Raw genomic sequence first — 132,654 nt, forward strand, 5'->3', positions numbered from 1 at the left:
CTGGCTAGAAAGAATAGATATTTTAGGGAGCTTTTGAAAGGATCTGTTTCTCTTGGTGTTTCCAGATAGTTGGCTTCTTCTCTTACTGCTTTATTATGCCCTGGGTCTCAAGTGCCTAACTCCACCTTTTAGATATTATAAATATAGTAGTGCTCAAGGAGTTTTGTTGTGTTTAATGGGAGGAATAAGGAAAAATACATTTAATCCATCTTCCCTGAAGCAGAAGTCTAGGTGTATTTATTTTCATGTAGGCCACTTTGTTTACCTCCTTTATAATAATAGGAAGAAGACTCTAAAGAAGGGGAAAATGATTAATAAGAGGTGACTGCTTTTTCTGTACCAGACAGCCTAAGATATAGTTTTGAACTCATTTTACAGGTGAGGAGCACATGTGCAGGTCTCAAGTTTATACAAGTGGCAGAGCTGGAAATCAAGCCCAGGTTGATAGCACCCAAAGCCATGATTCTTAATTCTCCTCTTTTTTCTTATTTACTCATCTCTTTCCAGTTGCTCATTTCTGGTTAAACTTGTGCCTTTTGGGGGCTGTCCGATGGCAGCCATTTCATAGAGAAGTCCCCTAAAGTAAGAGTGAGAGGAATACACACTGGAGTCACACTGCCCAATTCAAAACCATACTAATAATTAGCCAAATGCCCTTAAGCAAGTTACTCAACCTCCTCCATCACATATTCCTCACTTGTAATATGGGAATAATAGTGGACCTGCCTCATAGAGCTGTTATAAGAATTAAATAAATTAATATTTGTAAACTGCTTTGAATAATGCCTGACACAAAGGTATTAATTTAGTCCTTGTTATTATTCTTTATACACTGTTACACAAATGGTCCCTCTTCTGGAAATATTTTTCCCCATTGCCAACCCAATTCAAAATATTGCTTTACATTTATCTTGTGGCTTAGAGTGCCCTTGCCCACTGCCTCTTGTCACCAGGAATATGAATATCCAATTTGGGAAATAAGAATGTGTAGTGTGCTGAGCAGGAAGCCTGGAATCTCACAGGTGCTTAGTAAAAGATTGCGATTTTGCTCTATTAGGGAAAAAGATTTCCTTTAATTCCCAATCTATATTTGTTATTCTTATTTTATAAGTTAGGAATGTGAGAGAGAAAAAGGCTGATTAACTTGCCTAAAGGCACAGGTAGGTTTTTAAATCTTGCTCTAGTGTATGTGCACTGCCTTACACTGCCTCCCTGTGAAATGGCCTATATAGGGCAGATCTAAAAGTAGACAGTGTCACCCAGGTGGGGATTGTCAAGCTATGAGTGACTGGGAAGAATAAGGAAGCTATCCCAATATTTCAAGTGAGAGATGCTGGTGGATTCAGATATATTTTGAAGGTAGAACAAGATGTGCCATTGGTTTGGATGTATGGTGTAAGGCAAAGAGTTAATATTGAATTATGTTTTTGGCCTGAGCAACTGAGGATATGGATGTGATTTGTTAAGAGGTGAAATGGGGAAGACCAGATTTGTGGAACATGAATCAAGTTTTATTTGGAATCAATTATAGTTATATACCTCAAATGAAATTGTCACTGTATACATGAATCAAGTTTAAGGAAGAAGTACAGGTTAGACTAAGGAAATCCATCCATCAATCAATCAATCCATCAGCCTGTTGATGGTATTAAAACATGAGAATGGATGACTGAACTTAGTTGCGTCAAGAGAGTGAAGAAGAGATCTAAGAGCTGAGCCTGGGGTCTTCTGATACAGATTAAAATTAAGTAAGGGATAACAGTGTGTGAAAGAGCTGCTTTAATTGATTCTATTCTCTGAGGGAAATCAGAAACAAGGTAGAGAATGAGGACAGAGGATCAGGGGTGAAAGGTTGTCCTAGAGGTTGGGAGGCTGAGTTGAATAGGGATGTTGAATAGAATTGCCAGGCAACATGGAAAGCCTGCTTGAGGTTTGATGTCAGGAACTACATGCAACTTGGGGAGGGGTTATGGAATCTCAGGCAGGAGCAGCTTTGTGGGTGCAGACATAGAGCAGGCAGAGATGGGTTTAAGGGAGTTGAGGTTTGTTTGGGTAAGTGTAAGAGAGAAAGATGGCAAGAACTTTGAGGCTCCCCTGAGTCAGAGTCTCCTTTCTGCTGCCCCAGACCTTGGTCCTGTTCTCAAGGCTGGTTGAGTTCTCACTGGTGCCTGCCTTCTGTCTCTGTGCTCCTTGTTAATCTCCCTGCCCAGCTCACCACATTCACCCCTCTGGGCCTCAGCCTCCCTCCTCCTCTTTCCCTCCTGCCTCCTGGTTTCATTTCTCATCCTGCCCACAAGCCAGCTCACCCAGAAAAACTGGAACCAGACTTCAAAAGGTATAGTAATAGTGACTTTCTCTATTCAACAAAGACTTCCACCTGCATGCCAGTGCCCAAGCTGATTTTCTTAGAATGTAGCCTCATTGAAATCAGACAGAGTTCTGTTCAGCAATTGGTCCACCCATCCACAAAGCCCTACTATTTGTTAGATCCCTTGTGAAATGTGAAGTGGCCTTCCGCTGTCTTCTGCCATAAGGAGCTTGTTGTCTGGCAGAAGAGGCTGATTCAAGTGAAAAGAATGTAGTGGGCAGTGGGGTGTAGTCTCCCTTCAGACTGAAGGAATTATCCCGTGCCCCCCACCCCACAGCTTCTGGGAGTGCTGCTGGCAGATGCCCCCACCATCAGCCCTCTTGGGAACCGTTTTGGCTGAAGATAGCCACCTAGCCAAAGGTCAAGCTGGTCAGTGCCAGGTTATAAAGGCCCAGCTTCCTCAACCCAAATTGAGACATCGTAGAAGGGTCATCCCAGCTTCAGAATTCCCAAGGGGTGAGCTGAGGCTTTCACTGAGATTCCATCATGGCTCAGCTTCTCCTCCTCCTCAGTGCTTGCCTCTTTCCCTCTCTTCCACAGATGTTGGCCCCAAGAATATCCCTTAATAAACTCCCTGCACTCTAATCTCCATCTCAGAGTCAGCTTCCTAGGAACTCAGTTTACAATAGTAGGTTACAGGGGTGATTCAAGAAAGCAGATGTTAAGAAGGGATATTAACCATTTTTAGAAATATGCTTTTTTGACATTAACTAAAACCACACCAGTACTCTGAAATAATACCTTTACTGTGGCCTCATTTTCGGCTAAATCATAATTGTGTGCCATCTTGTGGGTCTCAAGCCCAGACCCTTCCTCAAATGTAAGTTGTGCCCACACTTTCTCCCCTACTGCCCCAATCTCCAGACCAACATACTGTTTCTTGAGTGTGTATGAGGACACTTGGGATTGTGCTTACTTCTGTCACGCTGGGATCTCATAGTCTGGGCTGAAAGACAGTGATCAGAATTCGGGGCTGCCAGAACAACTGGGAATTGTGGGGCATAATTCGGCAAAAAGGCACTAGAATTCATTGCAAAAACTACCCTCAGCTGCGGGGTTATCTCTGAGAACTGAAGGAACACCATAGATTAAGTGATTATATTCATATGAGAGTCCAGAATAGGGAAATTTATAGAGTGCCCAGTATATGAATGGGTGCTTAGTGTTGGGATGGGGGTGTGGAGATGGGAGGGAGATAGAGGTTACAGGTAAAAGAGGGTTAACTTCTGAGGTGATAAAATGTTCTGAAGCTTATGATAGTGATAGTTGTGCATATCTGTGAATATGTGAAACAGACATTAGATTGTACACTTTAAACAGGTGAGTTATACATGGATTTTATTTTGATAAAGCAGTTTAAAGTAACTGAAGGAAGAATGGAGATGAAACTAGGGGCATCTGGAAGCAGGGGCTCTGATGTTGCCAGGACTCTTCCATCTGTTGAGTTTGCTCTTGCTGCTGCAGGATGACAGAGTCGGGGGCCCCAGCAGCTAGCACTACCACCAGGGAATAGCCAGCTTATGATCTGAGTGGTCCTTAAATGCAGGACTTAGTGAAACTCCCAGTCCTATGAATTTTCTCCCTACCTACCTTGATGGTAGATAAGATGAGGCTGACAGATGATAAGGAAAGACTGATAAGGGTCTTAGTTTGGGCTCCAAGAAGCAGAGCCCAAGATAGGATGTGGGTGCAGGTAGTTCATTTAGGAGGTGGTCCTAGGCATCAGGAATGAGGAAGTGAGGCGGTGATACAGGGAAAGGCAGAAGCCAGCCTAGGATGATACTGAGTAGCTTCTGCTGTGAGCACCTGGGCCAGATCCTGATGGGGACCCTCTGAGCCAGGGCCAGGACTTGGCAGAGGCACTCAGGATGCAAGTGCTCAAGGGAGAACTTGTTCTCAGGGGCTGGTCCTTCTTTCATACAACCTGACTGTAAGGGCTGCCTTAAATGTTGCCTTATCCTAGTCCTTGCCTTGCTTTGAAAGACTAAGTAGGACTCACTGAACAATTGCCCACCAGAACTCCCGCAACAGGAAGCTGGGGTATCTTGTCACCGACCATGTCCCCACAGCCCCCCCACACACAGATTGAGTGTCACTAAATCTTGTCACTTCCGGCCATCAGTCTGGGAATTGAAGAGGAAGCTGCTGGCCTTCCACGAAGCACCCACTACAGATGAGGTAAACTATGAGGGCATATGGGCCTGGGTATCAGTAGACAGCATTTATTGAGAAATGGTATTTAGGGAGGGCTTTAGCATTTCCTTCCTCCCCCCACCTTCCAGTCCCTTCCGCTTCTTTGACATTTTAAGCATCGTGGAAAACTTGGAGTATGTGGCTGGGCCTCCTGGCATCTGAGAGATGCCGGGACAAGTGGCCAGTCCTGACCTGGGAAACCCTCCAGGTGAATCCTGACAAAGATCTGGAGTTCACTCCTCCTGAAAGCATCCCACTCAAGAAGACCATTGCATAGGACTCTGGGAGATACCCTGTCAGAAACCTAGGCCTGGGGGAGTGGTAGGCAGCCATACATAGAAGGTCTCACCCATCCATGATGGGAGCTCCTGAAAACCTCACAAAAGTTCTCTATGGCAAAGAGGTATCCTTGGGCATGCATGCCACAGGGCATTGGTGCCAGGCTATCACCAGAGCAATTCCAATAGACTTTCTCTGCCCCCTCTTTTCCTCCCTCTCCCAATGCAGCCCTGGAGGACGGAGAGGCAGCAGAGAGGGTGGGGAGGAGAAGCAGGAGGAAGACAAGTTCTCCCCTCCCCCTCCCAGCACCGCTCTCTCAGCCCAAGCAAGGCCCAGGCTGGAGGAGGGGCCATGCTGAGTGGGCAAAGGTCAACACTGTGGTAAGTGATTGAACTATTTTTAATACCTAAAAGAAACAGAGTTTTAACAACAAGTATGACACAGGAAGGTAAGGGGTCTGATGAGCACTCATACCCATGGGGAAGAATGAGTCAACAGGTCTGCACGGGCAGTGAGGAGAAAGAAAATGTCATTTTCTGCTACAGCCCTCATGGGTTCATTCATCTAGCTTTGCCCAAACTTGCCAATATGGCACTCATTTAAAATTCTATATATATGTCTAAAATCTGCTCAGAACCTGGAAGAGAGGAGAAGTGTGGTGAACTGGCACCCTCAGATCCTCATCAGCCAGTGAGGGCTGTCCCTGCACCATTTCTTAAGCAAAGGGAATTGTTGGTTGCTAAGCAGCTACCTCAATTGTGCCTGCTGCAGCCACTCCCCATCAGAAGGGCCCCAGACAGTGAGATATAATCAAGCAGTCAAGACAGGAATATCTAAGAACTAGAATATTTACAGTAAGTTCTGAATTGGCATTCAGCCAGGACCTGGTGGTACTGTGGTCCCAGATGTCTATAATCAGCATAGTTATTAAATAGCTTGAACATCATTCCTGGGAAAAGCTACACCCTGCATGCTTGTTGATAGCTCAGTGATGCGTGGCACAAGGATTCTCCTTCCACCCTGAGACAATGGAAGGGACAGTCTAGCTTAGAGTTTGCAAATTCAATGTGTACACAGATCATGTGGGCTTCTGTTAAGATGCAGAGTTAGCTTCACCAGATCCAGAGTGGGGCCAGGATTATGCATTTCTAACTTGTTCCTAGTGATGTCAATGCTTCAGTGTATGGATTACTAAATTTCAGTAGCAAAGAGCCAGTCTAAGTTCAGTCTAAGCCCCACATTATAATCACATGAAGGAATCTGCAAAAAAACTGAGATTCAGATTTCATCAGTCTGGTGTGAGGCCCTGACACTGATATTTTTTAAACTCCCCCATAATTTTATAAACTGCTAAGACTGAGAAATGCTGATTTTGAACATGTAAGAAGTTTGACTGTTATTTATTTCATAGCTGCTCTTTACTTATGAAGATAAACATGGTTGAAGAGTTAATGCCTGCATGGCCAAAGGATGAAATCAATCTAATTCTCTCCAGATATGATTGAAAACGCCCAGGAAGTGCCATCCTATCTGCAGCTGTTATCTTACACTATTGCTTGAGATGGCCACTAACCGAAGTACCCTCCGGCTCTCACTGCCATCCAGGGGCAGACAGTGCTGCACCAGACTTGGGGACAGCCCCTACTGAATGGATTGTGGTTGCTCTGAGCTGTCTGTGCAGAAGGAGGGGAGGCAGGGTGTGTGCAAGTATGTGTGTAGGAGACATCTATACAGCTGTAATGGAAATTCTGCATGACTACATCAGCCGGAGTGCCCCTGGCGCCAATGGAGCCTTCCTCTCTGAGTCTCACAGCTGGAAAGTAGTTTCTTTATTTGATGCAAGGCAATGCCAGCAATGCTTTGAGACCACTCTGTGAAGTTCTCAAGTGCTTTTTGTATCCATTTCCTAGGGCTGCAGTGACAAGTCTATCATCAACTGGAAGCCAAAGTCCAAAATCAGGATGCTGAGAGAGCCAAGGCAATCATATCAGATTAAAGGCCCACCCTACTCAAGTATTCATCTTAACTACTAACATCCACAATGGTCCTAAATCTAAATAAGGTCATGTTTGAGGAAGAACATGAATTTGCGGGGGTTGGGGGGATATGATCTAATCCAGTACACTTTTCTTACTTATAAAGATTCCTAAGGACATCAGAGGTACATATTAGAAATACTTTGCCCAAATGCCTTCCAAAATGACCCATAAATAGAAGTCCTCTGTCTAACACTTGAGCCCAGCCCTTTCCCTTTCCAGCAACTTCGCAAGCTGCTGAATGCATTGGAAAGAATGCAGAACGTGGAGCCTGGTGGACCTGAGGTTGAATCTCCACTTAGCTGTGTGACTTTCCTTAAGTTGCTTCTACTCTCATGATCTATAAAATGGGTCAATAGAGGGGATAACCAAACATCTCTTGGACACTTTCTTTTGTGTGATACACCATCAAAGAACCTTCAGAGTCATTATTTGATTAGTAAAATATCATTCTCATGTGAGGATAAGTTAGTTAACTTATAGCCTAATACCATGTTGGTGAGGAACAAATATTAGTTCTTTTTACTTCACTCCTCACCCAAAGTGCTGGCAATTTGATACTCCTGCCTACTCTTTAAGCACAGCTACCTGGATTATCTGCCTGTGCATTTCCTTTTTAAAAATTAAATTAGGGGATCCCTGGGTGGCTTCATGGTTTAGCGCCTGCTTTTGGCCCAGGGTGCAATCTTGGAGTCCTGGGATCGAGTCCCACATCGGGCTCCCTGGATGGAGCCTGCTTCTCCCTCTGCCTGTGTCTCTGCCTCTCTCTCTCTCTCTCTCTCTCTCTTTCTCTCTGTGTGTGTGTGTCTCATAGGTAAATAAATAAATAAAATCTAAAAAAAAAAATAAATTAAATTAGGGGCACCTGGGTGGCTCAGTCAGTTAAACGTCTGCCTTCAGCTCAGGTCATGATCCCAGGGTCCTGGGATAGAGCTCTGCATCAGGCTCTTACTCAGTGGAGAGTCTGCTTCTCTCCCCCTGCTCCTCCCATTCCTCGTGCTCTCTCTCTCACTCACTCTCTGTCTCTCTCAAATAAAATCTTTTTAAAAATTAATTAGTGTAATTTAATTAATTTGTTTTTTAAGTAACCTCTATCCCCAACATAGGGCTCAAACTCACAACCCTGAGGTCAAGAGTCACATGCTCTACTGACTGAGCCAGCCAGGCACCCCTGTTTTTCATGGGCAGCATGGAACAGAAGACTTGGGGATCAGCTCTGCCAGTAACTCATTGTCTTTTCATCTGGCTCTACCTTGCTGCCTTCTCAAGAATGAGCAATATCTTATACAACATGCCAGTGTGGAAAGTGGACTTCCAGGGCCTGGGAGGTACAAGGCTCTCAGATGCTGTGGGGTGTCCCTGTCCTGAGTTCAACATCAAAGTGGCCCTGAGCTCACCTGCTCCACCTCACCATCTGCCCCTACGTGAGTCTGCCCGTTACCTACACTGAGTTGTGTTCAAAACACCTTATGGAGCCTCCAGGTAACTGGCTTCTAATGTTTAAAGAAAATGTGAAACCAGCAGAAAATCCCCTCTCTGGGATGGGATGTGTGTGTGTATTTTCTTGCTTTCTTGCAGGACTTCCTATTTCTGCAGAAATTCTTCCCCTACCCCATTTAGCTCTAGAAGTCACTAGGCATCCATGCAAATCTGTCAGCTACTGCATCACATTCTTGCTTTGTTCTCTTCTCTTTCTTCTCTAGAGACATCTTCATTGAGTTGCTGGTGTGTCCTCCTGGCACAGTGGACACTTCTGATGGGCAGAGCTGCCAAATCTGCTAGGTGTGGCTATCCAGGTGTCAAGCCATGGAGATGGGGGGTCCCACTCCCAGTTTACTGGACAAACCTTGGAACATTGCCTATCAACAACTGGAACATCCCATTTCTATAATCCATCACATTTTTAAGGAGCACAAATGTTTCTATCTTGTTAAGTCACAACATCCTCATGGAGATTTTATGCTGATGTTGCAGACATCAAGAAAGGGAGTTGGACTAGATAATATTGATAGATTTCTTCAGCTCTTATTTATTCATGCAAGAAGCATTTGGGGAACACTGTCACTGGATATTTGGGTTGCTCTGAGAATTTAGTACTAATATGTTCAATGCTGCAGTGACCAATCCTGCCCGTATCCTGATGTACTAGGCTACTTTCCATCCGTGGAATTGCTCAGCCACAAAGGATGCCCACACTCAACTTTACTAGATAAGCTGAACTCTTTTCCCGATGGATTAAGTTACCTTAGACTCCCACCAGCCCTATAGAAGAGTTCTCAGAGCTACAAAATCCTTGCCAACACTTGGCATTGTCAGACCTAAATTTCTGATCATCCGGTGAGTATAAAATAGCACTTCATTACATTTTTTATTTTAATTTCCCTGACTACAAATGAAATCAAATATCTTTTCTTATGTTTATTGGTCGTTTGGGTTTTCTGTTTTGTGAAGAGACTATTCAAGTTTTTCACTTGTTTTTAGATAATGTTATCTATTTCTTATAGATTTTAGAATGTCTTTATATATAATTTTGGATAAAAGTCTAAAGTTATGTGTGTTGAAAATGTCTTCTCTCGATTTTTGGATTTTTTTCTTTTTCTTTTTATGTGTCTTTCAGTGATAAGTTTTTCATTTTAATGTATTTGGCTTTACTAATGATTTTCCTAAAAGATTAATGATCTTTGTGTCTTTTTTTTTTTTAACTTTGTGTCTAATTTAAGACATCAGCTGTGCATTATCAACAATAGCCAAACTATGGAAAGAGCCCATATGTCCATCAACTGATGAATGGATAAAGAAGATGTGGCATATTATATAATGGAGTATTACTCAACCATCAGAAAGAATAAAATCTTGCCATTTACAATGATGTGGATGGAGCTAGAGTATATTATGCTGAGTGAAATAAGTCAGTCAAAGAAAGACAAATACCATATGATTTCACTTATATGTGGAATTTAAGAAACAAAACAGATGAACATATGGGGAGGGAAATAAAAAAGAGAGGGGAGACGCCTAGGTGGCTCAGTTGGTTAAATGTCTGCCTTTGGCACAGGTTGTGATCTTGGGGTCCTTGGATGGTCCTAGGCTCCTGCTCAGTGGGTAGCCTGTTTTTCCTTCTCCCCCTGCCTCTCCCTCTGCTTGTGCTCTCTCTTTCTGTCTCTCTCTCAAAAAATAAAGTATATTGAGAGAGAGAGAGAGAGAGAGAGAGAGAGAGAAACCACATGAGACTCTTAATGATAGAGAACAAACTGAGTGCTGATGGAGGAAGGTGGATGGGGGATAGGCTAGATGGGTCATGGGTATTAAGGAGGATACTTGTTATGATAAGCACTGGTGTTGTATACAAGTGATGAATCACTAAATTTTACCCGAGAAACCCATATTGCACTGTGTGTTAAGGACCTAGATTTTATGTTTTTATTTTTAAAGATTTTATCCATTTATTCATGAAGAGAGAGAGAGAGAGGCAGAGACATAGGCAGAGGGAGAAGCAGGCTCCATGCAGGGAGCCCGACGTGGGACTCGATCCCGGGTCTCCAAGATCAGGTCCTGGGCCCAAGGCGGCGCTTAACTGTTGAGCCGCCCGGGCTGCCCAACTACCTCGACTTTAAGTAAAAATTTGAAAACAAAGACATCAACTATGGACTGATTGTGTCCCCCCTCCACCAAATTCATGTTAAAGCTCTAAATCCCAATATGATTGCATTTGGAGATAGAGACTATAAGGAGGTAACAAAGGCTAAGTGAGGAAATGAGGATGGGGCTTATCCAATAGGATTAGAGTCCTTATAAGAAGAGACACCAGAGAGCTCTCTCTCTCATCTCCATGGAAGGCTCTGTGAAGACATAGTAAAAAGGCAGAAAGAGACCTCTCACCAGAAAAGGAATCAGCTGGCACCTTGATCTTGGACTTGCAACCTCCAGAATTGTGGGAAATTGATTTCCGTTGTTTAAGCTACCCAGTATGTGGTACTTCGTTCTGGTGGCCCAAGCAGAATAATACAATATCCTTCCTTACCAGAAGGTTACAAAAACATTTTCCTATATTAACTTTTTAAGGTTTTATAGCTTTTCTTTTCATGGTTACTTCTTTAACCCACCTGGAAATAATGTTTTTGAAAGATGTGTGGAGTATGCGGTTAAAGATTTTTCATATGGCTAATCAAGAGATTTAGCATTTGTTGAAAATTTTTTTCTTTTCTCGCTGAGCTATAATGCCAACTGTGTCATAAAACAAATTCCAACCACAAGTGTGTTTGTTTCCGGGCTCTATCTTTGGTCCTTTGATCTATGATCCTCCCTGTTCAATTATTTGGTCTTAATCAACCAAAGTTGTAAAATAATTACTGATAATCTGGTATGGTGAGACCCCACATCATTCTTTAGCAATATCTTGGCTCTTTATAGGCATTCATATTTCTAAATAAATATAAGGCTAGTTTTTCAATCACAGAAAAATATTGTGAGGGTTTTTAATAATTATATTAAATCCTTAAATCAGTTTGGGGAGAACTGACATCTTTTGCTATTAGTCTTTTAAAACGTGAACACAACATATTTCTATACCTATTTAGGAGTTCTTAAATGCCTTTTAATAAAGTTTTACAGTTTTTTCTATAAAAGTTCCTGTCCTTTTTTAAAAATTTTTTTATTTATGATAGTCACACAGAGAGAGAGGCAGAGACACAGGCAGAGGGAGAAGCAGGCTCCATGCAGGGAGCCTGACGCAGGACTCGATCCCGGGTCTCCAGGCTCAGGCCCCGGGCTGAAGGCAGCGCTAAACCACTGAGCCACCCAGGCTGCCTATGGAATTCTTTTTAAGTTATATTTTATGTCTGTTGCTGAGATACAGCAATGCAATGGAATTGGGTATTACCAACTTTTCATTCAGCAATCTTACAAAATCATCTTGCTAACTTTAATAGTCCATCTATGGACTGTCTTGGGTTTCCTACATTTGTAGATTCATTTGTGTTTTTTCCTTACATCCTCTGTAAACAATGATATCTTTATTTCTTCTTTTTAGTCCCTACACCATTTATTTCTTGTTCTTATTATGCAGATTAGTGTCTCTCATACTAGGTAGAAGTAGTGATAGAGTAAGCATATTTTTCTTATTCCCAATTTTTAAAAAATTTTTGTGTATTTTTTATTGGAATTCAATGTGCCAACATATAGTACAACACCCAGTGTTCATCCCATCAAGTGCCTTCCTCAGTGCCCGTCATGTAGTCAACCTATCCCCCCATCCACCTCCCCTTCTGCAACCTTTGTTTGTTTCCCAGAGTTAGGAGTCTCTCCTCTAATTTTGGTTAAAAAATTAACCCTCTCTAATTTTGTCTCCCTCTCTAATTTTTGTCTCCCTCTCTAATTTTTCCCACTCGGTTCCCCTCCTTCCCCTTATAATCCTTTCCCAGTTTCTTATATTTCATGTATGAGTGATTTAATAACCTTTTTAATAAATTTTTGTCTCAAAATATTTTAATGCAGTGCAATACACATGTGGGACAGGCCTATATCATAAATGCAGGAATTTCTTTACATTGAATCCCTCTTTATGACCAGCAGCCAGATAAAGAGACAGAATATGACTAGTCCCTGAGAGGCCCCTTTCCATCTTATTAAGTCACCCCACAGAGGTAACCAGTCTTCTGACACCTGATGAGATAGACTGGTTTTACCTGGTTTTTGGTTCCTATTTAAGTGAAATCATGTAGTATGTGCTCTTTGTTTCTGGCTTCTTTTGTGCAACACTGTGGAATTTATTCACACTATTTTGTATAATCATAGCTCATTCATTCTCATTGCTTCCGTGTATTCCCTTTTTTAAAAGAAGATTTTATTTATTTATTTATTCATGAGAGATAAAGAGAGAGAGAGAGACAGAAACATAGGCAGAGAGAGAGGTAGGTTCCTTGCAAGGAGCTTGATGTGGAACTCGATCCCAGGACCCCTGGATCATGACCGGAGTCGAAGGCAGATGCTCAACCACTGAGCCACCCAAACACCCTGCTGCAGTGTATTTCATTGTGTGGATATACCAGAATGTATCTATTCTACTATCGATTGGTACTTGGGTGGTTTCCAGTAGTATTCTATGAATAGCGCTATGAATATTCCAATACATGTTTTTTGTGAAGTATACATTTGTGTTGGGTACATATCTCAGAGTAGAGTTGGTAAACCATAGAATATGTACATGTTCCATTCCAGCAGAAGATGCCAAACTATTTCCAAAGAGTTTGCAATAGTTTACACTCTCACCAGCAGAGTGGAGAGTCTCACATAAAAATTTTATCTGTTTGCCTGCATCTTTGAGATTATTATGTGATTGTCTGATTTTTTCCCATTAATCTGTTAATACGGTGAATTACACTCATAGATTTTTTTTTCCAATAAAAAAGCAATCTTTCTTCCCTGGGATAAATCCAGCTCGGTCAAGATGTACAAATTGCTTTGTACATTGCTTGACTGAGTGTGCTGCTATTTATTTAGTTTTTATCTGTGTCTTCACTGGTGGGGGTTGGGTTCTATTTTCTTTTGGGAATAATCCTAGCCTCCCAAAGGGTTGCTAATGCTAAAATAAATCCTTGGAAGCCTCCATCACTAACAATCTTTGATTCCCAGATTCTTCCATATTGTTCAGAAAACTGCAGAATCAACTTCCCGCCTGTTAACATGGCAGGTGCTTAACCCATGCATTCCCCAGCCAGAAGAATGAAGTTCTGCTCCACCATTAATTCTTCCAGGAATCCTTGGTGATGTATGCTTGTTTGCTAACATCCCAAATTCATTGAGATCCCACACAATCACAAAGAATGAGTGGAAAGCAAGATTGTAACGGAAGAGGAAGAAAGCCTCTGCATTTATGATCTTGAGGCCCACCCTACTGTGCTGGCACAAACCAACAAATGCCTCGTTTGGTGTGAGGAGCTTCTCTCCTCTTGTCTTGCCCCTGTCCTCTCTGGGGCTGGTGCATGATGGAGAGGTCCTGGACCACAAGGCCCAAGCTTCCCCACCCTTCCTAATTACTAACCACAGTGTTCCCACACAGGAAATTAGTGAAAACAAGAATTTATGCCTCCTAAACCAAGGCAGTACAGGTATTTTTCAATGTTTCGTCTTTCAGAGAATTTCTTCTGCAGAAGCTTTCAGAACAGCACCCCTGAGAGTTTGACAGGAAATTGGATATTTTCAAGGTCTCGAAGAATCTCCTCACAAATGACTATTAATAATGAAGAGAAAAAAAGAACAGCTTTACTACTAGCAGACATCTTGGTCAAGTGAACAAGGTTAATATCACTAACATTGGGACTACCTGACATTACTTCTGTGGTGTTTCTGCCAAAAATGTTTAACCTGGACCTAATCATAAGGAAACTTTAGACAAATCCAAATTGAAGGACCTTCTGAAAAATAACTCGCCTGTGTTCTTTTAAAAATGTCAGTGTCTTAGAGACACCTGGGTGGCTCAGAGGTTAGGCATCTGTCTTTGGCTCAGGGCGTGATCTTGGAGTCCCGGGATCGAATTCTGTATCTGGCTCCCTGCAGGGAGCCTGCTTCTCGACTCTGCCTGTGTCTCTGCCTCTCTCTGCATCTCTCATGAATAAATAAATAAAATCTTAAAAAAAAAAAAAAAGGCAGTGTCTTGAAAAACAAAGAGAAGCAGAGGCATAGTTTCAAGTCAAATGCAAGTTGAAAGACTAGACAGTTAAATGCAAGCCATGGTCCTGGATTAAATCCTGAACCAGGAAAAAGATACTATAAAGGACATTACTGAGACAATTGGTGAAATCATAAAATAGACTTCTTAGAGAGCATTACCATGAAATGCTAATTTTTTTTATCTTGATAATGGTAACATGGTGATTTAAGAGAATGTCCTTCTTTTTAGGTAATTCACACTGAAGGGTTTAGGGATGAAAGAACATGATACCTATAACTTTTCTCCAATGATTCAGAAAAAAATATGTATTATCACGTATATAGAGAGAAAATGCTAAAGCGGGTGTGTGAAAATGTTAACACTTGGTGAATCTGGGAGAAAAATATACCAGAGTTCTTTGTAACTTCTCACAATTTTTCTTTTCTGATCTCAAAGTAACAACTTAAAAAAAAAAAAAAAAAAAGACTTCCATGTCTAGCAAAGAGGAAACCACAAAGGTAAAATGATAAGGGCTGCCTTGATGGTTAGCAACAGAACATGTAGTTATGAAGACACATTTAGCACTAGATCTCTAGAGAAGAAAGTGCTTCTCTTTTTAACAGCCTCTTGAGGCAAGGATCACCACTCCTCTTGTACAGATGAGAATGATGAGGTGTGGAGGTGAAATAAAACACCCAGGGTCACTCAGAAAGTAAACAGCTGGGCTGAGACTTCACCCAGGTCTGGGTGACTCCAAAGCTTCCAGGCACCACAAATTCCCTGGGGCTTCACCCTGATAAAGACTGGCCAGAAGAGAATTTGGTATTTCTGTCTTCTTTATTGTTAACTGTTGGATCTTAATTCATCCTGTGCTTTCTGAGACCTACCTCATGCCAGGCACTGCCTTGCATGTACTGGGTGGAGACTCGAAAAGAGCAAGATGTAAGTAGAGTCTGGTGGGAAAGACAGCCCAAAGAACATGCAGGTGAACATAAATAAGATCCATAGTGATAACATTGATTCTGGTGGCCCAGGTGAGAAAGACCTGAAGGGATGATAAATCGTAGGGAAGTGACAAAGAAAGTATGAGAGGACTAATGGAAGACAAGGACTATTTTAGTAAGATCTGTTTATGCCAACTCATCTTGGTGTTCAGCTCTCCATCTTTGATAAAAGTCACTCTCTAGGACAGGGTGGGCACCTTTCATCAAGGGGAACTTTATCTTCCTGCTTTTAGGCAGATGGGGAAGGGCAGAGAATTCTTCCTGTATGGGCTGATTCTCAATTGCCTTTACTTCAAAATGATCCTTATGATCAAGTGGTATAAAATAAAGACTTTTCTGGGTTTCCACATAGTTTTCATAATGATTTTCCCCTTTCATTATTCATCACTCATCAGAGAGTTATTGCTAACCTCTTTAAAGGGAAACTCCTATAATTTCACCGTTTTACTAATCGAATGACCAGAGCAATGCTGGGCATATGCTAGGTCCTCAGTAAGTGTAGATCTGAGAGAAAAAAAAAGAATGTTGGTAAAAGATAAATTCTATGAATAAAGGACCATTAAAAGGCTGAGAGATTTAATCAGTTCTTCTTGCATGCAATATAGCACACATTTCCTGAGCATGCAACTAAAAATACAAATGTTGTACTATTAAACTGCACATTTCTCCATGTTCAACTCTTCAAAGCAATATTGTGGTTTTACCTTTGATCATATGTGGGCAGTGTTCCTGACTACTCTTATACAGGAAATAAATATTTATAGTAAGAAAAATATATTTTATTTGCAGCTTATTTTTGTAACCTATGTGAAGAATTAAATTATATGTATATAAAAACATACAGTATATGCATATGTAAACATAACTACTATAATTGATATATAATTATATATAAACTATAAATATATGTTAAATTATATATAAACCATAAATATATACTAAATTGTATATGATTAAACTACATATGATTTAATTATATAGATGGGCAACATTTTTTCTGATAAACTGGCTTTATTATTAATAACACATGCTTTTATTAAACTCATACTTCTGTCTACCACTTTTTTGTTAAGCAAATGTTTTGTACCCTGAAAAATATTGGTGGGCTTACAGTTAAAAAATACAGAAAACCCTAAAAGATTTTATCTAGTTTTATCCACAACTCTTTATAATGTTATCATATGAGAATTTAAAAAATACAGTACAATGCAAAAAGAACCTTAGACTATGCTTCAGAAGACCTGAGTACGGGCTCTGGCTTTACTATTGACCCACTGTGTGTTTTCACATGAGTACTTCACCTCTCTGGGCTTAAATATTTCCATTTATAAAGATAGAGTTTACTTAGATGGCCTGAGGTCATTTTCTGCCTAATGCTCTATAACAAGGATCCGTGATAGCAATAATTTATACATTTATACTTAGAGTTGATTTAAACATAGTCTTTTCTTTCTCATTATTTTGGGAGAAAAGTAGAGTGTGTTGTTTATTGCTTGCCAGGTGGAGAATTGACTTCCTGTTGCAACATAGCTGCCTCAGAGGTACTTATCAGATCTTAAGCAATAGAGGGCTACTCAGACAGACCAGGTGCAGCTACTTCTGACAGCAAAGAAGGTGCAAAGACAACTAGCCACCCAAGTTTCTCAGAAGTTTGGGAAGATAACTCACACTGTGGTATTCTCATAGGGACTTTCCTCCCATCTGTCTTGGTTTTTTTGTTTGTTTGTTTGTTTTGTTTTGTTTTGTGTTAAGATTTTATTTATTTATTTTTATTTGAGAGAGAACGTGAGAAAGAGAATAAGGAGGGGGAGGGGCAGAGGAAGAAGCAGATTTCTGCAGGGCAGGAGCCCCATGCAGGACTCAATCCCTTGGGATCATGACCTTACCCGAAGGTAGCCACTTAACTGACTGAGCCACCCAGACCCCATGTCCTGTTTTTAAAGGAACTCTGACTCTACACTGGTGTATATCCAGGAACTGCATGTTCATGCAGCCTCTCTGTACAGTGGCTCAAGTCAGGTGTCTGTGATGTGGCTGCCTATCAGCTTGTTCTTATGAATCTATGAAAAAATCACTGGGCCAGAGATATTGGCCCAAGGTGTTATCTCCCCATTTCTAATTGACATGCCTGCTCCACAGTCTGTCATAAGGATTATGGTCATGAGCTGCCCTGTCAGACACCCCAGCCTCTCTTTCTGTCCCCACTGAGCACAGTGCACTAAGCCCATTTCAACTACAGACGACCCCTCACACAGCACTTTTTAAAGATTTTGGAGCTTCCTTCATCAATTTATTTTTCATTCTGAAGTGAAGGAAGACCTTCTGGACCCTTGGAGGGACACATGGAGTCGGATTTATATGGGATATCCCTGATAGATCTAATCCAGCATTTCATTTAGGAGGCTCCAATGAGTCCAGCTTTGGATTAGGCAAATCAGCAAAGTGTAAGGATTTGTTTGGCCACAAAGCTGATCTCTGATAAAAGTAGATATATCAGTGAATCCATCGAAATCCCATTTCATTCCACCCTCCTTGAGTTAGCAGCCATCCTCACACATTCCCCAGACTTTTTACAATTAAAAACAAATTCCTGTATGTCCTTCAGGATGCCACAATATTTTCTATATTCTGAGTTCTTATTTTACCCCCATGGTTAGGATGAATTCAGACTCTGGAGAAGTGGGGCCTGAGGGGAGGTTTTCACTAAGATGCACGGAGTGTGGGCATCCATTGAGGTCCTTCAAGTCCCCAGAATCTACAGGTATCATCATTTCTGTTGTCAGGACCCTGCTTTTTAAAAAGCACAGTACATGGGGTGCCTGGGTGCTTAGTTGGTTGAGCATCTGCCTTTGGCTTAGGTCATGATCCCAGGGTCCTGGGATCAGGCCCCATGTTGGGCTCTCTACTCAGTGGGGAGTCTGCTTTTCTCTCTCTCTCCCTCTGCTCATTCTTTCTGTCTCTCAATAAATAAATAAAGTCTTTTGAAAAATAAAAAGTAAAAAGCACAGTGATACTAGTATTTACCCAAAGGATACAAAAATACAGACTCCAAAGGGTACATGCATCCCGATGTTTATAGCAGTATTATCAACAACAGCCAAACTATGATGAGAGCCCAAATGTCCATTAATTGATGAATGGATAAAAAAGATATGATGTACACACACACACACACACACACACACACTGGAATATTATTCAGCCATCAAAAAAATGAAATCTTGTCTTTTATAACAATGTGAATGGAGCTAGAGTGTACCACGCTAAGTGAAATAAGTCAGCCAGAGAAAGAAATACCATATGATTTCACGCATCTATGGGGTTTAGGAAACAAAACAGATCAGCATATGGGAAGGGGGGTAAAAAGAGAAGAAGAGAGGGGGAGGCAAACCATAAGAGACAATAGAGAACAAACTGAGGGTTGTTATAGGGAGGTGGGTGGAGGATGGGCTAAGTGGGTGATGGGCATTAAGGAGGGCACTTTTGATGAGCACTGGGTGTTATATGTAAGTAATGAATCACTAAATTCTATCCCTGAAGCCAATAATACATTATATATTTTATTTAAATTTTAAAAAAATAAAAATTTGGTAGGAAAAAATAAAAATAAAAAACACAGTGCTCTATACCTCACAAAGAGACTCAGAGAAATGACAGGTGCAATTATTATTATTCAGAAACCCACAGAACTTGTTTTTGAGTGAAGTTCTCTATTACCTTTACCATGGTTTGCAACCAGATGGTGTTACTCCTTGAAGGGGCATTTGGAAATGTTTTTTTTTTTTTAATTTATTTATTATTTTTTTTGGTGTTCAATTTGCCAACATATAGAATAACACCCAGTGCTCATCCCATAAAGTGCCCCCCATCAGTGCCCGTCACCCAGTCACCCCCACCCCCCGCCCACCTCCCTTTCTACCACCCCTTGTTCGTTTCAGCATTTGGAAATACTGATGGCAGGCCTGTTATCAGAATAGCTGAGGGTTATGTGGTGCCTAACTGGGGTGTCTCTCAATTGGATGGGGGCCTCCCAATTGGGTGTGGGGTGGTAAAAGAATTCCCCTCCCAGTGGCAGGGGTGGTAAAAGAATTCCCCTGAGGCAGAACAAAGGGGATAGAAGTCTATTGAATATACTGCAAGGGAGTGGAGGACAGGACAGCAGAGGAGAGGCCATCTGCAACAAGGTGGGGGCTATTTTTGAAAGGGGAAAGATGAGAAGGTATGGCAACATATGAAGTTTTCCCTTTTTTGGTAACTGTGCCTAGCTGTAAGTTGCCCATTGATCAGTTAGGGACTATGGGTATTTTGAGGTGGGCTGCCTGATGGGTCTTTTCTACATCCCATTGCTTGAGCCTGTTTGCCTTAAAGTGGGCTCCACAGGTTGCAATTGCTATTTAGTGCCCCAAGGCACAATATGTTAAACATCCTGTGAAATCAGGACTCAGGGATGAATTAGGGCACTAGTGGGCATTTCTCAGAAACCCACAGGCAATCTCTATTTTGGACACCACCATGAGAATTGTAGAACCCCCCTTCTAGCGATGGTCATTCTCAAGATGCAAAATCTCGGGTGACAAAGTCTGATTGTTTTTCCTGGGCTCAGCCTTGGGTGAAGATTAGAGCCAAGGCACCACAATTAACAGTCTCTTCCCTGAAGGAAAAGGAGGGTTTTCATACTAAAAGAAGGAAAATGGACACTGGGTGGATGGGAACAGAAACGGCAAAGTCAGCAAAAACAGATGCCCATCATGGTTACTATCAGCTGGCCAATCTTGATCAGAGCACCTCTAGGTCAGAGTATGGATCACAATTCTTTCAGGTATAAGAAACAGAAACTCAGCAGAAGCCAGTTAAATGTATTAGCCTGAAACTGTGAGATCCACCACCTTAGTCTATTTCCACCCATTGCTCTGGGCACATAATGGTCCCTTTCCATCTCGAAGCTGGTGACACTTACTTCCGGGAGACCTTCTTGAATTATGCCTTTGCTAATTCCTTCTTTGTTTTCTCTGTGCTGTTTGTGGGATTTCTATAACTTGGATTATAGAAATAGCCGTGGTCCTCGAATTATTTTCTCTCCATTTTTCCATATGTTGTCTTTCTGCTGTCCTTCACAGGACACATCCTTAACTTCACCTTCTTTCTTTCTTTTTTCTTTTTTAAAGAGATACATTTTTTTAAAAGATTTTATTTATTTATTCATGAGAAACACAGAGAGAGAAAGAGAGGCAGAGACACAGGCAGAGGGAGAAGCAGGCTCCATGCAGGGAGCCCGATATGGGACTCGATCCCGGGACTCCAGGATCATGCCCTGGGCCAAAGGCATGGTGCTAAACCCCTGAGGCATCCAGGGATCCCCTTAACTTCACTTTCTAAACCTTCTGTTGATCTTTAAAATATGATAGCATGCTCCAAATGTCCAGAACCACTTTTTCTTTTGTACTATAAATATTCCCTTTGGAAGCATTCAATTCTTATTTCATGAATGTCATGTCTTCTTATTTTCTTTGAGGCATTTATATCTTTGAAGTTGTCTTATCTCTGCATAGCCTCTGTTTCCTCAAAATCTTTGTTTCCTGTGTGTTTGGTCTCTAGCTTTCATACTCTAGCCTTGCCTCTCATGTGTAGTGGTTCTTAGTAGTCTGTCTGCGGTAGGTTTGAGTACATAGAACATTTTGTCAGCTATGAACTTCACCAAGTATTGCCTGTTTGGACTGTTGGGTGGGGGAGCCACAATGCCCATGGTCTTGAGTGTTTCCTCACTGAGGCTTCAGAGCCTACAGAGGAGATTCTTTCCACCTCCACCTGTAAGGGATGCAGGCCAGAGGGCCTTAGTTAGCTAGGTGTGCATATGGTCACTTGATCTCTCCAGAGAATGCCAGTCTTTTGCAGGGGTGAAAGAAGGGCACCCACCTGCTTCATGGAATAGAGAAGAGGAGCGGGGGATGAGACTGCTTATCAAATCACTTTGTACCAATTCCCCCCATCATTTAAACTATTCCCTCATCCATTTAAAGACATCATTCTAGAGACACCTGGCCCAGTACATTCCAGAGCCTTTTGAAAAGTTTACAGAGTAGGGGCACCTAGGTGGCTCAGTTGGTTAAGCATCTGGGTTTGGCTCAGGTCATGATACCAGGGTCCTGGGATCGAGCCCCACGTCAGGCTCTCTGCTCAGTGGGGAGTCTGCTTCTCCCTCTGCCTCCCACTTCTGCTTGTACTCTATCCTTCTCTCTCTCAAATAAATAAATACAATCTCAAATAAATAAATAGAAAAAGTCTGCAGAGTGAACTGGGCTGATTCTTGGTTTAGCATTTGTGTCCTGGGGTCTGCCAGCCAGTTATCACTTATCCATCTACTTTCCTGGCTCTAAACCTTTGTTGTTGACTTCTTACTCTTTCCATTATTGTGATGTTATGTCTTAATGGAAATTAAAAAAAAAAAAACTGCTGAAGTTTCTGAGTGTTTTCAGGGCAAGCAAAGCAAGGCCTTTATGTTCTGTCTGCCATTTTCACCTGAAGTTTTCATGTTTCTTTTAGCTTTAGGGACTTTAAAAATACTACTCTTGTCTTCCACCATTCACCTTGTAAACAGCTGCTCAGCAGTTGGCTTTGCTCCAACACAAACTGTCAAGGACACCGTCCTTGGTCACTCCTTGCAGACACAGAAACACAGAAGACTGGACTCACCTGTTCTAAACATCCTCAGGATGGGTAGTGCCCATTCACATTATCACAATTAGCATCAAACATTCGCATAATTAGCTTTTTACCTGTCACCCACCACATCTAATCACAGGACAGAAGCCCTGCCCTATGTCCTCTCCCAGTGTGCCCTCAGGACCGGCACAGAGATTCTCACATGGTAAGCATTTGATAAATATTTATAGGATTAAAGAAAAAAATGAATGCATGAATGGAGTCAGTACTTCTGAACTAAAACAGCTTGAAAATTTTAAATGCCAGTTCTTTAAATTTTTCTCATCATTTCAAAAATCTAAGGAGACAGTCTTAGGGCACCCCATTATGCCAGTATAATTTAAATATTTAACATATTCATTCATTAATGGGAAATGCTTGGGGATACCTACTGTAGGGGTAAAGGGCAGGCCACTCCAAAAGGCATACGGATTATTTTGAATGCATGTTACTTATAAATATGCAAGTGCAAGAAGAAAAATGTGACCTCCCTTTGTCTTCAGAAAGCAGAAATAAATCTCCCATATGAAAGATACTTTCCCTGTACCAGGAGGTAGAGACATCCTTATCACCAGAGATAGAGCATTCATAGCTAAGAAGGCTATATAAACAAATCTTGTTACTTTTACTAATTTACTACCCCAGGCCAAATCCTGTTTAGAGTTCTTTGCTAATTGAAGCTCTCAAACATAAATTTTCTTTGTCTTGTCAATTCCTCACAGACCTATGTCTTTGTCTTAAATGTAGAAAAACATGCATGACATGGTCATTTGGTGGGGGCGGGGGGATCCCAATTTCATTACTGGGCCTGTGTGTGCACATAATTAAACCTTGAGTTTTTTTCTCCTGTTAATCTCTCTCGTGTCAATTTAATTTTTAGACCAGCTAGAAGAATCTTGAAAGGTAGAGAAAAAATTTTCATTCCCAACAAAGCCCACCTCCAAAGTCCCAGCAATACTCTATCACAGCATATCCTACTAAACCATATGATGTGGTTAGATAATCTGGGCCCCCTAAGTTGTAAAAAGTCAGCCAAAAACTCACTATATAAACCATGTATGCTCGTATCATAGACGTTGTTGGTGCGACCTCCACCTCAAACCACAAAATATTGAGGCATGTGGAAATGGAAAGTCTTATAGCTTAAAACTATGAAATGCCTATACACCCAAACCAGAAACATGGGTATGTTACCAAAAGAGAACTCTATGAACTCTGTGATGTTCATTAGTAGTCAAAGAAGTTGTGTTGAAATAGTTATGGGACTAAGCTGGAGTGATTTCTTTGGAAGGATTGGTGGTTATTTGATATAATGGTATATCTCAGGAGTTACATGGTTGTTGTTGTTTTAAAGATTTTATTTATTTATTCATGAGACACACAGAAAGAGAGGCAGAGACATAGGCAGAGGGAGAAGCAGGCTGTCTGCAGGGAGCCTGAGGTGGGCCTCAATTCCAGGACCCCGGGATCACACCCTGAGCTGAAGGCAGGTGCTCAATTGCTGAGCCACCCAGGCGTCCCAGGAGTTACATGTTTCTGTTAAGATATGTAACCCGGTACTTGGAGACTCAGCACTATCCCTTCCTTATCTTGCTGGTTTAAGCATTAACTATGGTGTTGTTTGTTTTGTGGTTTGTGTCGTATATTAAGGTTCCAGAGAAACCGAACTAATTAGATGTATGTGTACAGAGAGATTTATATTACGAAATCAGCTATCATGATTGTGGAGGCTTGGCAACTCCGGAACATGTAGGCTCAGCCATCAGGCTGGAGACCTAGGGAAGCTGCAATTCAAGTTCTTTGAGGGTTTGCTGGCAGAATTCCCTCTCCTTCTGAGGAGGTCAGTCCTTTTCTGTGAAAAACCTTCAACTGATTGGATGAGGCCCACTCACATTATGGACAGTAATCTACTAAAAAACCTACTGATTTAAATGTTAATTCCATCTAAAAAATACCCTCACAGAAGCATCTAAAATGTTTGACCAACTACCTAGGAGCTGTCACCTCGCTTAGTTAACACAAAATGAACTATTGTATGTGGTGATTATTCAACTGCTAATAGGGTTTTCTAAGTTTTGGAGCCTAGATGAAGAAGAAGGCAATGGATTTCAATTAAGATCCTCCTCAAAGCTTTGGGACATGTGCCAATGATAGAAGTGGCAAAATCTATCAAAAATACATTTTGAAATATGTTTGCTCAGAGGGTCTTCCTTCCAGAAATCATTGAATGTGTTTGAACAGCAGGAAGTGGACCCAAGAGGCCATCGATTCTGAAGGCTGTGTGTGACTTTGGCTGTGTATGGTTTCTGTTGCTTTCTAGAATGCTGGGCCCCCCATATGGCCAAAGGTGAGAAACCAAGGCTTCTCTTTAGCCATATCACAGTCGCCTGTCTTTAGAGCTAGGGTAGAGGAGCTTGAATAAAGGCCACCCAAAGATATCAAGTCCTAATCCCTGGGATTTGCAAATGCAACCTTCTTTGGAAAAAGGAACTTTGCATATGTGATTAAGTCAAGGATCTTAAAAAAAAAAAAAAAAAAAGTCAAGGATCTTGAGATAGGAAGAGTATTGCAAATTACCCAGGTGACCCACAATGCAATCACCAGAGTCTGTATAACATAGAAGCAGAGGGAGATCCAGGTAGCACACGGGGGAGGTGATGTGAAAGCAGAGGTAGAGATTAGAGTGATGTAACCACAAATTTAGGATTGCTGCGTGGCCAACCAATAGCTGCACAAGGGCAAGCAAGGACCCTCTCCTTTAGAGCCTGGAGAGCTCGGTTCTGCTGGATGTCAGTGGTCTGGACTCCCAACTGTGAGAGAATATATTTCTGCCATGTTAGTGGTAATTTATTCTACAGCAGCCTCAGAAAACTGCTATACGGGGTGAGGGCAGACAGGTGCCCAGTCCTACAGATGCCTAGGGACCACAGCAAGGAGTCTGGCCATACAGGGACCCTTCAACAATTTCCCCAATTCTTCAGCTGACCCACATATTCATCTTGCTTTGCACTCCATTCAATGATTTACGGAGAAGTTGCCATGGACAAGGCAATTTGCTAAGCATGGAGGAGCAGTGGATAAAAGGATCTCAAGGAACTCACAATAAGGACTCCTTGGGTATAATGCAGCCCAGAAGCACCTCTGCTGACTGAGCTTGCCTCTGCCCAAGTCAAGTTGCTTGGTAAAACTCGTCCTCTACCAAGCGGTCCAGCTTTGTGGAGTTCAGGATAGAGGGTGAACATAAAGTAGACCACTCCCCTGGACTCCCCTCGGCCTCCACCCAGTTACCTTGCACAAAGCACTCCTGTGCCAGGTGCTGTGCTCTCATTCTGGCCCAACCTGGAGCCCGGGTTTGGGGAAATTCCACTTTAGTTCCTCAGGACTGCTTGGCCTGGCTGGAAAAGTGCACATGGCTCTTTCCCCCACACTGCGGGTGAAACAGGTATCGTAGTTTTTGCCATTGTGATGTGAGTCAGCAGTACCTGTGGGTCCTGAGATTCACCATCTGTGAACCATTGATCTTTGCTTATCAGGTACAAAACCCGCACAAAGTATCCGAGGGTTTTCCCCAAGCTGCGTCAGAGCATGAATGATGTTGGCAAGGGGAGTTACCCAGGTATGAACCCAGGCACCGGCAGATATTTCTAAGAGATGAGATTTGTGAGGCAAAAAGATTGGATTCGCGGGTCACGATGCAAAATGTAGAGGAATACGTAGCCACTTTACTTTTATTTTTTTACATATTTATTTTTTTTTATTTTTTTACGTAGTCACTTTAAATTGTATCTAAACTGAAGTGTAACAGGGACATGGATATCACCCGTCCTGGGAACTCCTACTCTCTTCCCCCAGGTTTCCGAGAGGAACTTCCACATACCTCCAGGAGGAGGAACAGTAGTGGGAAGACCAGCTCTGGTGTTTTTGCTTTTGTTTGTTTGTTTGTTTAAAGGAATTCAGTTGGGGTGATAACATGGTCATAGCAGCACTGAAACTTGTGTTTATTGGGGGGGGGGGGGGTTAAATCCTAAAAGAATAAAGTCCTATCAGCCCCTGCCAGGATAACTCCTGCCCACTTGCCCACGGGGCTCCTTGAAGTTGTGCCCTGCCTCCCTGCTATCTTCTTGGGATGGTCTTCACTCTACAGGTGCTTGGGGCTGTGGACCCCTGCAGTAATTTGACCAACTGGGTCTGTTTTTGTCAGACCCACTTAGATCTTTACCTCTTCTATTGAGGCAAGATATGATCCTCCATGCAAGTGGGCCTACTAGGGTCTCAGCCAGCAGAAATAAACCATCTTCATCACTTCACAATTTTGTCCTTGAAATGTCTGTTGTCATCACTGTGTGAAAGAAAGCACAAAGGATCAAGTGATGTGGAGCAACCATTCTAGACAATATACAGATAAAATGAGGATATTTTTTCACCTAGCATTGTACTCTTCCAATGACTAAATGTTTGTGCAGCTACCTTAGTAGAATTAAGCAGTCTACTTTCTTTCTTTTTAAGCTTTTAAGTGCTTTCCAAGTTGTTTCTACTATAAATTACATCATATTGTAGCTTTCTTTCCCTCCTGCATTTTGGATTATTACTTTAAGTCAGGTTTACAAAAGGTGGCCCCAAGGCTCTCCCAGACACTTTATATTTATATTATATACAGACACTCCCAAGTTATTTTTACCTGAGCTCTTGTGCTCCTTTGCACAGATACTGTGTTGCAGAGTGGGAGCAGCAAACAAAGACTTTCCTGGTTGCCTTGGTGGTTTTCCTGTTACCTCCTGTTCTCAGCATATTCTCTTAATACATACTTGTGCAAATTTCCTCCCAAGTTACAATGTCCCACGGAATAGTGGTACAGCCCTATTTGCCCCCACTCCAGATTTGGGGTGAAAACACGAGGAGAACAAACCATGAGAGACTCCAATTCTAGGAAACAAAGGGTTGCAGAAGGAAAAGTGGATGGGGGATGGAGTAATTGGGTGACAGATATTAAGGAGGAGATGAGCACTGGTTGTTATAATATACGTGGGCAAATTGAATTTAAATAAAGTATTTAAAAAAAAAACATGAGGAGAGGGGTAAACTCAAGAGTGATGATTAGAGGACCACCTGTGATGTACTCTACTTTCATGTTGATACCTCCTTTCTTCCTCAGAAGCTTCCAGAAGGAAACTACAATCCTCATTCTACATACAAAGAAGCTAAGAGTGGGAGACCAATGGGCTGTAAGTCTGATTGCATTTTAGAATTAAACAGTGGTGATACTGACAATTTTCATCACTCTCCTACTTTATTTCTTCCAAATTCCCCTACTTCTCTCTTTTTTAAAAGGCTTTATTTATTTATTCATGAGAGACACAGAGAGAGAGGCAGAAACACAGGCAGAGGGAGAAGCAGTCTCCCCACAGGGAGCCGAATGTGGGACTGGATCCCTGGACCTCAGGATCAAGCCCTGAGCCGAAGGCAGACACTCAACTGCTGAGCCATCCAGGCTTCCCCCAAACTCTCTTCTCTTAAGAGAAGGGAGCTCTCTTCTGATATCCCAAAGGATGTGTCCATTCACAACAGGCTTCCCTGCCCCATAATCTAGCAAGACTGCTTCTATCAGTTGGTTTCTGTCACAACAATGCTGCATAACAAACCATGAAAAAACCCTCAGTTGCATTTAATGACAAGCATTTATTGCTTGCCCTGTTGATCTTGGATGGGCTCGCTTCTACATTGAACTCATGAAGTTGGCTGGCAGGTCTAGGTTGGCCTTGGTTAGGATGAGTGAAGTAACTTGACTCTCCTCCAGCTGGCTAGCTGGGGCATAGTTTCATGGTATTAGGGAGCTACAAGAATGAGCATGTGCCTCAGATCTCTACTTGCTCCATGAAACACTGGGACCATGAATGCAAGGAATCTATTGCAACCTTCCAGAAATGACTGAGTTAGAGGTGGGGAGTTTCAGGAACTTCTATAGCTCCCTCCCAACATCTGGGGACCTGTTCACTCCCTTGGGCTAGGGGAAATTCATTTAAGGTGAGCCTCCAAACACCTTCTTTTTGAAAGAGTTAACCTTTGGAACTTAGCATTCAGTTTTGACCCAACACACACTGGAACCCAGGGGCTCTGACATTTGCCAATTTTAAGATAATGAAATGAAAAGTTTGAACTTTGTAATCGCTTGGACCTGAATTTGAAGTCGAGTCTTCAGTTAACTATTTGGGTAACCACTGCCACATCACTTTACTTCTCTGAGCTTCAGTTTCTCAAACAAAAGTGATAATAACTCTCATTTATGATCTTCATGAGACCAAATGAGGATGGCGTATACAAACGAATTGGTACATAAAAGGCACTTGATAACTGGGAGCTATCAAATCAGGCTCTACTCTTTAATTGTGCCAGAAACCCAACTGAAACTGGCTGAAGCCTAAAAGGGTAGTGCTGGGGGTAGAGGGTGGGCACTAATGAATCACAAAACTGTCATTCCAGGAACACAAACAAAGAATTATATATTTTCTCCATTTCTTGGCTATAATTTTCCCTGCTTCGTTTCATCCTTCAAATAATTTTCTGCTACATGGGGGCTCAAGATGTGAGATTCTTTAAATCAATTATGACCGTGGATGGGAAAATGAAACATTCTCCTTGACCAGAACTGAATCAAGGAACTTCCTTCCTTTTAATAGTATGTGTGCATGTGTCAATGTGATTGGCAGTCCCACAGTAATGAATGGAATGGGAGCTAGATGGATTTCCCTTTATCTAAAGATTCATTTAAAAGAAAGGATGTTGATAGACATAAGCAACAAAATGGCCATTACTTTATTACTCTGCTTAGCATAGAATGAAAAGGGGGAACATTTAATGATGATGATATTTTCAATGTACAGCATGTAAGTAATGAAATGACTCACAGAAATGATCACTGCTACCCCTATAATTCAAATATATATGCATATACACACATAGTCACCACACTTGGGCATGCTACATGTCATGAAGAAATTATACAGGCAGAAATAATACAACTTCAAGATAATGATAAAATTATCATCTTATTTTAAATATGGTTTTCAGTTAGAAAAATTTAATAGACTATTTCTTAGGGAGGTTTTAGGTATGCATACAGTGTAGGTAGAAAATACAGAAAGTCTCTGTATATGCTCTGTATTAGTCTGTTTAGGTCACCATAGCAAAATACCACAAGTTGGGTGGCTTAAATATATTTTCTCATAGTTCTGGAAGCTAGAAATAGAAGATCAAGATGCTGACAAATTGGGTTCCTGGTGACAGCCTTTTCCTAGCTTGTAGATGACCATCTTCTTGCTGTGCCCTCACTTGGTCTTGACCTGATTTGACTTTAATTACATCTCTAAAGGCAAATACCATCACACTGGGGGTTAGGGCTTCAGCCTCTGAATTTGGGGTGGGGAACACAATTCAGTCCATTAACATACCTCCCCTTCCTGCAGTTTCTCCTGTTATTAACATCTTGTATTAGAGTGGTACATTTGTTACAACTGAGGAGTCAAAATCAATAGATTACTATTAACTGAAGCTCATAGTTTATATTAGGGTTCATTCTGCATTATACATTCTCTGGCTTTTGACAAATGCATAATGATGTGTATCCACCACTACAGTTTCAGACAAAATAGTTTCACCACTGTAAAAATGTCCTGGGCTCCACCTTTTCAACCGCCTCCCCCTGAATCTCTAGAAACCACTCATCTTTTTAACTGTCTCTATAGTTTTGCCTTTTTCAGAACGTCATATAGTTGGAATGTAGCCTCTTCAGATGGGCTTCTTTCACATAACAATACGCGCATGAAGTGTCTTTGTGTGTGTGTGTGTGTGTGTGCGCGCGCGCGCGTGTGTAGCTCGATAGCTCTTTTTTTAAATCACTGAATAATATTCCATTGTGTACATTACCACAGCTTGATTATCCATTCCTCAACTGAAGGACATCCTAGTTCCTTCCAATTTGGGCCAATTATGAATAAAGCTGTTGTAAATATTCATGCTCAGGTTTTTGTGTGGATGTGTTTTCAACTCATTTGGGTAAATACTCAGGAGCATGATTACTGGATTATATGGTAAGCCTATTCTAGCTTTATAAAAAATTGCCAATCTTCTTTCAAAAAAATTTTCCAACCTCTCTCCAAAAGTACTGGTATAATTTTGCATTCCCACCATCAGTAAATGAGAGTTCCTCTTGCCCTACATGCTCTCCAGCATTTGGGGTTGTCAGTGTTTTGGATTTTAGCCATTCAAATAATTACGTAGTGTTGTTTTAATTTACAATTCCCTAAACATAATGTGTTGGGAATATTTTCACATGCTCATTTGTCATCTGTATGTGTTCTTAGGTGAGATCAATTGTTTTTAACTTTTTAAATACTGTAGGATAGCAGGTCCACCCCTATCCTACCACTCACCACAAGTAGATAAGACACCTCCCTCGAGACAAGCTCTTGCTCACTGAGCTGCACCCACAGAGGGCAGGTTCTGAAAAGAAGGAATCAGCAACACTGAAATCTCCAGAACAAAGGCTCTGATTAAGGTATGTATTAATAAGCATCCTTGGGGGAGAAAGATAGAAGTAGGCAGGGACAGTTTTTTATGTCCTTGGGGAAAAAAAGCAAAGGGAAGGCAAATATTTCAGAAGTCCGGCAGAAGAGGTATACATTTTTCTTTAATCTTTGCATGTGTTGAGTCCACAAACCTGCAGATGTCTTAGTGGCTGCCCATGGCTCTGTGTGAGGGAAACAAGCCATGCCATTTTCTCTGCAGGATGCTGGGAAGGGTCAAAGCTCCCACAAGAGTGGGAAGGGTGATAAGAAAATACTTCTTATCACCAGGCATCTGAGAAGAGTCTGTCCTTGTGTTAGTTACAAAGGCTTCTGTCAGACAAACCACTCAACTACAAAATAGTCTAGAACTTGGAAGTCTGGTGGGTTGGAGTGTTTTTACTCGACCGACAAAATAGCAAAATATAGAAGAGAAAAAGGGTTCGGAATGCATGAGTTTTGAGTCCTGGCTCTGAGATTCAGATACAGCTCTAACTCCAGAAACAGAAAAGAGATATGAGTGCCTGCTTCCCAGGGATTCAAGAGAAATGAATGAAGGAATGCATCTAAAATGCTTGGTCCAGGCACCAGGGTGGCTCAGTTGGTTAAGCATCTGCCTTTGGCACAGGTCATGATCCCAGGGTTCTGGTATCAAGCCCCGCATTGGGCTTCCTGCTCAGCCTCTGCCTGCACCTCCCCCCGCTTGTGTTTTCTCTCTCTGTCAAATAAATAAATAAAATCTTTAAAATGCTTGGTCCACTGTAATAAATGATAGACTTCTTAACACTTCACGTGGATTTTACAGATGAGAAAACAGGGGCAAGTATGGTTAGAGGGTTAGCAGGAAGGATTTGAGGAAAGAATGAGTTATGGACCTCCCTTTATTCTAGGATATTAGTAGAGCAGAACAGAAGGAAGGCAAAGCAAAAATTATTTTTCTTTAAATAACTGTAAGACTAGTAGGAAGGAAGATGTAGGTGGAGAGACTATTCGTTTGAGAGATAACTAGCCACAAAAAAAAAAAAAAAAGACCTACCTTCATACTTCAGAAATTATGTTTTTAAATTCACTTTGGGTACATACTTCAATGAAATTAGTATCTTTAAAAATGGCTAACTTGCTTGGCGTTTCCAGTTATAGAAAGAAAGGTGGCCTGGTGGACAGATGTCTGAATGTTTGGCGGCCAAACACCTTGGAAAAACAATGTCCAAATTGAAGGCATCTTGAGTGTATATATCAATCTGAGAATTATCATGTTATAATTGTTGCATTTTCCCTCACACATATATAGCATATGTTTCCTTTTTAATTATGTCCTCTTTGATGGCCTTCAACAAAGTTTTATAATATTTTCTATGATTGAACTGCAGTTTTTATCATGTTTATTCTTAGAAATCTTAGTAATTTTTGTTGATTTGGATCATTTTTTTCTATTGTACTTTTAAAATAGTTATTTGGATTTGGATCATTTTTTTCTATTGTACTTTTAAAATAGTTATTTATGGTGCTTAGAAGAGCAGTGAAAAAAATTGACTGAACTCTTTAGAATAGTGTGGCTATATTTCTAAAACAACAGTGCAAGGAGAAGTAAGATACAAAACCAGAGACATGACACCATTTGTGTAAGTCAAAAGTGAGCACAAAACAATATTATATATTATATACTATTGATGGATACATTTAAGTATATAAAAGTAGGGTTGCTTGGGTGGCTCAGTCAGTTAACCATCTGCCTTGGACTCATGATCTCGGGGTCCTGGGATCGAGCCCTGGATCAGGCTCCCTGCTCAAAGAGGAGCCTGCTTCTCCCTCTCCTTTTGCCCCTTCCCCCTGCTCATGCTCTCTTGCTCTCTCTCTCAAAAAAAATAAAATAAAATAAAATAAAATGATCCAAATCATACCAACAACAACAAAAAATCTTTAAAAAAAAAAAATGTATGTAGGGCAGCCTGGGTGGCTCAGCAGTTTAGCGCCGCCTTCGGCCTAGGGTGTGATCCTGGAGGCCCAGGATCGAGTCCCACGTCAGGCTCCCTGCATGGAGCCTGCTTCTCCCCCTGCCTGTGTTTCTGCCTCTCTCTGTCTCTGTGTCTCTCATGAATAAATAAATAAAATCCTTAAAAAAAAATGTATGTAAAATACAGGGAAAGGATCATGCCAGACTGGTTTTAGTAGTTGCTCCTGGGGCATAGGGAGAAGTTGTGTAGTGAAAGAGAACTTTAGCTTCATCTGTATTGCATTAGGAAAGCAGGAAGGAAGGAAGGAGAGGGAAGGAAACTAAAAAAAAAAAAAACAAAAGCAAATCTGACAATATGTTAGCAATTGCTAATTCTGGGTGATGGAACTACGGGTATTTAGATTTTCTTCATAAATTTTGGCTTTTCTTATGCCACCCAGTCCCCCCTGTATTGGTCAGCTGGGGCAATTGTAAATTTTCAAAACATGTTAATAGACTATTGTCTAGAGAAACTTTAGGTTTCCAGGAAATTTGGAAATTTTGTCCTGTCTCTGCTGGAGTGGAAAGGTCTGGGGCTGTGGGAAACAAAGTACTTATTCTAAAATCTACAACCTTGTTGAGGCAAGGTAACAGAACTAAAACAAAACGTACTAACATAAGCAAATGGATTTTTTTCACCCACTTGACCAACAGTTACTGGGTAATCACTATAAACAAAGATCTGTGTCAAAGGCTGTAGGAAGCTCCCTAGAGGCCCTAGCTGCTGTTGAAATGGCTGATTAACTCCAGGGGTGGCCTCCTTGTGGAGTGGCTGTTCCACCACACCTTTGGTGTCCTTTCCAGAAATAGCCTAATTTTTGTGGTATGGACAGGCTTCCAGGTCTTCAAGTTCTGATTCATCTTTGTATGACGACTCCCTCAACTTACCTCTGTCTTGCGTTTGACAATAAGCTGCACAGAGAAGCCAGGCTGCCCCTTAACACTTGGCTTAGAAATACCCCAGCCAGATATCCAATCTTCCGCAAAACCCTAGAACGCAACTCAGCCAAGTTCTCAGCCACGTACAGCCAGAATCCAATTCTTCCACTTCCAATAAGGTGTTCCTCATTTCTGTCTGAGACCTCATCTTTAACATTCATATTTCCACCCCTTTTCTGTTCACAATGATACCTGTATTCTCTGAGGTGATGGAAACTCTCCAGCCTCCTCATTTCTTCTTGCACCCTTAGCATAATCACTTTTATCATCCATATTTCCGCCAACAGTCTCCTCGAGGCAACCTTGGCTTTCTCTAGCATGCGCCTCAGGATGCTTCCACTCCACTCACTAGCCACTTCCAAGCCACTTAGGTATTTTGTTATAGCGGCACCCACCTCTCAGTGTCATAATCTGTACCAGCTCAGGCTGCCATAACGAAATGCCCCAGACTGTGCGGCTTAAACAACAGAAATTAATTTTAACATGGTCCTGGAGGCTACAGGTCCAAAACCAGTGTGCCAACAGGACTGGTTTCTGGTGAGACCTCTCTTTCTGGCTTGGAACCATCCATCTTCTTGCTGTGTCCTTGCATGGTCTCTTTCCTGTGCATGCAGAGAGAGAGAGAGAGAGAGAGAGAGAGAGAGAGAGAGATTGCATGGTCGGTTTCCCCTTCTTCTTATAAGGACACCAGGACTGTGGATTAGGGCCCCATCCTTATGATATCATTTAACTATAATTACCTCCTTACTGGCTCATCTCCAAATACAGTGACATACGTGGTGTCTTGGTCAGTTTGGGCTGCTGTAACAGAATAGTACAGACTGGATGGTTTATAAACAACAGAAATAGAATTCTCACCATTCTAGAGGCTGGGAAGTCCAAAATCAGAGTGCTGGCAGGCTCTGGTGAGAACCTTCTTCTAGGTTACTGACAGCCAACTTCTCCTTGTATCCTCATGTGGCTGAGAGTGGAGAGAAGAAGCAAGCTCTCATGTGATTTTTATCAGGGTACACCCCTCATGACCTCATTTAACCAAATAACTTCCCAAAGAACCCACTGCTTAATGCCATCACAAAGTAGGGTAGGGCTTTAACATATGAATTTTGGGAGAACACAAATTTCAGTTCATAATAGGGCTTTAGGACTTCAACATGAATGGGGTGGGATGGCTAAACTTCAGTCTATATTTTTAAATAAAAAATATTTTTAAGGAATGAATCTCTTTTAGGTGCTTTTCTGACCTCATTCTCCTTCCTTGATGGATTATACACTGGAGCCCAATGTGACAAAGATAACAGACTACTACTATCCTGATATCATCTCAAGCCCCTGTGATGGGGAACTTATCCAAAGAGACAGCAAGTTGCTTCTTGCCGTCTTTTACTGTGTCTTATTTGTATTCGGTCTTCTGGGAAACAGCCTGGTCATCCTGGTCCTTGTTGCCTGCAAGAAGCTGCAGAGCATCACTGACATATACCTCTTGAACCTGGCCTTGTCTGACCTGCTTTTTGTCTTCTCCTTCCCCTTCCAGACCCACTATCAGCTAGACCAGTGGGTGTTTGGGACTGTAATGTGCAAGGTGGTCTCTGGTTTTTATTACATTGGCTTCTTCAGCAGCATGTTCTTTATCACCCTCATGAGTGTGGACAGGTACCTGGCAATCGTCCATGCTGTCTATGCCATGAAAGTGAGGACAGCCAGAATGGGGACAGCCCTGAGTCTGGCTGTGTGGCTGATTGCCATCATGGCTACCAGCCCATTACTAGTATTGTACCAGGTGGCCTCTGAAGATGGCTTTCTACAGTGCTATTCATCTTACAATCAACAAACTCTGAAGTGGAAGATCTTCATTCACTTTGAAATGAATATCTTAGGTCTGTTGATCCCATTCACCATCCTTATGTTCTGCTACATTAGCATCCTGCACCAGCTGAAGAGTTGCCAAAACCACAACAAAACCAAGGCCATCAAGTTGGTACTCATTGTGGTGATTGCATCTTTACTCTTCTGGGTCCCATTCAATGTAGTCCTCTTCCTCACTTCCCTGTTCAACATGAACATCTTGGATGGATGTGTCCTGAGCCAGCGGCTGATTTATGCCACCCATGTCACAGAAACCATTTCCTTCACTCACTGCTGTGTGAACCCTGTGATCTATGCTTTCATGGGTGAGAAGTTCAAGAAACACCTCTCAGAAATTTTTCGGAAGAGTTGCAATCACATCCTCTTCTACATAGGAGGACAAATCCCAAAGGAAGGCTTGGAGAGGTCCCACTCCTCCTGTCAACACCCCTCCCGTTTCTCCACCACAGACTACATTTTGTGAGTGGGTGCCTGGAAGCAGCTCTTCATTTAGGGGACAAATGATTTACATTGGAGTCTGAGGCTACGTGAAGGGATACTTTTAGAAATGTGGTTACAGACAGATGGCATATTTCATGATAGTTAATGAACTCCTATTGCAAATTAATTTTCTCAGGTTTTGAAAATTTTGTTACCATTCTCTGGAATATCTCACTATTATAATAGGAGCTTTGTAATTTTTTTCTTAGTTTTTGTAGTGTCTTTATCATATATCAACTTAAAATTTATCAAATGCTTTTTCATATATATTAAGGTGATCATATAGTTATTCTCTGTTATTCTGTTAATTCAGTGAACTACATTGTGTGATTTTCTTATTTTAAGTCAACCTGTATTTTCCCTGGAAAAGATGACCTCTTGGTCACAATCATTTTAATAAATAATTGGATTCTCAGGGTTTTCGTGTCTGTGTTCATGAGAAACATTGCCCTATAATTTTCCTTTTTAAATGTCCTGGTCAGGGATCCCTGGGTGGCGCAGCGGTTTGGCGCCTGCCTTTGGCCCAGGGCGCGATCCTGGAGACCCGGGATCAAATCCCACATCAGGCTCCTGGTGCATGGGGCCTGCTTCTCCCTCTGCCTGTGTCTCTGCCTCTCTCTCTCTTTCTCTCTCTGTGACTATCATAAATAAATAAATAAATAAATAAATAAATAAATAAATAAATAAATAATTATTAAAAAAAAAATAAATGTCCTGGTCAGATGTGCAACAGCATGAATGGACCTAGATGTATTATGCTAAGAAATGAGTCAGAGATAGAAAACCAAACACAATGCGATTCCACTCATATGTGAAATTTAAGAAACAGAACAAATGAAAAGAGAAAAAGGAGATACACAAAAAAACAGATTCTTAAATACAGAGACTGAACTGGTGGTTGCCCAGAGGGCAGGTGGAAGGGGCTGGGATGGGTGAAATAGATAAAGAGGATTAAGAGGTACAAACCTCCAGTGTTAAGATAAACCAGTCCCCAAGATGAAAAGTACAGCATAGGAAATACAGTCAGTAACGTTGTTTGGTGACAGGTGGTGGTGCCTACACTTACTGTATATGAGCACTGAGACATGTACAGAATTGTTGAATATTGTATACCTGAAACTAACATAACACTATATGTTAATGTATATTAAATTAATAATTTTAACAAATATCATAATATTATATATATATTTAAAGTTTTTTTTTATTTATTCATGACAGACACAGAGAGACAGGTAGAAACATAGGCAGAGGCAGAAGCAGGCTCCCTGCAGGGAGCCTGATAAGAGACTCGATTCAGGGACCCGGGGATCATGACCTGAACCACAGGCAGACGCTCAACCACTGAGCCACCCAGGTGCCTCAATGTATATTATTATATATTATATTGTATACAAATATACAAAATATATAATGTTATATATTATATAAATACCATATATAAATATAATAAATTAATATATTTTTATTTTTAAAAAGTCCTGGTCGGATGTGGCCTCCAAAAATGTGTTGCAAAGTATTCCTTTTGCTGCTAGTCTCTGAAATAGTTTGTGCACAATATTGGGTGTTATGTCTCCCCTTAAAGGTTTGGTGAAATCAATTAGTGAAGCCATCTGGGATTTCTCTTCAGGACGATTTAAAATTATGCTTTCAGTTTCTTTGGCACATAAAGATTATTCAGACAACTGCTTGTCTCAGTTTGGGAACGCTGTGATTTTTAAGGAAATTTCCCAGTTTAAGATGTCAAATTAGCATAAAGTTGTTCCTAATATCTTCTTATAGTATTTTTATGAGACTATGAAGTGATGCCCTATTTCATTCCTAAAATTGGTGATTTGTATTTTGTCTCTTTTTTGTTCCTGATCAGTCTTAGGAGGTTTATCAATTTTATTAATCTTTTCAAAGAACCAGCTTTTGGCTTTGTTGATTTTCTGTTTTTGTCTTTACACTGATTTCTGCTCTTTAGCTTTTTGTTTAAGATTTTTAAACTTAGGGGGCACCTGTGTGGCTCAGTGGTTGAGCATCAGCCTGTGGCTCCGGTCGTGATCCTGGGGTCCTGAGATCAAGTCCCACATTAGGCTCCTCTCAGGGAGCCTGCTTCTCCCTCTGTCTGTGTCTCTGCCTTTCTCTGTGTGTTTCTCATGAATAAATAAATACAATCTTAAATTTTTTAAAAAATTTATTTCAAAGAGAGAAAGAGTTAGTGTGAGTGGGGGAGTGCAGAGATAGGAAGAGAAAGAACTCAAGCAGATTCCCAGCTAAGTGGGAGCCCATCACCACATGGGGCTCTACCCAGGGCTCCATGAGGGGGTCCATCTTCTGACCCTGAGATCAGGACCTGAGCGGAAACCAAGGGTGGGAGGCTTAACCGACTGAGCCATCCAGGCGTCTCTGCTCTTATTTTTATTTCACCTGCTTTCCTTAGGTTTAATTTCTATTTTATTCTAGCTTCTTAAGAAGGAATCTTAAATCACTGATTATCAACATTTGTTTTTGAAAGATGTGCTTTAGAGCTACAAAATTTCCTCTCAGCCAGGCTTACATGGCATCCCACACATTTACATGTGATAGATTTTCATTGATTTGCAATTTAAATTATTTTCTGTTTTTCATTGTGAAGTCTTCTTTTTATCATGAGTTGTTCAGAAATGAATTTAAAATTTCCAAATATTTGGGGATTTCTTTATGCCTTAGTTTCTAGTTCAACTCCACAGCCCTCAGAGAATATATATGTGTGCATTTGGCTTTTTGAAATCTATCGAGAATTGTTTTATGACCCAGAACAGGGTTTATTATGGTAAATGTTCCCCGTACATGTGAAAAGAATGGGTGTATTGAGTGGTTGCTGGCTGGAGCTGGTTAATCAGATTGCTCAAGTCTCTATTCTTTCCTTCTTCTTCTTCTTCTTCTTTTTTTTTTTTTAATTTATGTATTCATTTATTCAGGAGACCCACAAAGAGAGAATCAGAGACACCGGCAGAGGGAGAAGCAGGCTCCCCACTGGGATCCTAATGTGGCACTTGATTCCAGGACCCTGGGATCACAACCTGAGCCGAAAGCAGATGCTCAATCACTGAGCCACTCAGGTGCCCCGCTGAAGTCTTTATTCTTGCTGATTTTTGCTGTTTGCTTATTCTATGAATCACTGCAAAAAGTGTATTAAAATCTGTGTTCAGGCGCCTCGGTGGCTCAGTGGATTAAGTGTCTGCCTTTGGCTTGGATATGATCCCTGGGTCCTGGGATCAGGTCCCACATTGGGCTCTCTGCTCAGTGGGGAGTCTGCTTCTCTCTCCCTCTGTCTCTGCGCCCCCTGCTTGTGCACTCTCTCTCTCTGTCAAATAAATAAATAAAATCTTTTTAAAAATAAAAAAATTAAAAATAAAATAAAATCTGTGATTGGGAGTTTGTCTATTTTCATTTTAATCTCTTTAAATTTTGCTGTATATATCTTGACACTCTGTTATTAGGTGCATACAAATATAAGATTTGTATACCTTTTTATTGAATTGACTCTTTGGGGGCATCTGTGTGACTCAGTGGTTGAGCATCAGCCTGTGGCTCAGGTCGTGATCCCAGTGTCCTGAGATCAAGTCCCACATCAGGCTCCTCTCAGGGAGCCTGCTTCTCCCTCTATCTGTGTCTCTGCCTCTCTCTGTGTTTCTCACATGAAACATATAAAACATACATATAAAATACATACATACATTTCTCACATGAAATATATAAAATCTTTTTTAAAAAAAAAGAATGAACTCTTTTATCATTATTAAAGTTTATTTATTTGTTTGTTTGTAATCTCTACACCCAATATGGAGCTCAAACTCCTGATCTCAAGATTCTCATATTTTTCTGATTGAGCCAGCCAGGTACCCCGACTCTTTTATCATTTTTTTTCTTTTATCATTATTAAATATTTCTTTTCCTCCAACAATACTCCTTGTCTGAAAGTTTGCAATGTTCAGCATTTATATAGCCACACCAGTTTTCTTTTGATTAGAGAGTGTGTGTTGTGTTTCTCTATACTCTTCTACTTCAAACCAAACTATGTTCTTATACTTCCTTTCTCTCCTGTAAATTTAGGTGGGATTTTTTTTTCTTTTTGCACAGACAAGGTTTTATTACTACGAAGATACATAATACATATAAAATCTAAAAATCACCTTTAGATGGAATATTCTCTTGGATCCCATTACATAGTACACAAAAGGTTGATTTCTGATTCCAGAACAATTATTTATTTTCTTTTCCAAGTTAACAACATAATTTCAATAATAGATGATACATTCTCCAAAAGTGACACACATTATATTGACCGTATTGTAAATAAATGCCTGGAGGGCAGCCTACTCATTTTAGGATAGCATCCAAACAGCTTCCTTGAAATGTTCAAAATATGCTTAGGATATTCACATACTACTCCTGCAAAAAATGTAACTTCTGAAAAACATGAGAAGGTTGCTTCTTACCCCTGCTTCAGACACAAATTTACTTTATTCTGAATATTCCCCCAGCTCCATTATTAGGTCAGGTCACTAATGACAAAAGACAAACTCCTCATTCTGAATGTCCAGACACTGAAATTCTGAAACATAACCTTATAGCAATTTCCTGATAATCTGTGTTTTTGTGGAACTTTCATTATACTGTCACCTCAGTGCTTAGTAGATCCTCTTTTCTTGGAGTAATTTCTTACATTGATGCCAGTAAGTGCGATATGTGCTTATATAATTGTTGTTGAATGAATAAAGGAATGGGCCCCTGAAACAAGACAGGGTTAAGAACTTAGGTGAGGTAGGTAGGTAGGACCATGTGTCCTCATTCCCAGACACTGAGGTTATCTGCTCTCTTCCTGGTCATTGTTAATCACCCTGGTAACCCCAGCTGGGTGTGCCAGGTAAAGGCACTGTCCTTCCCAATTCCTCACCTGTACTGTACCTGTCTAGTCTACAGGAGTCACTGGGTGGGAATAAGGAGATTCTAGGAGTGATTGTGCACGGAATAGAGACAGCATGGGACCCAGAGACAGGAATTTCTGATTCTAGTGCGGGCTCTGCCCAAACCTCACTGTGTCTCCCCTCAAGGCCTGCTTTCTCACTTCGAAAATGGGCAAGTTGAAGTAGGTGGTCACGAAGTTCCTTTTCTGGCCTAACATCATGTGAGTCTAGGATCACCATGTTCAGACTTGTACCTAAATCTCAGGCTAATGCAAGCTACACCAGAGGGGTGGGAGATGTTTTGGGGCACAGAGCACCTTGAGAAAAATACCCACACATAAGCGAAGTTTTGACAACAGTTTTGAATTATTCAGAGTCCCCATCCAGCCCAAGTTAAGTGCTCCTGATAGAGGTGTTCAGATTTACCAGGGATAGCTTTAGCATCTTAGCAAGGTCTACCTCTTTAAGAAACTGCACAGAGCACCTACAACCTGAAAGTCATATCCATGATCCATTTGCAGTCTTCTCTATGAATTCATAATAAAGCTCCACCATGATGGGCCTCCACCCAGCATTGGGATGGAGAATAATCCTTACACTGGACTGGAAGTGGTTGCTGAAAACCTAAGAAATCCAAAAGAGGTGCAGTCTAGACTTCGCCTGATACTATCCTGATTTGACTCATTAGTTCACGCATGTATTTAATACACAGGTCAGTTTTCACCAGGAAGAGCAAGTACCAAGGTCCAAAGGTGAAATGGACCATGTCAAGTTCCCAGAACTGCAGAAGCAGAAATGTTTAGTGGTAGGGAAAGGAGGCCAGGGAGCAGGTCGGAGAGAAAGGCTGGGGCCTGGCCTGCCATGTTAAAGAATTCAGGCTTTATCCAGAAGAGTTATAGGTAGGAGAATGAAATGGTCAAATTTGCATGTTGGAAGGATCCTTACTTGCATATGGGGACTTGCAGTCTGGTTAAGCCCCAATGACCCTGGTGGCACACAATTCAAAGACAGTCTTCCCTGGCACTTCCCTGTCCTGCTCCCCCGTGTCATCCAGGCTTTGGTCCTAATATGCTTCACCCTGGTTGGCCATTTGGTTTACTATGCCTTCTTACTTGTATGCCCTCCTCCCAAGGATTTTGGATAATCCATCATACGGCAACATTTTCTTATACCTTCTACCTGGTTATTATTCACGTTCACTGGTACCAATCAGTTTCTACTTTTTTCTGGCTTATTTATTGGCTTACTCACAGTTTCCTGTATACACCCTTTCTCATCTATACAGATGGAAAGAAATATAGATTCTCATTTATAGAGAGATGGGCTCTTCAGGGGGGAAAAAGCCTAGTAATGCTCTCCAATCCTCACTGCCCACCTGCTGGGGGCTCTTTTGCCAGCAAGTAGATAGTAGAGCAGTATTTGAATTCAGTTTCCATAACTTCTTCCCATTAGTATACTGTACTTCCAGCTGCTTGTCCCCTAATTGCTCTGAGCATCAGTTTCCTAGTCTGTAAAATGAGAATGACACCCCATCAGTCAGGTTCTGTCCCAGAGGCCAGGCACCATAACCTGTTGGGGACAGGGCTCGTGCTCCCTCTTGTGGCCACTTTGAGCTGCAATTCTGAATGGGTGAAGGAGCACCAGTGGAAAGGAAGGGCAAAGGCTCGGAAGTGGCATTGAAGGGACAGGAGGAGTCAGTTGGAAGACTTCTGGTTTCATATACCTAACCTGTCATGAGAGTTTCTGCTTTGAGATTCTTGGCAAAAGTGCAGGTGTTTGACAAGTGTTTGGATTTTATGTATTGAAGGCTTCACCTTTGGACTCTAACTAAGTCCTCTAAGCCCTCCCCATGTCCCTTGGAGATAATACTGCCCAGGAAAATCTCACCTAAATTTCAGACCTTGGTAATTAGAGGAGGGGACATATTTGCTTATTTTATAGACAGGATTTTCACCTGCCAAAATCAGTGCATTTCAGATTAATATTTGTTATTCAGTTGATAGAAACTGTGGCATCCCAAATTCATGGGCAGTCCATTCCTCGCTACTAACCTCTTCTCCTCTCAGAGGAGTGTGGCACTAGGTGGGAAGCTAGGGCAGCGGGGTTTCCCGAGGACCTCCCTCAGGGTCAGGGGCTTTCTGCCTTGGAGATCTGCACAGCCTGAACAGTCAGTTTCCAGCCTGAGTTCCCCAACCCGACCTGACTCTTCTCTCTAGTTCAAATGATAGAAGACACCCGCCTCCTCCAGATCACATAGATGGAGAGACTTGGCTTTGAATATGTCATCTTCCACAGTGACCCAGAGAAGAAGTGTGTCTGCTTGTTCTAGCCTGGGCACCTCCTGGAGGGGCCATCTGGATGAGGCTGGAGGGCCAGCCAAGCCAGCAGCTCAAATGGGCTTTTTCTTGGCCAAAAAGCAGGGAGAGGGCCCTAGGCTGGCTGAGTCTGTGGCTGCCATGAGCAGGTTCTCAGTTACTGCGAAACAGAGGAGCATAAACCTCATTCTGTTGGCTCCCTGGAGAAGGGTAGCTCCACCGGCCCCTCAGCGATCCACCCGAGATAGGGCCCACTCCCTGTTTAGGGATCTCTTCACTGGTCCTCAACCTCCTAAATGGCAGTGGAACACACAGTGGAGGTTAAACATGATCAGAGAGAAAACTGCATCTTCAGTTTGAGTAGATGGCAGACCCTGTGCAAGGAGCTTTAGTTATGTTAATTCCTCACAAAAATTCTTAGAAGGAGGTAGTCCTTTTTCCTGTCTTACAAATGAAGACAAAGATGCCCTGAGTGGTTATGTGACTGAGGTCATGTGGCTAGAAACATGGGATTCAGAGTCGGGTCTCTATCGCTGTGCAATTCTGTTTCCACCAGATGCTAACCCAGAAGGGTATACAAGATTCAGCAGAATTTGAAGTTGAGGCTGGTGGTGGAGCAAAGGGTTTCTTCTGCCACTTTGAATAGCTCATCCCCTTCTAAACAGGTGCTGCAGCTTACTTTAGACAACTTTACTTGTCTTCCCCTGGTGTATGTTTTCTCTTGCTTCTCTGCTCCACTCTGAGGGAGGTAAGAATTTGATCTTGGATGACAGGGAAGCCTGCACCATTTTGCCCCACCAGCACCTGGCTGTGCCAAGTGAAAATCTCAGGCTAATGCAAGCTACACCAGAGGGGTGGGAGATGTTTAGGTGACTATTGGTGACTATTTGGTGACTATTAGTCATGGTGACTATTTCTCCCCTCATCTGGCCCTGCAGGATTATCCAGGGTGGTGTGCTGGACACCATGATAGATGCCACGTTTTCCATGATGGCTTACAATAGTGCCAACGCAGTCTTTACAGGAACCGTGAGCATCACCTTCAAGAGGTCTGTTTTCTTGGGGTGCCTAGGTGGCTCAGTGAGGTAAGCAGCAGACTCTTGATTTCAGCTCAGATCATGACCTTAGGGTTGTGAGATCGAGCCCCCGCCTTGGGCTCACACTGGGCATGGAGCCTGTTTAAGAGTCTCTCCTTCTTTCTCTGCCCCTCCCTGTCCTGACCTCTCTCTCTCTCTCTCTCTCTCTCTCGGTTTATTTTCTTGCCTGTGTCCAAGTTAGGAGTGAGCCCTGTGGGGTTATACTATGTGTTACGACGGACAATAAGTACTCATGCAGCAATCCTGATGTCAAAGGAATTTCTACTTTTGTTTTTCTCTTGGTCCAATCTTAGATGTTCCTTTTTTATCCAAGGACAAGGTAACAAGTTTGAAGATGGGGGGATCCCTGGGTGGTGCAGCGGTTTGGCGCCTGCCTTTGGCGCAGGGCGCGATTCTGGAGACCCGGGATCGAATCCCACGTCGGGCTCCCGGTGCATGGAGCCTGCTTCTCCCTCTGCCTGTGTCTCTGCCTCTCTCTCTCTCTCTGTCTCTCTGTTACTATCATAAATAAATAAAAATTAAAAAAAAATAAAAAAAGAATGCTAACTTTCTTTAAAAAAAAAACAAGTTTGTAGATGGGTAATATGTTCAAACCTGAACATAATCTACATAGGATTTTTGGCCACCTCTGATTTGGGAAAACACCAATCAATGAGCCTGTAGTCAGTCTACAAACAATTTTGGGCCCCAACTGAAGTAATTCCTTACAGTTAATGTCTTACTTAACACTTCCATGCACATTATTTCATTTGATCTTTACTGTAATCCTGGAAGGTAGGTACTTTTAGCTCCAATTTGAGAAATGGGGAAACTGAGGTGAATGCACAGCAGCAGTTGACAAAGTCAGGATTGGATGCAGATATCACCATTGCTTCCCAAAGACAACTTTCTTTGCACGCTACTGCTCTGCCTCCATGGGCTCTCAAGGGCACACAGGGATGAGGAGGACACAGCCCCCAAGAAGGGAGAACCAGGTGTATTGGTCAGAGTTCTCCAGAGAAATATATGTGTGTGTGTGTGTGTGTGTATGCACACATTTAAAAAATTGTATTAATATATATCAATATAGCTAGTATATATAAGTACATTAATAGATTTATTTCAAGGAATTGGTTTATGCAATTGTGAGGATTGGCAAGTCCAAAATCCACAGGGCAGGCCATCAGGCTGGAAACTTTCGGGAAGAACTCAAGCTGCAGTCCTGAGGCAGAATTTCTTCTTCTTTAGGGAAGCCTCAGTTTTGTTCATAAGGCCTTCCAGCTGGTTAGGTTAGACCTGCTCAGATTATTAAAGACAATCTCCTTTGCTTACAGTGTACTGATTGTAGATGTTAATCCCATTTACAAAATACCTTCCCAGCAACTCATAGATTGGTGCTGATTGAATAACTAGGGATTATCACCTAGTCAAGTTGACCCATAAAACTCAGCATCTCACAAGGAATACTTGTTTACTGATAGGGCCTTTCTGCTGAAGATGAAGATGAATACAGCTTGCCATGTGTGGGTAGAGCTACTTGATAGTCGATGAACTGCAAATGCATCCTGCTCACCACTGTGGGCAATTCAAACTGGTCAGGAACTGGGAGAAAACACGTGCTTATGTTTGTGAAGTTTTAGCCAAAAGGTAGTATATGTTTCCTCACTGGGAAGACAGCAGGAAAATGCAAGGAACTTGATCATTGCAAAAGATAGGGAAATGGTTTGTCACAATGCTGTTAGAGAGGTTTGTGGCTTCTATGTGCTGATTAAACACACAATGCCATATGGCCTGGGTTTGTTTCACAGCTCAACCCTGATATTTTGGCTCTTGGAGTAAAATCCCAGGACCCCTACTCTGTGGGGACATACCCCCAACACCTCACACACACCGTAGAGTCTTCTACCACTTTCTCAGAGACGAGCCCATGAATAGCTCTACCTCCTTGCTCTCTCTCATAATCTGGTCATCCCCAGCTCAGTGGTGAGGCTGGAGGCAAAGGTCAAAGGTCACTGGCACAGAAGAAAGAAAGCCTGAAGCAGTGACAGGACCATCCTTTCTGCCGAAGCTTCTGGTAAAGCCATTAGAATTTTTTCCCTGCTGGTTGTGCCCAACCTTGAGGCTAGGCACAGAGGGTGACTCCCCCCACTGCTGAGGGCAGTGTGTGCCCTTGGAGACTCTTAACACTGCTCTTTTAGACTGTGTTTGGGGTGGAGGGGATGTTCAAATGGATAGGAGCGTCTATTGGTTACAGGATGGAGCCCATCATAACATACCCATTCACCTCTCTGGGAGGCCACTAGTTGTAAAGAGGCTCACCCAGGTGCAAGGCACTGTAAGGCTCATCTACTTTTGCCTTGGAGGGCGGGAACCAAAGTTGCTGGTTTCAGACTCTGCCTCCCATCCATCTCCGGTTTCCCATGCTTACTACAGCTTTTTCCTTCTTGGATGGTGGCAACGCCTCCAGATATCAAAGCTTCTGTGAATAAAGCTGTAAGGGGGGGTCATGTATCCAAACAGAGGTATATGTTTTTCTTCCTGGATTGAGAGTGACTAAAGTCACTGGGATGGGAAAGCATCATGAAACCTTAATGAAAGAAAGGCCAGAATGAGCTCAGGGGACCTAATGTATAAGTGGGGGCAGTTAGGTCATAGAAACAAAAATTACCTTCCATCGACCGCAGACAAATCAGGGGAGCTGTGTCTGATGCTAATGACCTTTTTTTGAACTAAAGTCACAAGCAGCATTTTCACCATATATTTTTCTTTTATTTTTTAGCTCACTGCTCCAAGTTCCGCCATTAAGTAAGTATTGTTCCAAAGCCCTCGCTCATCTGCTAATGAGTAATGCTTCTTTCATGCGATCTCATACATTTCCACATCTCCAGGATTGGAGACGATAGGGGGACTCTGGGTTCCAGGGCTGGGAGTATGGCAGAAGCAAATACAGAGGAAGAAAACCTGGCAGGCATCTACCACCCTTGAAAGCCAGCGCATATCTTCTGAGCCCAGGGCCAAGCCAATGCACTTGCCTGTGGTGGGGTAGCCAGCGACAACAGGCTTTCATTGTGGGTCCCACCTCTGCCCCAACCCCAGAGTGGCTAAGGGCTGCCTCTGAAATACACCAATCCACTGTTTCTCAAAAGTAGGAATCCTTGCCCTATGGGGGAAAATGTAGCTGTTCTCTAAAAAGAAGTTTTAGCTTAGCCATCAACACTGTACAAAGAAAATGAGCCTCATGCTTAGAACAAGATAAGCAGATTTATGTTTTTTTTTTTTTTTTAATGTTTATGTTTTGCTTCATCCCTTCTGGGGATAAAGAGCTGCTTTCTTGCTTGTTCCTTGTGACTTAATAGCACAGGAATGAAGTCTTTAAAAACAGCATCTTAAAATAAATAATAAAAATAAAATAAAATAAAATAAAAACAGCATCTTACTCCCTAAATTTATCAGTTTCTTCCCTGGCCTAGATTTCCTGGGTGAAGAATAGATACTGGAAAGTATTGGAAGCCTGTCACTATGAAAAGCTTGAACTTTATTCTTCAGATAATCAGGGACATGGAAGGTATGTGCCTGCTTTTTTCAATAGGAGTTGCAGGATCCCAGCAGCAGTACTTTTTCAACGGCTCCACCAGACTGGAATAATGGGAAGCTGGGAGACCATACAGGTTATTCCTAGAATCCAGAGGAGAGGTAAACCATAATCTTAAAACGTCTAGACCACTGTGGTCTAATAGATAGGTAGTGTGAGCCATCTGTGCAATTTCTAATATTCTAGTAGCCATATTTTTCAGAAAAGGAAAAAAATACATAAAATTAATCTTAATAATATATTTCACCAAATATATCCAAAATATCATTTCAACATGTAATAACCATTATTAATAAGCTATTTTACCACATTACTTAAAGTCTTAGAAATGCAGTGTGTGGGGGCGCTTGGGTGAGTCAGTTGCTTAAGCCTGGGACTCTTGATTCTCCACTGAGGTCATGATCTCCAGGGGTGAGTTTGAGCCCTTGGAGGGGGCTCCTCATTGAAAAAGCCAACGGGTAAAGATTGTGTGTCTCCTTGCGCACTTGTGCGCGCCCCCTCTTTCTCTCTTAAAAAAAAAAAGAAAAAAGAAATGCAGTGTATGGCCAATTTACAGCACATGGCAAAGTCGTTTAACAGAAAAATATTCCACATTGCTTTAATTTTTAATACAAATTAACTACAATTAAAAATTCTGGTCGTCAGGTACACGAGCCACATTTGTAGGTCAACAGGCACAGATGACTACTTATGCTGGATTCGGAGTGCAAACGCGTTCAAATCCTTGCACCAGACCTGGCAGCCCCGGCCTGGTCTCGGCGCGCACGCCCGCTCAAGCCCCGGGCCAGGGGAGCCGCGCGCCCTGCCGTGCCGGACACCTTCGCCGGGTGGCACTGCAGCGAGCACCCTCCGCAGCGCCAGACCCGCCCCCGCCCCGGCCCCGGAAGCGAAATCGCGGGGCTGCGCGCGGTTCCTCCGCTCTCTCCGCCCCCGACGCAGCCCGCCGGATCCGGGCTCCAGGAGCGTGCCGCCGGGCAGGATGGGCCGGAGCGCCGAGCTGGTCTAGAGCCGGAGCAGGCGCAGGGGTGCCCCGCGGAGGGCGCCCCCCGCAGAGCCCGCGCGCGCTCGCCGCCTTCTCCCGCGGGCTGGCCGGCGCCGGGCCCGCGCTCCCGCCAACGGCCCCCGCAGCCCGGCCTCCCGTCCAATGTTGCAGAAGTCACGCCCGGCGCTGCTGCAGCCTCAGGATGTCGGGGACAAGGTGGAGACGCTTATGGTAACGTGCGCGGAAGGGACGCAGGGGTTCCGAAACGCCGGCTCGTGGAGCGAGATTCGAGGTGGCCGAGGGCCAGCGGCCCTCCGCTCCCCGGGCGCCTGCGGAACCGGGCGGGGACGTGGCGGGAGAGGGATGGGGGGCGAGGGAGGCGTTGCACCCCCCCCGGACAGACGAGCCGAGGTCTGTCCCGGCAGTGAGCGGAGTTGCCGGGACCCGGGAGTGGCCGGGGTGTGCTCGTGCGACCCCGAGGGAGGTGCGAGCGCTCCCGGAAGTTGCCCTGAGTTGGATGCCTCATGGCGGGGGGGGGGGGCGGGGAGGGCGCTCGGGCGGGTATTTGGGCCGTCGCGAGCCCCAGTGGTGAGGCCAAGCCTAAAAAGCAGCGTGTGCCCCAGCGAGGTGAGTCGGGGCTGCGGGCGGCCTCTGCGTCTCCACCTCCCCGCGGCTGGGCCACTGGCGCGGCGGGGGGGCGCCGCCAGGCCACGCCCCCTGAGCCCGGATTGGCTGCTGCGGTCGTGCCGCCAGGCCGCCATTGGTGGAGGCGGGGGCGGGGCGGGGCGGGCCGCGAATCGCCGCCGCGTTCGTGCCACCGTCGGGTTCCCGCCCGCAGGTCACAGCTGCGGGTCACAGGCGGGGTGTGTGGGGGTTAATCCTTGAAGAAGGCAGCGGCCGCGGCTCTGCTTTACATCTTTGGAAACGTGCTTGCCGTTTCTCTTTCTGGGTCCTCCGGCTGTGGCCTGGAGACTTGAATAGGGTTCAGTTTTTTATTTTTTTATTTTTATCTTTTAATTTTTATTTATTTATGATAGTCACAGAGAGAGAGAGAGGCAGAGACACAGGCAGAGGGAGGAGCAGGCTCCATGCACCGGGAGCCCGACGTGGGATTCCATCCCGGGTCTCCAGGATCGCGCCCTGGGCCAAAGGCAGGCGCCAAACCGCTGCGCCACCCGGGGATCCCGGGTTCAGTTTTTTAAAAGGAAGTCAGTCGCTCGTGCAACCTGTTTGTTAACTTACTGCTTTTGCCTACTGTGTAGTATTGGGTTTCTTACCCTCCTTCCTCAAAAAAACAAATTGTTACTCATCGGTTTTTTGTTTTTTGTTTTTTTGTTACTCATCGTTTTCACCTTGAATAACTTTCGGCTATTTAGAAAAAAACATACCTTCAAAGGGTGTTCATGTGACAATATCGTAAGGCTATTCAAGATGAAGGGCACCGGGGTGGCTCAGTGGTTGAGCTCAGGTGATCCTGGGTCTGGGACTGAGTCCGCATCTGCCTCCCCACTGGGAGCCTGCCTCTCTCTGTGTCTCTCATGAATAAATAAATAAAGTCTTGTTTTTAAAAAAGACTATTCAAAATGAAAAAAGTGTAAATTCTGGATTTGTTTCTGAAAACAATGGTATTACCTGTTGTGTGTGGGGTTTTTGTTTTTTAACTAGTAGAGGTTTGTCTGTACAGCTGGTATATATTTAGTATCTGCTCTGTCCTAATGCCTGGAAAATTACAAAGTTAAAAAAGTTAGAGGCTCTATTCATTCAACAAATATTTATTAAACCAATAATCTGCCCAATCATTAGGCTGTAAGGGTAAAGACCTAAAATAGTTCTGCAACCAGGGTGGTTAGGTGTGTGTGGAGTATGTGTGTCAACGACCACAGCCTTAAAAGACAAATCCCATACAATACCTATGAGAGAATTGGGTAAGCAGGGCAGAGAACTGCACCAAAGCTGCAACTACTTGTCATGCCCACAACCCAAGCAAAGGGCTGAAGGGAGCCTGGGGAGATGACCCTCTCCTGGGATGGGCCACGCAGGGCCCCCACTAAGCTTTAGCCTATGGAATTGTGCTCAATGGAGAGCCATCCTGCAGGTGATGGGATTCATTTATTTTTTACTCTTGGGCACCTACTGTGCACCAGGCTCCCTGGTCAGGGCTTGGAAGTACCATCATGAACAGGACAGCCAGTGGCCTCTTCTGTCCTAGACCCTAAGGGTACTGAGGAGCACTGAAGGCCAATAGGGCGATCAGAGGCTTTTTCACTGCAGGTGAAAGCTAAGCAGAGACCCCCAGGGATTAATCAGAGTGGGAGGAGCTGGGATGGGGTTTTTCAGAGCTAAGAGAAAGGCAAATTAGAAGTGGCTGCACCCAGGCAGCCCCGGTGGCTCAGCAGTTAAGTGTCTGCCTTCGGCTCAGGGCATGATCCTGGAGTCCCGGGATCAAGTCCCACATTCGGGCTCCCTCCATGGAGCCTGCTTTTCCCTCTGTCTCTGCCTCTCCCTGTGTTCTCATGAATAAATAAAATCTTTAAAGAAACAAAAAGGGTAACAAGGGGCCACTTGATCCAGAAAGGACCTTGTAAGCCTACCAGTGGCCTCAAACTCTCCCTTAGGACACATTGGTCACTTCTGTAAGTTCCAGGTTCATCTGTAAAATGGGTTAAAATACCTCGCTTTTAAGTGTACACAGATGCCTCACCCAGTGCTGCTCCAAGAGGTCAGGGGAGGGTAGGTTAGTAGTAGTGGAGGCTGCTGGGACAGATGGGTGTGGGCAGGCACTGGCAACACTGACAGTATATCAGCAGGACTGGGTCATGTAGCAGGAGGTACAGTGAGGAGTCTCACGTGTCTCCCAGACTTACCACTGGAATATCTTGTGGAGTGGAGGCAGGGCTGTGGTGAACTATTGACTGGGTTTCCATTTTGGAGCCAGAGTTGGAGATGCCTGGGGGCCTCCCAGGGAGAGGGGTGCTGGGCTGAACTGGTTGTGGGCGTGGTGCCCTGTGGTGTGGGTGAGGTGGCCCTGAGGGGCTGTGGCTAGGGGAGATAAGAGAAACCTCTGAGACAGGGACTGTAGCAGCCTGAAAAGCAGCCCAAAACAGAGGTGGGCCAGCTGTTTGAAATGCACTGGAACGGCCAAGTAAGGGAAGGTCTGGGACGGGCAAGGGGGCAAGGGGTCCGGGGATGGGCAGGTTCCTGATGAGCCGGAGGGGCAGCTTTAGCTGGATGGCAAGTGGTGGGGACTGAGGGATGACTAGCCAAGAGAGAGCAGAGGAGATGTAACATCAGGCTGGAAAGATAGGGGCTTTGATGCTTGCTGCCAGAAGATGCCACTTGGAAGGATGAGGCCGAGAAGCTCAGACTCACAGGAATAGAGCTTAGCCAAAGGAGCAGGACAGGGAATGGTGAGGTAGACACATTTTGCTTGGTTGTAGGTGTTGTATTATCAATTCTGTCACCCTTGGATACTTGACAAGCCTTTTGAACAGAATTAGGAAGTTAGGACATCCAGTATTTATTTATTAAGTGATTTTTTTTTTTTTTTTTTTTTAGTCTTTTAAGTGGTTCAAGTTCTAATTTGAGACTTGCTCGTTTGGTAGAAATGTGGAGTGATCTCTGTTCCCTTTTGTGAAACAAAAAAACCACAGTTTACGCACATTTTAGTTCTGGGTGGGTGGCTGTAAGGTGTATAACCGGAAACTTCATAGTGTCTTAGGACAACAGCGTACTGTGTGTTAAAGAATAATAGTGCAAGTGCCATTTAATGAGAAGATCTTTTTGGATGGAGTTTGCCAAATGTCTTATTTCGAGAAGAGGGCTTTTCTTTCCTGGTTGGATTTTTTTCTTTAAAGATTTTATTTATTTATTTGAGGGGGGCGGAGCATGAGCCAGGGGGAGGGGCAGAGGGAGAAGCGGACTCCTCACTGAGCAAGGAATCCGACACCTAGGACCCTGGAATCCTGACTTGAGCCTAAGACAGACGCCTAACCAACTGAGCCACTCAGGCACCCCCTGGTTGGATTTTTAAATGCACCTTTTCACAATTGTTTGTGATGGAGCTGATTCTGCAGCAAGCCGCGATGCCTCTAGCATGGTGGGCTCATGGAAGGACATTTAGTCTTTGCCCTTCTGAGTGGCGCCTCTCCATTAGCCAGGGTATACTACTGTCCTGGTTTATTTTTTATTTATTTATTTTTTTATTTATGATAGTCACAGAGAGAGAGAGAGAGGCAGAGACACAGGCAGAGGGAGAAGCAGGCTCCATGCACCGGGAGCCTGATGTGGGATTCGATCCCGGGTCTCCAGGATCACGCCCTGGGCCAAAGGCAAGCGCCAAACCGCTGCGCCACCCAGGGATCCCTACTGTCCTGGTTTAAAGGAGAGCCAGCAAACCCAGGGGTCAGGGGTAGCTGCTGGTCTACAGTGCCATCTGTGATCTGCTTAGGTCCCGGGGAGGGGCATGGGCATGAGAGAAAGGGAAAGCTTCAAGTTAATGAAATTGACAGGGTTTTACAGGAAGTGGTCCAGGTTTTACACTGAACCTGAGCTTATGGTTTCACTTCCTTTTCTCACTCCTGTAAATATCTACAGGTTCTATTACCAAGAGAGCCCGGCAACCAATAGTTCAGACACTAGGTTCAGTTGATTTTACTTCTGTGAAGATAAGGTGATGGTCCATAACTTTTATTGTCGAGACAGAGAAGGAGCTGCAGTTGGTGGCCTAATTCACGGATGGACGTAGATGTGTTGTTCAGGAGGATACTCCTTGCTCATTCTCAAGATTAAGGGCAGAGAGATCCCTCTAGCAGGGAACTCTGTTCTCCACAGCATTCCAGCACTCTTCTTTCCTGGGTACACTTTTCCCTTCTCTGAAGTGGGAAGATAATACAGGTCGTTGCCAGGTAGTCTCTCGGGGTGGAGAAAGCAGCAGGGGCCATGAGGCCTGTGGCTGCAAAGTTGCTGATTCAGTGTTCTCTTGCCCTAAAGCTGCATCCGGTGATCAAGGCTTTCCTGTGTGGCTCCATCAGTGGGACCTGCTCCACACTCCTTTTCCAACCCCTGGATCTCCTCAAAACACGCCTGCAGACTCTCCAGCCCTCAGCCCATGGGTAATACCTGCTGTTCTCTCCATTTCTTTGAGGAACTGGTTTCAACAACTTCTCTCAGACACAAAGCATCTCAACTGTGTTAAGTCAACTCCCCTTCTGCGGGTTGCTTAAAGAGAAACCCAGGCCATGCCCAGCTTCTATTTGATATTTCTTATTAAGTAAATGGGCCCTCTGAAGACCCCTTCCTGGGATCTGCCTTGGGGACCTTGCATTTTACTGTGCTAGCTTGTAATGTCATAACTGTGCTGTCTGATATGAGTAGTATGGGTGGTCTTCTGGAAATAAGGCGAGTATTAGTGTTTCATTTATGCCCCGCATTGGGCTCAGCCCTGAGGGAAGTACATCAAATGCATGTGAAATGGGGGGTCATCCCATTGTTTGCAGTGTGAATGGGCAGATACACACGTCTGTGCCAAACCCTGCACATGTGGAAACTCAGTGATTCCCAGATGTGTTGTAGAGATTCTTGAGTGCTCTTAGGAAAGAAGTCTTTGGATGGGAAGTTCTTTTATGAGGACAAACTCTAAGGGATTTTTTTCTTTCTGGCCCCCATTTTGTCTGCTTTCAGATCCGGACGCATTGGGATGCTGGCTCTGCTCTTGAAGGTGGTTCGCACGGAGAGTATTCTGGGCCTTTGGAAAGGAATATCCCCTGTAAGCTGCCTTTTGGGTCTCCTCTTGCACCCTCTGCTTTAATAGCCCTTTCTGGGGTGGCTCAGCAGTTGAGCATCTGCCTTCTGCTCAGGGTGTGATCCCTGGGGCCCTGGGATCGAGTCCTGCACTGGGCTCCTCACTGGGAGCCTGCCTCTCCCTCCGCCTATGTCTCTGCCTCTCTCTGTGTGTCTCTCATGAATAAACAAATACAGTCTTTAAAAAAAAAAAAGTAGCCCTTTCTCATACACCTCACATATCCTCCCAAGGAAGGATAGGTGAGCGTCAGAAGCAGGGGGAGGACTTGTGTGCTCTCCTGGTCTCTGTTGCTACTCACTCTTGCCAGAGGGCTTCTCCCTGTCTGTGTTGCCCTAGACGCAGCTTTTTGGAGCAGTGGCAGGTCTAGAGCAGGTGCAGCTGGTACCCCAGCTGCCAGCATATCCTTGCCCTTGCCCTTCGGTGCAAACAGGCCGAACCTGCGTTTCTTTACCTGTGGGCTCTTCCTGGCCCCAGGAACCTACTTTGCTGGGAGTGCCAGGGCGTGAATGCTCACCCCAGCCCACAGCAGCCCCTTCCCAATGGAAGATGACCGCTGATGTTTAAAAACCTCACTCTCCCTCCTCAACAGGAGGGGTAACTCTGAGGTGCCCTACGCTGATTCCCAGAGTTTCTCCAAAGGGATTCCATTGCCCAGGGCAGTCAGTAATGGGTCGGCAACCTGACCTTCACTGGCTGCCATTTCTCTTGCCTCACTGCCCCATTCTCTTATGGATATTACCTCCACACCTTCAATCAAGTACTTGCGTGCAGATCTCCATCTTCTTTTGGTAAAACCCAGCTAAGACAGTATCTAAAAGCATGAGTCTCTGATTTCTTTCCTCCCTCTGACTTATTCTGCAGTCCATTGTGAGGTGTGTCCCTGGAATTGGCATCTACTTCGGCACTCTCTACTCCTTGAAGCAGTACTTCCTGCGAGGCCATCCCCCCACCGCCCTGGAGTCCGTCATCCTGGGAGTGGGCTCTCGCTCAGTTGCAGGGGTCTGCATGTCACCCATCACTGTGATCAAGACACGTTACGAGGTGAGTCTGACTGCTTCAGGCCTTCAGGGTGGATGAACAGAAGCACTGGGCTTTTGTCAAGGGGCCACTGAGGTCAACTCCAGATTTAGAATCTAAAAGAGACCAGACCCCATGTGCCCTGGTAATGCCATGTACCCTGAAGTCAGGTTGGTTCATTGTTCAAAACCAGGGCCGCTGTGAAAGCCACTGGTCTTATGCTTCTTTTGCAGAGTGGGAGGTATGGTTATGAGAGCATCTATACGGCCCTGAGGAGCATCTATCGCAGTGAGGGGCACCGGGGACTCTTCAGTGGCCTGACAGCAACACTCCTTCGTGACGCACCCTTTTCTGGAATCTACCTGATGTTCTACAACCAGACCAAAAATATCATGACCCATGGTATGGACAAAAGAAGGTCTGGTAGGGAAGAGATATCTCCAAGACCTCGTATCCTCACCACTTTCTCTGTGATATGAGACTCTTTATTCTTAGCATCTCCAGATTCTTCTTAGACTGTTAGGACCTAAGCCATGTCAGCCTTGTGTCAGGGTTGGGTGCTAGGCCACAGTAGTAGTGGTCATGACATACTTGGCCACTGACCTTTCGAGTTTATAGACTATTATAGCAGAGTACTGGTATTACACCCCACACTTCTTGAGTGGGGTGGGGTGGAATAAAACATGTTTTGCAGAAGTCCTGCAATAATACCTCGCAGATTTACCTGATCTTTAGAATGCTGGGTCCCACCCAGGGCCTCCTAAATCAGAAACTTTGGGGTAAGACCTGGGAGACTATTTTTCTCAAGAAACACTTGATCTGATTCTTATCAGACACGTTTGATAAAGTTAGCACCTCCCTTGCCGTGTTCCCAGTTGAAGTGATTCTGAGCCCTCTGTTTGGGTGGAAGGGTACCAAACCTCAGGCATTCTGACAGACCCATGCTGTCAGTAAGCTCATGTTGGTCATGACGGGGGTACGATCAGTGGGCAGCGAACGTCTAACTAAACAGAGCCTGGTCCTGATAGAAACATCCTGTGGAATGAACCTGCATTCAATAAGGTGTCCCTGGATAATCTGAGCAAGGAAATGCAGTCAAGGTTGTGGAGGTGGGAAAACTGGCATGCCACCATCACGACAGTGGTAATCAAGTAAGTTGGGGTGCTTTAGGAGTTCATTGCTCTGCCAAAGGCACCAGGAGGGATGACAGGTATGCAGGTCACAGCCTTATGTTGCCCTAGAAAGTTAGGGCAATAAGGGAGCTTGTATGTACATTTTTGACTTCCCTATATGTATAATTGTTTATTCCAATTCCATTTAAGAGTAAGTTGCAGGAGTGATGCCCCTTTACCCTTAAATACCTCCATGTGTGTTTCCTAAGAACAAAGAGATTCTCTGAGAACGATTTCCTCAAAATCAGGAAATTTATTTTTTTTAATTTTTTAAATTTTAATTTTTATTATTTTTTTAAATCAGTAAATTTAACACAGTTACAGTTCTTTTTTTTTTTTTTTAATTTTTATTTATTTATGATAGTCACACAGAGAGAGAGAGAGAGAGAGGCAGAGACACAGGCAGAGGAAGAAGCAGGATCCATGCACCGGGAGCCCGACGTGGGATTTGATCCCGGGTCTCCAGGATCGCGCCCTGGGTCAAAGGCAGGCGCCAAACTGCTGCGCCACCCAGGGATCCCCAGTTACAGTTCTTTAGTCTCTAGCACCTATATCAGGAAGCTCATGACGTTGCTTGGACCCATTGTGGGCGAGGTTGACTTTTTGTCACTTGGTCAAGATAGTGTCCCCACTGAAAACTCATTTTTTCTTTTGTAATTTGAAAGCGCCAGTGTGGGGGAACACTTTGAACCTGTATAAATCTGTATAAAACATCCTGTTGCTTTCACTTGAATGTTTGAACTTCAATCAGTGATTCTTGCCCAAATCAGTTATGGTGATGGTTGTAAAGACAAAATTTTAACTCCATCATTCCCATTCACACTTGGTTATAGCTTTAAATATCCACTCCTTAACCTTGTTTGAATCTAGACTCCTCTGACTTTGGGGAAGAATCTGTGGGCCACTTGGTATTGATATTTATGTGATGAATGTGAGATTCATTTGTAATTGAATGTCGCCTTTGTCCTGTTTCAGACCAGTTGGATGCAAACCTTATCCCTGTGGTAAATTTCAGCTGTGGGATCTTTGCTGGCATTCTGGCCTCCCTGGTAACTCAACCTGCGGATGTTATCAAAACTCATATGCAGCTCTCCCCAATGAAATTTCGGTGGATTGGCCAGGCAATGACACTCATTTTCAAAGTAAGGCTATGGAGTAAATATTGGTTCTTGTGGTTAAGGCGCTCCCTCTCCCTCTCTCTCTCTCTTTCTCTCTCTCTCTCTCTCTCTGTAGTTCATGTCTTTTAAATATTAAAATCAGCTGCAGAGCTTTAAAAAGTCCCCACTCCCAGGTCACAACCTGGGCTGCTTCTATCTGAAGGCCAGATCAGTAGCTTAAGTTCCCCAATGATTCCAAAGAATCACTGCTAAAAACATCTGGTTGGTTGTGGGTTGTTTTGGGTTTTTTGTTGTTGCAGGGTTTTTTTGGTGGTGGGTGGAGGGAACTGACTACATTAGGACAACCTGTGATACCTGTCAAACCTGGCAGATTGCTGGGCTCCACCCCAGACCTATGGAATCAGGCAATCTGGAAGGGCCTGGTCATCTGGTGATCAAGGACCAAGGAGGAACTAAAGTCAGAAAAAAATCACAAACACATTATTTGGTTTCTAGAAATTTGCTCTAACACAAATGCACAAACGGTATTATTAAAGATTTTTTAAAAATAAAGATAGAAAGTACAGGAGACATAAAGTACACTCAAGCACCATTTTTTAAAAGAGTTTATTTATTTATTCATGAGAGTCTCAGAGAGAGGGGCAGAGACTTAGGCAGAGGGAGAAACAGGCTCCCTGTGGAGAACCTGATGTGGGACTCAACCCCAGGATCATGACCTTAGGAAAGGCAGACACTCGACTACTGATTCACCCAGGTGCCCCCACTTAAGCACCATTTAAAAGCCCTTGGGTTGGTCCCTTGGAAGCACACAGTTATCACATACCAGCTATTGTTGTTCAAGCTAAGTTTGTCCCTACATTTTTATATTTTTCTGTATGTAGCAGAGGAAACAACATGAGCCACGCATGCTTTATCTGTCTCACCCTAGATATAAACAGATAGTTTGGAATCTGATCATAGTCTTCACTGCTTGGGTCGTCTGCTTTCTTATTCTCTATACCTAAAACCCTAAACTTGGAAAATAATATTCTTCAGTTATGTATGAAAATAGCAGGAATGATAACGGTTGGAATGAATAAATCAGTCCACATTATGAAGGAGGAATAAGAGGTGTTTTGTCTTTAATTCTTATATAGGACCACTAAGAGCATAAGATGCTCCCTCCAGGCACACAAATGGCCAAAAAGGCGCCCTTTTCTCTAGCTTGGTGCCAGAACCCAGGGTGTGGCATCCACACTGTGGCCTGGATCTTAGCTGCCTGTTGGGTCTTGGTGCTTACGTGAGCTATATAAGCTATCCAGCTGTATATGGCAATCCAGTATAAAGATTTTCAGCTGAGGGGGATCCCTGAGTGGCTCAGCGGTTTGGCGCCTGCCTTCGGCCCAGGGCATAATTCTGGAGTCCTGGGATTGGGTCCCACGTTGGGGTCCTTGCATGGAGCCTGCTTCTCTCTCTCTCTCTCTCTCTCTCTCTCTGTGTTCTCTCATGAATAAATAAATAAAATCTTTAAAAAAATAAAAAAAGATTTTCAGCTGAGAAATTGTCCTAGCTAAAGCAGGCCTAAAAAGATAGAGTTTAGTAAAACGTTATGCAAAAATGCTTTTATGCAAAAAAAATGTTTTTAGTTCATTGTCTCCTTAGATCCATTATTCCGTTTTGGTATCACCTATAAAAATCTAAAAACCTAGGCTCGAAAATGGGGTAACAGAGACCCTCACTCTCACGCTAGGTGTGTTCATTGTGTTGGTACTTGGCTTCTAGAGTATTGACGTTCGTTTTCCTCATAGGATTATGGGCTGCGTGGCTTCTTCCAAGGTGGCGTCCCCCGGGCCCTCCGCAGAGCTCTGATGGCAGCGATGGCATGGACCGTGTATGAGGAGATGATGGCCAAGATGGGACTGAAGTCCTGATCAAGAGGGACCAGGCAAAGATGGGCTCTGTTGCCCTGCCTGGCTCTTGCCAAGGGCTGCTTCATCTCACTGTCCTAGAGTAAGATGAAGTCCTATCTGGAAAGCCAGGCTGATGTATCCCCTTCATTCCCCAGTTTGAGTAGGGAAGAGATGGGCCTGACTCAAGCCTTCAGAATCTCCCCAAAGTGGAGTTACTGCCACATACAGCACACTGGGAAGTTAGAAGGGTTTGCACATCCTGCCAGGCTACTCGATAAGGCATTTCTGGAAAGAGCTCTTTCAGGTGGCTCTGCCTCAGCCACCCACCTACACCAGGCTGCCTGTTTGGATCTGTTCTTGCACAAGGCTTCACACAGCCAGAGAAGCTGCAGCTGAAGAGCTCCAGTGGCGGAAGCCGGGTTGGTGGAGAGAGAGGGTCCTTGTCACCAGGCTTTAGTGTGTCTGGGATGCTGATAGGATGAGAAAGAAGAGATGTCATTACTTAATTGGTTACTAATCACCTCAGAGGCTCTGAAGAAGTGGGGACAGTGGCTTCTTAGCCTGTAAGTGTCCAGATGACATTCTTTTTGGTTTTGGCCTCTGCACTGTTTCAATTACAAGTTGTTCTGGCATTTTTCTGCAGCTAAAGTTCGCATAAGTAAAGTGGAGCACTTTATCATTGAAAACTGGAAAACCTAGTGTCTGTACTGTGTTTTAAAATAACCCAATAGTCTAAGGGGGCTGGCTCTTAACCTGTATAGGTCCTAAAAATCTAAACATTTTTTTTAAACAGCTTTATTTCACACATTGTACAATTCACTCATTTCAAATAAGCCATTCAGTGATTGTTAGTATTCATCACTATGAATCCATTTTAGAACACATTCATCCCCCAGTAAGATCTCAGATTTATAATTAATCCTCATTCTGAGCCCCAGCCCCCAACCACCATTGATCTGTTTTCTTCCATAATTTGCCTTTACTGGACAATTCGTATAAATGTAGTCCTACAATTTGTAACCTCTTGCATCTGGCTTCTTTCATATGGCATCATGTTTTTGAGGTTTATCCGTGTAGCATGTTTAACACTGTCCTTTTATTTGTTTATGGCCAAATAATACAGTATGCCTGTATGAGATTTTATTTTTCCATTCATGAGTTGATGATTATTTGAATTATTTCCACTCGGGGCTCTTATGAAAAATGCCACAATGAACATTTATGTACAAGTGTTAGTGTGGACCTATGTTTTCATTTCTCTCATGTAAATACATGCCTAGGAGTGGAACTGCCGGATCATGTGGAAACTATGTTGAACCATTTGAGAAACTACCGGACTGTGTACCATTCTACATTCCCACCAGCAGTGCAGAAGGGTCCTGGTTTCCCCCACATCCTCCTCAACACTTGTTATTGTATGTTTTGTTTATTATAGCCACCCTCGGGGGTTTCTAGGTGTTTCTATCCACTTGCCAACTTAGGAAAGAGCCATTACATTATCATGACAGCAGGAAGGGGAATTTTGGTCTGGTTAAGAATATAGGCTGTTCTAGATGGAAAGCTTGGTTCTCTACTTATTTAGACACACTTGTAACTGTTCACAGAAAGTGGGATAGTAATGATGAAGGTTAAAGGAGCAGATGTTTCTGGTACCCTGGGTTAGTTTCCTAGGGCTGTCACAACAAATTACCACAAATTGGGTAGCTGCTAGCGGAAATTTATTCTCAGTTTTAGAGACTAGGAGTCTGAAATCAAAATGTCAGCAGGGACATCTTTTCTCTCAAGGCTCTAGGGGAAGATAGCCCTGGTCTCTCCAGGCTTCTGGTGGTTGCTGACAATTTTTGGCATTCATCACTTCAATCTGCCTCCATCTCCACAAAGCGCCTGCACATCTGTCTCTATGTCCTAATTTCAAGGACACCAGTAAATGGATGAGGGCCCACCCTACTCTAGAATGACCTCAGTCTGATTACTTCTGCAAAGACCGTATTTCCAAATAAGGTCACATTTCCTAGGAGCTAGGGTGAGGGTTAGGACTCCCAGGGTATGCACAATTCAACCTCAGACACACATTAAGTTTATTTATTTTATTTATTTGTATTAAGTTTAATTACAAGTTTAAGTTTATACTTAAGGTTTAGGTTAAAGTGTCCTATTCAAAATAACAGAAGGAGGAGTCTAGGAGAGGACAGAGAGGATCCTAATCTCAGCTGCACTGAAGCCACCAGTGCTTGGTGACCTGCATGCATGAGGTCTCATGCCAGAGAAAGTAGAAGATTATGTAAGACTGGAAATGTTGCTGGGATAGGAATGGAGGGAAGGCCGGTCACCACAGGTGATGGATATAGGGGTTGCCTCCCAAAAACTTAGGCCCTGACCCTGATCTTGGGCCACGGGAGCCTCATGCCAGTGGGGGCCCTCCCAAGAGCCCCTGGCAGACCAGGGACAGAGATGAAGTCCAGAGGTATAGGCTTCACTCCAATCTATTCATCTTATACTTGGCCGGTGAATTTCAGTCACCAGAGTCACCTTACATGTTCATTTGTTCTTTCAGCGCAAAGAAATCATAATTTGGAGAAACAGTCTAATTTCCTCTAAACATGGAGTAAAACTGGAACTGCCCCTTTTAACCCTGATTCCAAAGGCAAGTGGCCCTGGATAGCTGCATTATCTCTGGCCCAGGAATTGGTTTTTCCTCTTCTGCAGTCTGTAACAACTATTAAAGTTTGAGTTTCAGCTGATTGGAAACACTGCCCAGTGCCTTTTTAAACTAATTTGTTCTTGGCTACCTCAGACTTAAAGCAAATTATTTAGAGGGAAAGCTTTGTAGGAAGGAAACACTTATTTGGCCACTTACAGGTAAGGCCTAGTAAAGCATGGGCCAAAAGAGGATAGAAGCAAAGCTTTCAAGATGTTATATTCAGTTTCCAAAAGTAAATTACAAAATATTTCAATCATAAAGAGTAGAGCAAATGGTATAGTGGCCCTTCATTCCCATTACTGAGAGATGAAACAATTATCAGGATTTTGCTACCCTTGTCTTTCCACTCTCCCCTTTATGAAGGCTTTAAAAAAAAAAAGACTCCAGACACAGCACCATTTCACCCTTCCATAGTTCATCTCTAAAAACGTACACCTGTAAAAATAATGAACTTTCTTACATAACTACAATGTTATTATCCCACCTGGAAAACGTTAACAAATTTTTTGCATATTATCCAATACCCAGCCCATATTCACATTTCCAGTTGTCTCAAAACAGATTTTTTAGGGGTGCCTGGCTGGCTCCGTCCATCAAGTGAACCCACTAGTTCAAGCCCCACATTCAGTTTAGATGAAAGGGGATACAAAAGCAGAAGGAAATTAGATAAAATTAAGTGTCCTTATAACCTGCAGTCCATTGCCAAATGCTTGAGGCAGGCAGAGTATAATGTTACTCCAGGAAGCTCCCACCCATCTTCACGTTAATGCCTTGCTAGAGAGAAAAACAACCTTAATTTGACAATAGCAAGGCCATTAAGTTTCCAGTGATATTTAGCATATGAATATCCTTCTGGAATTCACCTTATCCATACTTCCCCTAACCCCAAAGTATTTATCAATAGCTCCTCACAATCCCAGAGCAGCAGCCACTGCTGCTCTTTCTGCCCAAGAGTCCTGTCCCCATGTTTTAATAAAGTCACCTTTTACACCAAAGACATCTCAAAAATTCTTTCTTGGCCTTTGGCTTCGGACCCCACCAATATTCCAAAACTACATCATGAAGCTTACTTAAAAATAAGATCTTAGGGATGGCTGGGTTAAACCTCCAACTCTTGGTTTGGGCTCAGGTCCTGATCTTGGGGCTGTGGGATGGGGCCATCCTGGGCTCTGTGCTCAGCCAGGAGTCTGCTGGAAAATTCTCTCCCTCTGCCCCTCACCCCCACTTGTGTCGGTGGACTCTGTCACTCTCTCAAATAATTTTAAAAAACAAAATCTTAGTGTTTTTTACAGTTGGCTTATTAGAATCAGGATGCAAACAAGGTCCTGAGGTTCCTTCACCAGATCTCCCACGGGGTAAGTAAATTTGAGTGAAACCATAATTAGAATGAGTGAATTCCCGAGGGTCTCATCAAGTTAGGGAACGGAACAGCAGGCACAACAATCACCAACCTAGATCTGCTCCCCAAGGCAAGGTCCCTCCCGTGCCCCCCAGGGTGAGTAGCTTGCTTTCCAACTTCTTGCTGACTTCAAATTCTCAATTCTCAATTTTTTTCACCATTCCGTCTCCAAAAATAGTAGCCTCTAGGTGTTATCTCAGCGTCCAAGTTCTTCCCAGTGGTTCTTCCAAGTGGGAGCCACTGGGTTAGGTGGCCGACAAAACACAGGTCTAAGGTCAGTGGTTCTCAAAGAGGCTGCATGTTGGACTCACCCAAACAGTTTTAAAACCTGCTGATGTCTGGGGTCTGCCACCCAGAAATGTGAATGTAAGCAGCCTGGGTTATGGCCTGGGCAGGAGGAGTTTAAAAAGTGACCCAGGTGTGGGCCGCCTGGGTGGCTCAGTGGGTGAGCGTCTGCCTTCCGCTCGGATCCCGATCCCGGGGTCTTGGGACCGAGGCCCGCATCCTGCTCCCCACAGGGAGCCTGCTTCTCTCTGCCTGCGTCTCTGCCTTTCTTTCGGTGGCTTTCGTGAACAAACTAATAAAAGCTTTTAAGAAATAAAAATAAAAGTTCCCCAAGTGACCCTTAGGGCGCAGCCCTGGCAGAGAAACACGGAGGAGCCCCGCGGGGCGAGAGGTCCCACCGGGCGGTCCCTAACTCGGCTGCAAGGGTTCAGCAGGAGCCGCGGGGCGGGGCGGGGGCGGGGCGGGGGCGGGGCCAGGCCAGAAACCCGGCGGGAGAGCTCGGGTCGCCGCGGCCAGCACGCTCGGCTGCGGCTGAAGCCAGCGGAAACGCCTCCGTTGTACAAAACAAAGGGAAGAAGCGGGAGGCGTGCGCGGTGTGCTGGGCGCCGACCTCGGGTGGGCTCCCGCGCCTCTGGGTAGCGATGGAGCGGAGCCCGGGGAGCGGCGGGCGCTGGGAGTGCAGCGGCCCCCCGGCGCCTCCCGAGCTCACCCCGGACGTGGCGGAGCTGCAGAGCCGCGTGCAGGAGACCCTGGAGCTGCTGTCCCCGCAGGACCTGCGCAACTTCCGCCTGCTCCTCAAGACCGTGGACGAGGAGCCGCGGGTGAGCCCCGTGAAGCTGGAGCTGGAGGGCCGCAAGAAGGCGGGGCTGGCCCGTCTGGTGGCCCAGAACTACTGCGAGCCCGCCGCGTCGCGCGTCCTCGTCAAGGTGCTGCGGCAGCTCCGCCGCGCCGACCTGCTCAGGCTCTGGCAGGGCGCCGCCGACCGCGGGGGTGAGCCCGGGCGGGGGCGGGCGGGGGCCGGGGCCGGGGCCGGGGCCGGGGCCGGGGGCGGGGGCGCGCGGCGCGGCCCGCCGGCCTCCCTCCCGGGGATTTCCCGCGCGGCTCGCGGGGGCGCGCGGCGGGAGGAGGGAGCCTGGGGGGAAGCGGTCCCGGCAGTGGCCTTCCCGAGCGCCGAATCCGAGTGAGCCGCCCAGGAGCAGCCGTCGGGATCCACCGGCACATTTGGCGGGGAGGGCCCAGAAATGGGATCGACTCAGTAGGCCCGAGATGCTTTGTTAACAGGCACCTCCGAGAGAGCATGATGTGGGAGGTCACCGTCACGTCTCCAGGGCATGTATTTATGGGGGGCAGGCAGCTCCCTCCCGCACACCATGAGACCATTTGCCATAAATCTAAGATGTGGCTTATGATCGAGACACGCAGTATGTAACAGGTTGAGGGAGGCTGGGGCGTCCCTCCTCCAGATTTAATAAACGTCCGTGCACATAATATGCGCGTGTGGGAGAGTACAGACTGAGAGGAAGCAGCAGTTATGGGAGAGCCATCAGATAGACGCTAAAATAAACTGTCGGTGACCTCTCCTATCAGCATGCTTAGGATCTGATGGAGCTTTGAGGTGTGGTACTGTTCCTGACTTTGTTTAGACTGGTAATGGATCCCAGCTGTCTGGCCCACCGGACACGGCCTGTAGGCAGAACACCGGCCGGCCTGCGGAGCTTTGACTCTCCTGTTTTTCTGCACCTGCACAGCGTGTGTGCTGGCCCTCCAGCGTAGTTATTCATGTATTACACTTTTGTTACTACCTCTTTAGACTGTGAGTCTCTTACTCTTGGCAAAGTGTTTGTGGTTTTTTTTTTTTTTTTCCCCCAGAATCATCCAGACTACACAATATTGTGGCTGTACACTTTAGGCACCCACTAAATATTTGAATTAAATACTAAGTGATGACGTTACATTTTTTAAAAAACACCTAGTCTTTTTATCTGTCCCTTGATGGAAACCTTGATCTCCTTTTCAGGAAGGACATGTGCAGCAATGTCAATCAATTAGACCTTGTCCTTTTCATCTCTGCCTTGGCTCTTTCTGCCCTTGTACCTAACTGGGGTCCAAGGGAGATCTGTTTTAAGTTTCTAGCCTCATGAGTTTGAGGAGAGTGTGTTCATAATCCAGGGAACCTGTTCTAAAATGAGATTGAAGCCTGCTGGACCTGAAAGCATAAAAGGCAACAGAATTCCTGTTAACAAGAATGACAGTGGATCTTGATTGAAAAGAAGAAAATGGGAGTTATACCATATGTTGGCAAATCGAACTCCAACAAAAAAAAATATACAAAAAAATAAAAGCTGTAATAGTGATTCTACCCCTTTGACTCTACAGAGGAGAAAACTAAGGCAGAAAAAATAATAATACTTTTTCTGTTTTATTCTCTTTTCTCAAAAATGCATTCAGGGATTCCAAGAAAGATTCTAAAGAGAAGCTATGACTGTGTGGATGGAGAACTGGTAAATATTTTTGCTCTTATATCAGCAGTACACACTGGTTAGGAAAGATGGTATTTAGCCACTTTTTCTAGCTGACATTGGAACATTTTTTGTGCGGCTCTAGTTAGCTAAAGGGGATTGTACGGTTGTCTAAAGTAGTCAGATCTCACTGCTTTCTGTTATGATGGTGAAAGATAAACATGAGCCATTGAAAACTACTGTGCCTGCATTAACCAAACAAGGTAGGCACTGCCCTTATCTCTCTTTGTAAATTGAGAAAATGAGGCACTAGAAGTTCTAGCATGACAGGCTCTATGGCCTTGGATGGCCATGTAAATCACTGGTTGCAGAGTTTGGTTTTTTGTTTTATGATGGAAATTTTCAGCAAATACCAATGAAAAATAGAAAACGAACCTTGCCGGTTTCCAGCCCAACTTACTTATGACCCCGCTTCAGCAAATTAATAACATAGGGCCAATCCTGTTTTGTCTGCTCCCCACTCCAGTAATTTTAAAGCAAATTCAGATACCCTCTCACTTTTATCTACAGATGCATGAGTATGACTCTTTGTCTTTGAGCATGACAAAGAGATTTTTCAAAACAGAACCACAATGCCATTATTCTACCTAAAAACAACTTCCGTAGTGTGTGCAAAGATGCAGTTGACATTCAGATTCAGATTTTCTTGACGTGGTCTGTCTTTCGCAGGTGATTTGTTTAAATCAGGATTCTGATTCATACAATACAGTTGATTGCTTTGTGTCTTAAGACTCTTAGGCTACTTCCTACTTCTTTAAACTTTTTTCTTATTGTTTACTTGTTGAACAAACTAGGTTGTCTGTAGAATGTCCCATATTTTGGATTTTGATGACTACAGCCCTATGTTGTCATTGACTATATTCCACTCTCTGCCATGTTTCCTTAAACTGATAGTTATATGTATACATAGGAATTTAAAACTGAGATTGACCTATTAGTCCTAGTGTAAGGAAGATATTTGAAAGAAGTATAAATCCAGTCATGCCTCCCCCAACCCTCCTTCCATAGCTAATAAGAAAGTCAGGCAGTATTGCACCCCTGATCCAAACCGGGAAACCTCACCATTGATTCTAGAAGAAACTCATTATTTCCTATCTGTGACATATTTAGATTTGTGAATTTGGTTTGGTTTAAATGTTGGCTTTCCTGAAAAATAGGACCGTTATGACCTGAGTGGCAGTCGGAAGGCTTTCCTCATGTGTGTGGAGAAGAGCAGACCAGGGGCTCACCGGGACATCGAGCTAATGAAGGAATGGCTTGGCCAGTGCCAGTTTGAACATACAGCGTGCATCGATCCGAACAAGATGGTAAAATTAAAAACAAAAATGAAAAATTGTGACTTGGATCTTAAAATTTTCCTTTCTTTTTTAGAAATTGGATTTTGGGATGCCTGGGTGGCTCAGCGGTTTAGCGCCGCCTTCAGCCCAGGGCCTGATCCTAGAGACCCGGGATCGAGTCCCACATCGCGCTCCCTGCATGGAGCCTGCTTCTCCCACTGCCTGTGTCTCTGCCTCTTTCTCTTTCTCTCTCTCTCTCTCATGAATAAATAAATAAAATCTTAAAAAAAATAAAAATAAAAATAAAAATTGGATTTTGAGGGGGGCACCTGGTTGGCTTAGTCAATTGAGTGTCTGACTCTTGCTTTCAGCTCAGGTCATGATCTCAGGATCAAGCCCCATGTCTGGCTCTGAGCTCAGTGGGGAGTTGACCTCTTTAAAGAAGAAATTTTTTTAATAAATTAAGTTTTTATTGGTGTTCAATTTACCAACATACAGAATAACACCCAGTGCTCATCCCGTCAAGTGCCCCCCTCAGTGCCTGTCACCCATTCACCCCCCACCCCCCGCCCTCCTCCCCTTCCACCACCCCTAGTTCGTTTCCCAGAGTTAGGAGTCTTTATGTTCTGTCTCCCTTTCTGATATTTCCCACAGATTTCTTCTCCCTTCCCTTATATTCCCTTTCACTATTATTTATATTCCCCAAATGAATGAGAACATACACTGTTTATCCTCCGATTGACAAACATAATAATTGACAAACATTATGCTCAGCATAATACCCTCCATTTCCATCCACGTTGAAGCAAATGGTGGGTATTTGTCGTTTCTAATGGCTGAGGAATATTCCATTGTATACATAGACCACATCTTCTTTATCCATTCATAAAAAATTTTTAAAAACCTTTTAAAGGACAGCCCTGGTGGCTCAGCGATTTAGCGCCACCTTCAGCCCAGGGTGTGATCCTGAAGATCGAGTCCCAGGTCGGGCTCCCTGCATGGAGCCTGCTTCTCCCTCTGCCTATGTCTCTGCGCCTCTCTCTCTCTCTCTCTCTCTCCCCCCCTCCCCCTGTCTCAGGAGTAAATAAAGTCTTAAAAAATAAAAAATAAAAATAAATAAATACCTTTAAAAAAAAGATTGGGTTTTGGGGCACCTGGGTGGCTCAGTAAGTTGAGTATCCTGGCTCTTGAGTTCAGCTCAGGTCATGATCTCAGGATCCTGGGATCCAGCCCCGGGTATGCACTCAGTTGGGAGTCTGCTTTAGGATTTTTTTCCCCTCTTTCTCTGTCCCCACCCCTGCTGGTGCTTGCTCACTCTCTCAAAAGTAAATAAAGAAATCTTTAAAAAAATAAAATAAAAATTAGATTTTAATACCTGGTAAGAACCGGGACTACTGAGCAATCCCATGCGTGTCCTGATAAAATTTTTGATGCTTTTGTAATCTTAAGTGTGTGATACCTTACTTCCCCTTCTAGTCAAGCAGGGGCCTCTTGGCTCCAGTCTTGGCTAAGGCTCTGCAGTTGAAGAGGGAAGGGGACCCAAGAAGGTGTCCTAAGCAAGATGAGCAAGGAGGCCCAAGGACAAGGTGTGAATGTGGAGTAGGCAAGCTCCAGAGCATTTGGGAGCAGGAAAGACCAAAGAAACCCCTTTGAGAGATCACCAGGAGGCAGGCCAGAGGGATTCCAGTTCTTGTGGGATTCATTTAAAACCTGAAAGAGGTGTAAAGAGGGAGCTAAAAGTCATGAGCAGAATTGCATTTTGGATTAACTAGATGATGCTGAAAAAATAAGATGGAAGAGTGGTGGTGGGAACTCTATTTGACCTCTCTGACTCTAGCTGAGTCAGGACCTACACCTGCCTTAATTTAAGGATTATAACATAAGAAGACCCTTCCTGGATATAAATAAATGTCAAGGAAGAGTGCAGTAGGGGCTGTGTGTGCCACATAGACCGTCTGAGCTGGAATTCTGTCTCTTCTGAGTTGTTACCTTAAATCTGATACTCAAACTGGTGAATTTTCCCTCCTCATTTGGCCATGTGTGGAGACACTTCTGGTTGTCACAACTGGAGTGTACTACTGGCATCTAGTGGGTGTTTGCAATGCCCAGAACAGCCCCTACAGCAAAGGATTTTCTGGCCTCAAGTGTCCATAGTGCAATAGTTTTAGCAACCCTGCCTAAAAAGGATTGACTACTTTCCTTCCTCTTCCTGAAATGGGGTTGATGTGAGTGACTTATCTTGGGGGGCTGTGGTGATAATGAATGAGCTTCTGTGTGTCAAAATTCCCAGAATACGAGCTGGCTTATAGCAAAAGCCCAGTAAGCTTAGATTTTATTTTTGTTTCAAAGGTAAAAACACTCTCACTTTCCCAAGGATTGTACTAGAATCACTTACGTATTGTCTGGCTTTTTATCTGGTGCCTTCCATTTGAATGGTAGATACTGCCAAAGTTACTTTTATTTATTCTTTTAAGGATCTTCAGTAGTGCTTTTCTTGCATCCCAGCAATGTTTATTTATAAATGTTTAGCACTGTTACTGGCAAAAGTATTTCATTGTTTTGGGTTTCATTTTCTAGATTATTAGTTTAGTTAAACATCCTTTGGCCATTTTTTTCCTTCTGCAAATTATCTGTCCTGTCTCCTTTGCCTTTTTTGTACTGGGTGGTCTTTTTCCTATTCTTACAGTTATTTCCTGGACATTATTCATTTATAAAATGTAGTGCAAATACTTTTCTCTTACTCTATTACTTGTCTTTTGATTCTTTTTGTTCTCTTAAGTTGTATGGAAGTCTTTAAAAATTTTTTTTGAGTAAACTTGTTAATCTCTCTTGGCAGGTTCTTGACTTTTGTGTCTTGATTAAATCCCATGCCTTCCCAACTTAAAAAATTTAATTTTTCTGTATTATTTGTATTTAAAAGTTTTAAGGTTTCCGGGACACCTGAGTGGCTCAGTGATTGAGCATCTGCCTTGGGCTCAGGGCGTGATCCCAGGGTCCTGAGATCAAATCCTGCATCAGGCTCCCTGCTCAGTAGCGAGTCTGCTTCTCCCTCTGCCTATGTCTCTGCTTCTCTCTCTGTGTCTCTCAGGAATAAATAAATAAAATCCTAAAACAAAAAAAAAGTTTAAGGCTTCTTTTCTATTCTCTGGAATCTTGTTTTTGGAACAGTGTGAGATAGGAGGTCCCATCTTATGTCCAGATGGATAGTCAGTTGTCTCAACATTTACTGAATGTTGAAGTCATATTTATCTTTCCCCCACATATTTGAATCTCCACCTTTATCATGAAACAAATTCCTATATGTAATCTGATTGGTTTCAGGAATCTAAAATATTTTGTTCCTATATTTGTTTATATTTCTGCCAGTATATCACTGTTTTCATTCACCATGATTTTTCTAGGATATTTTGATGTCTGATAGAACCTATTCCTCTCCATTTTTTTTACTTCTGAATGTTCTTGACTCTTCTTCAATGTCATCTGTTCTCTGTGAGCTTGGGAATAATCTGGTTAAGGTCCACCGAAATCCTTTGGGAGTTTGATTGCCATGACACTGAATTGAGATTCATTTGGTATGAATTGGCAAATTAATAGTATTAACAGAACCATTGGGCATGTCATGGTGTATGTTGCCTCTTCCCTGAAGCTTTCTTTATCCTTTTCTTCATTTAGGTAGTATGTATTTCTTCAGTTTATTCCTAGGTATAGTCCTAGTTTGGGTGTGACCATGAATGGAACCCTCTTTTTCCATTATGTAGTTTAAATGATTGTTGCCAGGTAACTGGGAGGGGTGTTTTATCTTTGTGAGTTAACCTTGTGTCCAGTCAGCTCACTGGTTGCTAGTTCCAATAGTTAGTTGGTTGATTATTTTATATTTCTAGATAATCATGGTATCTCTAAGTAATGAGTTTTGGCTCCTTGTTTCCTGTATTTAGACTTCATTTTTTAAAAAATGTTTATTTAAATTCAGTTTAACATATACTGTGTTATTAGTTTAAGAGGCACAATTTAGTGATTCATCAGTTGCATATAACACCCACTGCTCATTATATATATCACATGCCCATCACCCAGTTATCCCATCCCCCCACCATCTCCCCTCCAGCAATCCTGTTTGTTTCCTACAGTTGAATGTCTTAGTTTGCTTCCTTCTCTATTTTTATCTTATTTTATCTCATTTTTTAAAGATTTTATTTATTTATTCATGAGAGAGAGAGAGAGAGGCAGAGGCTCAGGCAGAGGGAGAACCAAGCTCCCTGCGAGGAGCCGGATGCGGAACTCAATCCCAGAGTCCCGTGAGCCGAAGGCAGATGCTCAACTACTGAGCCACCGAGGTGCCCCTATCTTATTTTTCCTTCCCTTCCCCTATGCTTATCTGTTCTGTTTCCTATTTTTTTGTAAAGATTTTATTTATTTATTCATGAGAGACAGAGAGAGAGGCAGAGACATAGGCAGGAGGAGAAGCAGGCTCCATGCAGGGAGCCCCACGCGGGACTCGATCCCAAGTCTCCAGGATCACACCCTGGGCAGAAGATGGCACTAAGCCACTGAGCCACCTGGGCTTCCCTCTTTTGTTTCTTAAATTCCACGTAGGAGTGAAATCATATGGTATTTGTCTTTCTCTGACTGACTTATTTCACTTAGCATAATACTCTCTAGCTCCATTTACTTGGTTGCAAATGGCAAGATTCCATTCATTCTTTTTGATGACTGAGTAATGTTCCTCTGTGTGTGTGTGTGTGTGTGTGTGTACACACCACATCTTCTTTATTCATCTGTTGATAGACATCTAGGCTCTTTCCATAGTTTGGCTATTGTGGACATTGCTGTTATAAATATTGGGGTGCATGTGCCCCTTTGAATCACTATTTTGTATCCTTTGGATAAATACCAAGTAGTGCAATTGCTGGGTCATAGTGTAGTTCTATTTTTAACTTTTTGAGGAACCTCTCTACTGTTTGCCACAGTGGCTGCACTAGTTTGCATTCCCACCAACAGCATAAGAGGGTTCCTCTTTCTTCACATCCTTGCCAACATCTGTTTCCTAAGTTGTTCATTTTAGCCATTCTGACTAGTCATGAGGTAGACTTTATTTAACTTTTAATTTTATTGAAGTGACTAGGATCTTGACTGAGGGGCATGGGAGCAGCAATAGTAGGCATTCCTGCCTTGCTTCTCTAGGGGGCTTGATCCTGGTGACATCTCATAGATGCTGGCATGGAAATATTATTGGTAGACACTTCCATTCTCTTCCATTTCTAGCTTATTGATGGCATTAGTTGTAGAGAATAATAATTTCTATATGTTAAAATAAGTTAACGATATAAAATTTATATACATTAGCCCTTTGGGGGATTACCATTCTATTGTATTTTGTGGTAGATAATCAAAAATGACCTAATTCTGTCAAAGAAGAACCAGTGGCACAGGAAGAATTCTGAGAGCAACCAACAGGGAAGTGACAGGTTAAAGAACTGATATTTACCTCATACTAACCCTGTTCGAGACATTCTTTTCATATTTGTCATGTCCTCAGACTGCCTAGGAAAGGGGCCGTCTCTAGCAATTTTTTTTTTTTTTTTTTTACCTTCAGTTCTTTTGAATATGTTATCCTATTTTCAGGAGTTACTCAGGAAAATAACATTATTTCGTGATGGACTCAATGAAATTAAAGGTGATGTTGGCTGTTGCCTCATTACCCTTATGTCCCATGGGGAGAATGGCTTTATTAAAATGGAAGATGGTGAAAAAGTCAACCTGCAGGACATTTTTGAAATGTTTAATAATAAAAATTGTCCAGCACTTCAGGAGAAACCGAAGATCTTTATCATCCAGGCCTGTAGAGGAGGTAAGTGGAGACTTCTTTCTAATAGCCATGTTTCGGGGATGCCTGAGTGGCTCAGGAGGTTGAGCATCTGCCTTTGGCTCAGGGTGTGATCCGGGGGTCCTGGGATTGAGTTCCCCATCGGGCTCCCTGAGAGGAGCCTGCTTCTCCCTCTGCCTAGGTCTCTGCATCTCTCTGTGTTTCTCATGAATAAATAAATAATAAATAAATAAATAAAAATCTTAAAAAAATAATAGTCATGTTTCTAGGAAATTTTCATATGGATGATTGAGAAAAGAAGTTAAAAATATTTACTTGTTTGTTTTTTAAAATCAGAGGCCCCTCAGCTGATGTGGCTTTAGTTGCATGGTATCCTGGAGATTTTGGACTGGGAGAAGGGCTAGAAGAGGAATTGAGCTGGGATAGAATGGTTAGCTAAGGCTGAGGTGGGCCTTGTGTCATGAGGTAGGCCAGGGAGGCTCACAACTGAGAAAGATGTGTGCAATTCTCAATGTCCGTGGGATGGCAGGTGGCCTGTGGGGCTGACATCCAACTTTTGTAGCTTCTTCAGATATTTCTCTCTTGTGGAGATACAAGTTTTGTTGGAACTTTGAGTAAGGGTTCTTAGTGTCTGTGGTATATTCCTGTAGTATGTATTTTTGTTCTTCAAAACACAGAGAGAAGAGACAGCGGTGTTGAGACTGATGATGAACCCATGGAGTCTGATGATGTATCTGAGAAGAGGAGGCTGCCCACATTCAGTGATTATTTCATCATCTATCCCACCCAGGCAGGTGAGTTGTGAGGTGTGAGGGTATATGACAGTGACACACACCTTCCAGAAGTTTTGGGTCATTCGTAACTTTCGTGTTGTTTTGTTTTTGTTTTTGTTTTTTAGATTATCAGTGCTTTAGAAATTGACATATATAAGGAGATTTTTTATTAACTCACCATCTCTCTTTACAGATGTTCTCACTTTAGAGAGGGCAGGTTGACATCTTATTGTTAGTTTCTTACAGGAAGACACAAACCTCTGAGCAAAGTATCACGTGGTAAATAAGATCATTGGCTTTCATATGAAAAAGATCTTGTCCCAAAAGCTAGTTCTGCCACTTGCTGTATTTGAGACCTTCAGCATTTTTAAATTTCTAGATATGTCCATTTCTTCATGTAAAACAGGAATGATGGAATTTACTTATATCAGGATGTTCTATAAATTGAATTATATAACCACAGATGTGCTTATCATAATAACTGGCATAATAAAAAAAAGTAATTAGGTTCTATTATTACTAATACATTATGCTAATAAGATTATTATCATCATTACTAATAGTGTTATTAATAGTAAAAGCCCAAAAGAATCTTGTGGTAGACTTGATTCATTTGTAGGAGAGGTAGAATTGAGAGGTCAAAGACATTTCTTTAGCTTTTTTTTTTTTTTTTTTAAGTAATCTCTTCACCCAACATGGGGCTTGAACTCACAAACCAGGCATCAGGAGTTCGCACGCTCCACCAACTAAGCCAGCCAGCCAGGTGCTCCCCTTTAGCTGTTTTTATCCTGACCTCTTTCAAAGAGGATAAAGGCAGTTTGCAAAAATACATATGGAATTCAAGATAAAATGTTAGTGAAAAAATGTAAGCAAAGGAGAATAGGGCAACAACTTAAAATTAAACATACTTCGTGGTAAGATGTGAAGAATACTATCCCAATTCAAGTGAGATGTAAGATTTCACTCCTTGGTTATTTATCCAAGAGTGGTGAAAGCACATGCTCTCCCAGAGACTGGCACACAGATGTTCTTAGCATCTTTATTTGAGGTAGTCAAAGACTAGAAACAACCCAAATGACCATCAACAGGTGAATGAATAAACAAATTGTGGTGTGCCATCCATGGAATACTACTCAACAATAAAAAGAAATGAGTTCCTTATATAAGCTAACCACAGAATTATTATGGAGCACTTAAGGGTCAAGGTGAGGAACTTAATGTTCCAGTTTTATTGAATGAATGGATTTTATCACTGTGTGCTGGACTATGTATGTTTAAGGTCTAGAGATTCAGTATTATTATTATTATTTTTTTTTTTTTGAGATTCAGTATTGAACAGAAGAACTAAGAATCTCTGCCTACATGGAATTTACGTGCTAGTGGAGACAGACAATAAACACATAAACCATATATTGTGCTACTTTATGATCCCATTTATATAAAGTTCTAAAATAGGCAAAACTAATCTGCAGTATTGGAAATCAGGATACTGTTTGCCCTCGGGGATGCAGTGTTTGGGGTGGTCATGACCAGCACGTGCAAGAAGAGGACTTCTAGATGCTGGCACCAACTTGTTTCTTGAGGAGAGCACTGGTTAAAGGGTGTGTTCATTTTATGAAAATTTATTGACCTATTATATACCTCATGCACACTTTTCTGTGTGATGGTTACCTTTCAGTGAAATGTTTACTAAAAATAAAATATGTTAAAAAAAAATAAAAAAATAAAAAAATAAAAAAATAAAAATAAAATATGTTGCATGGTGACCAGTGCTATGGAGAAAGATAATGCAGGGACAAGGGATACAGGGAGTGTCCCAGGGCAGGAGTAGAGATTGCAGTTTTAAAAAAAAAAAGAGATGGGGCAGCCCCGGTGGCACAGCGGTTTGGCACCACCTGCAGCCCGGTGTGTTATCCTGGAGAACTGGGATCGAGTCCCACGTCGGGCTCCCTGCATGAAGCCTGCTTCTCCCTCTGCCTGTGTCTCTGCCTCTCTCTCTCTCTCTCTCTCTCTGTGTGTCTCTATGAATAAATAAAATCTTTAAAAAATAAAAATAAAAATGAAAAAAAGAGATGTATATGGGATGCCTGGGTGGCTGAGCGGTTGAGCATAGGCTCAGGGCATGATCCCAGGTCAGGGGATTGAGTCACACATCGGGCTCCCTGTGAGGAGCCTGCTTCTCCATCTTCCTATGTTTCTGCCTCTCTGTGTGTCTCTCATGAATAAATAAATGAATAAATCTTTAAAAAAATTTCAAAAGAGATGTATAGAGATGTCCCCACTGAAAATCTGATTGTTGTGTAGATACTTGGGGGACATGAGAGAGTGACTACAGATATTTGAGAGAATTTGTGTTGTAAGATAGGAATACTTAGTATATAGCAGTAACAAGAACTCTGTATATGGGCAAATAGGCCACAGGCTGGAAGAGAGAACCTAGAGGCAAAACCAAATATGTAGGGAAACTAGACAGGTGACAAAGCAAAGCAGTCATTGCTAATCAGTGTGGAACGAATGGCTGTTCAATAAATAGTGCTGGGAGAACCAGTTTCTTCATGGGAGAAAAATAAAAATTTATTTTCAGATTTCTTGGCCAGGTTTCATTGCATGAAATGTCCAATCTATGGTAGTGCTCCTTTTATCTGATATTTGTGGCTTCCCTCTTTTATCAGTCTTGCCAGTCGTGTATTTATTTAATCAAGAACCTATTTTTAGTTTTGTTAATCTCCTCTGATATCTGTTTTTGATTTCATTAATTTTGACTCTTGTTTCCATTTTTCTTCATTTTGGTGGTATTTATTCTACTCTTCTTTTCCCAACTATTTCATTTAGGTACTTGGCTCATAATTTTCTATCTTTTTAAAAATATAAGCATTTCTATTTTTTAATTTTTTAAAAAAGATTGTGTTTATTTGAGAGAGAGAACACAAGCAAGGGGAAGGGGCAAAGGGAGAGGGAGAAGCAGACTCCCCCACAACCCAGAGCAGGAAGGCCTGATGCAGGACTCCATCTCAGGACCCTGGGATCATGACCTGAGCCAAAGGCAGATGCTTAACCAATTGAGCCACCCAGGTGCCCCTCCTGGTCCTAAATAATTTTTCCTTTGACCTTGTTTGGTAAATCAGTGGAAATTGACTAGCTTTCAGCCAAAGTCTAAAGTTCTCCAATGTCACTTATCAGACTCCGTTTTTTGTGGCCTAGAATCTGTCTTGAGGACTGAACCCATGGCCGTGGACTTAGGATCGCTGATTATTTTCAAAGCAATGAGAACTTTATAATCTTTCATTTGATAAGATACCTGGCAGCTACTCTGATTTTCGTTTTACTGACTGGCACATGATTCTTCAAAGAGCTTGAGACTATGTTAGGTTAGAGGTTTTCAAGTGTTATTTGCCATAACCCACAAGAAGATTGTGTTTCATCAAATCTAATGCCTTGATTGTAAGACATACCATTATTTTGTATCCTCAAGAAGCTACCAGTTGATCTATGACACAGAAGATATTATAGAGCACATCCAGATTTCAGAGATGCTAAAGTGGAAAAAAAAAACCTTTGATCTTAGAATTGATAAAATACATAATTCATTGTAGTTTGTCATATATATTTATGTAAAAATATAAATATATGTGTAACACACTAGTTTTATAAATCATAGCTGCCCTTGCTACCATTGAGCCACTTTAATATTTTCTGGTATAGCCTGCTTTATCCCATTATAAAAAAATGCAGCTTAAGGGACTCCTGGGTGGGCTCAGCAGGTGAGCGTCTGCCTTCAGCTCAGGTCATAATCTTGGGGTCCTAGGATCGAGTTCCGCATTGGGCTCCCTACAGGGAGCCTGCTTTTCCCTCTGCCTGTGTCTCTGCCTTTCTCTCTGTGTCTCTCATGAATAAATAAAATCTTAAAAAAAATAGTGCAGCTTTAATCCACTAAATTGATTTATTGGCTGATTATTGGGCCACAACCTGCAATTTGAAGAACACTGGACAGAATGGTTCACCAAGCTTTGTGAAGAGGGGTTTCTGACTGTGATTTACTCTAAGAGGGACAATACTGAAATTCCTGTATAGTTCCCACACTGAACAGATATGTTCTGTGAATTTGTTTACAACTTCATAGAGATAAAACCGAAGTATGAGCTGTACATGTTCCATGTATGCCATTTGAATACATGTAAGTATACATTCATGACACTATCACCATGATAGAAACAAATGCTTCTATCACCCCAAAAAGTTTCCCCATGTTGTGATCTACCCTTGCCTCCATCCCCATCCCTATGCAACCACAGTTGCACTTTCTGTTGCCACAGATTAGATTACATTTTCTGGGATTCTCTATAACTAGAATTATATAGTATGTATATACTTTTAGTTTTGTTAATCCCCTCAGATATCTGATATACTTTTTAGTATGTATTACTTATATATACTTTCTTGCCTGCCTCCCTGTCTTTTTCCACTCAACATAATAGTTTTGTGATTCGTCCATGTTTTGTGTATCAGTAGTTCATTTCCTTTTATTTCTGAGGAGTATTCAGTTGTGTAAATATAACACAAAGTGAACACAATGTGTTGAGCCATTCACTTGTTTTTGAACATTTGAGTTGTTTCTAGTTTTTGGTTATTACCAACAAAGCTCCTGTGAACACACATGTGTAAGTCTTTGGGCATATGTTTTTGTTTTCCTTGAGTACATACTAAGAAGCAGAATGTTTGATTCATATAGTAGGTATATGTTTGACTTTTAAAGAAACTGCCAAATTGAAAATTCTTTTTCAAAATGATTGCATCATTTACATTCCCGCAAACAGTATATGAGAGTTCTAGTTGCTCCACATCTTTGTTATCAGTTGATTTGACCTGTTTTAAAACTTTCAGAAAGTCTGAGGGGTGTGTAATAGTATCGACATGTGGGTTTAATTTGCATTTCTTGAAGAATTAATGATTATCTTTTCCTGTACATATTGGCCATTCATATATCTTCTTTTGCTAAATGTCTGTTCATATCTTTTACCTAATTTTTTATTGGGTTGTTTGTTTCCTTGTTGATTTGTAAGATTTATTTATGTATTCTGGATACATGTAATTTGGAATGTATTACAGATGTTTTCTCCCAATCTGTGGCTTGTTTTTCAATTTCTTAGTAACATTTTCAAAATATAAAAGTTTTTGGGTGCCTGAGTAGCTCAGTCAGTTAAGCATCTGCCTTCGTCTCAGGTCATGATCCTGGGGTCCTGGGATTGAGTCTCATATCAGGCTTCTGACTCAGTGGGGAGCCTACTTCTCCCTCTCCGTCTACCCCCCCCCCCCGTTTGTGCTTTCTCTCATTCGTTCACTCTCTCTCTCAAATGAACAAATAAAATCTTAAAAAAAAAAAGTTTTAAATTCTGATGAAGTCCAACTTATCAGCTTTTTCTTTTATAGTTTATGTTCTTTGTGTTCTAAGAAACCTCTGCCTATGTTGAAGTTGGAGAGATATCCCCATGTTTTTTCTGTTTCAACCTGGATTTATTATCAAAGTGTACAGTTTTGATATCCCCATCAAATTTCTACACTAAACAGACATGTTTGGCGTTCTGTTTTTTTTTTTTTTTTGGCGTTTTTTTAAAAATCTAATTGATAATAAAAATAATTTCACTAATTAAACTTTTGAGGACCCTAAAATGAATCTATGGGTATATTTTGGGGGAATTTAGCTTAAAATCCTATAGCAAAAGCCAGAAATTAAAGAAAAAAAATAGGGAAGGGATAAATGAAGTAAATATGGCAAAATGATGATAACTGTTGAATCGGGGGGATGATTATATGGGAGTTTGTTAAACTTTGCTTTCTACTTTTGTGTATATTTGAAGTTTTATTTGGAAAATTCATATAAGAGAATTGCCCTCTTGAGGGGTTAGTTTGACCATGCTGCTGGTCACAGTAGTCCCCTGAGACACTCAGGTACTTCCTCTTTTTTGTGTCTATGTCTCTTACGGCCCCAGATACTCTTATTAATGCAAGAATGCTTTTTTGTTCTCAGCTTAAAGCCATTTTCCAGGCTTAAATGTGAGTAAAAGACCATGTTTGGTGTGAAGAGAGGAGTAAAATGGAAAAAACGTCTTGTGTTTGTATTGTAGATCACGTTGCTCTACGGCACCCTCGCACTGGCTCCGTGATGATTGAAGCAATGTCCGAAGTCTTTAAACAGTACGGAAATAAGTGGCACATCGCTGACTTTTTCACCAGAGTAAGTAAATTCCAAGGGAACAGGTGCTCCTTTCATGCTGATGGTAATGCACTTGATGAGAGCATTTTCAGGCAAAGGTTGACTTTAGCCATGGAAATATGAGAGATACTGAAAAGTTGCCTGGAATGATGGGCTGATCATAAGTTTTGATGACTGTGGCATTCAGATAACATGGTTGAGCCAGCTGATGAGGGAAATTGATCGTGACATTTTCTGGTCATTGGTAATCTGAGTGCGTTGGATAGGAGGTGAGCATCAAAGTTCTTGCCTGACTTGGCTTCCCGAGAGAGGAGAACCTTGGGACTTTAAGGATGGACTCTAGCTCACATTTGTCTTCCCAGTTGGTAGCCCATAGTAAACAATCATTGAATGAATGCGTGCCCATAGTTACAGTAGATTTATACATGAACCATAGTTTGGAGAATTGCCCGGTTATTGTAGTTTATCATATCAAGATTAAAGGGTAATTTTCTTCTCAATATGAGAGTTTTATACCAAAAGAAAGATAATTAGAAAAAATTGCAGAAGGGGTACCTGGGTGGCTCAGTGGTTGAGTGTCTGCCTTCGGCTCAGGTTGTGATCCTGGGATCCTGGGATTGAGTCCTGCATCAAGCTCCTTGCAGGGAGCCTGCTTTTCCCTCTGCCTATGTTTCTGCTTCTCTCTCTGTGTCTCCCAGGAATAAATAAATAAAATCTTAAAAAAAAAAAAAAAGAAAAGATTGCAGAAGAGTACAGTAAGAGTGATACTAAAGTCTATTGCATGGCTCACTCCAGAGCAATTACTATTTTCTGCACTTCACAGAGTAATCCATTAAAGCCTTCCAACACCCCTCAAGTAGCTACTGGGATTCGCATCCACCGTGACACATGGGGGCTAGTCAGTGGCTCAGCTGGCATTCCAGCCTGGGCGGAGTGCTTCTGGAGTTCATGCCCTAATCAAAATTATGTATTAATTACTTCACACCTCCCCAAGGTATAGTAACTACTTTTGTTTCTTTAGAATAGATTTATTGTTAATACTTTACATATGATGCTTAATAGCTTTTAAAACTCCATTTCACCTCATAGGAGCTTGGGGGGAAATATTAAAGGGAGGGGCCATGGATAGTTTTGATGCTTATTTCAACCATATTCCCAAATATCTTATATTGTTCAATTTCTCTAAGAACATAGTTTCTGGTCAGCTCAGGAATATGTCATAATAAAGACAGATTTAACCAGCTCTGAATAGAAATCCATTTTAACTGATGCTAACTGAAAAAACTGTTCATTAAGCCTTTACTCAACACCCTTCATTTTTATTTACATATATGTATTTTACATATTTATTTTTGTTTTTCAATTTTTTTTTTTATTTTTTTAAAGATAAATAGTGCAGGGTAGGGGCAGAGGGAGGTTAGACTCCTCACTGAGGTGAGACTCGATCCCAGGACCCTTAGATCATGACCTGAGCCAAAACCAAGAATACACTTAACCTACTGAGCCACCCAGGCACCCAGCCATTCATTTTTAAAGCACTTTCTGAGTAGACACTGGCCAAAACAACAACAAAAAAAATCCAAAAATGTGCATGATGAAGCTACATACAGCTTAGGTAGCAGATGGTAGATGTACTTACGACCCACCCTGGGATTGTAGAGTTGTGGGATGGTTTGGACATAGCGTAATCCAACCCTTTCATTTTACCGTGAGTCACCAAGACTCAGAAAGGGTTAATGCCTTGCCTACTATTACCCATGGGCAGGTTGAGACCAAACCCAGGTCTGTGGACCCAAAGCTAGTGCTCTTCGCATCCAGAGTGCTACCTTCCAAGCACTTGGTGGGACGTGCTCATCTGAATGCCGTCTGCATCACTTTCGGGAATGCACAGAATTTCACTATGTGGAGTTTACTAAAAGGCTTTTTGCTCAGGGCTCTTGGACAGTTTGTGCTTTAATCTTTCAGGTGAATAACAGAGTGGTGCACACTGAGTTTCATCTGCACGAGGAACCAATTAAAGTATCACTTGTCATGGAATCAACTTTAACTAAATCCGTGTACTTTTGACAGCGGGAAGATGAAAAACTGAGGACTGTTTTGTAGCCAACTTTGTAAATAGCGGGGAGTATTTGTAGCATAGAACGAATGGTTATCATTTTGCGTTATTACTGTCACTGGCTGTATTTCTCCAATTTGTTTTGTCTACATACGGTATTTCTCCAAGACTGGACCGGGCTTATTTGACACTTGTAAATAATTTGGCTTCTTTGAAAAGAGAACTGTTTTTTGAAAATGATTTTTCCTGAACTGTTATCAAAACATGGGAGTCCAGCTCTATGCGTGGACCATTTTTATCGTGTGCTTCTCTTCTTGATTACACCCCATCATCTTCCACTTTGGTGCTGGTGTCCTCGTTTCCTTGGCTCAGTCTTCATGTAGTCTTACCTGTGTTTCACCTGATTTCCCCCATATTGTTGTCTGTGGCCAAACTCGTCTCTGTTTTGACTCTATAAGCCATTCCTGAGTCTTATCTGGATGTCTTCGTTTGCACTTTATGCCCTTGATGCCTCATTGTTCACCTTCGCCTCATTCCCCAGCTTCTCCTGTGCCATTGTAGTACCTTGAAGAGATACCTGCAGAGTTTGGCTGAAGCATCCCTTGTGCAGGAAAGCTTTTGTAACCCCTCATGCTAGGTCAGCCCTTTCTACATGCCCACAGACCCCATGACTTAGCAGTTAGCACCACTGAACTTATTAAATGACCAAGTATTGGCTGTTGATCTCTTTCTCCGGTTCAGTCAAGCTCCAAGAGGCAGGGGCCACTCGTCTCATTCATTGTTGTGTCTCAGCTACCCCCGCCCATGCCTTAAGACATAGAGAAGCACTGTGATGCATGTTTATTGAATAATTTGTCTCTGTCTTTCCATTATTTTGTTCATTCCTCAGACCTTGCCTCATTACCTCTGTGCATCTAGCCACCTTCTAGTCATCCCCACCAGGTTGGATGTCCTGTGGCCACTTTAACTGAACAAGTTGGAAATCAACCTGTTACCCTTAAATCTCTCCATAAAACTCATCCCATTATTGATAATCTTTGACTCTCCACTGCCTGCAGAATATATGCCAGTTCCCCTAAGAGAATATTCCAAGTCCTTCTCTGTCGGGCCTTAAACTATACTACTTGTTTTGGGGGTTTATTTTTGTTGTTGTTTTAAAGATTTTATTCACTTATTCATGAGAGAGAGAGAGAGAGAGAGAGAGAGGCAGAGACATAGGCAGAGGGAGAAGCGGGCTCCCGGTGGGGAGCCCAATGTGAGACTCAATCCCAGGACCTCTGGATCACAACCTGAGCTGAAAGGAGATGCTCAGCCGCTGAGCCACCCAGGTGTCCCAACCTATACTACTAGTATACTACCCACTTGTCCTGGGTCTTGACCACACCAGATGATTTGCTCTCCCCTCAAAAGTCCCCTCTCCCAGAATCAGGCTTATAGATTACTGAATGTTGAATGAATGCTTTTGGCTATTTTATCACAGTTCATTCTCTCCTTTCCCTCTGAAATGCCCTTTGTTTTCATTATGTTCTTCCTCTATACCATACATTCCTTAGGGTGCAAGTTGGGTCCCATCCCACTAGAAGGAAAACCTGCATATAGGCCAGTGTTTCTAGAGTAAGAAACTCCAGACTGAGCATGAGTTTTCATTGCAATCGTGTTCTAACTTTCTGTGTAACTTTGGACCATATTACGCCCGGTTTCCACATCATAAAAGGAGACTTGGCTCGGCTGAGAACTCATTCCACTGGACTTCAATGAACTTTGGCTTCTTAATAAACTGTGAATATTCTGCAGGTGTGGCTATTCCTGAACTTAGAGGTTCAAGCTGGCAGTTGCCTGACATGGTTGGGCCTGTATGAGGATACAAGTGTTTGGTGAAAATGCTCTGAAGATTGAGGGTCACAGTGACTGAAGCAACCCAGAATCTCAGGCCAGTCTCCATTTCAGGGACAATTGTGTCTTTTTTAGTTAATGTGACTTCTCAAGTATATATGTATGTGATTTAATTTTTAAACCTGTTGATTTTGTATTTGATGTGTAACTTCACTTTTTTTATATAAAGCATTAAAATGTCACCTTGGTTCATAAAATATGAATATCAGGTGAGCCTTCTCTGTTCATTTGCATACTGTGTGATCCTAGGATTCCTGGCACAGGGGCTCATCTCAGGGGGACAGCAGCAGCTGAAATAGACAATAGCTCTTATTTCCTGGGAGAGGTTAAGTGACTTGTTCAGAGTCACAGCATGTAATGAAGCTAGGAATCCAATGTATGAACTTGTATTCAATGCATGAATACAAGACAAAAAGTGCCAAGTGAGAGAGAAATGGTATAAGACAGAATCCTTTCGGTGGACAGAAATCCATTTAATTAAGGATATGAGAGCTTTGGGACAAAGGAGGGAACAGGGAACGGTTATTTTGGAACATTGCTCAGGCCATTGCAGGTAAGTTTCCTGGAGAGGGCTGCAGCACAACTGGATAACAGACCAACAGGTGAAGGAGGAAGCTTGGTTGGGGAAGGAGGTGGAAGGTGCCCAAGATGAACTTGAAACCTGGAGCCAGCTATGTGTCCTATATTCTCAGCTATAAATCAGAACAGGGACTCCCCTAGCCATCCAGTGCCCTGCGTAGTCCCCCTAAAACCACAGTCCCTAGCACAATTGTATATTTGGAAAGAAACCTATGCCAGATGTTTATATTTTTATTTTTTAAAGATTTATTTATTAGAGCCTCGCGCACAAAGGCACACACAAGTTAGGGGAGGGGCAGAGAGAGAAAACCCTCTAGCAGACAGTGCCTGAGCACAGAGTCTAACTCCAGGCTCGATCTGCAACCCCGAGATCACAAGCTGAAACCAAGAATTAGAGGCTCAATTTAGGAGCCCCAAGATTTTATCTTTTTTACTTTTATTTATTTATTTTTTTAGATTTTATATATTTGAGACACAGAAAAGCAGGGGGAAGGGCAGAGAGGGAAGGAGAAGCAGACTCCCCACTGAGCAGGGAACCTGACCTGGGCTTGACCCCCAGGACCCTGAGATCATGATCTGAGCTGAACACAGATGCTTAACTGACCATCCAGGTGCCCCTAGTTTTTATCTTTTTAAATATGAGCCCCAGAAATCAAGTTTGCAAAAGGAAGGCTCTGAGATTTTAAAGAATGGGCATGTATATAAAAATGCTGCAAAGACTTGTGCAGAGAACTGGGAGGCTGCACAGTGGAGGACACCACAGACAGTCTTGGGCAAGTGCTTCTTGGGGCAAGGGCTCCTCACAGTGGTTTACTGCCACTGCAGTTGGTACCTTCATCTTTGGACTTCTGAGAACTCGTTTCTTCGCCAAGGATTTTCATCATGTAGATTAGTTCTCAAGGGAGCCCTGGGTGGCGCAGTGGTTTAGCGCCTGCCTTTGGCCCAGGGCGCGATCCTGGAGACCCGGGATCGAGTCCCACGTCGGGCTCCCGGTGCATGGAGCCTGCTTCTCCCTCTGCCTGTGTCTCTGCCTCTCTCTCTCTGTGACTATCATAAATTAAAAAAAAAAAAAAAGAGCAAGGTTATTTTGTGAGAAAAATAGAATTTTGTGGGGAAACACCAATGAGAGTAAAATGTCCTTGTAATGAAGTAGTCTTGGGGCTGAAGGGTGCTTCTAGAACAGAGCTGCTAGGGTGGCTCGGGAATGTCCCACAAGGCCCTCCGGAGAAGTCATGCAGTGACACAAAACTGTCCCTAAAAGCCACCCATTCAGTTCCTACAGCTAGTTTTTTTTTTCCTTTTGAGAGCCGAAATGCCTAGATATTTTCAATAGTTTTGAAGAATGCGTAAAGCCACGCCTATTTGTTTCCTTGCTATCAGCTTTTTATTTTTTTCTTTTCCAAAAAAGGTTTTATTTTTCTGTGAGAGAGAGAGGCAGAGACACAGGCAGAGGGAGAAGCAGGCTCCCAGCAGCGGGGAACCCCATGCGAGACTTCGATCCCAGGACCCTGGGATCACGACCTGAGCAGAAGGCAGACGCTCAACCGCTGAGCCACCCAGGCGCCCACGTTTTTGTTTTGTTGTTTTGAGAGAGAAAAAGAGAGAGAGAGAGAGACCCCGAGAGACCCCTCCTGGGGCGCGGTGGGGGCGCGGCGGGGCGCGGCGGGGCGGGAAAGGCGAGACCGAACCGTAAGCTCCGTGCCGAGGGGGCTCCGTCTCACTCCGAGGACTCCGATCCTGACCTCAGCCAACATCAAGAACTGGCAGCTCAACCGACTTAAACTGTTTTTTTTGTTTTTTGTTTTTTTTAATTGTAGTATAGTTGTCACGGGCTTCAATTCTTTAAAAATAATCTCCCTGGAGTCTTTTTTGTATCCCAGAATATCTTTCGAATATTTTTCAGTGGCTGCATAGTACTACAGGAACAGAATAAATTTTTAAAAACGAACTTATTGATAGAGATTCCTCTTCTAAAAAATAAAATCTGCCATCTGTACAGTCTTTTTTTCCTTTTGATTGATTCAGGAAAATTTCCCATAATCAGATTTCAAACTCTGGATGTATTCCTGAGCTGTTCTCCCAAGAAATGAAAATAATTCCTTCGGCTTTTACCGATGGAGTACTTGGGCACGGTGTGATCAAAACGTAAGGAACCTGCAGGCTCGGCCAGGGAGCGGCACCGGACACCGGAGCCAAGAGCCGCGCGGAGAGCCCAGGCCGCACCCCTCGCCGCCGCGGCCGCGCTTTGCTGACGCAGGACTCCGTGGGCGGCCGCGCAGCGCGGAACCTCTTCGCAGCGCCGGAAAGCGCCACCGCCGCAAAGCGCCACCGCCGCAAACGGCTCCGCGGGATTAGGGTGCTGAGCCGCCCTTCCGCTCGGCTTTTGTTGTCATTGGCTGCTGGCGGAGTATATAAGGACGTCACTTCCGCCCGCCGGTCCTTTCCGCGCTACCCAGGGAAGGGTCCATACGGCGTTGTTTTGCGTGAGTGTCTTGTAGAGTTCGTGGCGCCCCCAAAGCCACCAGGAGGGCTTCCTGTTGGGAGTGCGGGGTGCGGGGGCCGGGAATGGAGGCCGGCGGGGACAGCGAGTCTATCCCAGGCCCCGCGCGCTCTCCGCCTCCGCCCGGCCGCCCCGCACGTGGTCGGGCTCGGGCCCGCAAATTCCCACAATGCCCTGGGAGGGCGCGGAGGTCGTGCTGGACCCGGGGTGCCCGGTGCGGGGGTTGGGCGTGCGGACTCGTTTGCGCCGGTTGGCAGGGGTGCAGAAAGCGTCGCCGCGCCGCGATCGGGGCGGGCCCCAGCACTCGGCCTTGCGCTCAGGCCCAGGCGCCTATTTACAACGGCTCGGGCGGATTGGTTTATCCCTTTCTTGTTAAGGTTCTTGGCAAGGTTTTAGAGAAAATTAGTTGTGATCATAGGATTTTGAAGCGCCCACCTGCAGTCTGCTTGAAAAAAAACTTGTTCGCATTTCTGCTTCCTTTGCTCAATTTCTGCAGTTTGTTGAACATGACTCCTATCTTCGTACTTGGTTGACCTGGAGGGTTAAGTGGCAATTCACTTTTCGTTTTATTTGGGTGTTTTTCCCACTTGCACACTCGATGGTTTGCTGTAGTGTGTGGGGTACGTCTCTTCTATTGTGTCATTACACTAGACTGTAAACTGAAAAGTATCCTTGGGTTGGATTCCAATAGGAAGTTGTTTAGCTCTCAAGAGTAATTAGAATGCATCTGGTCCCTAAATCAGTGGAATGAATATGGCTGGATTGTTAACTGCTTTTTCAGGTTCCCATCGTAACTTAAAGGGAAACTTTAACAATGTCCGGAGCCCTTGATGTTCTGCAAATGAAGGAGGAGGATGTCCTCAAATTCCTTGCAGCAGGAACCCACTTAGGTGGCACCAACCTTGACTTCCAAATGGAACAGTACATCTACAAAAGGAAAAGTGATGGTTAGTCTTTGCTTTGGTTTGGGGGGAAGGGCATTGCATTTAAGTTACAAATGAAACCACATCCCTTCATTGGAAATAAGCTTTAAAACTAAGTAAAAGTGGGGTGCGTTACTGGCTTAGTTTGTAGAGCATGCGACCAGTTCTCATAGCTGTGAGTTTGAGCCCCATGCTGAAGGTAGAGATTACAGTTGTTTTTTTTTTTTTTTTTTAAGATTTTATTTTTTTATTCATGAGAAACGCAGAGAGGCAGAGACACAGGGAGAGGGAGAAGCAGGCTCCATGCAGGGAGCCAGATGTGGGACCCTAGGATCACACTCTGAGCTGAAGGTGGGAGCTAAACCACCCAGCCACCCGGGCATCCCTACTTTTAAGAGATTTTAAAGATTAAAGTGTTCTGGTGGTTTTTGGAAGGCTAGCTTTCCGGGTTCCAGTGGAAGAGTATGTCAAATGGTAGATTATGGGACGTGGGTTGCTTCATGAGGAGCTGTGAGATACAAAGATGATGAGGAAGCTCACTAGCTTATCTTGTATTGTGCATTTTATTTTGCAGGTACTGATACGTGTTCATTTGACTGAATTTTCTTTTTTAAAGATTTTATTTATTCATGATAGACACAGACAGAGACATAGGCAGAGGGAGAAGCAGGCTCCATGCAGGGAGCCTGATGTGGGACTCCATCCCAGGACCCCGGGATCACGCCCTGAGCCGAAGGCAGATGCTCAAACGCTGAGCCACCCAGGGGTCTCGTCATGTGACTGAATTCTGAGCATAAAACAGAGCAGGAGATAGGAACAAATAGGTTTGGAAGGCATGTGGGAAAGGCAGTGAGTGCTTCAGCTCAAAGATGGAGCCACTGAAGGACATAAGCCTGGGAGTGGCACATTGTAAAGCAGTTTCAGGCGAATCTGTCATGGAGACAGGTGAAAAGGAAAGTGGCGAGAGGCCAAGAAGTGGCTAAGAACTTGAAGGAATCCACATGGGGGCCTGATGGAGGGAGGCTTAGTGCAGGAAGAGAGATGTGCTTCGCCTGCTGAATCAGGGGCTGCACACTATTAAAGCTCAAGGTTGAGGCCACCGTGGCCAATGAACTTCTGAGTGTCGGAAGTGTGCTATATAAACAGCAGGGTTTTCGCTAACACCAGTAGAGCTTGTCTCTATGACTGGAGTTTGATAGTACTCACTGCTACATTGTTTTTGAGAAGAAAATCCATTGCAAGTTACGTGAGGTGTTAAAAAGCTCTCTGCCATCATAGGTATCTACATCATAAATCTGAAGAGAACCTGGGAGAAGCTTCTGTTGGCAGCTCGTGCCATTGTTGCCATTGAAAACCCAGCTGATGTCAGTGTTATATCATCTAGGAATACTGGCCAGGTTTGTAAATAATATGCTCTTTATAAAAAATATGCTTACAGACCTTGGTGTAAGGAAAAGTAAGAAAAAGTATTTTACTACTTGGAAATCTTGAATTGCTAGTATTTGAGGTCTTTAACGTATACAATTTGGCATCTGGTGGTGTGTTGAGCTTCAGTTTTCATATCCTTGTATTTTCGTGCACCACCAAGTAGAGTTGATCTTGTTAAAAATGGTTTATCAGAATGTTCTGTAGTCCGTTTTTTCTTTTTAAAATGATGAAATAGTCAAAATTTGGGTGTCCATTCCAATTTTTTTAAGATTTATTTCTTCATGAGAGAGAAGCAGAGGGGAGAAACAGGCTCGGCTCCCCTGTGGGGAGCCCAATGCAGGTCTCATTCCTAGGACTCTAGGATCAAGACCTGAACCAAAGGTAGATGCTCAACCATTGAGCCACCCAGATGTTTCTCAACTGCAAAATTTTTAAGAACGGTTTTTTTTTTTTTTTTTTTAAGTTTTTATTTATGTGTTCATTAGAGACACAGAAGGAGAAGCAGCCTCCATGCAGGGAGCCCGATAAGGGACTCAGTCCCGGGACTCTGGGATCACATCCCGAGCCAAAGGCAGGCGCTCAACTGCTGAGCCACACAGGAGTCCCAAGAAAGCTTTTCTAATAGGGTACCACTCCCTTTCTAAGGCTCAATTCTCCTAAGAGTAAGAATCTTTGCCAACACAAAAGAAAACTTAATTTCTTTAAATGGCCAGTGGGATAAAACTTCTGTTTTGCCCCTTTTCTCTTTTGACAATTCTTTTTCTGTTGAGAAAATTTAACAGTTAATAGCCTATTGTTGACCTTTAGCAGCCTCACCAGTAAGCTAAGCAGTCGATTAACACCTTTTGTTAACACATACTATATACTATATTTTAAGCTGTAGAAAGGAAAATACACCGTACTGTAAAATATGTCCTTAATGAGTGGATCTCCATGGTTTAAAGCTAATGGTGGTGTTCAAGAGTCCACTATATATAAAAGCTCGAGCAAGGATTTCGCTGAGCCCATTTATTTCTAATTTGAAAAAGATGTTTAGCTTGCATTTTGACAGGCATTTAAATTGTATAGTGAGACAGGTTCTCTTGTACTTGAAGGTTGATGGTAAAACTGGTTCCCATGAGTTTAAGATTGTTTTCCAGGGGGTTATTCCCCAGGAGCTGGCTTGCGACAGGACTTAGAGTTCAGTGCATGGTAGAAGACTGTTTAGAACGAAAATTAGTGCCCACTCTCAATTTCCCTCAGCAGAAATTTACTGAGTGTTTATATTAAGTCTAGTGTTGCTAGGGGCTTGAGATACAGCAAGAAAACACCAAGTCTGCCTTTTTTGAAGGGATGCAGGAAACCAGTTTTATAAAGGGAAAGAGCGTATATTCCTGCTTTATTAAAATAGGGTAGCTGGGATGAAATTAAACCAGAACGTGGAAGTGCTTATTGCTGTCGGGCATTGTTGTACTGTCTGTGTTGGTAAATTTAACTTTCATGATCCCATGAGGAAGTTAGAAGCACATAAATAACCTACCACATTCACTCCAGGAGTGAATTAGTTGGTTCTTGAAACCAGGCGGTGTGGCCCTGGAGCCTCCAGATGTGAGGAAGCCAGTGAGCTGCAGGTGATCTAAGGGATGTGGGAGTGGGTAGGGCATTCCAGACAGACGGCCTGGAGGTGGGGTGTACTTAGCATTTCTGGGCCCTGGTCTATAAGTATTTCTCAGGTAGCATAGAGGACAAAGAATTGTGGGTGTGAAGTGCTTTGATGTTTTCATTGTTGAGGGGATAGTAGAAGGGCTCCAGCTCCATGGGCTGCTTTGGGGCTATAGAACTGAGTGTCTGCACATGGACATTTGGGGAGGTCCTGGGATGCCATCCCCGGAGCACTGCTAACTCTTGATATTAATTCTTCAAGCGAGCTGTGCTGAAATTTGCTGCCGCTACTGGAGCCACTCCTATTGCTGGCCGCTTCACTCCTGGAACCTTCACTAACCAGATCCAGGCAGCCTTCCGAGAGCCAAGGCTTCTGGTGGTTACTGATCCCAGGGCTGACCACCAGCCTCTCACAGAGGCATCTTACGTTAACCTGCCTACCATTGCTCTGTGTAACACAGACTCTCCTCTGCGCTACGTGGACATTGCCATCCCTTGCAACAACAAGGTAACGGCATTATGACACTAGAGCCTCAATAGTGAGTACTCTTGAAACAGTTGGGCATTCCTCTGCACATTGTTAGAGCTTGGAGTTGAGGCCACTGGCTGGCCGATGAACTCACAAGTGTAGGTAGTGTGCTACATGAGGGGCAAGTCTTTTCGCTAACACCACAAGGGTCTCTGGCCCAATGAGTGGAGTTTGATAGTAATTCTTGCTACAAGTAGAATTCAGATATGTCAGAGCTTTAAGGAGAACCCGTTTTTTAGATGGTCTGTGTTTTCTGTTTTTCTCCATATTTCTTAACTATTTGGGCGACTCAGGCATTACTGGGCTTTTTCGGTTTTCAGAGCAACTTGATGAATCGTGCAATGAGGTCCTTAAAAGGTGGGTTGCATATGGTTCAAATTGGTCCAGTGTATTGGTCTCAAAACCTTGGTTCCATGTAAGAATCACCTAGAGATGTTTTAATACCAGGGTCCAGGCACTCTTTAGGTATTTTGTTTCATTGGGGGCGGGGGGTTCTTGACAGTTGTGTTTTTGTATTTTAATTCCCATGGGTCCAGTGGAGACCCACTAATTATAGAGTACTCCTTGTTAAAAATAAGTGCTTAAAGTGGGAAATGTGTCTATTTTCTTGGTACCAGGGATCTAGATGATGGGACAGAAAAGTGGAATTGGGAGGTGGCTAGGTGTCCCTTCTTAACCTGGCGCTCTTGCAGGGAGCTCACTCAGTGGGTCTGATGTGGTGGATGCTAGCCCGGGAAGTCCTGCGCATGCGTGGCACCATTTCCCGTGAGCACCCATGGGAAGTCATGCCTGATCTCTACTTCTACAGAGATCCTGAAGAGGTAAGCTTCCTCCGCAAAGGCCTGTGGTTACATAGCAAATCAGACATCTTGGTTTATGCTTCTTTGAAATAAAATTTGTCCCAATAAACTTTTTTTCCTTAACCAGATTGAAAAGGAAGAACAGGCTGCTGCTGAAAAGGCTGTAACTAAGGAGGAATTTCAGGGTGAATGGACGGCTCCAGCTCCTGAGTTCACTGCTACTCAGCCTGAAGTTGCAGACTGGTCTGAAGGCGTGCAGGTGCCCTCTGTGCCTATTCAGCAGTTCCCTACTGGTATGTATTGTGATAGATCAGGCTAGTCACTTGGATTTTTGGTAATTCTCTAACTTACAAGATCTCCATGGCTGTATATACTAGTATTGAAAGGTTTTTATGCCAGTGCGGTATAGCTGTGCTGATAACTTGACAGATTGAATTTGGGTGCTTTTGAAGTGGTCTGGCCTTGCGTGTTTGTCCTTTGAAATGTGTATTTGGTGGAATTCACAGCACAGTGCTGGTGGCAGTGGGGCTGACTGTTTTTTGGTGTTTTCTTAACAGAAGACTGGAGCGCTCAGCCAGCCACTGAAGATTGGTCTGCAGCTCCCACTGCTCAGGCCACTGAATGGGTAGGAACAACCACTGAGTGGTCTTAAGCTGCTCTTCCACAGAAGGAACAGAATGGAAATAAGGTTGACGGAAAATAAACAGTTTCTAAAAGTCTTGTCCATTTCCGCGTTTCATTTACAGATCAAGATGCCTGGGATTACTTCAAGTCTTGACTTCAGTTTTACTTCTCTAAAGCCTGCTTTAGATAAAACATAGTGCTTCTTGGGAGTTTCCTTTTAAGTGCCAACTCTTGATTTCAGCTCAGGTCATGATCTCAGGGTTGTGGGATCAAGCCCATCATTGGGCTCTATGCTGGACATGGAGCCTGCTTGAGATTGTCCCCACCCACTACTCTTGTGTACACTCCAAAAAAATGGGATAATTGTAAATATTATAGTGGTGCCCTTGGAGTTTTTTTTCTAAGGTCAGACCTGATAATTCTTTTACTAATGTCTGCACTGGCAAATTCTGTAGGGCCAGAGTAGAGTAAATTGGCTTTTAGTGATAGCCCTGCTGTATGCCAGTTGTGTGGCCACTTCCTTTTTTTTTTTTTTTTTTTAAGGGCCAAATTACCATTTGTTTTATTTTTTTATTTCTTTTTTAATAATGAATTTATTTTTTATTGGTGGTCAATTTACCAACATACAGAATAACACCCAGTGCTCATCCCGTCAAGTGCCCCCCTCAGTGCCTGTCACCCATTCACCCCCACCCCCTGCCCTCCTCCCCTTCTACCACCCCTGGTTCATTTCCCAGAGTTAGGAGTCTTTATGTTCTGTCCCTTTCTGATTGTGTGGCCACTTCTTGAGTGGCCTCTATATTTGAATACCAGCCTAGGTTAAAGGTAGAGTAGGAACCACTGGAGGGGCCCCAGCCTGTTACCAGGTCAGCTTGCCTTCAGGTTCTGGGAGGGTTGTACAGGTGTGTGTACAAAAATGTCCTGTTGTGCTCTCCATATCTGTTCTGTGTTTTCGATTCTATTTAATATGCTTAACAGCTCTCCTGAAGTCCTAGTAACATTTGACCCATTAAAAATTAGAGAAATAGAGTGGAGGTTTTGAGGAACCTAAGTGATTTGTTGATGAACTCCCAAAGAGCTATAAATGTCTGTGTAACCTGATTTCCAGGGCCCCTTCCAGTAGGACGGGTAGTGAAGGGATCCCGTAGCTCTCAAGCATGGTGATTGTGCATTGGCTATGCAGAACAAGTTTGGATACCTCTACCTGTAGAACTATAAAGTGCAATGTGCTTAGGCCTTGAACCCATAGGACTTTGTAGTGCTCTAAGTGGCTAGCAACACCAGTTAATTCCTGGGATCAGGATGGCTGGGGAGGAGGTGGGGAGAAACAGGTGCAGAAGGAAACCTAGGAAATGGGAGCAGGGAGAGGAGTAGATGGTATTAACAGCTTATTTGTTAGCATTATCTGGGGTAGGGGGCCTGTTCAGGGAACAAGGGCTTGAAAAACGATATATTCTGGCAACTTCATCTGTCTTCCAGAGAATAATCATGGCATCCCATACCTGCTCTCAAGCTATGTGTGCTAGTGGCCAGGACCTCCAAACCAGAGACCTTGCTGTGTTCTTTTGCTTCTTGCTCAGGCATTTGTTTCCTGGCATTCCCACAATAAATAGTTGTTTTTTCCCTCTAGAATCCCTGGCATAGTTGACTTGTGCCCAGCATGAATCAGGCAAGGGATCGTAGGTGGAATTTTTCACAGATCTTAGCCACCTAGGTTTAGCTTGCCCAGGGCATCTTCCTGCCTCCAGGAGAGAGATCCTATTTCTTTTGTTCACAGCTAAGATTCTGCCCCAACCCAGCACCGCAAGGTGGCTCAGACCTGTCATCCCACTCTGTCAGCATAGTGGCCCCATGGCTCCAGACCCAGTGCCTTTAAGCCAGCGCGAACTGGAATAGGCATCTTAAACACTTTGACTCAGTGGTGCCTACCTGATGGTCAGTTCCTCAGCACTGCTGAAGGGAAGATTACCCCCCCCCCCCACCCTGGGTGGGCACCCTGCAACTGGCAGCTTTCCCCCATGGGTGTTAGCAGCCTTGAATTCCCAAGGACCTTGGCTGGAGTGAGGAAGACTTTCTCCCTGCACTGCATCTGATTTGGCCAAGTGGGCCTGCCTCTATTTCCTCAGTACCTCTCCATCTCCGTTCACACTAGCACTAAATCTTCCTGGACATGGTAACTCGTTCAGTTGTCCCACCTGATCTTGGGGACTGCTGTGAATAATACATGGTTTGTCATTTTTCTCTTTAACGATACTTACCATGAGAAATCCCTAGCTTAAGGTTTTTCTTATCATAGCTTCCAGCTTTTGCACTTCCTGGGTTTTCTACACTTCTAGAAAAGGAATTACATCCAGAAGTTTTGTAGAGTTCTCCCATTTCTCCCTCTGCTTTCCTAAATACTTTGAGGACTTCTCCTTCCATAGATGTGTTTCTTGCTATGTCCCAGGACAAGGGCAAATCAACATCCCCATTGAATTCAGCCCTACAGAACTTGACACTTGGTAGATACCGGTGAATGAATACTCTTGAGTGAACAGACTAAATGTTAGGAGTGCCTGAGTGGCTCAGTCTGTTAAACATCTGATTCTTGATTTCAGCTCAGGTCATGATCTCAGGTTGTGAGATTACTGAGCCCCACATGCGGCTCCACACTGGGCATAGAGCCTGCTTGGGATTCTCTCCCTCTGCTCGTTACCCCCCACTTGTTCTGTCTCTAAACAAAATCTTTCCAAAAAAATTTTTAAGTCTTTATTTAGGGAGCATTTAAGAAAGAGCTGAAGAGGGGTACCCGAGTGACTCTTTTAAGTGTCTGCCTTCAGTTCAGGTCATGATCCCAGAGGCCTGGGATTGAGCCCCACATCAGGTTCCCTACTCTGCAAGTAGCCTACTTATCTCTCTCCAGACCTCCCCCATCCCTCCCACCACTTGTACTGTGAATAAAATCTTAAAAAAGAAAAAAAGCTAGAGAGTTACATTCCACTTGGCAAACCTGGGGCTCCTAACAAGGCTTGAATTGCCCACTCTGTTGCATGTTACTCATCTGCACAGAGCTCACTTCACAGGCAGCTGCATCACCTGCTCTAAAACTTCCTTAGGGTGTTTCAGTCAGCTCCACGTCAAAGCTGCAGCCTCACACGGTGTTCAGGGACATGCTATATACTCCCTGAGCTTGGCTTGGGTTGTCTGGTGAGTGGGTGGGTGGGCCTGGGTCTGGTCTGGGCTATGACCCTGCACCAAGTACACGCTCACATCTCCCAGTGGCAAGTGAAGGGACTCTGGTTGTTGTACTACCCTGGACATCCTATGCTATGAGTGAGGCAGATGGTGGAGCAGGCTTTGGAATCAGCCATGCCTGAGATGAAAGAAAGCCCTACCCAGCTCCTTCCTCGTGTGTGGTTCTGGACAAGAGATGATGTCTCCCAGTGACCCAAGTGGCCCCAGCATGGGAATAATAGAATTGTGATTCAGGGATTGTTGTGCACAGCAATTAGCTTGGGTCCTGGCAGGTAGCAAACATTCATTCTATGTATCACATTGTCTTGTTAGTGCATAATTTAAAAAAAATTTTAAATTGTAAGATGCATCATATGTGCAGATGACTGCAAAAATATATTTGTATGTTATATATTTGTATGTTCTAAAGAATCAAATGAACGCCTCTGTAGTCATTACGTGGATTTTGAAATAGGTGCCAGGACCTGAGAAAGTTGCCGTGTGAGCCTCCTTCTTGCCCCCTGAAGTCATAGAGCTCCTCTCCTGCAATCCCTTGGTTCACTTGATTGTTTTACCTAAATGTGCCCTTGCAATCAAGAATTGTTTAGTTTCCCTATTTTTTGTTTCCCAAAAATGGAATCATAGCATATCTTCTTGTGTGATTTGCTTTTTAAAATTTTTTAATTTTAATTTTTCTGGGGGGAGGGGAGGGACAGAAGAAGAGAGAATCTTAAGCAGGCTCCATGCCCAGTGTGGAGCCTAAGGTAGGGCTTGATCTCATAACCCTGAGTTCATAACCTGAGCCCAAATCAAGAGTGCTTAACCAACTAAGCTGCCCAGGTGCCCCTTGTGTGATTTGCTTCTTGCCCTCAATGTTATTTTTGGCTTTTCATCCCAGTTGCTTTGAACACTTTTGATAGATCCTGGTACACCAAAATTTCCCCAAGTCTAACTTTACCGGCTAACATCAAATGGTTTCACAATACTATACAAAATCCTATGAAAACACAGCCACAACCCTCTACTTTGTATTAAAAACATCATCCTTTCTTTCTTCACTTCTCAGAACTGCTGCCTCTCAAAATCCAGGGTCTGCCCAAGCAAGATCTGATCAGGCTGGCCTCTCTATTCTACCCTTTGCTGACACCATCCAGGCGTCCCAGTTATATATATTTTTTAATCAATTAGTACATTTCTATTATGAATACAGTTGGGATTGACTGATCCTGTAATTTAGAGCAGTATAGACTGATTTACAATACTTTTTTCAATCCTATATATCTTGCCAGTTTCTTATTTTATGCTCTTCCCTCAATGAAATTATATAATTTTTCCAGAAGAGGTTTTACAGATCTTTTGGTAAATTAAATTCCTAGAGACTTTGGATGCCTGGGTGGCTCAGTGGTTGAGCGTCTGCCTTTGGCTCAGGGCGTGATCCCAGATTCCCGGGATTAAGTCCCACATCAGGTTCCTTGCATGGAGCCTGCTTCTCCCTCTGCCTGTGTCTCATGAATAAATAAAATCTTTAAGAAAAAATTCCTAGACACTCAAGATACTTTAGATCATACCCTTTCATACCCTTAAGGAAACCACTTTTAGCAATACTGTTGTAACAGCTTAATCCATATTCTACGTAACAGATAATCCAGTGATGAATGTCACTATTGCCATGGAGCTTCTGACTCTACCTGAGCAATCCAGACCTGTGGAAGGCAAGGATGACATTACTAAATCCCATCCATGAAAAACCTGCTCCATTCACTACTCCATTCTGTACTCATTCAGTAGAGCAGAACCTGTGGTGCTGAGTGCAGCAGGTTTCACTTAGGAATAACCCAAGAATTACTCAATTTTATCTCTGCAAAGAATTTCAAGCAAAATAAGAATTCAACATTCAATAAATATTTATTAAGGACTTACTCCAGGCCAAACAGTATTCTAAACGTTGGGAATAGAGTGGTGAATGAAAACAAAGCCTGTGACCTTGGTACCTATATGTTGATTGGAGAGGCAAATAATTAGTTAACAAGCAAACCATTTTTTATGGGATCAGAAGTGAGGATGATGGAAACATGGAGAAAAAGTTATGTCTGAAACAAGAATCCTAGGCATTAAGCTATAGAGAAGAGAAGCAAATAGAATCATTGAGAGAATCAAAAGAGAGTAAAGAAACCCCTCTGGAAAGAGGAATCTAAGCCCAGTCTCACCAGGTGGAGCTGAGAGAGATCTGTTCTCATGGGGAACTGGGGCCTTTACCATAGGCCCTGGAATCCCTTGGAGCCCATGCTCTGTGAAAGGTATAGATCTCGATCTCTACTGTCTGCCCCCACAGAAAATTCATCTACATTTCTCCCCCTCCCTTTTCCTTTAGATATTTCTGGAAATGAGTTGGGGACCAGGAAAAAAAATCTCAAACCACTTAAGACACCTACCCCAGTTCTGCCCCCTTCTGTATCCTCCTGAAAGTGTCCTAAAGAGCACTTTCCCCTTTCCGTGGGTTGTTGGCTCAGTTCACACTGGTGCCAAGAGCACCGCACATTGCCAGAAGTGCCCATCATCATGTCGCCACCAAAAGGCCCTGCACCACCTGCTGGGCCACTGGCCTCTGCATTTCCTTCTATCCAATACCCTATCCCAACCCAAAGGTGTCTTCCATTTATGATTTGCAAGAGAAAGTTACAGCCTTAAGCATGGGAAAGTAGTTCTCCAGACCATCATGGCCATACACAGGACTCTGCTCAGGGCCTCAGAGGCTCTCAAGCCTGAAGGAATGAACGGCCTGGTTTGATGTTTATTTCAAAATCTGTTATAGAGGATAATTTTTTTTTAGAGGATAACTTTTTTGTACAAGTGTATATCATTTCATACAGATATAATTCTGTTAAGCAAATTGGCTTTTCAAAACAATGCCTATTAATATTCTGCAATTGCAATTTAGAAATGAAGAAATATCACAATTTAAAATACAATGGACAGATTTAACAATAAGACACTGTTGGAGGGAAGTTTCGTGAACTAGAAAAGCATGAAAAAGTTACAAGAAGAACAGATACAGAGGGGCAGAAAGAAGTTAACAGGATAAAAATGAGAAAGTCAAACATCTAGTGGGAAATTGCAACAGAAGAAGAGAGAATGAGGAAAATCACTGTCAACAAGAAAAGGCTGAGAACTTTCTGAAATTCTCACAAATCCGCAAATTCAGGAATCCCACTGTGTACCAAGTAGGATCAATTTTTAAAAACCCGTCCTTTGCATTGTTGAGGAATCATGGAAACACCAAAAACAAAAGTGTTCTTGAAAGCAGCCAAGGAGGAAAAGAGCACCTGAGTATTCCCCATCAAGAGAGATGGAAGATGGTTGAATGAGAAAAATGGTCAACCCAACTCTGTTATTCAAGAACTAGGACAATATAAGGACTTTTCCAGACAACAAAAATAAAGTTAATAAGGGGAGAAAAAGGTGATGCCAGAAGGAAGCTGTGGCCAAGAATGCTGGTGGTCCACCAATGCCCATCCTCCCTTCTTCCACACTAACAGCTTCCTTGATTTTTATAGCTGGGCATAGGCTGAGAAGCAGGTACCTCAAATTCCATGGTGATAGAATGTTTGGTCAGGTTTTGAGGCCTGCACTACTTTGGATGGTAGACTACAATTTGACCAAATCTGTAGCATTAGAGAAACGGTAAGAAAGATCCAGAATGATGGCTTATTTTTATTGCTTTGGGCAAAGTCATGAGAGAGACAACTCCAGCTAAATCTAGTGAGCCTATAAAGCAGAAATGGAAGGATCCAGAGTTTTGCTAATGCAGGCATATTCTATCTCTGGCATCTGTATATTCAGCCAAGTATTTCCAACCAAGTCAAACAGTTAAGAGCTATGCATCAGAGGGGGCAAACTCTGAAGGGGAAAACATTCTTACTCTTTGGAAAGATGGCATGCAGGAAGGTGAGTTAAGATAGGATTAAGGTATTGTTTTCTATTCCAAAGCTACCATAAACAAGAAAAAAATCTGGCAAAATCAGATTATGGTAATAGGGCTTTAGAGCAGGAACTCTCCTACTGGCTGGTAGGAGTATAAAATGGTACAGTTTGGCATTAATTAATAATAGAAGCATCTATAATATCCTTGTTAGGGATATGCACCAAAGCAGCTCATGCAATTTGCACTAGGATTGTGGACAAGAATGTTAATCAACAAACCTGGAAGTGGTCAATGGTCCATCTACAGCACTGTTGATCAACTGTCCTATATTTATATCACAGGGTACCAGGCAGCAATGAAAATGAACAAAGCACAGCTCACACAATGACATTCATCAACTTCACAAACTTAACTTTCGATAAAGAAAGTGGTAACAAAAATTATTCCTAATATGAACCATATGATCCTAATATGAATCATTTGTAAAAAGCTTAAATACAGGCAAAGGGAAACTATAGAGATGTATTCCTTGGTGGCACACATTATAGACATCAATAAAGCATCCAATTTATGGGGTAAAAACCAAAAAAAGGAAAAGGGGTGCCTGGGTGGCTCAGTTGGTTGAGCATCTGACTCTTGGTTTCGGCTCAGATGGTGATCTCAGAGTCCTGGGATGGAGCCAAGCATTGGGCTCTACACTCAGTGGGGACTCAGCTTCAGATTGTCTTCCCTCTCCATCCCGCTCTTGCTCTCTCAATAAATATAATAAAATCTTTAAAAAATAGAGAAAAAAGCATTCAATAAAATATATACAAAGAGCAGAAAGGACATGTTGAAGATAAAGTGTTTCAATGTCTTTGTAAATGAGAGAGGTTAAAATACCAACTTTAGAATATAAGAATGTCTCTCATCCCACAGTTTACTGTGTAATATACAACCTTACCACTACCCCACGGATGGATCTGTCCTCCCCCTCTTAATCTGAGTGAAATTTTGGAATTCTCTCAACTAATAAGGAACAGTGGAAACTGTATTGTGTGATTTCCAAGGACAGCGTGAAAGTGCCACCACCTTTGCTTTGGATTTCTTTGTTCTGGGAATTCCACCATCATCCAGTGAAGAAGCCCAAGAAGCTGAAAGAAGCCCACTTGAAGAAGAAGCAAGGCCCCTTGCTCCCAGGCCCCAGACCAGCCGAACTGCCAACCAATAGCCAGCATTAATTTGCCAGCCACATGAGTGATCCGTATTGAAAGTGGATTGTCCAGTCTCTGAGCCATCTCTGTGGATGCCATGTGGAGCAGTTGTAAGTCATTCCTGTCAAGCTCTGTTGAAATTGAATATTTGTAAGCAAAAGAAATCACTCTTGTTTTAAGCAGCTTACTTTTAGGCAAGTTTGTTATTCAATAATAGGTGGCTAATACAATGGAAAAATTCTAGAGGCCTTTCACTAAAATAAGAAAGAAGACATGATGCCTACTATCACCAGTCCTTTGTATCATATCAATGAACTTATCTGGCAATTAGTTACTCTTGTGACTAGGCAAGAGTAACTAATTATAGACACAGTAATAGCCAATTGACTTTTCCCTATAGAATTTACAATAAGCATTTATCTGTAATATTATAGCTTTTGTATCTATTGTATATGTTAGTTATATAATATAAATTGTTAAGTGGCTACCAAATAATTTGTATGTTTATTTTCCTATTTTTAATATTTCACAAAATTTCTCCTTTATAAACATAGCTGTCATGAACATCCTTGTGGCTAACTGGATCAAATGACAGGGATATTTTAAGGATTTAAAATAAAATCATTACATTTTCTTAAACTGAAGTTTAGTAGTGTCAAAAGAGAATGCAGGGATCAATTTATCATCACCCACAATAATTACCAATCTTTGTTAATCTGATTAATGAAAAATTTCATCTCAGTGCCATTTCTTTTGCTTTTAACTAGGTAAAGAGCAATTGCTGACCTGCTTTGAGTTGAATGTCTGGGAAGAGGGTGCAAGGCTTGCCGCTCTGAAAGCATTCCTCCATGCACTGGGAAGTGGGTCTGGGGGGCATAAGGTCCCCTCTGCCAGCAATAATCTATGCATAAGAGGATCAAATAAAAAGCCACTGCCTTCCATGTTTGCTGCAAAAATAAAGAGAAAAAGAACGTAAACTCTCACGCCTTATAATTTTGTTCTTCACCAATATTTGCTGAAAGCCATGTGCTCTTCATGGAGCTAGGAACATGGGATCTGACAAAACTAGAAACATCCCCTACTGTCTGGGAATTTACCTTGTAATTTGGAAAGAAGCCAAATCGAAAGGCCTTTATCATGTGAAGGTGTGGAGAAGTAGAGATATCTCTACTGCTTTTTTTCCCCTGTAGAAAGAGTAGGTTTATGAATTGAAGATAGAGTACTTGAGAAAAAAACTTCTATTTTTATATTTCAAAGAATTTACATCTTTCACCTTCCCCACACCTACAGTAGAGACTACCATCTAAATTAAAATGGGAAAATAGAGGAACAAATGGCTTTCATTCATCTCAATCCGTAAACCAAAGCAGGGCACCTGACAGATCACTGTCACTCTGTTAACCACAGGAGGGCAGTGGCACTCCGCATGTGAAATGCTTCCTGGCCAGTACATTTTCAAATACTGATGAAGACAGGTGCCTTTTCCATCAGCTGAGATGTAGTTCTTGAGACCAGAATACGACCCAGGGTGCTTTAAAACATGGCTTCTCTCCTGTTGGTAGGGTTCCACCGGGAGGTGGCTCGAAGGTCCCCTTTTGTGACAGATTCACAAGGAATTGCTTTTGAGCCCCCTGCATCTTGCCAGTGATGGGCAGTCCAAGGGACTCCGTATCCCAGAAGACTTCCTCCAACTCAGATGGGCACTCACCATGAGAGGGCACCGTGGGAATTTCCCACAGCACCTTCCTGAGGCTGGGAGGGACATATGGTGGTCACCAGTGCAGTTCCAGGTGTCCTAGCCGGCCTGGAATGATCCTACTTTCACTGTGAACAAGCTGTCCTTTGCTTTTTCTTCTTTTTTAGATGATTTTATTTTATTCGAACTTTCTAGAAACCAAATTAATGCATTATTTACCAGAGCACAGATTCCCAAACACTTGCTACTGTAGAAAATGCCATCCACCATTGTTCAGGAAACCAGAACCTTAAATAAAAGACTGAAAAATTTCAGCAAGAATATCTAATTTAATTCGTACCATTCTGGTGCATATTACACACATTCCAGCATTCCAGATTGAAAACAGCTTTTGTGAAACAACCCAGAAAAATCTAATTAAGAGTTCTTGTTCTTGCCTTCTAAATCCCCTTGGGCAGCAGCTTGGCTTCTTCACTTGGGGGGGTCACAGCTTATTACCACTCTGGACTGCCTCTTGGGAGGCATTCCCCAAAACCCAAAGCCCTTGGCTCAAGGGACTCTGAAATATTTTCCAGCATGGGAAATCTTTATAAGACAGTGAACTGAATTTCTGACACACAGAGAAAGAAGTTTGGAATGTGTGAGGTGAAAAAAAAAGGGCAATCGAACTGCATATTACCACTTGGGATGGAAAATGGAAATTGACGTGATAGGAAATGAGACCAGGTTCTATCACTTCTAAACTGGCTGCAAAGGATATTTCCAGCGAGTGGTCCTAAACATGTTTTGAACACCTATATAGGGCAATATTACTGTGCAAGTCTAGTCTCTAGGTTAAGGGTCAATCATGCGACTTCACTCATATTTCTTACAACTCTGCTAACAGACTGGACCTGCTTTTGTAATGGCCAAGCAGCTCCATTTAGACAATCTTCCATGGATAAACACTAAAAGCTCAGGAGGAGATGTCAAAAGCTGTTGCTGGAAGATTAAAAAAAAAAAAAGTGGGTTCTGGAAGGGAGTTGACCCCTATAAAGTCACTAGATGAGTGTCCCATTTTTTTGTAGCTGTTATCTTTTGTCAACCTCTATCAACCTTGATCAGGACATGCATAACCAGAACTAGTTTGAGGCAATTGAGTTAAAATCACCTGTAACCCCCCTGGCCCTTATTGGCTATCATCTCATACAAAGAAAGAAATGTATTTCCTATCCACGTTTTCACATGTGCAGGGATGGAATGTATACCTGAGATTGTTCAAGGACAAAGGATGTCTTTGTGAAAGGACTAACTACAAGGGTTACAGCGCGTGGCAGGCATACAATGAATGTTTTCTTCCTTTCTCCTTTTCCTTCCTAGGAAATAGTAACACTGAGTTCAGACTTCACATCCCCAAATTCCTCTTTTGATCCCTTCTCTGAGCTTGGTATTGTCTAATAAACTTAAAAGGAGGGTGTCTGTCTGTGGATGTTGGTCTCAAGTATTAAGGAGCAAAGAGCCTTCAAACACCAAAGAAATGCCAAGTCCAGGTTACTGCTGGGAAAAAAGAACAGCATGAAGGAGTTTAGCAGAGAAAGTAGCTTTTGGGGGACACTTAACATTAGAAAGTAAAAGGACCTAGTAACCACTGGAAAGGACAGCTAAGGGTTCTCCCTTTATCCAGAAACAGGCCATGGTAGGATAAAACCCAGGAGCCTCGGGCACCCTAGGGAGGATTTAAGGGGGCTGTGTCTTGGCTACCATCACAACCAGGCCCTCATAATTCTATCACCCTTGCTTACCTTTAAGCGTTTGTCTGTCTCAGCGGTGTAGGGTGAGGAAGTGACTTGTCCTACCTTGATGGTGCCTGGCTCTAGTGACAAGGGCTCAGCCCAACCGTGCCTGCCAAGGCCTTTGGCAGACAAGCCCTTGGTAAACGTGGACAAGTCTGATCTAAGCCTGGCTGGAGAAGGCTTCCTTCAGGATTTGCCTTTTGGGAGTCAGGCTCACGTGGTCTGAGTCACTGAGGTCAGCCCCGGGTGCGCAGCGACCCGGCCCCAAGCGCACAGCACTCCCCCTTGGCCTTAGCCCGGACTGCCAAGAGCGGTGGCAGGGGACAGCCGTGCTAGCCGGCTGGGCGAGGCTCCCTCCTCCACGGCCTCTAAAATTGGAGCCTGTGCTCCAGTAGGTCGGGAAAGAGGCACAGGAAGACGGGCAGCTGAGTCCAGTCCCACATCCCTCGCTCCCGGGGGTGCACGGGCCCGGCTCCGGGAGCCTCGGGGCTCCGGGCAGTCCCGGCCTGGGACTTGCGAGCGAGCGGAGGGCCGCACGGACCCGGCTCCCCCGAGGACGAGGACGACGGGCCCGGGGGCTCCTCGGTCTCCTCGCCCCACCAGACCTGCTCCCCGGCCCGGGGGCGCCCTCGGTCCCCCGCCCGCAGAGGGGCTGACCCAGCAGGCTGCTCCGGGGCACCGCAGCGCTCCCCCATCCGCCTGGGGGCCTCGTGGGCTGGGGGCCCCCTCGGATTCCTCTTCACTCCAGGTCCGGGGCGCCGGCGCCAAGGGAGTCCCCACCTTCTAGCCCTGTTTATCTCTGGCGACCCGCCCTGGGCGCAGGCCCGTCTCCCTCTCTCCGCGCTCTCAGCCACTGCCTGTGACCCAAGATCCCTGGGAGATTCCCAACGGCCCCCCGCCAGCACCCCAACAGCACTTAGTCACCCTCAGGGGAATCCAGCTAATCCCAACGGACCCGGGGCCCATCCCAAGGGTTCCCACCAGCCCCAAAGGCCTCTAGCCAATCCCCAACGGCAGCTAGCCAGGGGCCAACGGTCCCCAGCCAACCCTGAGTGACCCCTGGTCAACGACCCTACCTTCAGATCTCCTGAGGGGTGGGGCTGGGAGGGCTCCTCAGAGGACGCTGTCTTTAAAGGGGTGCTGGGAGGATGAGGAGGAACTGACAGAGAGGGTCTGTTGTAGGCCGAGAAGAGGAGGCTGCCTGGAGAAGCCATAACTTGGGGTGGGGGGTACCTCTCATTATCTAGAGTCCAGCTGGAGCTTAGAACCAGAAGAGGGGAAGTGGACAATGCTGAGTAGGAGAGAGGAAGCGAGATCACAAGGCCTCCATCTCTAATGGAGAGGGTTGTGCAGTGTAGTCAGATGTCTGGTGTAGAAGGAAGCTCTGGGGACGGGGGGGACAATGGAGGAAGTTTGCTGGCAAGTCTGGGGTGAGAAGCTGGCCAGGAGATTGTGTGGATGAACTAAGTAGGAGGGAAGATGGCCTGGGCTAGAAGAAGATGGCCTTTTGGGTGGAGAATTGTAGACTTGTTTTAAAGCTACGGAAGAGAACCTAAGTCACACAAAGCAGGAAAGAATATCCAATGGAAAAAAAGATAATCTCTTCAACAGATGGTGTTGGGAAAATCGGACAGCCACATGCAGAAGAATGAAACTGGACCACTTTTTTACACCATACACCAAAATAGACTCAAAATGGATGAAAGACCTAAATGTGAGACAGGAATCCATCAAAATCCTGGAGGAGAACACAGGCAGCAACCTCTGTGACCTCGGCTGCAGCAACTTCTTGCTAGACAAGTCTCCAAAGGCAAGGAAAACAAAGGCAAAAATGAACTATTAGGACTTCATCAATATAAAAAGCTTTTGCACAGCAAAGGATACAGTTGACAAAACCAAAAGACAATAGAATGGGAGAAGATATTTGCAAATGTCTTGCAAATATACTGTATTTGGATATACTATATCCAAAAATCTATAAAAGACTTATCAAACTTGACACCAAAGAACAAATAATCCAACCAAGAAATGGGCAGAAGATATGAACAGACATTTTTCCAAAAAAAGCATACAAATGGCCTACAGACACATGATAAAATGCTCCACATCACTCGGCATCAGGGAAATACAACTCAAAACCACAATGAGATACTACCTCACTCCAGTCAGAATGGCTAAAATGAGCAAGTTAGGAAATGACAGATGTTGGTGAGGATGCAGAGAAAGGGGAACTCTCTTACACTGTTGGTGGGAATGCAAGCTGGTGCAGCCACTCCGGAAAAAGTATGGAGGTTCCTCAAAAGTTGAAAATAGAGCTACCCTACGACCCAGTAATTGCACTACTGGGTATTTACCCCAAAGATACAAGTGTAGTGATCTAAAGGGGCATGTGGACCCCAATGTTTATAGCATCAATGTCTACAATAGCCAAATTGTGGAAAGAGCCCAGAAGTCCATCGACAGATGAATGGATAAAGAAGATGTGGTATACATATGTAATGGAATACTACTCAGCCATCCAAAAAAAAAAAAAAAAAAAAAGAAATCTTGCCCTTTGCAATGACATGGATGGAGAGTATTATGCTAAGGGTATTATGCTAAGCGAAATAAGTCAGTCAGAGAAAGACAATTATCATATAATCTCACTCATCTGTGGAATTTAACAGACAAAACAGAGGATTGTAGGGGAAGTAGGGGGAAGAATAAAATGACAAAGTCAAAGAGGGAGACAAACCATAAGAGACTCTTAATCATAGGAAACAAGGTCACTGGTATTGGGGGGGGTGACGTAGCTGGGTGATGGACATTAAGGAGGGCACATGATTGTACTGAGCACTGGATATTATATAACACTGATGAATCACTGAACTCTGCCTCTGAAACTAACAATACACTGTTAATTGGATTTATTTTATTTTTTAAGATTTTATTTATTCATGAGAGACTCAGGGAGAGAGGTAGAGACATAGGCAGAGGGAGAAGCAGGCTCCCAGTGGGGAGCCCAATGTTGGACTCGATCCCAGGACCCCGGGATCATGACCCAAGCCAAAGGCAGCCACTCAACCACTGAGCCACCCAGGTGTCCCAATTAATTGGATTTAAATTTAAAAAATAAACTGGGAAACCATAAAAAAAAAAAAAAAATCCTGTCATCTGCAAAAAAAAAAAAAAAAAAAAAAAGAACCTGTTACAGACCAGACAGGATGGTGGAGACAGGGGTGTGAAGACAGGGATCCCAGTTCTGCACTGTCCACCCAACATTTTAGTTCTCTTCAGACACCAGTTGTTTTTGTGTTCTGCAGTAAAACCCAGAGTAAGCTCTTAGGTAAAATGACAATGTCTTTCTGGAAGAGGCAAAACCGGTATGCTGACGATCCTTATCAGAAGTATCATGGTCGGACAAACCTGAAAGTATAATTCAGAAGTTTTATGACCTCCCAGGTATTGAATATGCACCTTTGCGTATATGATGTCTTTGCAAAACAGAATAAATACAAAACTTGAAGACAGAAAACATTTGGCAGCACTTGTAAAAATGGGAATGCAATTCTACTTTTCAGCACCTACCAGGAAAGACAGAGGTGGAGAGAGTGAGCAGTCCATCCCTGCAGGCAGGAAGGGGTGAATTGAGCAGAATTTACCAGCAGTCACTGACTAAAAAGCATATCTTCTGCTAATGATCACCATTCAATAGAAATTGATAACAAGGGCATCGATAGACTCCTCCCCACTGTGGCGACTGCTGCCACATGCCTCTCCAGCTGGGTATGGCCCTAGGGACTAGCATTATTGCTGCCTTGTTTTTAGCAGAGGAACTTTGGGAACAACCTAAATGTCCATCCACAGGGGAAAGGCAAAATCAAAGATGATCCATGCACTTGATGAAACAGGGCAGGGATCCCTGGGTGGCGCAGCGGTTTGGCGCCTGCCTTTGGCCCAGGGCGCGATCCTGGAGACCCGGGATCGAATCCCACGTCGGGCTCCTGGTGCATGGAGCCTGCTTCTCCCTCTGCCTGTGTCTCTGCCTCTCTCTCTCTCTATGTGACTATCATAAAAAAAAAAAAAAAAAAAAAAAAATCTTAAAAAAAAAAAAAAAGAAACAGGGCATACAAGGAATTCATATACCTGTGTGTCTGAATGGATTCTAAAAACACTGAACAAGCAAACATGCTTTGAATATGAAAATATTCATATTGACACTTCTTAAGAAAAAGCACATTTATATAATATGTATATTATATACATATATAAAGTATAAGGAAGACGGGCCTGGAGAGAAACATTCCCGAAGCAGTTATACTGAGCAGGACTTGAGGGCACTGGGGTTGGGAGTGATACTAAAGAGGATTTGGATTTAGGGACGCCTGGGGGGGCTCAGTGATTGAGCATCTGCCTTTAGCGCAGGGCGTGATCCGGGTTCCCAGGTTAGAGTCCCACATCGGGCTCCATGCATGGACCCTGCTTCTCCCTCTGCCTGTGTCTCCGCCTCTCTGTGTCTCTCATGAATAAATAAAATCTTAAAAAAAAAATTGGAATTTTGAATTCCAGCAAAGAAAAAAAGGCAAATGCAGTTACTGGTATAATTAAAAGTGGTACAACTGGAAGTAAGCAAGTATTTTTTTAAAAAGTACCTATGATGAGAGGCGCCTAGGTGGCACAAGTTGGTTAAGTGTCTAGTTCTTGATTTTAGCTCATGATCTCAGGGTTGTGAGATCCAGCTCTGCATCAGGTTCATGGGCTGGGTGTGGGCACAGAGCCTGCTTAAGATTCTCTCTCTCTCTCTCTCTCTCTCTCAACATCCCCTCTGCCCCTCCTCGTGCCTCTCTCTCTAAAAAAAAAAAAAAAAAAGTGTTAAAAATATCTAATGAAAAAAAGGCATCAGCCTCTTCACTCCATTGTTTAGAAAGTACAATACTCTCCCTCCGCCTTGCCTCATTTTGAGGACATGAGTGGGACACAAGAACATCCTGGCCACACCTCACTGACTTATGGTCCTACCTACATACGGAAACTCTCTGGAGCCTTTCAGGCCTTTTCACAGCCTGCTGTTTCTGGGGACCTGAGGGTCAAGTTGAAGCCTTTCCAACCCAGCTGTGCCCCAAGGTCCAGCTTGGGGTAAGCACAGCATGCAAGGTGCTTGTGATTTGCCCCTACCTCCTGTATCTGCCATGCACACCCTCATGAACCCTCTCCACTCACCTCCCTAACCCCCACCCTCTACCCCACCAGCCTCTGTTTGCTCTGTTCAGTTCTAGCTCCTTCCCATCCCACCCAAGGACACCACATTCTGGCCCTGGCTGAGAAGTAAACATGTATGCTTTTGCCACCAATATTGGAATGTTCATCTCAGTAGAGTACAGTATCAGAGCAGCATGTGAGGTAAAGGAAGTTCTGGAAAATGTGAAATGTCCTAACCATCTCCAAGAAATGTGTTCTTAAAAGGACCTTGGCCATGCAGAGAGCCTGGTGTGCTGCCATGAGAGGCAGGTGGGAAACCCAAGGGCTGAGAGGAGAGGCAGATGCCTGTGCAGGGGGCCCAAAGGACACTGTGGTTCTCAGGAAGGATTTTTTTTTTTTGAAAGATTTTATTTATTCATGATAAAGAGAGAGAGAGAGAGGCAGAGACACAGGCAGAGGGAGAAGCAGGTTTCATGCAGGGAGCCCGATGTGAGACTTGATTCCGGGACTCCAGGATCACGCCCTGGGCTGAAGGCAGGCGCTAAACCGCTGAGCCACCCAGGGATCCCAGGAAGGATGTTTTTAAACATGGTGGGGAAAACCCAGGTGTAGAGACTGAAGGCTGAGGAGCTGGCCCAATGGCACTGGCTAGCAGTGGCAGGAATTCTAAGACCAACAGGGTGCTCAGCTCCAGCTCTGGCCAGGTCCCCCATCTGTGCAGAAGGAAGGGAGCAGTGCATGCAGGTGTAGGTGTGTGTTCAGCATGTGGATGCCCTGGGATGAGGATAGGCTGCCCTGCGCTCCATGAGGCACTCTCAATCTGCTCTGTGATCACAGCAAAAGGAAGTAGGATGGGTGACAGGTGGCTCTGTCTTCCCAGGATGGCTGGAGTTGTTTCTTTAACTATATTATTTGCTCTCATCTCACTACATATATATAGATGCTGTCTTTATTTTTTTAAAAAACATTTATTACTAGAGAGAGAGAGAGAAAGCACGAGCAAGGGGAGGGACAGAAGGAGAAGTAGGCTCCCAGCGGAGCAAGGAGCCCGATGTGAGGCTTGATCCCAGGACCCCGAGATAATGACCTGAGCTGAAGGCAGACGCTTAACTGACTGAGCCACCCAGGTGCCCCATTTTGTTTTTAAGTAGGCTCCATATCCAGTGCAGAGAACAACACAGGGCTCAAACTTAGGGTTAAGGTTAGATCAAGACCTGAGCCAAGCAAGATCAAGAGTTGGACTCTCAACCGACTGAGCTTCCCAGGCACCCCAACAGATGCTTTCCCAAAAGCATACCATGTGAATTTTTCTCTGACATTTCCTTTCTCCTGTGGTCACAGAGCTTCTACTCTTGTGATACCTTGGTTAACTTTATCGTTTTACCCCTAAATATGTCCTTTTTATCCATACATTGTTCAGTTTTCCCATTTGTTTTTTTTAAAAAAACTTTATTAAGATATAATTCACATACCATATAATTTAGCCATTTATAGTGTATGGTTTCCATGGTTTTTCACGTGCTCAAAGAGTTGTAGTTGTGTAACTATCTTCATAATCAACTCTAGAACATTTTCCTTATCCTGAGAAGAAACCAGAGCCCATCAGCAGTATTCCCCAGTCTCCCTCATCTCTTTCTCCAACCCTAGGCAACTGTTAATATGCTTATAATCTCTATAGATATTTCTGTTTTGGACACTTCGTATAAATGGAATCATATGCATATGGTCCTTCGTGACTGGTTTCTTCCTCATAATGTTTTCAAGGTTCATCTGTACTGTAACATGTATTCATACTTTTTTAAATTGTTGAATAACATACCACCTTATGAATATACCACATTTAAAAAATCTGTTTATTAGTGATGGACATGTGGACCATTTCCATTTTGGGGCTGTTACCAATAACGTATTATGAACATTTGTGTACAAGTGTTTGCGTGGGCATAGGTTTTCATTTCTCTTGCAAATACTCCTAGGAGTAGAATTTCTGGGTCACATCTTAAGGAACTACAGACTGTTTTCCAAAGTGGCTGTACCATCTTACATTCTCATCAGTAGTGTATGAGGGTTCCAACCCTTTTACATCCCTACCTATACTGCTATTATCTGCCTTTAAAGTTGTGTTGATGTGCATTTCCCTGATAACTGTATGCCTATTGGCCATTCATATACCTTCTTTTAGAGAACTATTCAGTCCCTTGCTCATTTATTAATTGGGCTCATTTGTTTTTGAACTTCCTACCAATGGAATCATAGCATATGTATTATGCTTTGTGTGATCTGCTTCCTTTTCTCGATGTTATTTTTGTGCTTCTCATCAACAGTTGCCATGTTCCTGTAGAGTCATTGATGACAACGTCCTGCTATAACAAAACACCACAGCCTGGGTAGTTTATGAACAACAGAAATGTATTGCTACAGCTCTGAAGGCTGGAAGTTAAGAGATCAAGATAGCATCATGGCTAAGTAAGGGTCCTCTTCCGAGGGAATGGAAGGGCTAGGGAACTCTGGGACTTCTATTTTATAAGATACTAATTCCATTAATGAGATCTCTACCCTCATGGCCTAATCACCTCCCCTAGGTCCCACCTTTTATACCATCATGTTTGGTGGTTAGGATTTCAACATATGAATTCTGGAGGAATACAAACATGCAGACAACAGCAACTGGAATGGCCATTTGAGTTGTTTCCACGTTCTGGCTCCTACCAATAAGGGTGCTTTGAATATATTTGATAGATCCTGGTGCACCAAAATTTCTCCACTGTGGGTTTTAAACTCTAACTTCACCAGATAATGTCCAATGGTTTCATAATCATATATCAAATCCTATGAATAGAGCCACAACCCTTGGCATTTTCTGCTGAAAACACCATCCTTTCTTCACCTCTAAGAAATGATGCCTCTCAAAAATCCAAGGTCCATCCATGCAAGGTCTGATCCTGGTCTCTCTCTTCTTCCCCAAGCTCTGTGAGTCTGTCCCTAGGCCAATACTATATTCTTCTAATTAGTAAAGGTTTATAGTTTACTATAAACTTTCATTATAGTTTATCATGACATCTGGTAGGACAGATTTTTTTACCTACAGATTTTGTAGATATCATATAGATATATCATATAGAAAGATAATTTGCCTAGTGTGTATGTGGATATACCAAAGGCATTGATTGGAACAAGGGAATGGTGGTTTTCTATGAGCAGAAGCCCTACAGGATCCATTGTCACAAGGTAAAGTGATAGCTGTGATTGAAAGGAACACTTAATATGATATGGGCCAGAGGGCTGGTGGTACAAACAACAGGAGCAAGGTCTTCGGATGAAAACAGGACTGTACATTATCCTTTGTTCTTCCTTCTTATGGTCTTTCCCTCTCTAGCCTTCCAGAAGTCACAGGATTGTTCCAAATACTTCCCACAGTTCCTTTACCAGTCCTATCTTCTATATCCCAGTGTCAGGGAACTGAAGGGCTACTTACATCTTGGAAAAATGAACATTAAAATAGAAGTTGGAAAATGAACATTAAAATAGAAGGAAAGGGCTTTCATATTTCACTAAGGAGAATTATCACTTTGTACATCATAAAGAAATGGAACTTAAAAACTCATAGCCAAATTCCCTGATTCTGACTATAGGAACGCCATTGGATTTCTCCACTCTCCTATCAATATATATAAGAAAGTGGTGTCCAAACCACAAGGAGTAAACTCTTAATCCTTCTTTAAATTGAATAGCACACCAAGCATCTTTATAAAGAAATGGAATAGCATTGTGAGCATTATAATAAAATAGAAACCAGAAAAGCACTCCTGATATGGTTGAGCAGGGTTTGGTGAAATTATATTTCAGTTATTTATAGCATGAACGAACAAATTCAAGATGTTAAATGCATTTTTAAATGTAGTCTTGTCAAAGATTGTTAAACACAGAATTCTCACCATAGATCTAGGTGTCAACTCAAGGTGCAGAAACATCTGAAGTGTCTGTGTAGGATTCTGTCTCCAGGGGGCCCTCGGCAGAACGCTTTGGCCCTTGGGGCCCACTCTGAGTGAGATGTGGGTCTTCTGCTCTGGAGTCTTACCTTGGTTTTCTTCTCTTCTCTCCATTAGATATGCCTAGAAATGAACCAGGAAGAGGCATCTACCTACATTTCCCTGGGTAAATGAGGTTAACAGAATTTTCCTACTCTTCTTCTGTGGTATAATAAAAAATATATTGGTCTTTGCCTCTAGTTCCTGGCACAGAGCTCCTAAAACTCTTGGAATTTCCTAAGTGAGAAGAATGCCTTGTGTGCTAATAAGATGATTCAAGGTCAGAGCCCCTACATAGCTTCAGGGTGGCAGCTGTTCACTCAAAAACCAACCAGATGATTAGAGGGCCAGACCTTTCAGCCCAACTCCAACCCCTAACCCTGTGACCTCCAGGGAGGCAAGAGGGACCAGATTGTGTTCTACCACCAATGATGGATGATTTAATTAATTATGCCTAAGTAGTGAAACCTTGATTTAAGAAAAGAAAACAGCCTTTATTTTTTCAAGTTTTGTTTTAAAGATTTTATTTATTTCAGAGAAAAAGAGAACAAGCATGAGTAGAGGGAGGGGCAGAGGGAGAAGTAGACTCCCCGCTGAGCAGGGACCCCCCCCCCAACATGGGGCTCCATCCCAGGACCCTGCGATCATCCCAGGACCCTGCGATCATGACCTGATCCCAAGGCAGACACTTAACTGACTGAGCCACCCAAGAAAACAGCCTTTAAGGAGGTTCCACAAGAACCATAGAGCTACCCTATGACCCAGCAATTACACTACTGGGTATTTACCCCAAAGATACGTATGTAGTGAAATGATGGAACACCTGCACCCCAATGTTCATAGCAGCAATGTCCACAGTAGCCAAACTGTGGAAGGAGCCACAATGTCCTTCAACAGACGATTGGATAAAGAAGATATGGTATATATATATATATATATATATATATATATATATATATATTTTCAGCCATCAGAAAGGATGAATACCTACCATTCACATTGACATGGATGGAACTGGAGTATATCATGCTGAGTGAAATAAGTCAATCAGAGAAAAACAATTATCATATAGTCTCACGCATATGTGGAATATAAGAAAGAGTGAAAGAGGGACCATAAGGGAAAGGGGGAAAATGAGTGGGGATAAATTAGAGAGGAAGACAAACTGTGAGAGACTCCTAACTCTGGGAAACAAAAGGTTGCAGAACGGGAGGTGGGTGGGGAGATAGGGTAACTGGGTGATGGGCATTAAGGAGGGCACTTGATGGGATGAGCACTGGGTGTTATACTATATGTTGGCAAATTGAATTTTATTTTAAAGATTTTATTTATTCATGAGAGACACAGAGAGGCAGAGACATAGGCAGAGGGAGAAGCAGGCTCCCCACTGGGAGCCTGATGCAAGACTTGATCCCAGGAACTGGGCATCATGACCTGAGCCAAAGGCTCAACCACTGCACCACCCCGGTGCCCCAGGTGTATTGAATTTAAATTTTTAGAAAAGTACTTCTGGATTGGGGGTGTCTGGCTGGCTCAGTCTGTAGAGCGTGTGACTCTTGACCTTGGAGTTGAAAACTCAAAGCCCCATGTTGATTATAGAGATTACTTTTTTTTTTTTTTTAAAGAAATAAAGTACTTCTGTGTTGATGAACATATCGTTGTTCTGGGAGTGTGGCTGTCCCAGAGAGGACACAGAAGCTTTGTGAACCCCGCCCCTCCCCCCGCCCCCCTGCCAACCCCCAAGATATCTCTTCCCTATGTTTTTTTCTTCCACTTGGTTCGTTCCGAATTATACATCCTTTATAGTAAACTAGCAATATAAGTAAAGCTCTGCGGGTCCATTTTTATATATAAAATTTCTTAAGTGAGCCATTCCTGCATGTCAAATAAGGCTCACTAAAGAGATTCCTCCCAGGACTAGACAAGCTCTACACAAAAGACAAATTCCAATCCCACACTTAATGTCAAAAAGGCAGTTTTCTAGAAAGCTTGCTTTGTCCTGCCTTCAGAGTTGCAGATATATCAAAATCACCTTTCTGTTACAGGAGATGGGGTCTTGGGACCCCACAATGCTAGGAATGAAGCCGGATCTAAAATTCTAAGGCACAGGCAAGGCTTAACTGGGGCAACAGGTGGAGGTGAACAGAAACTCAGCACGGCCAGAGCGCAGTTCGGCGGGTCTCCCCGGGGCACCGCCCACCTCCCCACCATCAAGGCCCGGCTCCAGTGCAGGTTCTCACGCTGGTCCATTATGCTAATGAGGGCAGGAAGGGCCTCCTCCTGATTGGTGGATATTGAGAGGCACCTCAGGCCGCTCAGGTGGTTTTGAAGGTGGCTTTTTAGGTTTGTGGAGCCTCCGTGAACCGGCTGTGACTGCAGCTGGTGCACTAGACGCAAGCAGTTTAGTGATAACAGCCAGCAGGGAATGCATATTTTTCACTTGAGATTTGTTGGTCCCTGACTGTCTCATTTCTACCCAGTTCTTTAAAAACGTGAAGCTGGATTACTTTACTGCCTTAGTGTATTTAAAAAAGTATTCTTTAATCGAGTAAGACACTAAAAGCAAGAAGAGGAAGAAGAGAAGGCAGGAAGGGAGGGAGGAAGGGTGTCCATGGTCAAGTTCGATTCCAGGCAGTGGTAATGCTGTATTTATAAATGTTGCATATTTTTTCAGAATTTAAAATAAAATCAATAGACCACAGAGAGTTTTTGCTTTATTTATAAAATAAGGAATTTGGTTAAGTGATCTCTAAATTCCTTTTTTCTCCCGAGTAGTGGGTGATAGAGCAGGTTCCCCAGGTGACCTGATAAAACTTCACATGGGCATGGACAAAGAAGTGAGGTTGCCTTCTGGGGTCATTCAGCTGTTTGGTGGCAGGATGGGGACTCTCGCCAGCACCCCTCCAAGAAGTGCAAAAGCTCCTGAGGCATCACAACTCCGTGTGGGGGGCATACTGGTGGCATCTGACTCCTCTCTCCCTCTGCTGTAGCTTCAGGCAGCAGCTCCCCAGGGACTGCAAGAGACCTCCGGGAATTTACTTCGTATCGGTATGGCGTCAGGCTGCAGGGAGGTAGCAGAGGCTGTAGAGGTCTGGAAGGTCTGGAAGACTCAGACCATATTTGCTTTTTAGGAGGCTCAGATGGGCCCACACAACTAAGAGCTCAGCACTGGTCCACGACTGGTGGGAGGAAGCCTGTTCCCCTTTGCTTCCCTTGCCTTGCTGGTGTAAGTTGGGCTCCTGAAGATATTAACTAAAGAGAGGATGAGTAAAGTAGTGATTGCAAAAATGTAGGGCCTGTGGCTTATGAATTACACAATACACGATGAATATTGATTCAATCCTTTTCCCAAAAACTATGTACTTGGAAACCAAGGTACCCAATCTTTGTGCTGGTTGCTGTGGTACTAATAGCAAGAATTCAGTAATTTCAAAAAACCACCGTTGCTCAGCTTAGGGACTGAACTCTCCATGTAACCAATAGAAAATGTCATAAATTTTCTCTGCTCACATCTCCAGGTCCATGTCACTACCCTCTAAAAATCTCTTACCCTCTAGACACACTGAGGTGCCCCATATCTCCCTTCCAGGACTTCACAAGGCACCATTCCCTCTCCCTCTGTAGTTTGTTGTTTTGTTTGGCATATGGCAGTTTTTACCATTTCTCTTGGAGAAAAAGAAGGAGAATATATTTTTGATTTTTTAAATTCAAAATATGTTTCGTATTTTGAGTGCTTGGCTGGCTCAGTCAGTGAAGCAATGCAACTCTTGATCTGGGGGTTGTGGGTTTGAGCACCACAATGGGTGTAGAGATTACTTAAAAAATAAAAATAAATTAGGGGCATCTGGGTGATTCAGTCAATTAAGTGTCTGCCTTCATGATCTCAGTGTCCTGGGATTGAGCCCTGCATTGGGCTCTCTGCTCAATGGGGACCACACTTCTTCCTCTTCCTCTGTGCTTGCTCTCTCTCTTTCTCAAATAAATAAATAAAAATACGTTTAAAAAGAAAAATAAATAAAATATACAAAAACTTAATAAGAGTGTTAAAAATAAAAAAACCCCACTCTAAATATGTTTCAGTAACAATGAAATAACCACATGCTAATAACTCGAATAAAAATGAAAAACTGTAATAGGTATTTGGTTCAAAAATGTCCCTGAAAAATTTAGAATCACAACTCTTTATGTGTCCTGCAACCTCTCAATTATCTGTGCCAAATTATTTATTGTATAGAATCCTGTGGGAAAACTTCAAATCCTAGGTTGCTCCTGGCTTTCTCTCTAGATAACACTATCTAAAACCTTTTATTTTCAAAAAAAAATAAAAATAAAAAATAAAACCTTTTATTTTCAAGTTAGTATATTCTCAAAGCCTGCAAGGTAATTGAATGTCTGCCTAAGGAAGTATGAAAATCATTCTAAAAATCATGTTCTTCCATAGGTAAAGAGTGCTTTGTTTTCTCCAATCGTCACACAAAACTGATGTAGAAACCCCAGCTGATGTTGGGGTTTGGAGCCAAGAGTCAAGAAAGAATTCTTGCTCTTTGGTACAAAAAGGTGGTTTTTATTAAAGCATGGGGACCGGCCCCGTGAGCAGAAAGAGTTGCGCTGGTATTGTGACAGATTTATATACTTTCAAATTTGAAGGGGGTCAGGGACAGCACAAGCCCCCAAGGATTTTGTAAACAAGGTTTCCAGGGTCCTAAAGGGGTTAGCTATTGTTAGGAAAAGGTCATATATTGCCTTGTAGTAAAAACTCAATCATGAGACCCTTTAGATGTATATCAGTGGGTCATAGGCTTGGATGATGACTGCCAACATGTATCTTAGAGGGTAGAGATAAAGGAAGCTTCCAAAGGAATTTTTGTATGTTAAAGTAGACTTACAGGATCCTGGGGGATTGGGCTAAGATTGCCTCTTGCCTTTAGCAAAGTATTAACATCGAGGCAGCTGAGTTCCTAGAGGAAAGTCACTCTGCCTGTTTCAAGTATTTGTCAATGGGCTCTAAGTAGTAAAGAAATTTAATTTCTTTTGCCTTCGTTTCCCACGTCAAAAACAACTGACCGAATTGAAAATACTGAGGTTATAATGAACAAGTTCCACTTGTTATACAAAGAGAAATAAAACACCCCAACATCTAAATTCTTTAAAATTCCAAACTGGGGAAATATGTCTAAATCACTGACTGCTTAGAGCTTTTCCATCTTCCAACTTCTAGAAAGACAAATATTACGGAAGCCTCCAGCCCTACTCCACAAAGTCCCAAGGGCTTGAAGTACAAGGAAACCAGATCACTGGAAAAGTCAAGAGAAAGTCTTTTTTTTTTTTTTTTTAAAAGACTTATTTATTTATTTATGAGAGAGAGAGAGAGAGAGACAGAGAGACAGAGAGGCAGAGACACAGGAGGAGGGAGAAGCAGGCTCCATGCTGGGAGCCTGACACGGGACTCAATCTCGGGACTCCAGGATCGTGCCCTGGGCCAAAGGCAGGTGCCAAACCGCTGAGCCACCCAGGGATCCCTGAGAAAGTCTTAAATACCATGAAATGTTTATAAAGAAAAGCATTATAACTTGCAGATGAAAGCAAGCTGTTGAATGTCCGGCTTTGAAAACCATAACATACTATTGCCACCAGGTCAGGTCCAAGGACCCAAGGGGGGATGTCTGGTGGGACCAGCCAAGAGGGTCTTTGCCTTCATGCAGGATGGAAATCAAATGTGAGCCTGCAGAAGGTGAAAGCAGAGTTTATTATTGATATCAATTAATCAATCAATCTATCTATATCATCTATGTAGAGGGTTAGAGAGAGGAGATACAGAGTGTCACGGAGTCTCCTCTTTGTTCAGAGCCTGGGTTTTTTATTCAGGATGGTGGTCTAAGCTATGTGTCCTCTGAGGCATCTCGTAACCAGTTAGAACAAAGGCAAGGGCCCAGGTCTTATTCCTTGGAGCCAGGGGACCTTGGTGTCCATATGTCTAGCACTGGTGGTCTGGAATATACATATGAAGCTTCATCTGGTCATTCTTACCTGGTCCTTCCTTAGATGTTATTTATTCTAGAGAATCATTAATTCCTTGTCCCTTACAAGGAGGACATATGCTATTTGCATTACAAGGCACGTGTAAAGTGGAGTGGAGATGCAGGTCCTAGCAAGAATAGAAGCTGAAAAAGAAGCAAAGGAAAAAAAAGAATTTTCTCTTATGGGATCCCTTCAGTTTCCCTATCTCAATACAACTCGTAGACACAAGTGTTTTTTAGAATTAATCTATGTTGGGACGCCTGGGTGGCTCAGCGGTTGAGCATCTGCCTTTGGCTCAGGGCGTGATCCTGGGGTCCTGGGATTGAGTCCCACATCGGGCTATCTGCATGGAGCCTGCTTCTCCTTCCTCTTCCTATGTCGCTGCCTCTCTGTGTGTCTCTCGTGAATAAGAATAAAAAATTTTTTTAAAATAATTAATCTATGTTTACCTGTATCCTCTCCATGCTCTCTGACCAATATGTTGGACATTCTGTTCATTGATTTCTCTTGCGGGATAATTGCAAATTCATAGCAATCAGTTACTGTGAGCAGCAAATCAGAAATGGTCAGTTCTGAAATATTTAAAATCTGGGGCCCACTGCACCAAAAAAAAATCATAAAAGTCCTTTTTATGTCTACTAAATGCAGCTGGATGTATTTTAGACAGTCTACTAATTCTGAACTGTTGGATTTTGTAATTATTATTATTATAAATAATAAGGACTTCAGTTCCTGTGTGACCAAATACTCCAGTTAGGATTTTGCCCTGAGGTTTGTGTGATGGAATAGAAATTGTATGATCAGAGCCTGGTGTTTCATCTGAAAATACTTGAAATGCATTGGCTAAGAAAAATATCCGTCAATGCAATGGGTCATATTTTCTTTATCCTTTAAGTCACTGTTCTTTATAAGTTTCTCCAGTGAAGAAGCCCCTCTCCTTTAGAGGAAGAGGAAGAGGAAGAAATGAGTCTGAACTCTGATCTAATGGGTTCTGGGAAATTAAACCCAAATAAAGAATGGTGTTTCCTTAAAAGCTCTTGTTTTTATTTTACTCCATAATGCACCTGAGTAAAATTAATACTGTGTGAAAAACAAATCATCATTTTATTCCCGAAGACTCAACTACCCTTGTAGTCCTTTTACTCTCCACCTTAATAAGCAAAGCACAAACACATTCCCCAAACTGTGCAGAATCCTAGCACCATTCAGAAATGACAAAACAGGGGCACCTGGGTGGCTCAGTGGTTGAGCGTCTGCCTTTGGCTCAGGTCATGATCCCTGGGTCCTGGGATCGAGTCCCGTATCGGGCTCCCTGCATGGAGCCTGCTTCTCCCTCTATGTCTCTGCCTCTCTCTCTCTCTGTGTGTCTCTCATGAATAAATTTTAAAAAGAATTGACAAAACAGAGCATAAACATTTTACTTAAGACTAGAGATAAGAGGGGCATCTAACTGGCTCAGTCAAGAAGAGCATGTGACTCTTGATGTCTGGCTTGGAGTTTGAGCCCCATAATGGGTATAGAAATTATTTTAAAAATAAATAAACTTAAAAAAATACGGGGGTAAGAGAATTTGTTTTCATGTGCTCTCTTTAAACATTTCTAAATAGTGGAGGATCAGTTCCCACTTTTCTCTAAAATTCAGTGAATATGTAGAAAAGATTAGCAGGTGAATTTGAAACAGAAGCAAAATCCTGTAGCCATTTGTATTTTTGCAATAGCAAATAAACTACCAGATGAGAGTTCTCTTGTAATGCCAGTTTGAATTACCAAATACCACCAACAATCCCATGAATTATCATATTAAGTTTGGAATTATTGCTAAATTGTTAGGTATGAGGGGGATCCCTGGGTGGCTCAGCGGTTTGGCGCCTGCCTTAGGCCCAGGGTGTGATCCTGGAGTCCCGGGATCGAATCCCACATCGGGCTTCCTGCATGGAGCCTGCTTCTCCCTCTGCCTGTGTCTCTCCCTCTCTCTCTCTCTTTCATGAATAAATAAATAAAATCTTTAAAAATAAATAAATAAAATAAATTGTTAGATATGAGAATAGTATTTTGATCACTTTTAAGAAGTCTTGCTTTGTTTGAGATCCATGCAGTATATAGTGCAGATTTGCGGGGGAAATAATTTGATGCCTGGAATGTGATCTTTAAACTTCTGATCCTCTCCCCTGCCTCCACCAAAATAGTGTTTGTGGATTTGGGGGTCAGGGGAGTAAAAATGGGAGGGTAAATGAAACAAAAGGAAAATGGTGTTATTGGAAATAGGTACAAAAAAACCCCAAAACAAAACAGAATTCCCCTCTAATTTTGTGTATATTTAAAATTCTTCGTAATAAAAACAAACTATCAAGTTATTATGCTGAACACTGTAATTCACTAAAATCTACTGAGAAAAAAATAAAATCAGATTAACATAAAATATTTAAGTGAAAATACTGACCATAAAATACAGCTTCCCCAGTATGTTTCCTGAAATAATTCTGTATCCAACTAAAGTATTTACTGAATCTTGGGTTTTGGCCTTGTTGTGTGTTTTTCTTTTAAACCAATTACTGCCATTAAGCGATACTCAAAATGTTGATTATTCATGAGGAGATCAGAATCCCATGTTATAAAATAACTATGATTGCGACTCCCCAGGCTCAAATCTGTACAGAGACTGAGGGCGTTTGTCATTAGAATGTAAAATCACACTTTGTGAGATTAACAAAGACACTGCAGATGTGGAGAGATGCCACAAGTTCCTTATTTGCATGCCGGGGTGCCCTGTCTTTCAGTATTTCTTTCTCCCAATCACTGGTTCCATGAGGTCAAGTCTATAGCCTCATGAGTGTGGACTTCACGGCTTGACTTAACTGCTTTATCACTGAGCTGGCTGTGTCTATTTGTAATCTCCAAATGTTCAAGCATGAAGTAGTTTCCTTCAGTAATCAAAGAGAATGTTATATATTTATGATTTAACATATACTATATGCAGAATCTGTTCAGATTATTTAAAACTTTTTAAAATATTATTATTATTTTAGAGAGGGGAGGGCAGGGAGGGGCAGAGGAAAACGAGGAGAGAGAATCTTAAGCAGACTCCACAACTAACATAGAGTCTCAGTTTCATGACCTTGAGATCATGACCCAAACCAAAATCAGTCAGATGTTTTTTTTTTTTTTTTTTAAGATTTTATTTTGAGACAGAGAGAAAATACATGAGTGAGGAGGAGTGGCAGAGGGAGAGGGAGAAGCAGAATCCCTATTGAGCAGGGAGCCAGAGGCAGGACTCAATCCCAGGACCCTGGGATCATGACCTGAGCTGAAGGCAGATGCTTAACCTACTGAGCCACCCAGACATCCCTGCTCATATTATTTTAAAAAGAGTATTTTTCAAGCTAATAACAAAGTAAAGCTGACTGATGGGTAGCATCTTCATATGGGGATGTCCCCAGTCTCAGCAACTACTAATGGACCAGTTAGAGCTGCATCGGGTTGCAGGAAGGACTGCAGTAGCATCTGCCTTAGCAGCAAACAGAAGCAAACACTTGGCTAAATCACGCCAAAGGATCAGGACAGGAGCCCTTGGCTAGCTCAGTCCATGGAGCATATGACTCTTGATCTCAGGGTTGTGAATTTGAGCCCCACCTTGGGTGTGGAGATTACTTAAAAATAAAAATAAAATTTTAAAACAACAACAACAACAACACACACACACACACACACACACACACACACACACACGCAAGGTTTAGGACAAACTAGAGCTTGGTGGATCCAAGTAGGAAAATCCTTCCCATACAAGGCAGACAAATTCCTCCTGGTTTGATGAGGCTACAGGTTATGTGAAGGAACAAAGGGCAAGGGTCACAGGAGGACCGTCCTGTGTTCTGTCCTTAGGTTGGGATCTACCCGAAGCAGACCCAGGGACAAGGATTCTAGTATAAATAACTTACTAGGGAGGTGATCCCAGAGAGCCTGTGCACTTAGGAGAGTGGGGAGGGGAGACTGGGCTGGCCTGTCACTGAGCAGGGAAATGCTATGGCCAAATGGGGCTCCATTCACTGGGGACTCAGGAGGCAGGTGGAACACAGGGGATGCAGGATGGGAACAGATTGCCAAGTTCCTGGGGTTTAATGATAATTGTGATTTGCTAAAGTTTCAAAAACTGGAATTGTTTGGTGCTCTGTTCATTGAATACTTTGACAAGATTCCAGTTGATTTTGAACAAAAACACAGTGAAATTTCAAAGTAATTCATTTACAAAAGTGAGTAAGGACTCTCGGTTTGATTTACAAAGTAGTTCTGCAAAGACTCAAACATTTCTAAAATCTGATGATTAGCACCAAGCTTTTGTTAAGATTTTATTTATTCCTTTGAGAGAGCCTGAAAGAGAGAAAGAAAGAGAGAGAGAGAGAGGATAAGCTGTGGGGTGGGGCAGAGGGAGGAGAAGTAGACTCCCCGAGGAGTAGGGAGTCAGATATGGGTCTCCATCCCAGGACCCTGAGATTATGACCTGAACTGAAGGCAGACGCTCAACCCACTGAGCCAGGCCCCCCATTAGCACCAAACTTTGGATGATAAATGAGCAAAAAATATTTTTTTAAGATTTTATTTATTTATTCATGAGAGACACAGAGAGGCAGAGACATAGGCAGAGGGAGAAGCCGGCTCCCTGTGGGGAGCCCCATGCAAGACTCGATCCCAGGACCCCTGGATCGTGCCCTGAGTCAAAGGCAGATGCTCAACCACTGAGCTACTACCCAGGTGTCCTGAGAAATGAGCAAACTTAAAAGGAGAGTCATTTGAGGGTGCCTGGGTGGCTCAGTTGGTTGAATGTCTGACTCTTGGTTTCAACTCAGGTCATGATCTCAGAGTCTTGGGATGGAGCCCTGTGTCGGGCTCTAAGCTCAGTGCAGTCTATTTGAAATTCTCTCCCTCTTCCTCTGCCCCTTCTGCTTGTGCTCTCCCTCTCTCTCTCAAACAACAAACGAATCTTTAAAAGGGCAGTCATTTGATCCAAATGAAAAGCCACTTTCATAGAGTGATCTGTAAATTGCACGTTTTGTAGGTGCACACATGGAAGGGCCATTACAGGGTGCAGGCTTCTCAAAACACCTACTTATAAAGTAGACCTTGATGCTTTCTCAGCATATTTCTATCATTTTTGGAGGGTGATGTGGGAGGACCAGTGACATCCTCTGATATGATGTGGGCCAGGAATGAGCAGTCAAAAATTCTGGAGATGTTTTTGGTGTAAAAAAGGTGTTTTTATTAAAGCATGGAGAAGGTACCTGTGGGCAGAAAGAGTTGTACCAGGGTTGTGAGGAACGATTGATTATATGCTTTTTTCTTTTTCTTTTTTTTCTTAAGATTTTATTTATTTATTCATGAGAGAGACAGAGAGAGAGGCAGAGGGAGAAGCAGGCAGAGGGAGATGTAGGCTCCCTGCAAGGAGCCCAATGTGGGACTCGATCCTGGACCCAGGATCCTGCCCTGAGCCAAAAGCAGATGCTCAACCGCTGAGCCACCTGAGGCTCACCCTTGATTACATAATTCTAAACTAGGGGAGAGGTAGAGATGAAGGAGGTTTCCAAAAGGATTTTCCTATGTTAAAGAAGACTTACAGGATCCTGGAGGCCTGGCTATTGTCCAGCTAAGATTGCTTTTGCCTCTAGCAATGCATTAACATTAAGGCAGTTGTGAGTTCCTTGAGGATTGTCACACTCTGCCTGTCTCAAGTATTTGTCAAGGGGCTGCAAGTTGTAATTTATTTTTTTAATTTTTAAAATTTTATTTAAATTCAATTAATTAACATATAATATACTATTGGTTTCAGAGGTAGAGGTCAGTGGTTCATCAGTCTTCTATAACACCCTGTGCTCATTCCATAACATGCCCTCCTTACTGAATATCAGCCAGTTACCCGTCCCCCCACCTCCCCTCCAGCAACCCTCAGTTTGTTCCCTATGATTAAGAGTCTCTTGTGGTTAAAAAAGAAAAAAAGTCTCTTGTGGTTTGTCTCCCTCTGTCATTTTATTTTTTCCGCTCTTTCCCATGATCCTCTGTTTTGTTTCTTAAATTCCACATGAATGAGATCATATGATAATTGTTTCTTTGACTGACTTATTTCACTTAGCTTTATATCCTCTAGTTTCATCCATGTCATTGCAAAAGGCAAGATTTCATTTTTTGGATGGCTGAGTAGTGGTCCATTGTATATATACATATCACATCTTCTTTTTCCCTTCATCTGTTGATGGACATCTGGGCTCTTAAGGAAACATTTTTTTTTTAAGATTTTATTTATTTATTCATAAGAGACACACACACACACAGAGAGAGAGAGAGAGAGAGAGAGAGGCAGAGACACCGGCAGAGGGAGAAGCAGGCTCCATGCAGGGAGCCTGAGGTGGGACTCGATCCCGGGTCTCCAGGATCACACCCTGGGCCGAAGGCGGCGCTAAACCGCTGAGCGACCCTGGTTGCCCAAGGAAACTTAATTTTATCTACATTTCTCTTGCTTTTATTCTCCTCACCAATATATAATAATATATATGTAATACATGTCAATGTATTATATATGATAATCACTTCAGAAATATATTTAACATAGTTTTTTTTTAATTTAACATAGTTGTGAAGGCTAGCATGTTCATCATTTACTCTGTCTGCTGAAGTAGATCACAGAGTTTGGGTAAGATACACCGGATTTAATAGTTGATGTATTCAAGTTTTATGACAGGATATATATTTTTTAAGATTTTATTTATTTATTCATGAGAGACACAGAGAAAGGCAGAGACATAGGCAGAGGGAGAAGCAGGCTCCATGCAGGGAGCGCCATTCGGATTCGATCCCTGGTCTCCAGGATCACGCCCTGGGACTGAAGGCAGCCGCTCAACTGCTGAGCCACCCCGGTGTCACGGGATATTTTATTTTAAGCAGAAATTAGTTGTAACCATGTTGCCTTTTTTTTTCCATTCCTTGTAGATGCCTGCTTATACCACTGAAAAATGATTTGACTGCTGGTTACAGAGGTTTAAAATCACAGCAGCTTAATTAAGATGGGGTGTATTTTTCACTCTTATAAAGTAACTTCCAGACCTGGCAGCTCAGAGATTGTCAGTGTCCCAGGGTCCTCCTATTTGTGATCTGCCCATCTTAGTTTTTATTCTCATTGATGAGAGAGCAGAAGACAAGCTGAGGACAAAAGTACAAGCTGACACCCCACAACCTGCCCATCCCCCTACTCCCAGGTGGGCTATGTGTGACATTTCTCAGGCACTGCTGGCTGCTCCAAAGCTAAGGGAAGGAAAAACAAATAAATGACTAACTTGTAGAGATTACAACCCTGCAAGACATGAGTCTTCTTCAGTTGTCTTAATGGTTTACAAGGAAAAAGCATTCTTGGGTAGCTCAGTTGGTTAAGCATCTGCATTCAGCTCAGGTCATGATCTCAGGGTCCTGAGCTCAGGGTCCTTGGGCTCTCTGCTCAGCAAGCAGTCTGCTCCATCTCCCTCCCTGCAGTCCCTCTCTCTCTCAAATAAATTAATAAAATCTTTTTAAAAAAGGAAAAAATGTTCTTATCAATAACCCAACTTCCAGAAGGGAACATAGACAAAATTAAATGTCCTGTGGACCTGCAGCCCATTGACAAATACTTGAGGCAGGCAGAGTATTAATGTTCCTTCAGGGAGCTCCCAACTATTTTAATGTGTTTTTTTGTTTTTTAAAGATTTTATTTATTTATTCATGAGAGACATATAAAGAGAGGCAGAGACATAGGTGGAGAGAAGCAGGCTCCCTGAGGGGAGCCCGATGAGGGACTTGATCCTGGATCTCAGAATCATGACCTGAGCCAAAGGCAGATGCTCAACCACTGAGCCACCCCGGGCCCCAACTGTCTTAATGTTAACACCTTACTAGAGGGAAAAACAACCTTAACTTGACAATGGCAAGGCTTTCAGTATCTTGTAGGTCCTCTTTAGCCTATGGAAGTTTTTTTTGAAAGCCTCCCCTTTCCTTACCCCCACCTCTCAAGTGTATACTCAGCCACCCCTCACAACCCTGGTGCAGCAGCTCTTTCTGCCCATGAGTCTTATCCCTGTGCTTTAATAAAACCACCTTTTGGGACACCTGAGTGGCTCAGTGGTTAAACCTCCACCTTTAGCTCAGGGCGTGATCCCAGGGTTCCTGGATAGAGTCCCACATCGGGCTCCCTGCATGGAGCCTGCTTCTCCTTCTGCTTGTGTCTCTGCCTTTCTCTGTGTGTCTCTCATGAATATATAAATCTTTTTAAAAAATAAATAAATAAAACTACCTTTTTGCATCAAAGACATCTTGAGAATTCTTTCTTGGCCACCGGCTCCGGACCTCATCTACATTCCAAAACTCCATCATCATGGTTGTCAGATGGCCACCACCACTTCTTACAGGCAGGAGGTAGAAGAAGGGGCAGGGGGAAAGAAAGGGTCCCTCTCAGCCAAGCGAGCCCCCGGAAAGAGCCCCCCCCACAAAGGCCCTCAAGGCTTCTACCCACATCATTGGCCAACACAGGCAGGAAGGCTGGGATGTGCAGGTTCTTTTAAAAGCTAAGCACATGGGAGGTGCCTGGGTGGCTCAGTCAGTTGAGTGTCTTCCTTTGGCTCAGGTCAAGATCCCGGAGTCCTGGAATTGAGTCCTTCATTGGGCTCCCTGCTCAGCAGGGAGTCTGCTTTTCCCTCTCCCTCTGCCTGTCACTCCCCCTGCTTGTGCTCTCTCTCTCTCTCTCTCTCTGTATGAAATAAATAAATAAATAAAATCTTAAGCATATGGTGACTCCAGTCCAAGAGAGGTGATGTGACTGGGGAGGAAAGGTGGAAGAGGTATTGGGTAGGCAGTCCGTGGTTCCCGATTCACTGCTCTCCCCAGAGAGCCCAGGATATTCAGATAACACAGTTCTCTTGAATTCCGACTGCTGTCACACCCAGGGCAGAGAGTGTCTGGATCAAGGGTTTAGAACAATTCATGTTCCCAGTTTTTCATATTTTTCTCTCAGGAAACTTAAGGGTCTGCAGACTTGGCTTCAAGGGTTTCACAGACAATAAATTATTTTCTACTGAAAGTGAAAATTTAATGTTCTTGTGGAACACTTCTGTCATTTTTATGTTTCATACCTGAGATTCTCGATTCAAGGGGCTCTTAGTGTTTCTGTGATTTTTTCATAGCACCCATAGGCTAAAAGAAATACCGAGGGACTCCTTTTACAAAGCAGTTAGGCCCAAATAATTTATGTTCTAACAACTTAGTGGTGACTAGAAAACCATACGTAAACTGAAAGGAACAATATTTTTATACTTAGATGGCCACCATCACTTAACAATGGGACATGTATACCTCTTGGGCACTGTACTACTTCCCAAATTTTGGAATCTGATTTTGACACCACCATTTTCATGATTTTTCTGAAATACTTGCTTTTTAGCAAGCAAACATCTAAAAAGCCACCCTTATAAAGGTAGTGATGTCATCTAAAGGAACGTTTTACAATCTGCTGTTGAAATAGTGAAGTATCTCAAGCTACCAGTCCATGGAGTGGGTATAGGACAAAGGCCTGGTATCTTATTGTGTTCTTAAAATTTTACATATGCCATGGCATCCTTATGAGCTTGCAGTGGCACACCAGGGCTTCTTGCAGAGCTGGAAACCGTGACTTTTACACACAGGATGCTACCTGAGATCCACTGGTATGGCCCATAGCAGCGTGCTAGCTTGGATGGAGGACACATGGAATGGAGAACCACGGAGGAGGGGTTGACATGATGAAGCTGTGAATGCATCCACATGGATAGCAAACTTTTTTCTTTCCAAAAAGATTTCTGAAACTTCTAACAACAGCCCTGAGGCTGCATAGTCACCGCATTTGCCACTGTCACTCTGAAGGTCTGACTACAGGACAGAGGACAATGCCATACAGTGACATGCTTCAGCAGATAGAAGCAGGGGACTTACATACACACCATTATTCATTATTTCACTTGGAAGGAATGAAGGACTCTCTCCCTGTAAGTAGCAGCTGCTTCTGACAAATGTTTAATATGCAGGCTTGACCAAGGGCAGAATTTCATTCTGGGATCTCTTTTTGTTTTTTTTTTTTTTAATTTATTTTTTTTAAGTTTTTTAAATTTATTTCTGATAGTCACAGAGAGAGAGAGGCAGAGACATAAGCAGAGGGAGAAGCAGGCTCCATGCACCGGGAACCCGACGTGGGATTCGATCCCGGGTCTCCAGGATCGCGCCCTGGGCCAAAGGCAGGCGCCAAACCGCTGCGCCACCCAGGGATCCCTGGGATCTCTTTTTGTAAAGTGGAACATCGCTCTTCTCTTTACTTCAAATATCACATGAAGTTTTCTTTATTGGTAAATGAGTTCAAGGTGTGGTTTATCATGCTTGTAGCTCTTCCTCTCTTCAAACAATGGGGAGGTTATGGGCTCAAGAGATAAGTATGCAGTAACTGTGAGGAACAACCTAAACTTTCCCCTCACAAAGCCCTTTATAAAAGTGATGATGGTCCAAGTAACTGCCTTCCTAGAAGTCAGGGTTGACCTGGCCAAGTTTGCTTTGAGTGACAGTTCACTGGTCAAACTGGCCTACTGGGCATTGAACTCAGAATTATCTTATTTTATTTTATTATTATTTTTAAAGATTTTATTTGAAAGAAAGGGACTGAGAATGAGCAGGAGGAGGGGCAGAGGGAGAAGCAAACTCCCTGCTGAGCAGGGAGCCCTATGTGGGGTTCAATCCCAGGAACCCAGGATCATGACCTGAGCCGAAGGTAGCCGCTTCACCTACTGAACCACCCAAACGTCCCATATTTTATTATTATTTTTAAAGATTTTATTTTTAAGCAATCTCTATACCCAACCTGGGGCTTGAACTCACAACCCTGATATCAAGAGTCGCATACTCTACCCACTGAGCCAGCTAGTGCCCCTGAACTTGGAACAATTTTCATTAAAAAAAAATTCTTTTTTTATTCTCACAGCAGTTGTACTGTACTGTACTCTTCCCCCTCTCTGAGAAATGTGCCCAAGGCAGTCCCTGAGGCAGGGCTGGTGAGGAGAGAGAAGCTGAGAGAGAGAGAGACAGCAGGTGACTAGTGGCACTGAGAATGCCCAGGGGGGAACGGTTTTCTTCCCAGAGCCCTGTGAGAGTGGCTGGCTCTGTGTTACCAGGGAGCATGGAAGGTACAGATCCTCCTCTAATGAGGCTGCCCTCGCCCAGAAGCCAAACTTGGGAGTCAGGGGGAGAGGAAGACCGTCACTGGGAACTTCAGATAAGAACTGCAGTAAAGATTGTGTTAAAGAGAGTCTGTTCTCAGTCACATGTGTGCTGTCTACACTTAACAGTGGACTTTAGATTTACAGGATCAGAAACCAGATTTTTAGTTTGTAGGAGCAATAAGTCAGGGAAGCCAGCTTCTATTAGAGAGGTTTTACTGCGCTCCAGGCAATGAGATGGGTGGTTTTTTGTTTTGTTTTGTTTTTAGTAGATTACATGGAATCTGTGATTTTCTCAAAGCATTTTCTAAACAAACCAGTGGATAACAAAATGGCTGCTTGGCGAGCTGGGAATTAAAACAAAGATAATTCTTTTTTTTTTTTTTTTAAGATTATTTCCATTAACGTTGGGTCCCACTTCCCTGTGTGTATTTCTTGTCTCTGGACAACTGACTTCAGTAACTAGACCCTATG

At 43.2% G+C, this 132,654-nt stretch overlaps 4 protein-coding genes, 3 long non-coding RNA genes and 2 other non-coding genes across 17 annotated transcripts; 7 read left to right on the plus strand and 2 right to left on the minus strand.

Annotated features, from left to right (window-relative positions):
- The first annotated feature begins 30,666 nt into the window (after window positions 1-30,666).
- CCR8 (C-C motif chemokine receptor 8) lies at window positions 30,667-36,415 on the plus strand. The gene is made up of 2 exons (XM_038570179.1): window positions 30,667-30,778; window positions 34,946-36,415. The coding sequence occupies exon 2, from the start codon at window positions 34,976-34,978 to the stop codon at window positions 36,041-36,043; it is 1,068 nt and encodes a 355-aa protein (XP_038426107.1). The 5' UTR covers window positions 30,667-30,778; window positions 34,946-34,975; the 3' UTR covers window positions 36,044-36,415.
- Window positions 36,416-48,915: 12,500 nt separating this feature from the next.
- On the plus strand, window positions 48,916-61,186 carry SLC25A38 (solute carrier family 25 member 38). Of its 3 annotated transcripts, none has more exons than XM_038570491.1 (7): window positions 48,916-49,190; window positions 53,949-54,070; window positions 54,639-54,723; window positions 55,621-55,800; window positions 56,010-56,178; window positions 57,924-58,090; window positions 59,854-61,186. In XM_038570491.1, the coding sequence occupies exons 1-7, from the start codon at window positions 49,122-49,124 to the stop codon at window positions 59,974-59,976; spliced, it is 915 nt and encodes a 304-aa protein (XP_038426419.1). In that variant the 5' UTR covers window positions 48,916-49,121; the 3' UTR covers window positions 59,977-61,186. The 3 variants fall into 3 exon arrangements, with proteins under 3 accessions (XP_038426419.1, XP_038426421.1, XP_038426420.1); XM_038570492.1 differs by having other exon boundaries at window positions 49,042-49,175; XM_038570493.1 differs by lacking the exon at window positions 57,924-58,090 and having other exon boundaries at window positions 59,854-60,084.
- A 3,631-nt stretch (window positions 61,187-64,817) lies between these two features.
- On the plus strand, window positions 64,818-85,096 carry LOC485601 (caspase-14-like). Of its 2 annotated transcripts, none has more exons than XM_038570495.1 (7): window positions 64,818-65,330; window positions 66,789-66,841; window positions 68,017-68,166; window positions 73,759-73,984; window positions 74,638-74,754; window positions 80,856-80,965; window positions 82,910-85,096. In XM_038570495.1, the coding sequence occupies exons 1-7, from the start codon at window positions 64,982-64,984 to the stop codon at window positions 83,009-83,011; spliced, it is 1,107 nt and encodes a 368-aa protein (XP_038426423.1). In that variant the 5' UTR covers window positions 64,818-64,981; the 3' UTR covers window positions 83,012-85,096. The 2 variants fall into 2 exon arrangements, with proteins under 2 accessions (XP_038426423.1, XP_038426422.1); XM_038570494.1 differs by lacking the exon at window positions 82,910-85,096 and adding an exon at window positions 81,768-82,288.
- A 594-nt stretch (window positions 85,097-85,690) lies between these two features.
- Window positions 85,691-87,761, minus strand: LOC111091874. Its single transcript, XR_005376859.1, has 2 exons — window positions 87,161-87,761; window positions 85,691-86,519 (listed from the first exon to the last, which is right to left on the minus strand). It is a non-coding gene; the product is annotated as an uncharacterized LOC111091874 (long non-coding RNA).
- Window positions 87,762-87,910: 149 nt separating this feature from the next.
- RPSA (ribosomal protein SA) lies at window positions 87,911-94,019 on the plus strand. Its single transcript, NM_001252230.1, has 7 exons — window positions 87,911-87,955; window positions 88,754-88,919; window positions 90,174-90,292; window positions 92,227-92,472; window positions 93,186-93,314; window positions 93,421-93,586; window positions 93,851-94,019. The coding sequence occupies exons 2-7, from the start codon at window positions 88,787-88,789 to the stop codon at window positions 93,943-93,945; spliced, it is 888 nt and encodes a 295-aa protein (NP_001239159.1). The 5' UTR covers window positions 87,911-87,955; window positions 88,754-88,786; the 3' UTR covers window positions 93,946-94,019.
- Window positions 89,962-90,111, plus strand: LOC119865458. Its single transcript, XR_005377300.1, has one exon. It is a non-coding gene; the product is annotated as a small nucleolar RNA SNORA62/SNORA6 family (small nucleolar RNA).
- LOC119865457 lies at window positions 92,534-92,688 on the plus strand. The gene has a single exon (XR_005377299.1). It is a non-coding gene; the product is annotated as a small nucleolar RNA SNORA62/SNORA6 family (small nucleolar RNA).
- A 4,997-nt stretch (window positions 94,020-99,016) lies between the features above and the next one.
- On the minus strand, window positions 99,017-106,778 carry LOC102154169. Of its 5 annotated transcripts, XR_005376861.1 has the most exons (6): window positions 105,723-106,290; window positions 103,954-104,132; window positions 103,343-103,429; window positions 103,032-103,192; window positions 102,124-102,376; window positions 99,017-101,824 (listed from the first exon to the last, which is right to left on the minus strand). It is a non-coding gene; the product is annotated as an uncharacterized LOC102154169 (long non-coding RNA). The 5 variants fall into 5 exon arrangements; XR_005376863.1 differs by lacking the exon at window positions 99,017-101,824 and having other exon boundaries at window positions 102,065-102,376; window positions 103,954-104,229; window positions 105,723-106,778; XR_005376864.1 differs by lacking the exons at window positions 99,017-101,824; window positions 105,723-106,290 and adding an exon at window positions 106,494-106,775 and having other exon boundaries at window positions 102,065-102,376.
- Window positions 106,289-115,119, plus strand: LOC111091875. 2 transcript variants are annotated; one of them, XR_005376865.1, is made up of 3 exons: window positions 106,289-106,461; window positions 113,216-113,357; window positions 114,998-115,119. It is a non-coding gene; the product is annotated as an uncharacterized LOC111091875 (long non-coding RNA). The 2 variants fall into 2 exon arrangements; XR_005376866.1 differs by lacking the exon at window positions 106,289-106,461 and adding an exon at window positions 109,812-111,092.
- Window positions 115,120-132,654: the final 17,535 nt, after the last annotated feature.

This window comes from Canis lupus, chromosome 23 (genome assembly GCF_011100685.1).
Source record: "Canis lupus familiaris isolate Mischka breed German Shepherd chromosome 23, alternate assembly UU_Cfam_GSD_1.0, whole genome shotgun sequence".
Taxonomy (NCBI): Eukaryota; Metazoa; Chordata; class Mammalia; order Carnivora; family Canidae; genus Canis; species Canis lupus.

What these genes read in the sequence shown, in the direction of transcription:
- LOC485601 (XM_038570494.1), top strand. Translation starts at nt 64,982, where the DNA reads ATGGAGCGGAGCCCGGGGAGCGGCGGGCGCTGGGAGTGCAGCGGCCCC. An exon ending in GCATCGATCCGAACAAGATG is followed by an intron (nt 68,167 to 73,758) that starts GTAAAATTAAAA and finishes TCCTATTTTCAG; the next exon opens with GAGTTACTCAGGAAAATAAC. An exon ending in CATCCAGGCCTGTAGAGGAG is followed by an intron (nt 73,985 to 74,637) that starts GTAAGTGGAGAC and finishes TTCAAAACACAG; the next exon opens with AGAGAAGAGACAGCGGTGTT.
- CCR8 (XM_038570179.1), top strand. Translation starts at nt 34,976, where the DNA reads ATGGATTATACACTGGAGCCCAATGTGACAAAGATAACAGACTACTAC.
- SLC25A38 (XM_038570491.1), top strand. Translation starts at nt 49,122, where the DNA reads ATGTTGCAGAAGTCACGCCCGGCGCTGCTGCAGCCTCAGGATGTCGGG. An exon ending in TGATCAAGACACGTTACGAG is followed by an intron (nt 55,801 to 56,009) that starts GTGAGTCTGACT and finishes CTTCTTTTGCAG; the next exon opens with AGTGGGAGGTATGGTTATGA. An exon ending in CAAAAATATCATGACCCATG is followed by an intron (nt 56,179 to 57,923) that starts GTATGGACAAAA and finishes GTCCTGTTTCAG; the next exon opens with ACCAGTTGGATGCAAACCTT.
- RPSA (NM_001252230.1), top strand. Translation starts at nt 88,787, where the DNA reads ATGTCCGGAGCCCTTGATGTTCTGCAAATGAAGGAGGAGGATGTCCTC. An exon ending in CATCTAGGAATACTGGCCAG is followed by an intron (nt 90,293 to 92,226) that starts GTTTGTAAATAA and finishes TAATTCTTCAAG; the next exon opens with CGAGCTGTGCTGAAATTTGC. An exon ending in CCATCCCTTGCAACAACAAG is followed by an intron (nt 92,473 to 93,185) that starts GTAACGGCATTA and finishes GCGCTCTTGCAG; the next exon opens with GGAGCTCACTCAGTGGGTCT.